A 131238-nucleotide genomic window follows, 5' to 3' on the forward strand; every position below is an offset into this window, starting at 1 on the left:
GGGTTGGATTAAGTGACCTTTCACCCTACAGAGGTGGTCTTTTTTTCTTACTGCCAATGCGAGCAAGAGCATGCTGGGAGTTGTAGCTCTACAGGGCAGATGGAAAACGTAATAAAATAAAATCACGTAGATAATATGAACAACGGTATTTCTTCTAGCCATACATATAGTAGAGCTAATGGATGACGCAGGATCCACCTGTTATCAATCAGATCTAAGTCATGAACTCTGACACGAAAGATTTACATAGCCTCCGGTTTCCCAGTACATAATCTGTAAATGGTAGTCTACTTTTGAGTATGATTTTATTATTTTGGTATTTTAGGTTATTTGTATAAGTTTAACCCCTTAATGCATTATCACGTCAATGTACAGTACGTGATAAGGATTAAGGGGAAGTATGGAGCGAGTATTGCAGTATATCATGCAAGCGAGCCAACAATCGCTGCTTCAAGTCCCCTAGGGAGACTAATAAAAAACAGTTAAATAAAGGTTTTTTTTTATGTTCCAAAAAAATGAAGTATTAAACGTTTAAAAAAAAACTTTTAACATTTTTCGCTAAATCAATGTTAAAAAAATAAGTTAACATAACTGGTGTCCGTAAAAGTCAGAAGTATCACAATATAGCATTGTTTAACTCGCTCTGTGAAAGGCGTAAAAAAAATTGATATACAAAACGCACAAATTGCTGTTTTTTGATCACCTTAGCGCTCAAAAAAATTAAATAAAAAGTGCTCAAAAAGTCACATATACCCCAAAATGGTATTGGTGAAAACGACAGCTCGCCCCGCAAAATGTAAGCCCTCACACCGCTAAATTGATGGAAAAATAAAAATAAATAAAAAGATTTTTTTCATTTAGCAAATAGTTTTATTTTTTTTAAAGTGGTAAAACATAAAACAAAACATATAAATTTAGTATCGCCGTAATCGTATCAACCTGTAGAATAAGGTGAATATGTAGTTTTTACCCTCTGATGGACGCTGTAAAAACAAAATCCCCCAAAAAATTGCATAATCACAGTTTTTTGCCCATTTCACCACACAAATTATTTTTTTTCGGCTTCCCAGTACATTATGCAGTACAATAAATGGTGCCATGAAAAACGACAACTTGTCCCGCAAAAAAACAAGCCCTCATATGGTTATCTAGACGGAAAAATAAAAAAAATATAGCTTTTGGAAGGTGGGGAGGAAAAAAACAAACGTGAAAATCTGAAAAATGGATGAGGAGGGAAGGGTTTAAAAGTGGCAAAATTGTCCTGGATACCAGAGGTGCAAAATGTCCAATAACCCTCTGGCAGCAAAAGTCTTAAGGCCCACATTTTGGGCATTATTATTTGTCATTCCCTCCATTACAAAAAGTTGGGATAATCACCCACAATTAAAGTTTCCCCTTGTTTTCTGGTTTCTCCACACTTAATATTTCTGCTCGCCATCCTGAATTCATGGCGCCCGTTGAGCATCTCTGAGTGTAATATGTCTTATACACATTTCTCAAAGTTGAAAGGCGCTTAAAATAATTGGGGACCTCTGCAGTAAAGTGCACAGCAGAAATGTCAAAAATATTAGCAGCCTCTTTATGTATTTATCATATTTAGTGACATACAGTATATGCTACTAGCGGAAGAGCTCTTCCATAGATCAAGTATAGATAAAGTACACTGTATACAGGAAAGGCCGATGTGCTATAAAAAGTAATAACCGATAATTACAAAGAGAAAAGATATAGACTATTAAAGTGTTTCTCATGCTTGGAGGGTTTTATATGCAAAACACAAAACAATTATTGTTACTAATCATCTTTGGTAATTCAATTTACATCCTGGCACAAAGTGACTACTTAAAGCAAGAGGACGAAACTTCAAGCTGATTTTTTGACATGGTTTAACCTTTCCAATTCCTATTTAGTAAATCTGGGAGAGATGAAAGGCAATGTCAATGGAGTCTCTGACCTTTGCAGTAAACACAAGTCTCTTATTACCAGTAAACAACTTAACAAATAAGGCTTTTTAGGCTTCCTATGACAGCGCCGGAATATAAATCATCATTTTAAATTACAAGACTTTATGAATTTAAAATGAAAGGAGGCTTAATGTTCATGCATGAGGTATACTAAAGCATCTGCAGTTATAAAGATTTCATTGCTTATACATTCTGAAAAGTGGGAACAAGAATAGTAAATGCAGATGGAGACTACCTCTATGGAGGGGCCCAAATCTCAGTGTGTTCCTGTTCTGGGGATACCAAGATAATGTATTGCATATCTTGCATGAATGACAATCTTGGGATACTGTCTCTGTTCCTGCCCCGCAGACAGCATACTTCTTAATAAAAGACAACACTACTTAGTACCTCCTTTTGGCTCTTTCACACCATGTTCACCCATATACCCTATGAAAATCTATTGTTGCCCATATATCTCCAATGTTGCCCATTGACTACTATTGTAAAAACGTGGTGTATACGTATTTCACACTATCCCCTTGAATTGAAAAGTGTAGTCGTCGCTTCCATAAGAAAAAAATTCTACCGATGTATACTGTGCAAATGCATGGCAAAAGAACAGTCATCTGCCATCAATCGGGCCCATTGTAGCCTATGTACACCTATAATGCAAGATATTCTCATTAAGTGCAGAACGATGCAAGTCAACAAATACTAAACCTGGCCATTCTGCTCGATAGGAGAGTTGAGAAGCCGACAAACACTATCGGAACTGCTAGACTCACAACCAGGGAAAACAAACCTAATCTATTCCTCTCTTCCATGGGAATGGATGCCCGAGGGTGTCTGATAGTAACTCCTCGACCCCCCATAGACATTAGATTAAGGTTGTCCAATGGGTTACTTGTGGCACAACAGCACAGATGGTGCTCTTATCGGACCTGCCAAAAACTTACTTACTCTTCTGTGTTGTCTCCTGGCAGAGCAGCCAAGTCTGGCCAGCTGAGGCGGTCAGTAGCTGAGCACTTTTGACAGACGAAGGATAACTTTCTGAGATGGTCCCTACTGAAAGAGATAAGCACTAGAAGAGGATGTGACTTGTGAGCAGCTGCTTATTGGAAAATAGACACGAGATTGTGGAAAAGGCATAAGGTTTTTTTTTTGCGTTTGTCACGGCGGCAGAAACTGTCAATAAAAGCTTGTGATGGCCATATTTTTGTAGTCAACTCTCTGATAGGAAAATCCTGTAACATCCCATCACTATCTGGATGTAGTAGGGGCAAAGCATATATATATATATATATATATATATATATATATATACAGTGAAGGAAATAAGTATTTGATCCCTTGCTGATTTTGTAAGTTTGCCCACTGTCAAAGTCATGAACAGTCTAGAATTTTTAGGCTAGGTTAATTCTACCAGTGAGAGATAGATTATATATATAAAAAAAAACAGAAAATCAGATAGTCAAAATTATATATATTTATTTGCATTGTGCACAGAGAAATAAGTATTTGATCCCCTACCAACCATTAAGAGTTCAGCCTCCTCCAGACCAGTTACACGCTCCAAATCAACTTGGTGCCTGCATTATAGACAGCTCTTACATGGTCACCTGTATAAAAGACTCCTGTCCACAGACTCAATTAATCAGTCTGACTCTAACCTCTACAACATGGGCAAGACCAAAGAGCTTTCTAAGGATGTCAGGGACAAGAACATAGACCTGCACAAGGCTGGAATGGGCTACAAAACCATAAGTAAGACGCTGGGTGAGAAGGAGACAACTGTTGGTGCAATAGTAAGAAAATGGAAGACATACAAAATGACTGTCAATCGACATCGATCTGGGGCTCCATGCAAAATCTCACCTCGTGGGGTATCCTTGATCCTGAGGAAGGTGAGAGTTCAGCCGAAAACTACATGGGGGGAACTTGTTAATGATCTCAAGGCAGCTGGGACCACAGTCACCAAGAAAACCATTAGTAACACATTACGCCGTAATGGATTAAAATCCTGCAGTGCCCGCAAGGTCCCCCTGCTCAAGAAGGCACATGTACAGGCCCGTCTGAAGTTTGCAAATGAACATCTGGATGATTCTGAAAGTGATTGGGAGAAGGTGCTGTGGTCAGATGAGACTAAAATTGAGCTCTTTGGCATTAACTCAACTCGCCGTGTTTGGAGGAAGAGCAATGTTGCATATGACCCAAAGAACACCGTCCCCACTGTCAAGCATGGAGGTGGAAACATTATGTTTTGGGGGTGTTTCTCTACTAAGGGCACAGGACTACTTCACATCAATGGGAGAATGGATGGAGCCATGTACCATCAAATCCTGAGTGACAACCTCCTTCCCTCCACCAGGACATTAAAAATGGCTCGTGGCTGGGTCTTCCAGCACGACAATTACCCGAAACATACAGCCAAGGCAACAAAGGAGTGGCTCAAAAAGAAGCACATTAAGGTCATGGAGTGGCCTAGCCAGTCTCCAGACCTTAATCCCATCGAAAACTTATGGGGGGAGCTGAAGATCCGAGTTGCCAAGCGACAGCCTCGAAATCTTAATGATTTACAGATGATCTGCAAAGAGGAGTGGGCCATAATTCCATCTAACATGTGTGCAAACCTCATCATCAACTACAAAAAACGTCGGACTGATGTGCTTGCCAACAACGGTTTTGCCACCAAGTATTAAGTCTTGTTTACCAAAGGGATGAAATACTTATTTCTCTGTGCACAATGCAAATAAATATATATAATTTTGACAATGTGATTTTCTGTTTGTTTTTTTTTATATAATCTATCTCTCACTGGTAAAATTAACCTAGCCTAAAAATTCTAGACTGTTCATGACTTTGACAGTGGGCAAACTTACAAAATCAGCAAGGGATCAAATACTTATTTCCTTCACTGTATATACACACATACACACCGCATTCCAAATTATTATGCAAATGTTATTTTTAGCTGATTTTCCTAAATAGTCGATGCAAATGACAGTCAGTATAATCTTTAAGCCATCAACTGTTGGAGTATAATGCAAATTTTATTGAACAAATCTCCTAATGATAACAGATTTTTTTTTAGAGGTAAAAAACTCAAAGTGCACTGTTTCAAATTATTATGCACAACAGAGATCAAAACATTTTAAAGGTTGTAAAGAGAACTAAAATGGTAATTTGTTGCATTTTCAGCATCAGGAGGTCATATTTACAGAAATCAAAAGCTCTTTCAATCAAAAAAAACTTAACAGGCCAAGTTACATGTTAACATAGGACCCCTTCTTTGATATCACCTTCACAATTCTTGCATCCATTGAATTTGTGAAGGTGAATTTGTGAATGACAGTTTCTGCTTGAATATCTTTGCAGGATGTCAGAATAGCCTCCCAGAGCTTCTGTTTTGATGTGAACTGCCACCCACCCTCATAGATATTTTGCTTGAGGATGCTCTAAAGGTTCTCAATAGGGTTGAGGTCAGGGGAACATGGGGGCCACACCATGAGTTTCTCTCCTTTTATGCCCATAGCAGCAAATGACACAGAGGTATTCTTTGCAGCATGAGATGGTGCATTGTCATGCATGAAGATAATTTTGCTACGGAAGCCACGGTTCTTCTTTTTGTACCACGGAAGAAAGTGGTCAGTCATAAACTGTACGTACTTTGCAGAGGTCATTTTCACACCGTCGGGGACCCTAAAGGGGCCTACCAGCTCTCTCCCCATGATTCCAGCCCAAAACATGACTCCGCCACCTCCTTGCTGACATCACAGCCTTGTTGGGACATGGTGGCCATTCACCAACTATCCACTACTCCATCTATCTGGACCATCCAGGGTTGCACGGCACTCATCAGTAAACAACACGGTTTGAAAATTAGTCTTCATGTATTTCTAAGCCCACTGCAACTCTTTCTGCTTGTGAGCATTGTATAGGGGTGGCCGAATAATAGCTTTATGCACACTTGCAAACCTCTGGAGGATCCTATACCTTGAGGTTCGCGGGACTCCAGAGGCACCAGCAGCTTCAAATACCTGTTTGCTGCTTTGCAATGGCATTTTAGAAGCTGCTCTCCTAATTCTATTAATTTGTCTGGCAGAAACCTTCCTCAGTACGCCTTTATCTGAACGAACCCGTTTGTGCTCTGAATCAGCCACAAATCTTTTCACAGTACGATGATCACGCTTAAGTTTTCTTGAAATATGCAATGTTTTCATACCTTGTCCAAGGTATTGCACTATTTCACGCTTTTCGGCAGCAGAGATCCTTTTTCTTTCCCATATTGCTTGAAACCTGTGGCCTGCTTAATAATGTGGAACGTCCTTCTTAAGTAGTTTTTCTTTGATAGGGCACACCTGACAAAATAATTATCACAGGTGTCTGAGATCTGAAAAACCTTTGCTGGGGACACGTAGGTAAGAGGGATATATTGTAATACAGTAATATATGTGTATCTGGGGGATAGTTGTAAAGATGTTTTACTTCAATTGTTTGGATTTTGAATGACGGGAGCATCGTGAGTTTTACTGATAGTGTATCCCCCAGATACACTATCCCCCAGATACACATATATTACTGTATTACAATATATTCCTCTTACCTACGTGTCCCCAGCAAAGGTTTTTCATTTCTCTCCTATTACATCCACACGAACCCCCGTGGTTTGCGTGTCAACGTGCGGGCCACCATGCGTTCCACCACATGCGCCCCACCTCCTAACTTTGGTCCCTCCCGGCCACCGTAGTTTACATGGTCTCCTTGACAACGATTCAAACACTAAGAAACTGAAACCGACACACTATCTAAATACCTAATTCTGAGAGAGGTAATAAAACAACAATAAACACACATCATTGCCGTCCTAAGTTTATAAACACCGTTTTGGGAACTATATCCTATTTTTCAATAAAAGGCTGCGTTCCCATAAGTGCCGCAAATCCAGATGTGACACGTATTCTTTTTTAGCTTATCCCCCATTATACATTTTAATTGTGTATTTAATCAAGTACCATTTGTTTTTATTACTTAACCTCAGTATACATTGTTTTCTCTGTTATTTACCTATTCTTATCTTGAACTTTGACCCCCAAAGTTTTTGGCGTTTTTTTTATGTCAACCTCTGCCCCATCTGAATTGGGCCAATCACTACTCAGTGGTGTGTATTTATACTGTTCTGTTTTAAAACAATTTTATGCCTGATGAAGACGCCAGTTCGGCGTCGAAACGCGTTGCTACTGCAATAAAACATTCATCAACATTACAAGAGACTACTCGTTTCTCCACCGACTTGGACCACACAGCAGCGCCGAGATAGATCCGTTTTTCTCTCCACCAACCTACTATGATATCCATATGGGATTACGTGGTAATTGTAAGAATTTTGCTGAACTTATTCTAAGCAAGAAAGGGTTGTTTTTCTTCCTCACGCAAGGACATATTGGCACCTACCCCATGAGTTTTGTTGTTTCCATCTTCTGGATCAACATGTAAAGAAAATAAGTGCTAAACTGCAGAGGAACGGGTGTATTGCAATGTTTGCCCTCCAGATGCAATATTACAGAAGGAATGAGAAAGTTTGACAGTCCTCCAGGAATTGGCACCAAGTAACACAAAGGGCAGAGGTTGAGTACCAAGGTAAGTAGACATCCCTTTAAAGGGAACCTGTCACCAGCATTTCACCTATTAAGCCAGCAATACCTGGTGAAAGTGGGTGAAAAATAATTTTTATGTAATCTATAATTGTCTTCTTAGTCGGCTCTGTACCTTTTAGTATTCAGTTTTTTTGTGTTCCTGTGCCGTATGCTAATGAGCATAAAAGAGTCATATCTTCATTCCTCAAGCCTTTCCGAGTTAACCCCGCCTCCTTACTTTTGATTGACAGCATTCAGAGTGGGCCAGTTTTCGGCAGTGGGTGGGCATAAGAGGAACAAACGAGACTCCAAGATTATTGAACAACCTACAAGACCTCTGACCAAAACAATGGCATAGAAAGGGGTCTCTTGATACAAGTAGACAACCTAAAGCGAACAAAAAAGGGACATAGCCCTAAAAATAGCGAAGCCGGTCTGCTTGGCGAAACGCGCGTCGAGGCGCTATTCATCCTTCCGTTCTGGGTCGTTGTTTCCGCTCTCCATTATGTCTCAGGGTACATGCTGGCATCGGGTTTCTGTATGACACATTTACTGTTTTTCTATCTATCACTACAGTCTTACCTTGCCTGACTATTTTTGCCCAGGTATTTTGTTGGGATTTTCCCAAGCCTGTTCATACATATTGTATGTGTAGATAGGCAGTATTTCCCTATACATCTGGGCACAGTCATTCTATATGCACGATTCTTTCCCTGTGGGTTATATGAGCGGTTCCCGACTTCCCTTGGTTGGCTGACTCTGCATGTTAATGGTCTTTTACATCTGACCGCACTGTCTTTATCTCCATATGTGGTTCATTCGTTTTTATATTCCGTGCTATCTGTTGTATCATTTCTAATAAAGATTGTGTACTTTTGTATATTACATAGTTTATTATTATTTTGAGACTCCAAAATTATTACCATAAAAGAGGCAAAATGTTTGCAGACCGTTATTTAAGGTCGGAGGAGTTTAGGAGAGGGGATAACGGCAATGAACTTTTGACAGCAGCGGCCAGCGAGGGGTGAGTAGAGTTCAATAGGTGAAATGCTGGTGAAAAGTTCCCTTTATATCGTCAGTAGGTTCTAACAATCACAGCATGTTACTCACTTTATATAAAAGGTGTACATTTGCCTGAGGTACATAAATCAGATTCTAAACAAATAAATTGATATGAGTATTAGACTGTGTAGCACGCTGTGTAAAATGTTGATTCTATAGAAGGTATAATATTTGTTTGATCATTGCATTAAAGGAGTTGTCTCACGAATACAAGCGCTATTCAAAATGCAGCCGGTGTGGCGATCAGGGTTCGTCTTCTCTACGCCTTGATCATCAGGTGTTATCACTGGGGGAAACACAGCTAGCCCTACATTTCGCCTGCAGCAGCCACTGCAGACAAATCTAACATTACATGATGCCATTTAAATGAGTAGCCTTCTATGTAATGCATGGAGGTGACGGGTCCGCCATTGAGCAGCTCTCCATTTTGGCACATAAAGCTATGACGATCCGTTAAATATTTGATATGGTATAGGAGATTACATAGATTCAATTTAATTTAATATATTATTAAGAAAAAAGGAGTTACTATTAGTAATCACGCAATGTGGAGATCTTCACTGGGGATCGTCCTGCCAGTCTCCTATGGTTTATAGACACCCTCTCTCAGTTCTTGCAGGGTCGTAGTTAGACTTTCATTCACCCAGGGCAAAGGCTCAGTTTGCTGCCCTCGCGTATTTTCTAAATACTTTGGAATTTAGTTAAGTGCAGTTACTATAATAATTTATATTAACCCACAAGAAATTGAACTATAGTTTTATTAGCTTAGATACAAACATAGGTCCCCAGGCTTTTCCTTTATCTGGGAGCACTAAAAGTCCATGAGTTACATGTGCTGCAAATGTGAACTCGTGAGATAATGTATTGCCCATGTCACTCAGGTCCACGGAGATGACATCTCTACAAGAGTTCAAGATATTGGAAACCACGGCACTGTTTTCAGCCTCCGATAATGTGCATGTAGAATACACCACTGATCCTCCGGGACGAAGGGCACGGATTGCCGACCTGCGTGTAATTAGAAACAAGAACAAAGACAAACTAGTGTTATAAAAAGGAAATTATCCTATACACAAGGTCAGAGAGGAAATTCCTTTATTTGACAAATTCTTAAACATTTATGATCTAAACTGTAATGGTAAAAGTCTGACCCTCACGAACAACTGACCTGGTTTTGAATGTCCTTCAATTTAGAGCAAAGAACTTAGCAAGCAAATAGGGTCATCCTGCCGCACAACCTCCAGTAATGATAAAACTACATTAAACACTCATACTGCGTTGGGAGTATGTGCGCCAATTATCTGATATTTTATTTTGGGTGGACCAGCTATTTGTAGTTTATTGCCATTCTTATTGTAGAGGAAAATTGTCTCTCTATTGCACTGCCTGGTGAGCTTGGGTTTCTACACAGCATCCAATCTGGCCGAGCTGCATCCAATCAGCAAGCCGAGCTGCAGTATGAAGTTGGGAGGAGGAATAGGAGGTGGATTTTAGACTACCTCAGACTTCTATAAACCAGGGATAAGCAAACTTGGAGACACAGAGATCTACCGGGATAATATGGAAGACTGAAGATGTATCGCAATAAAAGTATTTTCAAACTATTCCTTAATGGTGCTACCCGAGTTTCTCTCATTAATCATGCCATCAGAATGTCTTCATTAACAAGGTCATCAGGAACAATGCCATCAGGAACATTGTCATCAGGCTGTGCCCCCAATAAAAGCACCAAAACATAGTCCCCCAATAACATTGAAAGCCAAAGGACCTCCATTAGAAAGAAAATCATGAGGAGTGGCAGATTCTAGACAGCTGCAATGGCATCAGTTCGGTGTCAGCTGGACGTCACTTTGTGGCACAGTTCTGTGGATTCTACCTGCCCTCTGGAAGCCCCAGTGTGCCATGTATTAGTCAAACACTGTGGACTGAATTTTCTGCCGCAATGAACTAAAAAACAGCCAAGCCTATAATCTACTTGGCACTTGTCCATAATACACCAGTTTATTGAGATCGATAGGTTACGGACCAGTGAACTAAGGCATTAGTGATCTAGTCAGAGCTCAATCTACTCGATGCCTACCTAGGCATTAGATAATGCAGTTAAGATGCAGTCATTGATCATAGATGCATCTTCATAGAGTAGAGGTGAAATAGCAGGTAAGCATTGCCCACAAACCCTGCTCTATTTGTACACTTGATTAGGTGAGATAGTGACACCTATTCTCGGACACTTTATTTTAAAGTTAACTCCTCTGTAATACCGTTTGGCCACGCCGTTCTGGCACTATGACGATTATGCAAGCCTATGAGACCCTCGGAGTGAGGCTTGCACAGAGAGACGGCCCTCCGGCCCACTCAGCAGACATTGAAAGATTCTGGGAGTCAGCGCACGGGTCACGTCACCGAACAGTGACCCAGAACGTCTAATTTAAAATAAAGCCTTGGTAAGACAATAAACGTCACTACCTTTAATCTGATCAAGTTTACAAATGGAGGGGGGATTTTACCAGAATGCTTCTTTAACGTAACTAAATATACACTGTCATTACAAAGCATCTTAATAGTTAAATGGAAATAGATATAGCATATTAGTTAAAAGAAGTGTAAGCAGAAAAACCAAAAGCTTAAAATATGGTCACACAGGGGCTGCTCTGGGTAAACAATACTTAGATTGTTTTTATAGTCTAGCATACGGCTGGACACATTGGAAAATCTGGTGTTTTGGAGCTCAGGCTGTACCTCCAGATCACACAAGTGTAACCTCAACTTTCAGGCACATTCGATTAACAAATATATATTTCCCGTTTCTGCGTGCAATAAAGTGAGACGGAGATGAACGCTCTACATTAGGTTGTTTCAACCATTTATCAACTGAATGTAAACCGTCTTCTTGTCAATATTTCATCCTACTGTATGGGGTGATTCTGCCATTGTTATTTTCAGTGACTTTTGTAGTCATGTTATTCCTTTAGCTAAAAATGTTTTCTGGAAGGCGACACCTGACCACTGTCTGATCACTCCCATCAGGGATTATTGATCCTTCATAGGAAGCTGCAGAAAAAATGTTATATAATGGTCTCGAAATTACTTTGCACTACAAATTTAATGTATAGAAATATTTGCACAGGATATCAGTCATTTCTTTTAAATAATGGCTGATCAAAATGCTGTAAATTGTTGAATAATTCATGAGCAGTGAATCTAAACTACAGGTTCATGTCTTGTGCCAATCCCACAGAATGGCAATGCTGGAAACCCGCAGAAGAGCAGAACGGAATATTATCAATCCTGAATGTGACAGAGCCGGGGTCCGGTTTCCACAATCATAAATCCCTCCTTGCTGCTCGGATAGATTCTGATCTATAAGCCCAGTCCTCTGTATTTTACACACTGCGCACCAGGCTTGATACGGTTATTATACTGGAACTGGAATAATTGCAATGAGACTAAAAAACAATAAGCAGCTTGACATGGCTGGGATTTAGCTGGACCTTAGCGATCAAGGTTATATAAAAAAATAAAAAACGACATAAAACAGTGGTGGATGTTTCAGCCGTCACTGACTGCAGGAGGCATTTATTATATAGTCTTCTAGCAAATACATAACTAACACATAATGGAGAAAGACTGACCCTATAATGTCAATTAGCCTCCATTTGTGGGATTTTAATGGGGTGATTAGTCGCACATCACTAACCCCATGTTCTCTCACAGGAAATATGTTTGGAGAGAATACTATTCTAAACGGTAAAAAACAAAACAAAAACCATGAACCTGAAATTCCATTATTGTTCCCATTTATGTAATACGACAAATGGATCAAAGCAGGCGGCCGGCCACTCTTGTTGTCAAGGATATGACACAATATTTCTATTTCAGCATTCATAAAACGTTATTTATTTTAGCATTAACAGAGGAGTATAAGGTCTTGTATTCTGCCGCTTAAGTTGTACTTTTTTATAGTTGTAACTTTTGGGCTACATATAGGTTAGCATTTAATCATTATTAATTTCATTTTGAGGGCACAAAGAAAATAAAAGTGCTATGCCACAAAGGGGTTTTCTCATCAGGGAGATTTATGACATATCCACAGGATATGTCATAAATTGCAGGTATATGCGGGTCCCACCTCTGGGATCCGCACCTATCTCTAGAATGGGGCCCCCCAAACCCCGTTCTACCGCTCTGTGTTGCGGCTGAAGCGTGTGATTTCAGACCATGAAGAAGAGAACAGCGTAGCTCACCGACGCTTTTTCTGTAAGTCCCATAGAACTGAATGGTAGTTATGGAAACAGCGTAGCTCGCATGCTACGCTGCTAACGTAACTGCAATTCACTACTATGGGAGTTACAGAAAAAGCATAGCTCAGCGAGCTACGCTGTTTTCTTCTGCGTGGTCGTAAATCACACGCTTCAGCCGCAACACAGAGCGGTAGAACGGGGTTTGGGGGGCCCCATTCTAGAGATAGTTGCGGATCCCAGAGGTGGGACCCACATATACCTGCAATTTATGACATCTCCTGTGGATTTAGCTTTAGTGCATATTTATTTATATTTAGTGGTTTAGGTGGCATTAGTGTCGCAGTGTGCTGTCGCCATTCTTTTTCTGCTATATCCTGTGGATATGTCATAAATGTCCCTGACGGGAAAACCCTTTTAACAGGCAATTCCATGAGACAGTCCTGGGGGATCTTTGATAGCTCCCTGGTTTTCAACATGGTGAGGCCGGGCTAGGCAGGAGCAGGGCTGTGTATAACAGCTACGTTCCTGCTGCTGATTTCATGGGTACAGTGACATTGACTCCATTTTATTATGACGGATATATCTCAGTGTGGGAAATAGCACTCTCCTATGACGCATACATTGCACGGTGGTTAATGGTTTCCATTTTGATCCATTAAAATGTGGCGCTAGTGTGAAGAGAACTTAACTATGACATCATAAAAATGTACAATGAATGATCTGTATAATCATTGGTGAGAATATATTACAGGGGTTCTTCTGCTTTTTATAAAGGGTAGTGAAATGATCACTGTATTTGCTCATCCGTAATATGTAACGCAGATCTTGCACTAATTTGGTTAGCGGCATATCACAAGTACCGCAGTTACAAGGGCAGCACTTTGTTTCCATCCGGCATGCTTACAAACAAATTCTTTATTCTGTGTCCTGAAGTCCCTGATATGGGTTCTTACGGACTCAAATAGTGTGGGACCTATGGTACATAACAACAGATACAGTGCCTGTCTCGATAAATATGGAGAACACCTTCAAGCTGGGTTCACATGTGTCTGTAGTGGAAAAGCTTGGAGCCGCATCACTATGGAATCTAAAAATAGCGAATGCCGCAGATTAAAATAGAAGCATGCAAATGGAAAAAAAAAAAGATAAAGTAGGCTATGCTTTGAAATGACTGCATCACACCCTGAAAGCGGTCTAATTTCTAAAAACCCCATTTTCAGATTATTATTTTTAAAGAAATTTGAAGCAGACAAGCGCACTAAAAAGAAAACCAGCAAGTGTGAATATGGACAGGTCAGCGATGCTCCAAACAGGTACTTTGCGATCCAGCACATTTAGCATAAAAAAAAAAAAAACAATAAACACGGGCACACATCCTATTTATATACCACATACACTTTCTACTAACTCTATTATTACAAAGATATGCTGACACTATTTGTAATAAAAATGATTCGATTTAATGCACTCCCCTCTCTACTATGAGATGACTATCATGTCTTTTCATGTGACAAATAGGCTTTTAACGTTCCTATATCTTTAGGAAGACACTGTCGTTGATGAGAACAGTTTTTTCTTCTACAAAACTGCTTAAAGAGGCTCTGTCACCAGATTTTGCAGCCCCTATCTGCTATTGCAGCAGATCGACGCTGCAATGTAGATTACAGTAACGTTTTTATCTTTTAAAAACGAGCATTTTTGGCCAAGTTATGACCTTTTTGTATTTATGTAAATGAGGCTTTCTAAAGTCCAACTGGGCGTGTTTAAAGTAAAAGTCCAACTGGGCGTGTATTATGTGCGTACATCGGGGCGTTTATTATGTGCGTACAACTGGGCGTGTATTATGTGCGTACAACTGGGCGTGTATGTTACATCGGGGCGTTCTGACGAGAAGTATCATCCACTTCTCTTCAGAACGCCCAGCTTCTGGCAGTGCACAGACACAGCGTGTTCTCGAGAGATCACGCTGTGACGTCACTCACTTCCTGCCCCAGGTCCTGCATCGTGTCGGCCACATCGGCACCAGAGGCTACAGTTGATTCTGCAGCAGCATCAGCGTTTGCAGGTAAGTAGCTACATCGACTTACCTGCAAACGCTGATGCTGCTGCAGAATCAACTGTAGCCTCTGGTGCCGATGTGGCCGACACGATGCAGGACCTGGGGCAGGAAGTGAGTGACGTCACAGCGTGATCTCTCTCGAGAACACGCTGTGTGTCTGCACTGCCAGAAGCTGGGTGTTAACGAACAGAAGTGGATGATGCTGATTCGTCAGCATCATACACTCCCATTCCTAACGCCCAGCTAGTAAAAGAAGTAAACACGCCCCGATGTAACACACATAATACACGCCCAGTTGTACTTTTACTGTAAACACGCCAAGTTGTACTTTTGCAAGCCTCATTTGCATAAATACAAAAATGGTCATAACTTGGCCAAAAATGCTTGTTTTTTAAAAATAAAAACGTTACTCTTACCTACATTGCAGCGCCTATCTGCTGCAATAGCAGATAGGGGTTGCAAAATCTGGTGACAGAGCCTCTTTAAATCAGTTTCATCTATGTGTCTAAGTTTTACAAAACTCTGATTCATATGGATATTTATACGAGTTAATAGAGAGGTATTATTTTAGTCCTGCTAAGTCCCCTTGCTCCTTCTCCGTCTTCAGTACAGTGATAATCTGAAACAGACTGGTTGCTAGGGAAACAGTTACTTAAAATACCATTGAAAAGACTATGGTTGTTATGCAGTGTATCCAGAACAAGCAAACAGTTAGACGGCTTAAAGGGAACCTGTCACCAGCATTCCGCCTATTAAAACAGCAATACCTGGTGGTAGTGGGTGAAATATAATTTCTATATAACCTATAAGTAGCTTTAGTATTCAGCTTTTTAGTGTTCCCACACTGTATGCTAATGATCATAAAAGAGCCATATCTTCATTCCTCAAGTCTTTCCGAGTTTACCCCGCCTCCTTACTTTTAATTGACAGCTCCTCGCCTTCCCACAGCACACAAAATCCCACGTTTGTGCATTGATGTCCTCTTCTGGTGTGTGCGCACAAAGGGATACCGGATTATTATGATAAAAAGCGCGAAATGTTCGTGGACCGTTATTTACAGTGGGAGGAGGAGTTTAGGAGAGGGGATAACGGCAATGAACTTCTGATAGCAGCGGCCAGTGAGGAATAAGCAAAGTTCAATAGGTGAAATGCTGGTGACAGGTTCCCTTTAAAGGGGTTGTCCGATCAGCTGACTGAAGGCTCATCAATCAACTAATCGTTGTTCTTATCGGGAGTCGGACCCCCACCAATGTGACATTGATGGCCTATCCTAAAGATATGCCACAAATATAAAAATGCCCAGACAACCAGTTTAACACTAGATTGCCACAGTGCTGACAACACAGACAGGGAAAAGAAGGTTAGTAGCCAACAAATCAAGTCCCTACTCAATTCTGGCTGTGGTATTAATCAGATTTTTCTAAAAAATTATTTAGGTGGAGATCCATTTTAATTATAAGGGCGAGAAAACTTCAAAACATACTTCATTATATGTGTCTCAAGTATTTAAAGAGGTTGTTTCAACAAGACAACCCCTAATGTGAGGAAAGCCTCCGGACAATCAGCTGATCGCCACGGATCTGGCACCGGATATCCCCAGTGTTCAACTCATTTCACCAGGGAAAGTTGCGTCCAGTGAAGTGTCATGTAGTTTTACACAGTGTCCATAAATGAATGGACGCCCATGTAATAAATGACCAGGCTGAGTCCACCAGAGAGGGAGATGCTTTTTCTTAGAAGCTCTCCACTGTGGTTATTGGGACCCCATGTTAAAACGTCTATAAGCCCTAATAGGCAAAAGGAAATGGGTTGTCGTTGTGAGACCAGCCCTTTAATTCATCCATCAGAAATATGATCTCTGTTAACATACTAAGCCCTCACTTTACACCCACAATGAGTTATTACCACTTCAATGTCAAACATTCTTTCACATATTTAATATATTCATCCCATAAACATAATATATGCACGCCCACACAAAACCAGTGACACAAGAAGTGCTGATCACTTTAAAACATGTCCGGCATAAAGACTTATGTCAGAAGAAATGTTAAAAACAGATTAAAAATACCTTTTTTCATATTTTCCATCGTTAATATTTTGTCTTCTTAAATATACAGTAGACTCTAATGTAAGAACAGATATGCAGTATTCAGAGAAAAGGGTCAGATTTAATGACACCATCATTTACCGTTTTCAGTGTTAAAAGAAAGTTGAAACAAGTCACTCCAGCTAAATCCCAACTTGCATTAATTGTAACGTGTTCTTGTGCCAACACTGCCATCTTCTGTTCCACCGGGCAAGCTGCCCGGTAAAACGTCAACACTACCAGTACTGTACAGCAGTTTGACACAGCTCATAAACTTTTAGGCAATATTCCACTTTCCACAAAGGCTGATATTTGCAGCAGTTCACAGCTTTCTTTCAATTATTTGCTTATTGCTTATTTTAACCGTTTTATTTTGTTTGCTTTCCGATGCGGCAACGTTTTTTGAAAATACCTTATTTTTTTCATTCCAACACAAAAAAATTCAATTGACTCCCAAGAGCAGCAGTTGAACAAGTTCATATACTTTAAAGCAACTGCAAATAAAATGTCTCACTTGCCATGCAGGTTTTATTGGAGAAGGCCAATAAAATGTCTGATACATATACTTTATTTTTATGTGGGAGATCAGAAAAAACGGTAAAAATTGATCATAAAAAAGATAGATACACTAAACAATGCAATAAAATACAAAATTTGATCCACTGTTAATCTTTTTATACAATAAAAATGGAAAAACTGAAGGGTTACAGAATACTTTTAATAGGTGCCATGTAATAGAAATATAAGTTAATAGATCGGGGTTTCCTGTTCAGGTCCCTTATCTTTTAGCCAGAACTGAATGCAGCTACAAAAGAGCATCTCTCGCTCTGGGGGACGCAGCATTTCCGTGCATTATACGTACAGCCCATTGATTTGAATAGTAACTGTGTAATGCTTAATTTCTCCTGTGTTGGCGCTGCAGGGGAATTGAACACTTGTAGCCGGGTTTTCAGACAGATTACAGGTGATTACTGGGTGTCACCCTGTGATCAGTTTATTGTCAGGGAACCTCCTTATAGAAAGAGATAGTCCAAAGCAAATAGCCACTTTAACTGCCATTCAACGCATGTGCCATAGAGGCCACACACTCTTCTGCAGTCTATACAGACAATGCAGGAAGTATCTGTGTGTCACCTATATGGATGCACCCAGTGAAGTTTTTTTTAAATAAATTTAAATAAAAATTATTTCTCTTTAACCCTTTAGCGAGATCCACCATACATATACGGTGGAAGCATCCTCTGACAATGTGGCGCGATCTCAGGAGCTGAGCCTGCACCATATAGTGCCGGAGATAACTTAGATCCTGGCTGTTTAACCCATCAGATGCCACGTCAGTGTAGAGGTCTTTACAAGCATGCAAAGCACGCAATTGTGTGGAGTCCCAGAGGGCCCCTGTCGAGTACCCTGACAGCGGTACAATTTTTAACTCCATCTGCGCCCTTAAAACGCAGATACTGTTGTCAGCGGTAGCGTCACTAGCACCAGGCATAAAATCCGGATCAACGGGCTACTGCCACATTCAATTCCATCTGAGTCCTCAGGACGCAGATACAATTGAATACCATTCACTAGGCTAGAGGCCATGTCAGGCTTGCAGCCTAAGAGACGCTGGAACAGGATCCTTGGACAGGCCGGTACAATGATGTCACTACATAGCGGAGTCCTACGCAGGGTCTCGTCTCTGTCTCATAGGCTGCAGGCCTAACGTGGCTGAGGAGGCATGCTGCGCAGCTTTGGTCGTCATGGGAACGTGGCTAGTTGAGTATAGGTTTTATTTGTTTGAGAGGCACTTTTACTGAATGGGGGAACTATCTGCAGAGGGCATTGGGTGGGACACTGTCTACAGGGGGCACGATCTGCAGATGGAACTGTGTGTGGCACTATCTACAGGGGGAATTGTGAGTTGCACTATCTACAGGGGCACTGTGAGTGGCACTATCTACAGGGTTCATTGTGTGTGGCACTATTTACAGGTGTCTTTGATTAGGGCCCCCAGACATAGCTTTGCTTAGGCCCCCAGAAATGCAAAATCCACCGATGCACGGTCAATAACGGCCACAGCACCTAACCGGCTAGACAGAGGGAGGAGGCTCTCTCTGTTTTTTAATCCCCATCTGACAAAATAGCTGGGTGCTGATCGGTTTCCATACAGGTTTGCGTCATGTGCTTGATTATTAAGCTCTGTCAGAGGCAAGGCTTAATATTAGAGCACAGAAAAAGGCAATACATAATGAGCGATCCATCAATTGCATGGTAAAGTGGGACTAAAAAAAAATGCTTAATAAAATTTTTAAAAATATATAAAAAAAAAAAAAAATCAATTACAGTTCAAAACCACCCTTTTTCCATTGTTTCCATATAATAATGTAAGAAATAAAAAAATGAAACATAATTGGTATCCATAATTGCTGTTTTTTGGTCACCTCGCTTTCTCCCCAAAAAAACCACCCCAAAAAACAGTGATGAAAAAGTCATATGTACAAGCCCTCACTCAGCTCCATTGATAGATAAATAAAAAAGTTACGTCTCTTGGAATGGCAGGGAGAAAAACGACAACAAATTAATATTGGAGGTGTCCTTAAGGGGTTATTATACTTAAAGTGTAGCTAAACGTTTGACAAACTTCTGACATGTCAGAAGTTTGGATTGGTGGGGGTCCGAGCACTGAGACCCCCACCAATCGCTAGAACGAAGCAGCTGAAGCACTCGTGTGAGCTCTCGGCCGCTTTGTGTCTGTTCGGCTTTATCCGGAAAGCCGATGTATCGGAGTACGGGCTCAGACTTTCTATAGAGTCCGTACATCGATACATTTCCGGAAAAAGACGAACAGACACAAAGCGGCCGAGCGCTCACACGAGCACTTCAGCTGCTTCGTTCTAGCAAGATTGGTGGGGGTCTCAGTGCTCGGACCCCCACTAATCCAAACTTCTGACAGGTCACTATGACGTCATAAGTTTGTCAATTGTTTAGCTACACTTTAAAGAGCAACTGTAACCTCTCATGACATGTTTGTTTTAGTAAATACTTGTATTCCCCATAAAATAACAATTCTGGAGCATCTTTCCTTAGAACTCTGAGCTGTGCTGTTCCTCTGTTATTCCTCCTGTAAATGTTTGAATAAATTGACAACTGGAAATAAATGTATCGGAAATAAATGTATCGGTGTACGGACTCAATATAAAGTCTACGAGCCCGTACTCCGATACATCAGCTTTCTGGAAAAAGCCGAACAGACACAAAGCGGCTGAGCACTCATAGGAGCGCTTAATTCTAGAGATCGGTGGGGGTCTCAGTGCTCGGACCCCCACCAACCCAATTTTTGACATGTCACTAGGACATGTTAGAAGTTTGTCAAACGTTTAGCTACACTTTAATGTAATATTCCACAGTTCACTAAAATTTCAGTTGAAAAGTGCATAAAAAGTTGATGAGGCTGTCACCACATTATAAGTGCGCTATCTCCTACATAAGGAGATCGGCGCTGTAATGTAGATCTATTTTAAACCACTTTATGAGCGATTTTTAGCTTTATGCTAATGAGTTTCTTAATGCCCAAGTGGGCGTGTTTTACTTTAGACCAAGTGGGCGTTGTACAGAGGAGTGTGTGACGCTGACCAATCAGTGACCAATCAGCGTCATACACCTCTCTCCATTCATTTACACTGCACTAGCAATATCGCTATGTGCAGCTACATACACAAACACTAAAATTACTGCAGTGTCCTGATAATGAATATACATCACTACCAGCCAGGACGTGATTTTTATTCAGAATCCTGACACTTCTGAATCTTTTCTGTGAGATTACAGCAAGGCAAGTGTAATCTCGTTTGAAATGACAGGTTACATCGTAATCTCGCGAGATTACGCTTGCCTTGCTGGAATCTCACAGAAAAGATTCTGAATAAACATCACGTCCAGGCTGGTAGTGATGTATATTCATTATCAGGACACTGCAGTAATGTTAGTGTGTGTGTATGTAGCTGCACATAGCGATATAGCTTTATCACTAGTGCAGTGTAAATGAATGGAGAGAAGTGTATGACGCTGATTGGTCAGCGTCATACACTCCTCTGTAAAACGCCCACTTTCTGTGGTAGTTACAGCAGAGGAAGCGTGATCTCGCGAGATCTCGCTGTAAATGACAGGTTACAACGAGATCACGCTTCCTCTGCTGTAACTACCACAGACAGAGTAACGAAGTGCAGAGATTGTGAATAGACATCCCGTGGAATGTCTATTCACTGTCTAAACACTTCAGTATTGTTAATGTGTAAGTATAAGACAGCACATAAGGATCTAGCAGGATCCCTATGCGCTGAGTAAATGAATGCAGAGGAGTGTATGATGCTGATTGGTCACTGATTGGTTAGCGTCACACACTCCTCTGTACAACGCCCACTTGGTCTAAAGTAAAAACACGCCCACTTGGGCATTAAGAAACTCATTAACATAAAGCTAAAAATCGCTCATAAAGTGGTTTAAAATAGATCGTTTTTCAAAATAAAAAGCATTACTGTCACCTACATTACAGCACCGATTGGGCACTTATAATGTGGTGACAGAGCCTCTTTAAGCAACTTTGTAAATACTTTCTTTTACCTTTTTTGTGCTTTGGTTTTAATGTTGTTGCTGATCACCTCTCACCTCACTGTTTTACTGATATATACAGTGGAGACCCTAGAAGAAGTTTGTTGCATTTTGAGTAGGCAAAAATATTCAGCAGTTTTAAAAATCCTGCCACTTGGGCTTCCATGGATGCCACATAAATGCCAGATTAATGAAATTTGAATGCATACAATTCAGCTGATTGGGATTTCAGGTTTATTTCTCCACCCTGTGATCTTCCAGTGTGTATTCACATAGTTTCACAACCTCTGCAGCAGCTTAATAATACCTTAGGATAACGATCAGTACGATCATCCAGCTGAAGAGCGATTCACAGTGACACATCTGCAGAACACGGAGGGTTAGCACAAGTAACGATGATGTATGCCTCAGCTTTCCCTACAGATTCACAGATTTGATTTTTCATGTCAAATCCAGAGTGAGAAAATTATAAAGGAGGGTTATGGCTTTTGATTGATTCCTCCCTAAGAAAATAATGACATGATGCATTACCCCAATAAGAGACTCAAGTATTTCAGAGATCAATCAGAATGTTCTTTGAACTCAGCATTTTTCATTTTACTAAGGAAAAAAAATCACCATTCAGAATTCCACGGTGGCTTTTAGGTCCCATTTTATGAAATATTTTCAATGTCTAAATCACACTACTCCATTGCTTGCTCGCTACACCGTAAAATAAACGCAGGAAAAAGAAAAGGGAATATGCTACAATCAATACGCCTGCCAAAATTTATAGGGGAACCTGGCAATATTGCATTTTTTGCATAGAGGGCATTAAACAAAACAAAAGAACAAGACAAGATCCTTCCCAATTTTTCTGTCAGAGGGCAATATGTCTCAAAGGCCTTTTACAAACTCGCCACCCCCTCCCCAAAAAACAAACTTTGTGTGTCTCTAGTATTTTTCTATACTAGTCTTTTGCCCCCCCCCCCCAAACAGTTAAAAGAAAAAAGTACCCATTCTGGCCCAGTTATTCACCTGTGCTCATATTAGTAACTGCGGGTGGGTAGCAGCGCGTCCCACGTGGCTCCTCTTCCACTTGCACTCCTAGGAGTGAGTTTCGGTCCTGCTCTCTGTAGCTTCACCCTGTTTCCCAGAACTTAGTATTGCTGCTTCCCTCCACAGCCTGCAGAGAAAATAGTCTAGCTCTACTCCGATTGTCAATGTAGGAGTGTAGCACCCATGGTCGTGGACCGCCGGCATCTCCCTTCCCCCGGTTGCTGCAGCTGTCAGTTGGTGTGTACTCACCGCTGGTGTCTCCCTCCTTCTTCCTTGGGACGCCGGCGCGCTTTGCCTCCTGGTGCCCGTAGGGTAAGAACACGCGCTCTGGTGGTTTCTTTAAGGGCCAGCACGTGCACCAGTAAAGTGTCCGAAGCCTATCCCTGTACACCCAGAGCTATATAGTTGGACCTGCCTGCTGCCCCAGTGCCTGAGCAAAGTTATACTAACCTTGTGTTATCCTGCGAAGGTTCCATATCCTGTGTCTGTTACCAGTCGGTGTCCTGTGTCCATTACCAGTCGGTATTCTGTGTCCGTTACCAGTCGTCATCCTGTATCCTGTGTCTGTCACCTGTTGTTTTCCTGACTCCAGTAATCCGGCACAAGCCTACTCAGTAATCCGGCACAAACCTACTTCCAGTAATCTGGCACCAGCCTGCTTCCAATAATCCGGCGCCAGCATGCTTCCAGTAATCCGGCGCCAGCCTGCTTCCAGTAATCCGGCGCCAGCCTGCTTCCAGTAATCCGGCGCCAGCCTGCTTCCAGTAATCCGGCGCCAGCCTGCTTCCAGTAATCCGGCGCCAGCCTGCTTCCAGTAATCCGGCGCCAGCCTGCTTCCAGTAATCCGGCGCCAGCCTGCTTCCAGTAATCCCGCACCTGCCTGTGTCCTGCTATCTGGTTCCTGCGTGTATCCAGTAATCCGGTTTCTGCGTGTATCGAGTAATCCAGTTCCTGCGTGTATCCAGTAATCCGGTTTCTGCGTGTATCGAGTAATCCAGTTCCTGCGTGTATCCAGTAATCCGGTTCCTGCGTGTATCCAGTAATCCGGTTCCTGCGTGTATCCAGTTCCTGCGTGTATTCAGTAATCCGGTTCCTGCGTGTATCCAGTAATCCGGCTCCTTCCTTTATGCAGTAATCCGGAACCAGCCTGTATCCAGTATTCCAGCTACATTATGCCTGCCTGTATCTGCTGCCAGCTACTACTCTCCTCTGAATAGTCCAGAGGGTTCACAACCCAGCGGACGTTACAAGGCGAAGGGAAGTGCACATGCTCCGATTCTCTTCTGGCAAGTGGAGAAGAGCAGCAGGAGGAGGCACTGAGCCGCTTCACAGAAAGATAGTTGTGCGGTGCGGAGAGTGGAAAAGGGGGAGAGAGAGCAAGCAGCTGAACATGCGTGTCCACCACAGGCAGATACAGAAGTTGGACAAAGATTTCGTGGACAGCAGAAACGATAATGGGGTGCTACCACTGATGCCAATATAAGATTTTTTTGGACATGAGCATTATATTGACATAATGTACATTACAAAAATGATTTATTTTACTGGGGGATTTGAATTAAACTGTATATTTTTGGAGGGATAATCCCTTTAAGTATGTTTCTCCTTCCAATCAGGCTGCCACTTCCTATACACGGACACGAAGACAAGTAACTGCCCAGGATTGTGAGTAACTGTAAAAGTTATGGGCGCACTTAGTTGTTCCTGTAGAGTCAGCCCCAAGAGGAGAGGGAGATAAACTGCTGCCACACATTACTGGCAGTACCTAACTCCCAGTGGGAAAAAAGGATAGAGGAGATTGAAATCCAACATACCTTACATGCAATCGGGCTACCCCAATAAACAATAGATTGTCAACCAATCCTGTCGAAACTGGACGGCTCAGTCAACATTTCTGTAATTGTATTTATTCCTTAAATTCTGTCAAGATTAATTTCTTAATACATCTTTATGGCGGAAAGAGCTCTGTTTTTCTGATACAGAGCTCCATGACTCCTGTATAAACAACGGAGGAGTTTACAGCATACTGTTTTAATTAAACTCAATGTAGAAGTAGTTTGGAGTAAGCTCCCCCTGGTAGTGGCTAAAGGCTGCATCTGAAAAACAGAGATCTGATTTATTACATTATTTTTTAAATATTTTTTTTAAAAGGTGTAGACATAAAAACAGTAGAGATTAAGTCTTGGGCATCTTAGATCACTGTTATCATCACTATCCAAAATCTTGCTACTACTATTCATTCATAAATCAACTGTGTATGGACATGGATGTTCCATTCACTACTGACAAAGATAAATCACCAAAGAAAAATAATGGAATTGTTGATGCAAACCAAGAAAACACCAAGATCCTCCCAAGCTAAAAGACGTTTTAACATGATGACCTGTCTCAAAGAATGTTGGGACCATAAATAATTATTTAGGTGCGTGTTGAAATGTTAGCGTTCTGGGTAGAGATGCATCTCCGATTATCTGCTCTACATAGAAGTTTCCCTGATTTGCATACAGTGATCTTAGGTAGCAAATCATCTTAGTAAAATATCTCAGCATGTAAAGACCTCTGGACATCTGTCCGCCTATATAAACCCGTCCTAAAGTGCTGGACATTACATGTTTGACAGCAGACCACACTGATAATATAATGTCTATGGAGCTCGGTAGACTATCATCCGAAGCCTGCTGTTGAAGGAGAACATCATGCCAATGTGTTGGACTTTAACCTGCTCAAGCCTTTATTTCCCCGATGAGTTTTACGCCTGGAATTAAGCCCGAAAAAACGGCTCCAAACCGTCTGCAAACATCTGCCCATTGAATTCAATGGGCCTTACGGTGTTCTGTGCAGACGGGCTTTTTTTTTACGCGCCACTGTCAAAAGACGGCTGCCTCAAAGAAGTGCATGTCACTTCTTGGGACGTAATTGGAGCAGTTTTTCATTGACTCCATTGAAAAACATCTCTAATTAAGTCCGTAATGGACGACGCGAAAAACGCGTGCACTTGTAAAAACATCTGAAATTCAGGAGCTGTTTTCTCTGTAATTTCAGACGTAATTTGTTAAGACATGTGAACATACCCCAAGTCACACCAGATGTGTAAAGCAGTCGCTTATCTCATATTGTTCTATTAACTGGTTGAAGACGCAGGACGAGAATGCTCGTCCTGAGCGGCGGGTCGTTGCCGCATTAGGACGAGCATTCTCGTCCTGCAGTTAAACTGTCACCGCTTGTAAAGAAACGGTGACAGGACAGTGACTTCAGCTGTCACAGACAGCTGAGCGTCACAGCTATCGGCGGTGGGACCAATCACGGCTCTGCCCCCCCGTGGATCGCTGTGATTGGTCAGTCACTCCAGACTGACCAATCACAGCAGAAAAGTGAATTGCCGCCCTTCCTCTGTGACAGATCTCCTCATTTCTGTCACAGTTGTGACAGTTCTGAGGAGATCGGACCACAGTGAATTTAGTGTGTCCCCTCACAATTGTAAAACAGCACACAAACCCGTTTTTTAACCCCATAGAGCTCCCCAATCCACCTCCCCTTCCCTCTCCTTTTGCCTAGTTACTTAGTTTGTTAAAAAAATTAAAAAAAAAATAAAAAAAATATCTAAAAAATAATCTAAAAAAATCTAAAAAAATTATAGGTAGTGTAGGATATATATAGGTGATTATTTGAGATATATATATATATATATATAAATATATATATATATATATATATATACACACACACGTGTATATTATATACATACATATATACGTTATATAGTATATATATATATATATATAGGTAATAATATACGCTATATATATATCGTACGCAGACGTCCGAAAAAGAGTGTTAACCCTTCCTGCGCTGACGTTTTAGGCGCGATTTTTTGTTTTAGCATAAAATAAAAAGTTACAATTTAAAATAATCTAAAAAATTTTAGTAGTAGTTTAGGTAGGTTTACATATATACACACGCATACACCAGGTTTCTGACGACATTTCAGACGTCGTTTTTTTATTTGTCATAAAATTTTTAAAAAAGTATAAAGTTATGGCTAAACAGAATTACACTGTGGAGGAGGCCTACGCCATGCTGTGTTCAGACACAGACACGGAAACCGCCAGTGAGGATGAGGAACAGTTCCTTATTTTGTCATCCTCTAGCGATAGTGAGGAACCCCCACAAAGGCGGAGTAGGCAGAGTGACAGTCACTCAAGTGACTCCAATTGGGTGCCCCCAAATATTTTTTCACCCCAAATTCCTGAATTCACTTCTGCCCCAGGAATAAAAATTGATACCACTGGGTACACGGAATTAAATTTTTTTCAAATTTTCTTCACAGAGGAATTGGTGAACCTAATGGTCACCCAAACAAATATTTATGCCGAACAGTATCTGGCCAGTCACCCCGCGTCATATTACGCTAGAGGCCAGAAGTGGCATCCAACATGTGCTGCAGAAATTAAAAAGTTCTGGGGGCTCCTTCTTAATATGGGGCTTATTAAGAAACCGACCATACGGTCCTACTGGTCGACCGACGTTCTGTATGCTACCCCAATGTACAGGGCTGTAATGGTGAGAACTCGGTTTGAGGCAATATTGAGATTCCTCCATTACACGGACAACAGCCAGTGCCCTCCGCCTGGTGCCAGGACAGATTATTTAAAATTAGGCCGCTCATTTCAATTCTGAGTGAAAAATTTTCAGAGGCATACACCCCTAATAAAAATATTGCCATAGATGAGTCACTCGTGCTCTTCAAAGGAAGGCTACGATTTAGGCAATACTTGCCAAGTAAAAGGGCAAAATACGGGATCAAAATTTATAAGCTCTGTGAGAGTGAAAGTGGGTACACTCACAGATTTCGAATTTACGAGGGAAAAGACTCCAAAATCTGCCCAACAGAGTGTCCCCCTGTCCTCAATATAAGCGGCAAAATTGTGTGGGACCTTTTGTACCCCCTGCTAGATAAAGGTTATAACCTTTATATAGATAATTTCTATACTAGCGTCCCATTGTTCCACTGCCTATTTGATAAAAATACAGTCGCCTGTGGCACAATACGGAGGAATCAAAAGGGCCTCCCAAAAAATTTGGTCGACCAGAAACTGAGACCTGGTGATAGCAGGTCATTGACTAATGGGACTGTGATGGTGACCAAATTTAGGGATAAAAAAGATGTTTTTATAATCACGTCCATTCATGGGGACAGCAGCACCCCTGTTCCAGTAAGAGGGCGTAATGCCACCGCCCTCAAGCCTGTGTGTATACAGGAATATAACCAGCACATGGGTGGCGTAGACCTGGCAGATCAAATGCTACAGCCATACAGCGCAATGAGGAAGTCCCGTGTATGGTACAAGAAGACTGCAGTGCACCTCATACAAACAGCGCTGTACAATTCTTTTATTATTTATAGGAAGTCAGGGAATCAAGCACGGTATCTTGAATACCAGGAAAAAGTAATAAAGCAACTACTTTTCAAAGACCGAGCAGAAGAAGCTGCAAGTACATCCCATAGCAGCGAGGCCAGCAGAATTGTATCAGGGCAGCACTTCCCAAGTGAAGTGCCCCCCACTGAGAAAAAGAGAAGACCATACAAAAAATGTCGCGTCTGTTATAAAAACGGAATGCGAAAAGACACGGGCTATCAGTGTGAGACTTGTCCTGATAAGCCAGGATTGTGTATCAAGGACTGTTTTCGCGCCTACCATTCCTCCCTAAATTATTAATTTTATGACTTACTCTCTACTTTTTTTTTGCCCATTTTTGGCCTTTCATCCCTATTTCCGGTACATTATTGCCCATTTATGAATTGGAATATAACCTAAAAAAAAAAACTAAATACTTCATTATACCCCTAGATGAATACTAGTACATTATTGCCCATTTATGATTTGGAATTAAACCTAAAAAAATAACTAAATACTTCATTATACCCCTAGATGAATACTGAAAAACTAAATACTTCATTATACCCCTAGATGAATACTGAAAAACTAAATACTTCATTATACCCCTAGATGAATACTGAAGTACAGTGTTTTCTGCTCAGTCACTTCAGAAAGTCTGCAAATAAATTGTGCCTGGAATTCATCTAACTAGGCCCAAAAAGCCACAAGGCGCTCCTTCAGTTTTATCCTCTCCCGTAATTCTAGCTAAAAAAAACGACATGGTCAACATAATCAATATACCCCTAAATGAATACTTTCAGGGTGTAGTTTCCAAAATGGTGTAACTTTTTTGGAGTTTCCACTGTACTGGCACCTCAGTGGCTCTGTAAACGTGACATGACACCGAAAACCATTCCAGCAAAATCTGTTCTCAAAAAGCCAAATGGCACTACTTCCCTTCTGAGCCCTGCCGTGGGTCCAAACAGCAGTTTATTACCACATATGAGGTATTCCCGTAATCAGGAGAAGTTTCTTTACAAATTTTATGGTTCTTTTTCTCTTTATTCTTAGTAAAAATTAAAAATGTCTACGTTTTTTTCAGAAAAAAAGTCGATTTTCATATTCATGGCCAAATTCCACTAAATTCTGCAAATAACCTGAGGGGTCAAAATGCTCACTATACCCCTAGGAAAATTCCTTTAGGGGTGTACTTTCTAAAATGGGGTCGCTTTTGGGGGGTTTCCACTGTTTTGGTACCTCCAGGATGTTGCAAACGCGACATGGCACCGAAAATCATTCCAGCAAAATCTGTGCTCCAGAATCCAAATGGCGCTGTTTCCCTTCTGAGCCCTGCCGTGGGTCCAAACAGCGGTTTATTACCACATATGCGGTATTCCCGTAATCGGGAGAAGTTGCTTTACAAATTTTGTGGTTCTTTTTCTCCTTTATTCCTAGTAAAAATTAAAAATGTCTACGTTTTTTCAGAAAAAAAGTCGATTTTCATATTCATGGCCGAATTCCACTAAATTCTGCAAATAACCTGAGGGGTCAAAATGCTCACTATACCCCTAGGAAAATTCCTTTAGGGGTGTACTTTCTAAAATGGGGTCGCTTTTGGGGGGTTTCCACTGTTTTGGTACCTCCAGGACATTGCAAACGCGACATGGCACCGAAAATCATTCCAGCAAAATCTGTGCTCCAGAATCCAAATGGCGCTGTTTCCCTTCTGAGCCCTGCCGTGGGTCCAAACAGCGGTTTATTACCACATATGCGGTATTCCCGTAATCGGGAGAAGTTGCTTTACAAATTTTGTGGTTCTTTTTCTCCTTTATTCCTAGTAAAAATTAAAAATGTCTACGTTTTTTCAGAAAAAAAGTCGATTTTCATATTCATGGCCGAATTCCACTAAATTCTGCAAATAACCTGAGGGGTCAAAATGCTCACTATACCCCTAGGAAAATTCCTTTAGGGGTGTACTTTCTAAAATGGGGTCGCTTTTGGGGGGTTTCCACTGTTTTGGTACCTCCAGGACGTTGCAAACGCGACATGGCACCGAAAATCATTCCAGCTAAATCTGTGCTCCAGAATCCAAATGGCGCTGTTTCCCTTCTGAGCCCTGCCGTGGGTCCAAACAGCGGTTTATTACCACATATGCGGTATTCCCGTAATCGGGAGAAGTTGCTTTACAAATTTTGTGGTTCTTTTTCTCCTTTATTCCTAGTAAAAATTAAAAATGTCTACGTTTTTTCAGAAAAAAAGTCGATTTTCAAATTCATGGCCGAATTCCACTAAATTCTGCAAATAACCTGAGGGGTCAAAATGCTCACTATACCCCTAGGAAAATTCCTTGAGGGGTGTACTTTCTAAAATGGGGTCGCTTTTGGGGGGTTTCCATTGTTTTGGTACCTCCAGGACGTTGCAAACGCGACATGGCACCGAAAATCATTCCAGCAAAATCTGTGCTCCAAAATCCAAATGGCGCTGTTTCCGTTCTGAGCCCTGCCGTGGGTCCAAACAGCGGTTTATTACCACATATGTGGTATTCCCGTAATCGGGAGAAGTTGCTTTACAAATTTTGTGGTTCTTTTTCTCCTTTATTTCTAGTAAAAATTAAAAATGTCTACGTTTTTTCAGAAAAAAGGTGGACTTTCAATTTTACAGACTATTTCCAATAATTTTAGCAAAAAACCTGTGGGGTTAAAATGCTAACTATACCCCTCGATAAATTCCCTGAGGGGTGTAATTTCCAAAATGGGGTCACTTTTGGGGGGTCTCCACTGTTTGGGCACCACAAGACCTCTTCAAACCTGACATGGTGTCTAAAATATAATCTAAAAAATGGAGGCCCCAAAATCCTCTATGTGCTCCTTTGCTTCTGAGGTCCGTGTTTCAGTCCAAGAGGACACTAGGGCCACATGTGGGATATTTCTAAAAACTGTAGAATCAGGGTAATACATTTTGAGTTGCAATTCTTGGCTAAAACCTTCTGTGGTACAAATTTTTTTTATCACAATTTAATTTTGGCAAAAAAAAATGAAATTAGTAAATTTCACGTCTATTTTGCTTTAATTCCGGTGAAACGCCTAAAGGGTTAAGAAACTTTTTTGAATGCTGTTTTGAATACTTTAAGGGGTGCAGTTTTTAAAATGGGGTGATTTATGGGGTCTATCTAGTACATAAGGCCTTCAAAGCCACTTCAGAACTGAACTGGTCCCTGTAAAAATGGCCTTTTGAAATTTTCTTGAAAATGTGAGAAATTGCTGCTAAAGTTCTAAGCCTTGTAACGTCATATAAAAATAAAAGAACGTTCAAAAAACGAAGCAAACATAAAGTAGACATATGGGGGATGTTAACTAGTAACTATTTTGTGTGGTATTACTATCTGTCTTACAAGCATATACATTTAAATTAAGAAAAATGCTAATTTTCACAAATTTTCTCTAAATTTTGGTGTTTTTCACAAATAAATACTGAATTTATCGACCATTTTTTTTCACTAACATCAAGTACAATATGTCACGAGAAAACAATCTCAGAATCGCTTGGATAGGTAAAAGCATTCTGGAGTTATTACCACATAAAGTAACACATGTCAGATTTGAAAAAATCGGCTGTGTCCTGAAGGCCAAAACAGGCCGTGTCCTTAAGGGGTTAAACCAACGTGCACGTTCTGCTGAAAACAAGGTATATGTGATAGAAAGGATGTGATAGAAAGACAGCTATTGAATGTCTATAGCCACCTCAAGTGTTACATCACAAAAAGGTTTACAATTGTCCTAGCTCTTGTTAGAATATTTTTTTATTAAATGAATGTATTTTGTGTTTTTGTGCAACTTTTAAAATCACTTAAATTTAAAAAAAACACGTTACTTTTTAAGATACAGCCTTTATGTATCCTGTATCCATAGAAGATGTAGTGTCCTGTCTAAGCTGCGTTTGTCAATTCAGGTCGGTTGAACGTTGGTCCTGCATGTCTAGGATTATATCACCTAATATCGATTACATCTACGACTGGGTTCACACCTGCAATGGTGGGTTTCGTTGTTCTGCTCCGTCAGAGGAGCAGAACAAGGGAATTACGGAACCAACGGTTCTGTTGCACAACGGATACCGCTGGTTGACTTAAAATGGGTTCCGTTGGCTTTCCGTCTGGGTGTCTGTGATTTCACCGGTCATAATAGCGCAAAATGCTGCGCTATTGTCTCCGGTAAACTCTGGCAAAACCTGCCGGATCTGCAACAGAGGTCCCCGACGGAGCTAAGGACGCAGATGTGAACATAGCCTAAATGGGATTGTTATTAGCTGGATCCTTTGTGTCAGGCACGCAGGACCAGCTTTCAGCCAAGCTGTCAGTTCACCTGAACCGACGGACGCGGTTTAGACAGATTATACAGCTGCTATGCATACAGGGTACATAGAAGCTGTATCTTAAAAACTTGAAAACATAAAAGTGATTTGATAAGTTACATAAAAACACAAAATAATTCTTTTAATAACAAAAATGCTAACAAAGGAGTACATATCCTTTAAAGGGAATTTCTTGTGTTTAATTTGAGTTTCATTGATTAGCTATAACTCTGTAAAAGAGAAAAAACTTGTTTGCTGTTTTAAAAATGTTGTAGCTATTTATTTATTTTAAAACTGTCCTGGGTCTTTTATATTGAAGATACACACTTCCTTTCTGTGTTGTCTGTATAGATAGTCAAGCAGGGATGTGTATGCTTTATGGCAAGTGCAATGAAAAGGGACCAATTGAAAGAGAAATATTGTAGATTATTAGTCTTCAGGAAATTATCTCCCCCAGAGATCAGGGAGTGACTGGGTAAATGCATACAGAGTCTTATGTCTGTGTATAGTGTTACTAAACTACCTTTACTAGTCTTCGAGAAGTACAATAAAGCGGTCATTAACTCAACCTGCCTTTAATGATAGTGAGATGACTGCGCATTCTGTCCCCATCTATACAGCAAAGCTGACAAGTGAAACAGGAAGTGCCAGCCTATTGTGATTGCTCTAGTGGCCAGTGTGAAAACTGGAATATTTATGTTTAGAATATTTAACCCCTTAGTGACCAGCCCATTTTAGGCCCTAATGACCAAGCTATTTTATTCGATTTTCTATAGTCGCATTCAAAGAGCTATAACTTTTTTATTTTTTCGTCTACATAGCTGTATGAGGACTTGTTTTTTGCGGGATTAGTTGTGCTTTTTAATAGCACCATTTTTGGGTACATATCATTTTTATATTAACTTTTATTAGCCTTTTTGGGGGGGGATTATTAAAAAAAACTGAAATTCCGCCATTGTTCTATGCGTTTTTAAATTGACGCCGTTCACTATGCGACGGAAATAACATGTTACCTTTATTCTATGGGTCGGTACGATTACGGCGATACCACATATGTATAGGTTTTTTTATGTTTTACGACTTTTGCACAATAAAAACACTTTTGAACTAAAATTATTTGTTTTTGCATCGTCGCTTTCCAAGAGACGTAATTTTTTTATTTTTCCATCAATGTAGTGATTTTTTGGGCTTGTTTTCTGCGGGACAAGACGTAGTTTTGAATGGTACTGTTTTGGGGTGCATGGGACTTATTGATTCATTTTTATTATGACTTTTTTGGGGGGCAATGGAAAAAAATTGCAATTTCGCCATGGTTTTTTGCGTTTTTTTTTTCCGGTGTTCACTTTGTGGTTTAAATTACATATTAACTTTATTAATGGAGTCATTACGGTCGCGGCGATACCACATATGTGTACTTTTTTTTTTTTTTTACACTTTTACAATATAAAACCACTTTTTATGGAAAAAAATGGTTTTATTTATTTTTTTACTGTACTTTTTATTAATAATCTTTATTTCACTTTGATGACTAATTTTATTAGTCCCACTAGGGGACTTTACTGTGCGATATTCCGATCGCTGCTATAATGCTTTGGTATACTTCGTATACCAGAGCATTATTGCCTGTCAGTGTAAATCTGACAGGCAATCTGTTAGGACGTGCCTCCGGCGCGTCCTAACAGGCAGATGTCCAGGGCAGACCTGGGGGCTTTTATCAGGCCCCCGGCTGCCATGACACCCCATCGAAGACCCGCGATTGCATTCGCGGGCCGCCGATGGGTGAGAGAGGGAGCTCACTCCCTCTGTAAACAAAGTTAAATGCCGCGGTCGCTATTGACGCCAGCATTTAACGGGTTAAACAGCCGCGATCGAAGTAAACTTCGATCGCGGGCGTTGGAGCAGGAGCTCAGCTGTCATCAGACAGCAGAGCCCCGGCTCCTGCCTGCACGGGAGACCCGTGCAGGACTTAGACTAGGCTGACGTGAAAAGGCGTCAGCCTAGCCTAAAGCCCATTAGTGACCGACGTAAAAAGGCGTATTAGTGGTCACTAAGGGGTTAATGATTATACATAATTAATTTCATAGACATAAGGGCTTTTTCTCAGCAGATTATTTTCATATCTAAAATCTATGTGGACAGTTCAGTCTATACATACAACTATTGCACGTAAATGGGAAGCTTTAAGTCAAGGACAGCCAGCAAAGATATGAACTTGGAATCTGAAGACCATACGAACTATGCTGTATTAAATGGGGGACTCCTAATCTCCTATAAACTCACTTAATAATCTATATAATGTAAGTCACCAGGGATAGACAGGTTGTTATCAGATCCTTGCAAATAAATTCTATAAAAAAAACATCAAGACATCTTCTATTTTGGTAAAAATATCCCAACCCATTTTAATATAGATGTGCTGGCTGGATGACAGAAAAAAGAAGCGGACAGGATAGAAGCTCTCAAGAACGATAATGGATTTAACACAGTCCAGTAGGGAAGCATACTTCAGAGAAAGACAAATGCAGGAACAAGAGGTCATGCTCTCACGCTGGATGCTGCCAGACTCTGGGAAATGCAAGGCAGCAGCGGGGCAGGAAGATAGGAGCAAAAAAATAGAAAACTACCTAGAAATATCACAAATTTAAAACAGGAATAGAGGATGCAAGTCAAGCAGAACTTAAAGGAAAACAACCTGTAAGTGAAAGACACAAGAAGCACAAAAGTCACAAAGATTCATAACTTGTGTAAAATCTCAAAGAGTGACTGTCATTTGACAAAATTTTTGACATGCGATATTGACATGTGGAAGTTTTGGTGGGGTCTGGGTGCTAAGACCCTGACCGATGGCTGAAAAGAAGAGGCAGAAGCGCTCAGTCAAGTGCTGTGCCCCTTCTGCTGTTATCGTATAACTTCGGCTCACCTCGGCTCTTCTTCACATCTGCGTTGGAGGCTCCATTAGGGTCCTCAATCACAGAACATGCTTGAATGAACTGTGCATCAATGGGCCATGGAACCTGGGTCAACAGCTCCTTAACTGTGGAGCTCCCAGATTGTACTGCTTTCCAGTAATGTGAAACCAGTAGACATATGCATTCAATGTGAACGCAGAAGAAAATCAAAAGAGGTCAAAATACATACAAAAAAAAAAGTATTTACATAGTGGTACTGCTCGTGGTGCATTAAAAATATTTCAGGTATAGAATAAACATTAAAAATGAGAATGGTATTGTTTTGTAAGACATATAATGAAGTTAAAAAAAAACATGAATCTAACCAGAGGTGTACAGAAGAGGGAAGGGTTATGGGAATAAAACCTCCCCCTTTTGCCCTCATTCCTCCTGGTGACGGCTCTCCTCCTAAGGCCTCAAGCACACTTCAGTCAAATGCTTCAGTATGCTATCCGTTTTTTTAACGAATAGCACAATGACCCGTTCATTTCTATGGGGCCATGCACACTTCTGTTATTTTAACGGTTCCGAGAAAAATAGAACAGGTCCTACACCTGTCCGTTGATCAGGGATCAGTCTCGGCCTTTCTATTCATTTGGTCCGTTAAAACAACGGACCACACACGGAATCCATCCGTGTGTGGTCCGTGTTTCACAGATCCGTGATTTGCAGCCGAACAAATAGCAACAGGAGTGTGCATGAGGCCTTAGGCTGTTGTACACACAGTCTGCATGTAATGTCTGAAATCTGCTGGCGAAAAGCGGACATTACATGGGAAATGTTCACCTTTCACCAGCAGATGGCAGACAGCATTACATATAGACTGCAGTCGAGTTAGAGAGAAAGGGGAAGGAACATTTTCAGTGTCTTCACATCGCTGCTGACTGGATCAGTCCTGTCCTTCTGTGCCCAGCCCCGCTGTGAAAGAAACCCAGCAGAAAAGGCAAGTGTGTGTATGTCATAGTGTCTATATGTGTGTGTGTGTGTGTGTGTGTGTCACAGTGTTCATATAGGTGTTACTGTGTGTTGTGAAAATGTATATATGTGTGTATGCGTTGTGTGTATATGTGTTTGAATGTATGTATATGTCTGTGTATGTGTGAGGCTATGTTCACACGCTTAATCAAAGGGAAAACAGCTCCTGATTTTCAGACGTTATTTAAGCCACTCGTGATTTTTGCGGCGTTTTTGGAGCTGTTTTTCTATCGAGTCTATGAAAAACGGCTCCAAAAATGGTTCAAGAAGTGACATGCACTTCTTTTTCACGGCCGTTTTTCAAAACGGCCACGTAAAAAAAGGCCCGTTGGAACAGAACGCTGTTTTCCCATTGCAATCAATGGGCAAATGTTTGGAGGCGTTCTGCTTCCAATTTTTCGTCCGATTTTTGCCCATTTACGGCTTGAAAAACGTTGGAAAATAAGCCGTGTGAAAACTCTGAATATATGTATATATTGTATGTGATTTTGTTTTTTTTGTATGTATGCATAAACTATGCAAGAATGGCCTTGAATCCACCCCTTTTACAAAGTCCGAAATGTATAGGAAAAAAAATGAAAAGTCTCCTCTACCTGAGTAACTCCGTTTGTATTGCAGGGAAAATTTTCCTTTGGGATATTAGTTCTGCTGCTTGTAGAGCATCAGATGAGAACAACCAATTTCTGTCATTGGAACAAGGGGCATCTACCAATACCTATGGAATAAAAACATGCTATTATCATGAAAAACTTGCATGAAGAATATAAACTGTAACTATAAAATTAATTTTGTTTGTGGGTCCAAAATTCAGCGCCCGATTCAATTCTTAATATATCTTTATAGTGGTCATAGCTTCATCTTTCTGATACAGAGCTCCAAATCCTTTGTACAGTTAGATGATTAAGGATGTTTTCCCATCTCAGACATTTACGGGATGCCCACCTATCAGGAGAAATGAAATACCCTGACCTCCATTTCCCCAGGCGGATACTGAATGGAGAGGTTGCCATGCATTTTTGCATCTTTCTCCATTCAGGTCTATAGGAATTATGGAAACATGCAAGCGAGATTGCTCAGATCTTTCTACATTCAGTCTGCGGCTGGACTCCTATCTATCAGACATTTATGGTACAGTATATCCTGTGGATATGCCATAAATGCCTGAGATGGAAAAACCTCTTTAAATTATAAGATTCGGGCTGCTTGCGTCTGCCACAAGGGGGAGCTTACTGAAGACTGCAATAATATTGATAGTAATAAAGATGGAAAGCTATGGGACTTTCAGTTTATTCTTACCCAAGGCACCCTGTTCATGGGCTTTGCTAACATTTACTATCACTCCCAAAAACATTAGGTAATTGGATTAATTTGAAAATTACCAAAGTATGTGGATGATTTAGACAACTCAAATGGATAGAATAATAGAACTACACTACATGTTGTAAACATTTTAGACATTGGGTGCTCTGAATGCTCTGAATACACACTGTATACATCCCCAAATTTTTCCACTGGGCTTATTATAAAGATGCAGCCTTGTGTGCAGAGAGAACATAGCATGGCATCCTAAAACAATACAGACCTTGTCATATGACTTGGCATGTAACTTTCCTATAAGCCTCCCGTCCAATTCAGAAGTAGTGATGTTATTTATATGGGTCGATGGCACAAAGGATTCCAATGTCTCCTTCAGCCATCGTGATCTGTGGATATCCGGTTCATTACAATGAAGGTGCCCTAGGCAAGTGATAATAACGGATAAATAAAGATTGCTTAGAAATATCTGGCAGACACATTGGTTTTCAATATTACTGTTAGTATATAGTGCCACATTTAATATTTCACACAAATAAAGTGCTTGATTTATTTACCAAAGGTACAGCAATAAAAGTGTCTACAACATTCCCTTCCTTAATGTCTCTATTGAGCATTAAAGAGATGTAATGCTGGTGGAGGGTGCCGTTCCTGCCAGCTTTACCCGCCGACAGGTTACTTACCCAGCCAACAGCGCTCCTGCTCTGCCTCCCGTGGCCGGGCTCCTCCTCTTCTCTCTGCTGATCTGCACACACGTACTCCCTGGCCATGTCTTAAAAGGGCAAGCGCACGCATTCCTATTCCTCCCCAACCAATCCCTGATGCTCTGTGCTGATTTAAGGCAGATTCATTAGTCAACTGGTGCCTGAGCAAATTTGGTGCAACTTAGTTAGTTCCTGCAAAGGTTCCCATCCATATCCTGCAACCAGTCTGTATCCCGTTAATGACTACCAGTCCGTACTCTGTATCCTGCAAGCCTGAAGACCCGCCCCCTGCTACGAACTGTGACCTCAGATCTATACCTGCCTGCCAATGTATCACCTTCCAGTGCCTGTACCCTTGGTGTACTTCACCGTTGTCTCCTGGTCCGATGGGCTAGCTGCTACTAACACCGGGAACACAGAGAGACTGCCAGGTAACGACCTGGTAGTCTCCCCCTGCAGCTAAGTCCAGAAAGTATGATGTTAAAGTTCCCTGCAGCGCCACCATAGGTAAAAGTGAACATTACGTTGTTTGTATTCACAATATGTCCCGAGAAATGCTCTTTGGAGCCACTCTCCATTTTGGCTCATACATGAGCCGCCTTTATTTACAGAATTCCCTAATAGCATATTAAAAAAAAAAGTGAGTTTTCTACACCAGACATCCAGTTTAATAAAGGGTCTTGAGTGTTAGTTATGAAAAGCATAAAAGCTTTTCCACCTAAATACAGTAAAATTCCTATACACTAGCATCCGATAATTAAAAAAGTCTGACATTCCGACAAAGAATGGCAGTAGTAGCAGATTTTGTGTTAAAGTGGTTTTCCAACCTATTAAAAAAATTGGCCAAGGTAGGAGAAATGCATTAAAAAAAGGGAGAAATTACTCACCTCACAAATCCCCAGGGTTCAGGCACCGCCACCCCGGTCCTCCCCATCTGGTAATTGACATGGCTGCAGCGATGATGTGCCTGTATAGCCAATCACTGGCCTCAAGGATCCTGTACTGTATAGCCACTGAGACCAGTGATTGGCAACAGTGATCATGTGCAAACACAACACGTCATCGGTGCAGCCATGAGAATAAACAGAAGTAGGGAGGACCTGAGTGGCGACGCTGGAACGTCTGGGGGATCTGTGAGGCGAGTATTGGCTTTTTTTTTTATTGCATCCCTCCTACCCCTGTCTCTTTTTTTATGAAGTCGGAAAACCCTTTACGGCTAGGTTCACACTGACATCAGTGTTTTCATTGTTCTGCTATGTCATAGGAGAAGAACGGAAATACCTGAAGCGTCGGTACCGTTGTACGACACCACGACCACCACCACTAAAGTCAATGGGTTTTATCAGGGTGTTCGATGTTTGACCGGAAACAATAGTGCAGCATACTGCGCAATTGTTTCTGGTATTTTCGGCAGATCTGCGACAGAGGCCCCTAACCGAGCCTCCAACGCAGATGTTAATGAGGCATAAGACATTGTTTTGGCCTGAAGGTTCTCTACCCTTAGTATGAGAGTCCGATAACCCTGAATATTTAATAATCTGACACCTCTCGGGTCCCATTTTATGCCAGATTAAGGGACTATCACTATATATGTTTTTCCAAAAATTGGATTAGTGGTAGTGTTATAGAAAAGTGTGAGCTGATTAATACCGAGCCTCATGCCCTTTTTTTACCAACAGTTCCATGCCAATTCGATCTATTTAATTTAAATATTTTTTTTCTTATTATTTTATATGGATGACCTTTTAAGTATACTTCAATGTCATCCGTAATATTAATAATCAGCTGAAACAATTGTGATGACGTTGATTTTTTTTTAATGAAATATGGAGAACTTTGGAGCCAAGGGAAGACTTATCAATACACCTTGAAGCAAAAAAAGACAAGCGAAAACAATTAGCTCAAGGTAAAATGCTTAGCAACTTACTGGTACTTAAATACAGAGCAAAAATATGGAAAGTGCTGATGTGGTTGCTGAAAGTGGTCCTGTCTCTTTCAGCTCATTTCCCCATAACGTCCTCCTAAGCAGTTCTTGCCTGACACTATGTAACATTAATCACTGCTGGAGAGATGCACTTCAGATGCAGTTATCAGCCGGCTGTGCCAGTGCCGAGCAAAGATTCTGACAAGTGAGTTGATCTTGGCAGCTAGATAAGGACTATTGTCTCCCCTGCGCCCGACTGACTTCCCTATCACTCTCTCCAAAATGTCATTTCTGAGATTGCGATATGTCCATATAACCTCAGCGTGCAGATAGCAGGTAGAGAAGGGTCATTTTCACAACCGTCAAAGATAAATTATGGAAATGGCTGGAAAATTGCAGGGTTTGAACATTAAATGCGTATAATGAACTCCTCCTGTTATACACAAATGACCATGATTGCAGATAGACACAGAACATAAGAGGTCATTTATAACAAAGTTTTATTCTGAACACGTCAATGTATCCGCTCACCCAAACAACTACCTAATCAGGGTACAATGAAAAGCATCACTCCGACCCCCTACATCAGACCAAGCTCCGGATAAGGACTAAGATATCGGTCTAAGCTCGGCATTTCGAGATATTGTGCTGGGATAGGAACATGAAAATTAAAATTTGTTCACATCCTGCAATAATTACTACAAACCCACATTATGGGGAGCCTTACTTTTCCAGTAGGTGCTCCTGCTGGTCACCATTATAGACTGTGGGTAACCAGCTGAGATGGACTTCGCAATACACCCCACCAGCAAGCTTTTCTGAAGCCATTGGCTTGTCTGGTAAATGCCCTAATAGAAACACTAAGGCCCAATGCACACGACCGTGCCCGCAATCACGGCCGGCCGCTGACTGACAGCCGCATTTTCGGGCCGTGCTCCCATACAAAGTATGGGAGCACGGCCCGCAAAATGCGAAAGAACGGACAAGTTCCATAATTCCCGGAACATTTCCACGGCACTGACACCCTTCCGTAGTGCTACGGAAAGGTGTCAGTGTTCAATGAAAGTGAATGGCTCCGTTTTTGCGGATCGCAATTGCGGTCCGCAAAAACTGAGGTTTTTTGCTGTCGTGTGCATGGGGCCTTACTGTAGAAAACACACATATTCAAGCACGGTACAATATTGGGATGTCACCGTTGCAATAAGTCAGTTTCCCTCCTAGATATGCCACGATTAACGGACTCAATACCTTCTGTGTCAAACCTTCACTGGCATTAACATTAGCACAAAATCTTTGCACCGTGAGTATTATAATTGGTTAGCCCTGCTCACATCTATCTCGGACTACCAAAGTACAGTGTGAATCGGGTAACCTGCGAAGCGCTGTGACCATCTGGGATGACAGAATAGGGAGCCCGGGATTCTACGGCACAACAAGCGAAACGGAGGGCACCAGGTAAGTAAACACTGCATTACAAAGCAAATGTTACATCTTTAGCTAAAATCGGAGGGTTGCTTTAACATTATCCTCTCCTATAGGTTTTCTAATGGAAGAGTCATTTGTCCTCTTCTATCTGACAAACCTGTCTGTAAGGCAACTGGCTGCAGTAGGATCACTTCAATACTGCTCTCTCTGTAATAGTGGACCAGCAGCATTAAGCTTAAACCCGTTGCTAAGTGTCAAACCCATCAGCTTTCTGTCAGCCAAAAATGGAAGCAATCAAGAGTAAATTAAAACCTATGTCCTTTGCGAGATTGCTACAAGACTGTTTCTTTTCAGCTGCTAGAGTCCTGCAGATTAACAGATAGTCTATAGGCCATAGCAGAGAGCTGCTGACAAGCACCTAAGCTGTCCATGTGTCACATGGACAGCCATGTAACACGCTAGTTCCCCTGCACATCTAGCTGAATATTTCCCCAAGAAAATCAGCTGTTTATGGATGGTGTCGGGAGCCAGACCATGGCTCTCCGATAGAAGGGGTTGTCTATGATGGGATAACCACTTTAAGGTGACCATAGATGTTTTGAAAGTTTGGCCAATCTCACTAGTTACTAAAAGGTAATAGATGCATGCAAGGGAGCACAAATTATTCTAAACAGTTATATTTTTTTAAGAAATAAAAAATTCCCGCGACATCCATAGAAAACAACACAAAAAGTTAAAGGCTATGTAAACCTCTGAAAGTGATTTTGTTTAACTAAAAAGGTCAGTCAGTGTCATTAGTGCAGCTTTCAAATTAGTTTTTATTAAAAATAATGTTTACTTTTTGAGATACAGCTGTTTTGTATTCTCTATATAGAGCAGCTGTATCTGTTGCTAAGACCTGAATCCACGGACCGGACGGGTTCAGTGTAAGCGGGTCCTGCGTGTCTCTGACACTCAGGATCCACCTGTAATTTATCACATCTAAGTTATGAATTTATATCTGATGGATAACAGGTGGATCCTGCATATTAGAGACACGCAGGACTCGCTGACACTGAACCCATCAGTCCCGTGGACATGACGTGTACAGGATTCAGTGAACTATACAGCTGCTCTGTATACAGGATACAGAGCAGCTATATCTCAAAAAGTAAAACTATTTTTAATAAAAACTAATTTGAAAGTTGCACCAAACACACTGACTGACATTTATCTCTCTCTCTCCATATATATATATATATATATATATATATATATATATATATATATATAAACACTTTCAAAGGTTTACATAGCCTTTAAGATTGACCAGAATATTTCTAGCGACATTGGCTACTGGAATCTGACCAGACTTGAGCTCACACCTATGAAAAAATTACTTTAATTACGTAAGTAATAAATATATTGTTTGTAACCAAGAGTCCCTGCAAATATTTTACATTTTAATTTAAAAAATTGAGAAAGGAGAGCAGTGACCTATACAAGACATATTAGCTAACAAATGAAACAGCTTGTTGTTGTGAATAATCCTGTCACAATTGATGCGGCACAATCTTTGTGCTTACACCAGGGCCTGGGCATATCTATGTGGCTTTCACATGCCTTCTGGTGTACCTTGTATACATTTACTATTCCATAAATACTGGATAAAAATAACTGATGATATAAAAGAGATCAGAAAAGTAATAAGAATGTGAGATAGCTCCGGCTATGGATGAGAGCACAAAAGACTTACGAAAATAAAGAGAACAAAGATGTGACACCAAGTGCCTGAATAATCTGTACTGATCTAAAGAAAAAAAGCAACAAAACATTTTTTGACAGCACCTCTCTATCCTACCAGACAATCCTTTGTCATATCTTATCCCGAATCTTTAGGATGGCTTTCAAAGTAATAAAAACATTTTATCTACTTGCCCACTGGACTGAAAACATTCGAGGTAAAAAAAGAGGAATTTTGTTAAAGAGGCTCTGTCACCAGATTTTGCAACCCCTATCTGCTATTGCAGCAGATCGGCGCTGCAATGGAAATAAGAGTAACGTTTTTTTTTTGTTTTTTTTAAACGAGCATTTTTGGTCAAGTTATGACCGTTTTTATATTTATGTAAATGAGGCTTTCTAAAGTCCAACTGGGCGTGTTTAAAGTAAAAGTCCAACTGGGCGTGTATTATGTGCGTACAACTGGGCGTGTATTATGTGCGTACATGGGGGCGTTTTTACTTCTTTTACTAGCTGGGCGTTGTGTATAGAAGTATCATCCACTTCTCTTCAGAACGCCCAGCTTCTGGCAGTGCAGACACAGCGTGTTCTCGAGAGATCACGCTGTGACGTCACTCACAGGTCCTGCATCGTGTCAGACGAGCGAGAACACATCGGCACCAGAGGCTACAGTTGATTCTGCAGCAGCATCGGCGTTTGCGGGTAAGTAGCTACATCGACTTACCTGCAAACGCCGATGCTGCTGCAGAATCATCTGTAGCCTCTGGTGCCGATGTGTCCTCGCTCGTCTGACACGATGCAGGACCTGGGGCAGGAAGTGAGTGACGTCACAGCGTGATCTCTCGAGAACACGCTGTGTCTGCACTGCCAGAAGCTGGGTGTTGTGTGGAGAAGTGGCTGATACTTCTATACACAACGCCCAGCTAGTAAAAGAAGTAAAAACGCCCCGATGTAACGAACACAATACACGCCCAGTTGTACTTTAACGTTAAACACGCCCAGTTGTACTTTAGAAAGCCTCATTGACATAAATATAAAAATGGTCATAACTTGGCCAAAAATGCTCGTTTAAAAAAAAACAAAAAACGTTACTCTTATCTCCATTGCAGCGCCGATCTGCTGCAATAGGAGATAGGGGTTGCAAAATCTGGTGACAGAGCCTCTTTAAGAAAGTCCTTTTATATATTAAAGCGAATGTTCAGTTGTAAGCATAAAAAGGATATGTAAGTCAGCACCTATAGGTTATGATTACCTGCTATTAATTTTTCCCAGTGCTTGCTGCTTGGCTGCATTTTAGCTCATGTACATTAGGGTACAGCTGCGATCGGTGTCTACACAGAGTCTGAGACACGCCTCCTGTCTCATCATTGGTTCAGGCTGCTCTCCCTCCCCACTAGAGTTCTGCCTCTTCAGATGCACAGGTCTATGACAGGCTCACCAGGAAATGCATAGAGAGCAGATTTCCATTACAGCAAGGGCAGAATGATTATAAAGCCTAGATTACTAAACCACCAGTGAGAAAAAGATGAACTTCAGGTAATTGCACACATATACTGCCGTAAATGAGGGGAGCCTGGAGAGTCAGTTGAAATGTTATTCTGCATTCTAAACTCTTCTATAGACGCACAGGTAAGTCCACTAATACATAGTTACACAGGTTGTATAAAGAAAAAGATCCATCAAGTTCAACCTCTCTCAATCAATTATACATAATTCATTACTAGATTAATTATAACCCTCAGTGTCATTTGTTAGAATATAAACATCTTGCCCTTTTTTAAATGCGGACATAGTATCTGCCATTGCTACCCCTTAGGGTAGGGCATTCCAGTTTTTTTACTGTAACTGTAAAAAACCCTTTCCTATATTGATGTCTAAATTGCTTCTCCTCCACACGCAATGAATGTCCCCTGGTCCTTGGAAATAATAAAATCATGTGCTAGTTCTTTGTATTGACCACGCATATATATTTATACATGTTAATAAGATCACCTTCAAGTAGGGCTGGGCGATTAATCAAATTAATTCGATTTATTCGCCCTCAAGGACTCTCACGATTCTGTTTTTTAACAGAATCGTAGAAATGATTCTTTAGTGGCGCTGTCACGCTGTGCTGAAGGAGGAAGCTCCGCCCCGCCGCCTCTTCACTTCCTGGTCCACCCCGTTCTGTCTCTGCTTCCCCATGGAACTGCTGTTCTGTACTGAACAAAATGATACAACACGGAACAGCAGCGCCGTGGCGAAGCAGAGACTCCTAGTACATAGCCACACCGCCATGTAGATACCAACCCTTGCAGATCGCACCACCCCCTCTTGTACCTTGTAGATCGCACCACAACCACCCCTTATAGATCTCACCGCTGTAGACAGCACCCCCTTGTAGATTGCACCACAAGCCCCCCTTATAGATCGGACCGCTGTAGATAGCATCCCCCTTGTAGATCACACCACAACCCCCCCCCCCCCCTTATAGCTCGCGCTGCTGTAGCTCCCACTAGGAGTTTAATCCCTGGCCAAAGTGTCGGCAACCTCTAACCGGGGATTCAGCTCCTAGTGGCAGCTACAGTGGTGCGATCTACAAGGAAGGGGGGGTGCGATCTACATGCGGGGGTGCGATCTACAAGGGAGGGGGTGGTGCTCCGATTTACAAGTGGTGGGGGTGCGAACTACAGGGGAGGGGGGTGTTCCTGCGATCTACGTGTGGGGGGTGGGGGTGAGATCTACATGTGAGGTGCTATCTACAAGGGAGGGGGTGGCACTGTGGCACTATATTGGGGGGTGGCACTATCACTACACGTGGGCACTGTAGCACTATGTCACTATATGTGGGCACTGAGGCACTGTCACTATATGTGGGCACTATGTCACTATTTATGTGGGCACTGTGGCCCTATCACTATATGTGGGCACTGTGGGACTATATATGGGCACCGTGGCACTGTCACTATAGGTGGGCACTGTGGCATTATGTAACTATATGTAGGCACTATGTCACTATATGTGGGCACTGTGGCACTCTATATGGGCGCTGGGGCACCCTGACAAATGAAATCCATCCTTTTTTCTTTTTCTTTTTTTTATAACGGCCATGAAAGACAGACTAGAAATGGATGACACACTGATGCAAAATGGACATGAAAAGCTGGCCACTTATCACTTTTTAATGGCCATTATTTTTTCACTGATGTGTGATTGTAGCCTAAATGATGGCAGAAATCCCGTTCACAGGTACCGTGATCGGGCCGCGAAATCCATCTGACACATGGACCATCTTTCACGGTCCAAGCATGGTCGTGTGAATCCGGCAATGTCGGGAACCGGCTGAGGTGGTGACGGGGAGAGAGGGATGTTGGTGCACGCAGTGCCTCATTAATTATAGACTCTGTTAGCCTGTTCCCTGCTGGGAACACAGAAGTTATAATCAATTAGATACATTTTTCCAATTATATTTATGATAAAATAAAGTATTTGCAGAGGTTAAAAGTTGTAAAGTTACGTACAATAATTATAGCAATATATGTAAAAAAGTTATTTATATAAAGAAAATGTTATTAAATTATCTCTTGGTATTACCGTTAAATAAACAGAAAAAAATAAGAAAGAAAAAAAAATCGAGATTCAAATAGAAAATCGCCCAAAGTGTTGAAAATAGCAATTAGACCTACCGGTAATTGTATTTCCAGGAATCCATCATGACAGCACTACAGGAGGTTGCCCTATTGACCTCTGTAGGGACAGGAAGACAGAGAGGTTAAAAGGCCCCTCCCACCACCCACTTGCCAGTGTTTTTCAATTACTACACCAGGATGGATGCAACCCTATTTTATTTCTAGGGATAATAACTGACATGTTAATTGCACAAATCAGAATTCAATCAGGGAGGGATGTAAGGGTGCTGTCATGATGGATTCCTGGAAATACAATTACCGGTAGGTCTAATTGCTATTTTCCAGTACATCCCTCATGACAGCACTACAGGAGCAATACCAGATTATAATGCTCAGGGCGGGACTATGGATTGAAGGACTTTCCGTCCAAAACTTAAATCCGTATCGGACAGAACATCGAGCCTATAATGTTTGCAAAACGTATGATGGCTTGACCAAGTGGCAGCTCTGCAGATTTGGTCCATAGAGGCTTCTCTTCTTTCTGCCCAGGATGCCGAAACTGCCCTCGTTGAATGGGCTCTGATGCCTTGTGGGGCACATAGTCCTTGGGACTTGTAGGCTTCTTGTATGGTAGTTTTTACCCATCTCGCTAGAGAGCCTTTTGAGGCTTTCTTTCCTCTATTCTTTCCCCCAAACAGGACAAATAGATATTTATCTTGTCTCCAGGAGGAGGTTCTATCCAGATACTGAAGAATTGTTCGCCTGACATCCAGGCAATGGAATTTTTCTTCTTGTTGGTTTTTTGGATCTGGATAAAAGGAAGGTAGAATTATTTCTTGTTCTCTATGGAAAGCAGTAGATACCTTTGGAATAAAGGAAGGGTCCAGCTTTAGGATGATCTTATCCTCTTGTACTTTTAGGTACGGTTCTATGACCGACAGAGATTGGATTTCTCCAACCCTTCTTGCTGAAGTAATAGCGACTAAGAATGCAGCTTTTAGAGTTAAAAAATGCATACTAATTGTGTCGAGCGGCTCAAAGGGGGGCTCACAAAGAGTCGTTAACACCACATTCAAATCCCAGGTAGGAACTGATTTCTTTAGGGAAGGTTTCAGTTTAGAGACCGCTTGGGTGAATCTTCTGATCCACCGATGTTCAGCCAGAGGAGTGTTAAAAAAATTACCTAAGGCTGAAATCTGTACTTTTAAGGTACTAGGGCTAAGCCCTTTCTTGAATCCCGATTGTAAAAAATCTAGGATTTTCGCGATGTTGGGAGAAAAGGGGTCTGGTCCTGGGTTTCCATGCCAGGAACAGAATTTCTTCCAAATTTTTTGATAGATTTTAGAGGTAACTTCTTTATGACTTGATAAGATAGTTGAAATTACCTCATCTGACAGACCGTGGTTCCTCAAGATCTGCCTTTCAGGATCCAGGCTGACAATTTCAGAGTTTCTATTCCCTGAAAGAATAAGGGACCCTGGGAGAGAAGATTCTCCTTGACTGGGAGAATGATAGGGTCTTCCAACGCTAGGTATTTTACGATTGGAAACCAACTTCTTTTTGGCCAATAGGGAAGAATAATGATGAGCTTTGTCAAATCTTCCTGGATTTTTCTTAATACCATTGGTATTAGAGGAAACGGAGGAAAGGCATAGGCCAGATCCATGTCCCAGGGTTGGGACAATGCATCTACTCCCAATGGGTTGTCTCTGAGATTTAGGGAGAAGAATGTCTCTACTTGAGAGTTTTTCCTCGTGGCAAACAGGTCTATTTGTGGATAACCCCAATTTCGGGTTAGGGACAGAAAGACTTCCTTGTTTAGGGACCATTCTCCAGGGACTCCCTTGTCTATGTTGTTTGTGCAGAGCCACCACAGGAGGGATGATTTCACAGTCTCGGAAATTTGAATTTTTGAATTCAGGGAGTTTTGTTTTCGATCCCACTGGGACAAGATCAGATTCTGTAAGGGTCTGGAGTGAAATTGGCTCCATGGAATAGATTGGATGCAAGACGTCATCATTCCCAACATCCGCATACATTCCCTTATGGAACAAGCGTCTTTCCCCCAAAATTTCCTTACTTCTGCCAGTAGGAGTATTTGTTTCTCTCTTGGGAGGAAGGAATGTTGAAGGGAGGAGTCCAGCAGTACTCCTAAGAAGACCTTCTGTTTCTGGGGAGGAAGACTCGACTTCTGAAAGTTGATTATCCATCCCAATTCCTGTAGTAGGGAAAGAACCTGTGACCGATGACTGACTAAGATAGCCGGAGTATCTGCTGTCAACAAGAAGTCGTCTAGATATGGGATAATTACTATACCTTGACTTCTTATGAATGCCATGATCTCTGCCATAATTTTAGTAAAAATTCTGGGGGCGGAGGAAATGCCGAAGGGGAGGCAGACAAACTGGAAGTGGAGAATGGAAGGACCGTCCTGAATTGCGAATCTGAGGAATCTCTGGTACGTGGGATGGATAGGAACGTGATAATACGCATCCTTTAAAATCGATCGTACACATTGATGCCTCTTCCCTTATTAGAGGAATCGTTGATCTGATAGACTCTATCTTGAATTTTCGATATTTCACCCATTTGTTTAGGACCTTCAGGTTGATTATTGTCCTGTAGGAACCGTTTTTGAATAGTGGCCTTTGCATATTTCGTTGTGGGGAACTGGAGAAATGGCTCTCAATTTGAGTAGTTTCTGGATGTCCTGGATAAGGATCTGATGAAGGTCTTTTGCTTGGTACTGGGTTATTAGAAATTTCTCCGGAGGAATGGAGGAAAATTCTATTTTGTACCCTTCTTCTATGATCTTTAGAACCCAGGGGTTCTGGGTTATTCTCAACCATTTGGGATAAAATTGTAGGAGTCTTCCTCCTCTGCTCTTGGCGTCATTGCTTTGAGGGCTGGAATGAATTATTTGGGTTAAGGAGATATCCTCGACCCCTTTTTCCTTTGGGGTAACTCCAGCGACCGGACTTCCCTTTCCCGCTGTAGTTCTGTAAGGTAGGATCCCTCTGTTGGCGAAATCTTCCAAACTGAGGGGGTTTTTTTGGTTTCTCTTCAGGAAACCCCTTTGTCCTATCTGTTGCACTCTCCAGCATGTTATCGAGGAGAGGACCGAACATCAGACACCCTGTAAATGGGATAGAACACAATTTGTTCTTGGACTTCGTATCTCCTGACCACATTTTGAGCCATAATGCTCTTCTAGCAGCATTTGAGAGAGCCCCATTCCTGGCAGCAAATCTAATAGATTCCGCTGAAGCGTCTACCAAGAATCCAGTTTCCATTTTTAGTAAAGGTAGAGATTCTAATAGATCTTGTCGTGATGTCTTCATCATCAAATGGGTCTCTAGCTGGTTTAGCCATATAAACATTGCTCTTGCTACTGATGTGGCCGCAATATTAGTTGAGATCAAGGCAGAGGAAGATTCCCACGCTCTTTTCAGTAGTCCGTCTGCCTTTCGGTCCATGGCGTCCCTCAACTGCGAGGAATCTTCAAATGGGATTGCGTTTTTTTTTAGCAACCCTGGCTACTGGGACATCTACTTTTGGGATCTCATCCCAAGGCTTAGTGTCCTCTGGATCAAAGAGAAGTCTGTTTTTAAAATTTCTTGAAATGAAGAGCCTTTTTTCTGAATCTTCCCATTCAGTTGTCACTATTCTTTTGAGATTTTCGTTTACCGGAAAAACCCTTGTTTTCTTTTCCGTTAGACCTCCAAACATCTCATCCTGGATGGTATGTGGTTGGTCTTCTTCGGGAATATCCATCTTTTCCCGTATAACTTGAATTAAGGTATCCGACATCTTGGAAGAGAAGAAGAATTTTTTCTCTTGAGTGGAAGAAGTTGAAGGCAAGAGTTCCTCTCCTTCTTCTAACTCACCCTCCGATAGGTAATAACACTCCTGCTCAGAGTCAGACCCATGAGAAGGAGAACAAAATATTTTTGATCCACTTCAATCCGTGGTCTTTTTGCCCGGGAGTGTGAGGGAGTTTCTTGCGGAGGGGTGAGGGATGCTACTGACTGACCCACTTCTTCTTTACGAATCATAGCCCTAAGTTCAGACATAAACGTTGGTTGTTCCTCCTTTAGTATTTTTGCAATACAATCCTGACACAATTGTTTCCTATGGGACTCTGTCAATTTTTTTGCACAAGTCGCACATTTTTAACCTTCTTTTTATCAGTTTGTCTCTGAGAGGAATCTTTTTCCTAGAGAAAACAGAAGGTAGGTAAAGTATGGTGTACATACATAAGGGGTCATACCCTTCCCAAAGGGTGAGGCTCACGTGACCCTGGGACATATCTGGAGTTCCATCAGGACGAGGAAGTTCCATACCGCGACAGGTAACAGGCAATGCAATATGCAATCCACAAAAATAATCCAAGTTAGAGTTATAAGCTCTAACTACATACCTGTGCGTGTCCCTTTAAATGCAGGCGTTTTGAATTTCCCGCCTTCCAAGATGGCCGCGGACCGGAAGTAGCCCGACGTCATTTCCGGTCGGCTATTCGTCTCCAGCGTGTTTCCTTTGGAGTGCAGCCGCCATGACTGAGGCTTGCTATGCGGTGCGAGGATCCCTGCCGGTGCGTCCACGTTTATGGAGCTGCCGGTCCCCGCCTGGTCCACGGCCCGGCCGAAGCCTGCTTGGGAAACCCCAGCCCCCACACACTACCAGAACCCTGCCTAGGATTCCTCCGGTAGGTGTCTCAGGGTGGGAGCTAAGGGACCCCTCGTTGGAGGGGTGTTAGCCTGGGCTTTAGGGGGAAGAGAAGGGGGAGTGCACAGACCCCCCGATCTTGCCCCCTGCCCGAGTTTCTTTCCTGCACTAACACAGGAGCGACGCTCTCTGCTCCTGACCCTGTAGGGACAGGAAGAACACTGGCAAGTGGGTGGTGGGAGGGGCCTTTTAACCTCTCTGTCTTCCTGTCCCTACAGAGGTCAATAGGGCAACCTCCTGTAGTGCTGTCATGAGGGATGTACTGGAAAAAAAATCTAAATTTAATTTTTTGTCAAAATCGCCCAGCCCTACCTACAAGGCGTCTAATTCCAATTTTTCTAGCCTTTCCGTGTAAGAACAGAGGTGTAGCTAGGTTCTCCTGCACCCGTGGCAAAGATTCAGTTTGTCGAGTCCCCCCCAAATTCTTTCTGACATCTCCTTCCCCCTTGACGTATTTGCTTTATCTACCAATCAATGAGGTGTATTTTTTTCTTTTTTTTTATGTAACTCAAGCATAAAACCATTCATACATTTTACAAGTGATATAGTTATATCATAATAAGAACATTAAAGAGGTCAGTGTGCCTGACTACAACAGAATGTATAACTGAGGCTAATGAGACTAAATGGTGACATAATGAAGAGCCTCCTCGTGTAGATAGTGCCACACAGTGCCCCCCTGTAGATAGTGCCACACCCTCCCCCTTGTAGATAGTGCCATACAGCCCCTCCTGTAGGTATTGCCGCACTCTCCCCATAGTAGATAAAGCAACACAGCCGCCCCACTTGTAGATAGTGCCACACCCCCTTGTAGATAGTTCCACATAACCCCCCCTTGTAGATTGTGCCACACAGCCCCCTGTAGACAGTGCCACACAGCCCCCTGTAGACAGTGCCACACAGCCCCGCTTGTAGATAGCGACACACAGCCCCCAAAGAAAAAAAAAATTGTACTCACCTAGCCCGGTTCCCGTGACCAACGGAGCAGCTCCACAGCCTCGTCAGCAGCTTATGAGATGGGATACTTGCGTAGGTAGGAGTGATCTATTGACGTCATTGTGCCGGCCTGCGCAGAGATCCTGCCCCATCACCTTTGTGAATGGCAGAGCAGGGAGCTTCCACCTTCATCCACATAGTATTCAAATCTAGCTGCGTCCTAAGGATGGTCATGCCGCATTCCCTGTAGCAGCTGCTATGTCTGCTATAGTGGTAGTTCCGCCACTGGCGGCAGCTGTGCCGGTGGCACCTTGTCAGTAGCGGCACCCCCTTCCTTCCCTCCCAGTTGCGCCCGGGACCCTGCCTGCCCCCTCCTAGCGACACCCCTGGTAAGAGACACCTCCTATCTGAATTAATAACCCTTCCAGTTCTCCTATATCCTTTTTACAATTTGGAGCCCAAAACTGAATCCCATATTCCAAATGTGGCCTTACAAGGGATTTATAGAGCGGTAATATAACATTGGGATTGCTGGCTTTTATCTTGTTTTATACACCCTAAAATTGCCTTTCGCAGCTGCTGCTTGACATGGAGTACTGCTGCTTAGTTTACTTGTAACCAGAATACCCAGGTCCTTCTCTTGTTCCGTTATCCCCAGCTTTATTCCATTTAATATATATGAATGAATACTATTATTGCGACCTAGGTGCAATACTTTACATTTATTAATATTGAAATTCTTCTGCCATATTTTTGCCCATGCTGCCAGCTTATCAAGGTCATTCTGTAATATTTTACAATCAAGCTAAGTTTTAAGTATCCTACAAAGTTGTCTAATGTCAGCAAATACTATATCCTTATTATCCCATTCACAAGGTAATTAGTAAAAAGATTAAAAAGAATTGGGTATACCAAAGATCCTTGTGGTACCACTACTGCTGAATTAAGTCTATTTTGAGTATGTACCATTTACAACGACTTTCTTTTCTGTCCCTTTCCCAATTCTCACCCCACATGCATATTGATACAATTGATAATGACAGTTCCTGAAAGTATACATACGGTAGGAAAACATATAGAAAAATTTCTAGGACACGTTGCAAAAATAGTAATGTCATCAATATTCGGAACTCATACAATGTAAATGTATAACTCCCTTAGGCCCCATGCACACGAACGTAAAAACGCCCGTAATCACGGCCCGTAATTATGGGCCAATAGACTTCTTTTGGCCACGGGTACCTCCCCGTATGCTTACGGGAAGGTGCCCGTGCCGTTGAAAAATATAGAACATGTCCTATTTCAGGCCGGAATTAAGGCACTGGCAGGCTCATAGAAGTCTATGGGGCTCCCGTAATTACGGGTGACTACGTGTGTGCACCCGTCAGGGGATAGTCACTGTCCAGGGTGCTGAAAGAGTTAAACGATCGGCACTAACTCTTTCAGCACCCTGGACAGTGACTTCTGATCACACTATAGTTCAACCTGTAAAAAAATAGAAGTTCATACTTACCCAGAACTCCCTGCTTCTTCCTCCAGTCCGGCCTCCCGGGATGACTTTTCAGCCCATGTGACCGCTGCAGCCAATCACAGGCCAATCACAGGCTGCAGCGATCACATGGACTGCCGCGTCATCCAGTTAGGTTGGGCTGGATGTCGAAAGAGGGACGCGTCACCAAGACAATGGCCGGGTAAGTATGAATTTCTTTTACTTTTTCTGCGGAAAGGGCTGTCCCTTCTCTCTATCCTGCACTGATAGAGAGAAGGGGCTGCTGATTAGTGCAGTGCAATTTTGCAGCGAAAACAAGCCCGTAAATACGGGTGGAATACTGGTGCAATACGGGTCGAATACGTGTGACCAAGGAAAAAAATACATTCATGTGCATGGGGCCAGACTGTGGTCATCTACCTGTAGCAGCAATGCATGACCAATATAGAAGTTACCTGCAGAGTATTTAAGAAACATTTCTGAAAAAATTCTCAATATCAGAAACATTTCTGCGTTTAAGATAAATTTTAGACAGCTTTAAAATTACACCAAAATTGCAGCTCTACCGGCAAATATTAAGTCACGCCAAAATTTGACATCCCTGGCTTCAAACACCCATGACTGCCAGCCTGCCATACTCTCTGAGCAATGATGAAGAAGTTTCCATTGAAATCAATAAACATGTGTATTGCAGTCCCACTTATTTCAATGAGAACCTGGTCAGAATTGCTGATAGATATGTAAATCTCAGGGACACAACCTTTGATAGAGAACCACAGCCCCCTCATTCTTGCACTCTGTGGGGGTCCCAGCTCACAAACCACATTGTTTGCAGTATCATTGCTCCATATGATTTTGGTAGAATTTTCAGGGAAAATGCCACTGTTCACGGGCAGCCTAAGAACTGAAGATCATTTTAGATTTAACCTGTTATTTTTTTTAAAGCATAAAGTACAAAGAATCATCGCAAGTTACCTGGAGATGCACATTGCAGCAGTGCTACAGATTTGCCACCGGGGGCAGCGCACATATCCAAGACTGTCTCTCCATGCTTGACATCTAATGCTAATACTGGGAGAAGGGAAGACGCATTCAGTATGTAATACCCTTTAATCTTGCCAGTTTGATGACGCTCTGAAGGAAATTTTCCAGGATTCCTATTGATATAGCACGTCAATGTTTTTGGAAAGGTTTGATGAGTGAGCTGATGATAACCGTTCATCAATAGATGTTTCTTGGTCTCTGAAGTGCGCTGGAAGTTATTCAGTAACACCGCATACTGCCAGAGGCCCGGCGTGGTCAGCACTTCCCTGGTGATTATATATATAGTTACACGCATATATTCATTTTACATCCTGAAGACACCGATTCAAAGATCTTGTAACAATCCACATATACATGAGACTTCAAAGCATTATTGTTCTGCAAAAAATCATAAAGGACCCCATGTATCTTATAAAAACGTATCCTCTGTGGCCATAACAACCAATCCAAATTCCAGTTTAATGCAGAAAATTAACATGTACCTATCATTAGAATTTTTGCATAAACCAGTAATATATGTAGATACATTAAAATGTATATTGTATTATATTAGGGTAATGTGGCGTCTTCTTAACCTTCCAGTAACCTGTAGATCCCCTTCAGGGACTGAACACACACGGCGTAAACACTGCGGATTTTCCGCAACGGATTCACTGCGGAAAATGTGCAGCGTATTACAGTAGAAGCAGTGTGGGGTGAGATTTCAACAAATCTCGTCCCCACACAGCGGAAAAAAGGGCCGAAAAAAACCGCACGTAAATTATACCTGCGGTGCGGATTTTCCAACTGCAGCGTGTCAATTAATGCTGCGGAATCGTAGCTCTTCTGTCAAGGGTTTTCCCCATTGAATTCAATGGGGTGCTTAAACCGACTACAAAGCAGTGTGTGTCGCAACATTTGCGGCAGAATCACAGCGATTCCGCCACAAAAATCTCAAGTAAGAAAAAATAAATAAAGTTATACTTACCCAGAGTTCCCTGCTTCCTCTCCAGTCCTGCTTCCTGGGATGACGTTTCATCCCATGTGACCGCTGCAGCCAATCTCACAGGCTGCAGCGGCCACATGACCTGAAACGTCATCCCAGGAGGTCTGACAACGCACAGAGAAAAGGGAGGAGTAAATATGAAAGTTTTTTTATTTTTTATTTTCTGGCACTGCTTTATGCTTTTTTTCGCACGCATTCCCTGCAGGTTTCAAGGCGGATAGGTTTGCGAAGCTTAACGCAGCGTATCTGCCCAGAACATGCCGTGTGTATTCCTACCCTCAGACTCCAGAAACCATTTCAGTCACCATAATAATCCATCTAGTGTGAATAGTAGACAGGGAGGAGGGAGATGCAGCTGCAGCTTCTCAATGTTTTAGTGACATGATAACTGAAAGGAGAAAGCGAACCAGGAAGACATTTAGTTGGTTAAGATGGTTGTGCTGCGGTGCGGTGGTCTCTCTTTTAAGTAGTTTTAATTTGTGGCCTTATAAAAACATTTCCGCAAAGATTTTGTAACTTAATTAGTAAACTTACCTGACCATTTGCCACTGATCCCCCAGTTCATTTGTATACGTTTTATCAAAATAATCAAGCACGACCCGGCAAATCTGTCTCTTCAGCCTTGCCATCTGTTTGCACAGGAAACCAAAAACACACACAAAATAAAAAGTGCTAAGAACAGACAAACACGCTTTCACAGAAATAACATGGAAAGGGGAGAAAAAAGTATGAATATTAATACGTCCTCTCTAAAAAACAAAAAAGAAAAAACTTTCAAAAACAATCTTTTTGGATCCATCCTTTTTTTTTTGGGGGGGGGGGGGATTCATATGGAGGGAACACATGCATATAAAAAGCCCATACATGTATATATAAACATATACACAACTTGTGGAGATGAGTAAGATACCACAGTGACCCCATAACGGAGAAGACCGAGGATCTTTACTGTTGTTTATGGTGGGGCAAGGCACAGCATAAAGGAGCGCAATGCCTCATCCTGAACAAGGCGGTTGCGCCATATGAAATTGCCCCCCCTTCCCATAGGACATCAATGTACTATATGGATTATGAATGATTTATTGCAAGGGGACAAACCAGCCGGTCAGAGGAAGGAGTTTTTTTTCTCCATAACCTTTTGAAGTGCCGTTTATAAAGATTTTATTACATTTATACATATGACATCCTTGTTTATAATAATATTCCCTTATATTAGGATTAAAGTTGCTTCAATGTGGAGCTTCCACTCAATATCCCCAAAAAAAGAGCATGACAGTGGCTTCCTCATTCTTCTGACACGTCATCCACGAAACATTCGCGCCCTACATACCGGTACCGGATGATCACGAGATCTATGTCAGCAGATAATGGCACGGCCTTGTGTGACACAGAGGAAGCCGCTTCATGGCAGACAACACTCGTTACGTTCCATGTGACAACAATGGCACTAGACAATTAGGATTCGTCAGCTTTTACTGCCAATTGTAGATCTTGCAAAATGGCATGACTGGCACACTTTAAGTTCTGAAGGGAAGCTCCAATGAAAACTGGCACTGCCCATTTTACTTATTCCTTGAATGAATGTCTAGAATGTGGAATTATTTGGCTCTGCTTTTTGCTAAACTTGGATATGTTTGGATCGCAACCCATCCAGATTCACTAATATTAACAGAAAGGGAGCCCATAGTTGGAACCAGGCCCAACTAGCCGAATCCCACCTCTGCCGGTTAATGGTGTTTGCCAACTGAAACCTTTCCAGCTGCCAATGCAAATTATGATCACACTTAGGCCCCATACACACGACCGTAAAAACGTCCGTAATTGCGGGATCTGCAATTACAGACCCATTCGCTTCTATTGTGCACAGACCCCTTCCTGTTTGTTTACGGGAAGGTGCCCGGGCTGTAGAAACGTTCAGAAAATTATGGAACATGTCCGTTCTTTTGCATTTTACGGGCTGTGCTCCATACTGTGTATGAGAGCACCGCCCGAAAATGCGGCGGCTGTCAGTGCCCGCAATCGCGGGCCATGATTACGGGCTTAGACCCCACGCACACGTCTGTATTTTCATCCATCCGTTAATACTGCCTGTAAATACGGATCCGTAGTCATCCGCAACTTATCCGCATATACGGAACAGTATCCGCAAATACGGTCCATAGTGCATACGTAATGCATCCGTATATACGGATCCGCAAAAACCATAAAACCACAAATGATGTGCGACATCTGCAAACCTGGCGTAACCTAGCAACGCTTCCATAATTCCGGACGGCTACGAATACACATCCGTAGCCGTCCGTAATTCCGGAAGCACCCATAGACTTCTATGGGGAGTCCGTGCCGTCATTCCGGACAAGAATAGGACATGTTCTATATTTTATGGATCATTTCTACAGAACGGACACCCATCCATAAAAATACGGAGAGCTGTCCGTAGCCCATAGAAATGAATGGGTCCGTAATTACGAATGAAAAATACGGTTGAGTGCATGGGGCCTTAGGCCTGGTCTCCACAGGTTGGATACGCTGCGTAAAATTACGCAGCGTATCCGTCCAATAACTCGCAGGGAATTCCACCCCGAAAAGCCGCACCAAATTGTAGTGCAGGTTTTCTGGTGGAATCTCCGCTACGGAAAGCGGTGGCAAAAAAAATAAAATTATTACAGACGATTTTTTACGGTTGTATGCATGGGGCCTTACTCCACGACATCGTCATGGCGACGTGTCCTTCTGTTCTGAGTGCAGCTCGGCCTCCTGGGATGACGTTGCAGCTTATATGACCGCTGCAGCGCGTGACTGGCGACAGGAGTCACATGGGATAAAACGTCATTCCAGGAGGCCATGACAATAGCCAGGGGTATGTATACGATTTTCTATTAATTTAACATCATAAAAGTTATAAAAAAAAATCGGCATTTGTGATGTAACGCGGCAGAATTCACAACACTTGGCTATTTTTTGCAGGTTTTACATCCCCATTAAATTCAATGGGGAAAACCACGAATACGAAGCATAAACTGACATGCTGCCGATTTAAATTCTGTATCGTAGGTCAATTTATGAACGTTTTCGCTGCAGATTTGTTCAAATCTCATTCACTTTCTACAAACCTCATTCTGGATTATCGCACAGCCATAAACTCACTTATAAAGAGCAGAAAACTTGCAGGAAGAATGCCCAAAATAAATTGTTTAGACAAAATATGCCACTATACGTTTTATTTATTCATCTTGTAATTGTTTCTTTCTCCTGTCTCTGAAATGACACGTTATCATGTTGCAGTTTTGTGCTGGTAACAAAGTGTTACATCACCAGTTTCTGGATTATCGGATTCCGGATAAAAGGAATTTGACTGTATATGGACGTTCTTTTTGTACAATACACCAGGCATTATATTTAGGATACAGAAATAACTTTGTATTCACAGAGTAAAGCAGCTGGGGTGAAACACCTGTACATCATACAGACCGTGCGTGTCACTACTACATATAGTATATTCATATACGACTGATATGGGAGGTGTGGCTTATTTATCGTGAGGGAGAACATGTGAAGGACACAGCTGCCTCATAGCCATGTAATGGGATGTTCTGTCATTACGAGCACTCACCTGTCATGCTGTGATATCCAGTAATGTCGTGATATAAACACAGTGACCATTCATTTCTAACCTGTAACCACGTGCAACAACATTCCAGATTCGAAAGGGTCAAATCCGTGAGAGAATTAGCGATCACGTGACATCTTCCAGTATCCACGTCACTTCCGGGACCAGCGCATTCTGGGAACAGTAGTTCAGCGGGGTTCCTAACGCCAGAAGAATCTGCGGGGTTTTTCCACTAAAGTAAGCTGTAGGGGTCAGCACGCCTGTTGTTTTGAAACTACAACTCCCAGCATTCCCTCACAGCCTTTGGCTGGCATATTAAAGCCTCCTACTCTCAGGGAATGATGGGAGTTGTAGTGTTACAACAGCTGGTGGGCCGAAGGTTGCTGACCCCTGAATTAAGACCGGGCTGTCTGGTGGCAATGGTGTAACAATTGCAACACCAGCCGTTATGATCCACTGTGAAGTTAAATTGGCCATATTTGTTTTGGGCAATGTTTCACCTGAGGGCGTTTGTTATGTTTTTATAGTGTATAAGAGAACATTCCAGAGCTCCGTGAGGCTGCAGAGCTGTACATTATAACTGTACACACATTATAGCAGTGACTATTATTATGTCAAGGTGTCCCATGTGGGGGTCAGCGGTCCGCTCTATGATCTTGCAGCACTGGGGTCCTGGGTTCGAAAAACGATCAATGACAACATCTGCATGGAGTTCGCATGGACTCGTTTCTTCCCACATCAAAGATACCTGATGGTTAATTAATTTCTACGTTGGTCTACGACGACCCAGCAGAGCCATCACATCATTTCTTCCACCAGCAGCGGGACCAACCAGGAGAGTTGTACGTAACAAATGTAGATAATGAACACAAAATCAAAACAATCCTGTCTGGGCACCCGCACGATTGTCCGTGCTGACACTAAGCGGCATTGGCCGTGACCCCGGGGTTAAAGGGTCACTGTCATTTTAAAAAAGACGGCTGACACGCCATAATCTGTAGTCCATACATGGCTGACCCCGGCTCCCTCCCGAGAGGCAAAAAGGGCAAAAGCTTCTGCCTCTTTATTCTAGCAATTAGTGAGGGCCTCAGTACCGGGTCCCCCATAGATTAAACTTCACTCTTAGGGTATGTGCGCACACACTAATTACGTCCGTAATTGACGGACGTATTTCGGTACCGGACCGAACACAGTGCAGGGAGCCGGGCTCCTAGCATCATAGTTATATATGATGCTAGGAGTCCCTGCCTCTCTGCAGGACAACTGTCCCGTACTGTAATCATGTTTTCAGTACGGGACAGTAGTTCCACGCAGAGGCAGGGACTCCTAGAGTCATACATAACTATGATGCTAGGAGCCCGACTCCCTGCAATGTGTTCGGTCCGGTACTTGCGGCCGAAATACGTCCGTCAATTACGGACGTAATTAGTGTGTGTGCACATACCCTTAGGGTATGTTCACACGTACACGTCCGATACGCCTGAAGTTACGGAGTTGTTTTCAGGAGAAAACAGCTCCCGAATTTCAGAGGTAATGGCGAGTGCAGGAGTTTTTCGCTGCGTCCATTACGGACGTAATTGGAGCTGTTTTTCTATGAAGCCAATGGAAAACGGCTCCAATTACGTCCCAAGAAGTGACAGGCACTTCTTTGACGCGGGCATCTTTTTATACGCGCCGTCTTTTGACAGCGGCGCGTAAAAAAAAAAGTCCGTCTCACTTATTGGGCCATCTGTATGGAAGACTAAGCAGTGGTCCTCGTTCTTAAAGTGGTTATTGGCGTTCTGCTCATTAGTAAAACCCCTCTTATAAACCACCTTAACAAAACGCCCAACATTTTTCATTTTCTAATACAAAGTTTTCAGTGGTTTTCAAACTTCTAGGATACATTCTGCATGTGTAATATATTGTAGAGGCTTTAAAAGGGCCCTATTCACACACGGTGGTAGTTGTTACACTGTAGTGAATGGGCTTTTATAAAAACATTGATTCCGTCACAAAACGGAAACCTGCCGGAATGGTGACAAACGAAAACCATTAGCAATGTTTCCGTCACCATCGATATCCATGGCGATGCAAACGGAAGCTAAGGTTTCCGTTTGACTTTCCGTTGAGGGGGTTCACCCGATGGAAACCCCTGAACGGAAAGCGAACGCTGATGTGAACCGGCCCTAAGAAGCACAATCCACAGGGATGCAGAGGATGGTACTGGGGTTCTCTAGCGGATATGATGTGCTCTATAGGCCTGCGCCGGGAATACATATAAACAATTGCTTGGAGTCACAGATTATTCTACGAGGAGACCACACACAGCATGTGTAATGCAACGTATGGCGACTTCTGAATTCCTATTGACATATTGCCCTTTTTCTATAGTTGTGTCCTCGTGGAGCACACAGATCTTTTAGAACTGTATCCTGCTATAGATGTGCCGTGTTCTTTATTAACTTCCAAACTCCATCTCCACAATGAGGTAAGGTCATGACTGTACCCTACTCACCAGTCCACAAGGGGCACTTAGGCCATGTTCACATGTGCCGGATTTGCTGCAGAAGAATCTGCATGGGGGTTAATGTTGATTTCACCCATTAAAACCCTGCAGCTTAGGTGGCATGCGCCATCAGATGTCGTATTACAGACATCGGCCTCTTTCGGACGAGCGTATTTTACATCCGTATTCCATCAGTTTTTTTGTAGACCGTAATAAGGAGCAAATGTTAGTCAATGGGGCTATTTACATGGGCGTATAAAATATGCGCATATTTTAAAAACGTAGCGTGCACTACTTTAATCTGTATTGCGGATGGAATACACCCATTGAAGTCTATAGAGAGTGATTAAAATGCAGATACCTCCTTATAAATCTACAGGGAGGTGACCGTGCTCCATAGAAATGAATGGGTCAGTATTTTGATCCGCAATTATGGTCCGTAATTGCTGATCAAAACGACAGTGGTGTGCACGGGGCCTTATAATGTAAGATTACGTCCGGGCCGCTTTATTCTTATTGAACCAGATATAAATCTCTCTTGGATATGACAACACACACAATAAAGAGAAAGTAAAGCCGTGCACTTTGCATTATTTACATGGATTTATTTGCGGTTTTGTAGTGTACCAGTGTGTTTGATAAAATTCTATACAATTATTATACACAGTACCATTGAAGATTATACTTAGCAGCAATAAGAAAGTCGCTACATGAACACAGTAAAGGCCAGGAATACTGAAATTATATGAATACATTGTCATGGCGGGAAAATGTAAGAAAAAATATATATATATAGAGCTTTTGGTCAGCTGTATGCAAGTTGTCTTTCTTTTTTGAGGATGCCAAACTATACCATAGAAGAACCTATGTAAACAGGGGCAATGAGGCTAAAGACGGGCACCAATGCTATAAAATAGCCCAAAAATTCTGGGCCTCATATAAAAAAAAAAAAAAGAGAATGTCCGTGTTGCCTATAGCAACCAATCCGATTCAGTTTCATCTTCTTAGAGCATATTTCAAAATAAGAGGTGATCTGAGTGGCTGATTTGGGCAACACCGACACTCTTTCAAAGGCCTTATTCACACAGTGGGGTTTTGATGCAGTTTTTCGATGCAGGATTAGGTGAAAAAGTATAACGGAAAGGACTTATTTTTTTGAATCCAGCTCCAACTTTGGCTAGAGAAAATGTATCAAAAACTGCATCCAAACTGTACTATGTGAATATGGCCTGAGGTTTTTTTTTTTTACATGAGGCCCTGTTTCTACAAACTTAACCTGTGGTTATTAGAAATGGAAGATCAAGTCACGTGGATAAATTATTTGTAATTAAATAAAATTATACTCCCGTGACAGATCCGCTTAGGCCAGATTCATACACTGGAAAATATCTAACGTGGAGCTTTGGATTTACACTCATTAAATGAATATGAGTTAAACCTGCAGCAAATTCTACATCACTTCCAGCCTTAAACAAAAATAAAACGCATAGCAAGCATTGTGCTTATCAGAAGACGCTGTAAAAACAAGTTTAAAATCTGTAAAATGTACAATATGAAATTTAAGAGAAAAAAAAAAAAGTTTAACACTGGATCAAAATAGTTTTTACTGTCTGGTAGATGATAGCGTTAGTGTCCCACGTTGTTATATCTGAAGTGCCATTATACCATCTTCCTTTGTGGTGATCCACAATGCCCATTCCGTTAACCCACAATCAGCCAACTTACTGATGACTGGTGACAGAACTCACTTGGCTACATCAGTTCCAATCAATTGGTGCCTTTTAATTCTGTAAGTATAAAATACTGGAGTCATCGGATGGTCACCAGTGCAAGGACACGTAAAAACATTACCATTCACTGCTGTACATCTCAAGAGATGACATCATGTGTGTCACTGTTGGGTCTTTGCCGCATTGTCAATGGCGGGAGGGGCTTTCCATAAAAATCTAATTTAAAACAAACAGCAAAACACAAGAAAGAAGGGTCCAATTAGTATTATAGGGTGCAAGTATTTCGATCCTTATAGGCAGCGCATGCAGAGTGAGTATGGTGCTCATCAGAACCAGCGCTAAATGGAAAAAGTAGATGATGAGGGTTAGTCGGAGGGATGGAAAATAGAATAAAAAATAAATAAATGCAATTGTCATGGTCCTAGAACTCTGGACAAAGGGGCTTCACAGCCCGGCAATACAGGATCACTGCCGCCATATGCAATCTCAAATATACCAGCCCTGAAGGGGTTGGCATGTTTTAAAGGGCACCACATCCCTATCAATACGGGAATCAGTGGAGTCCCAGCTCATGGCCCCACGTTGAGGTCTTCTGATAGGTCTCGGCAAAAGAACTAAAAGTGGAATTCCCCTTTAATTTAGATTGCAATAAGGGCTTGTCTACTGCAGCTTGTGAGCGACTTACCCCCACTCACACTGACCCTCTTGCTTATCTAAGCACAGTTATTTTTAATTGAGTTCCAGTTTAGAGTTTGCCACCATTCCTAGCTGCATCAGACTATGTTCACACTACCGTCGTAACTTCCATTTATAATGGAAGCCATGATGCTGCAATACATCTGTCTGTACAACAGAACCAAAACGGTGACCCATGGTCCCATTGACTTTTAATGGTGTCCGTCAGGATTCTGTAGTTTCGATTACAAAAATAATGCTGCGTGGTCCACTTTTCTTGCCGTCAATTTCCGAACAATCTGAGGAGACGCAACGGTAACAAGAGCGTCAGTGCACTATTATTAACTGGACTGTGTGGAGAATTAAACATGCAGTACAGGGCTCTGTTCACACTTGCGTTGTGTGCCGTCTCAGGGCTCCTGTTATCTAGGAGTTGAAGAATAGCGCAGTCTGTAAGTGCTATTCTTGCCATAAAAAAAAAATACTAAAACCTAGATGTGAACCTGAAGGACCCCTTTATAAAAGACAATGGGGTCTGTAAGGATCCGTTGAAAAACAAACCTGCCATAGAGGTCATGGCTCAGTTATATATGGAAGCCATGACGCTAGCGTTCACATAACGCCTCATAATACAAAAAGAGGATATTTTACTTTAAAAGGGGTTGGCTAGTCCCAAAAAAAAAAAATTGATGGCCTATCCTCAGCATAGGCCATCAATATCTGATCGGCCAGGGTCTGACTCAACCTATGTCTAGATGTAACCGACACACATCTCCTCTTTAATAACAGACTACTGATAGCGTGGTGATGTCACTGCGTTTTTCCATTTTACGGGGTTGGGGTAACATGACATGACAATGAACATGATCCAGTAAAACCAGCAGTGAGAATGAGATGTTAGTAGCAAAGTCAGAGCGTCACCAATCGCAGGTAAATGAATGGCACAAAAGACAAAAAGGCTGAAAATGGATTTATTAAGTGTAAAGAACATCAAACCAAACAGAAAAATATAGATTTACTATGAAATTACTTCTATTGTGTAGATTATAATAAAAGTACTTTTATACCTGAAAACGATACAAATTGCCGTTGTGCCTATACATTTGGGAATTAGTCAGACGTCTTTATGAATTAACTCTCTAAGTGCTAAAATGCCCAATTGAGTTCCAAAAGATGGAACGGATTTTTAGTTGCTGAAATTTCTGCAACAAAATCTGCCGTGTGTGACTGCACCCTTATCATTTAGAACTGGCATGTATTGGGGAGGTTACACCAGCCCTCTGTACTTTGCAGAGAAGGCTGGCCACCAGTCCAAAATGCTGTAGTGCAGGGTATTTAGTAGTCAATCCCATATTCCACAATTCAGAAAGGGGGCAGAGGGCTTTTGTAACCTCAGCAATACACGCCAGTTAGGAATGCCCCCCTATTTTTATTTTTTTATCATTATTTTTAGAAGGACCTGTCCGCTCTTGTGACTTGTCCGTTTTAGTAAATAGTTATTTACTAGTATATACGTATTCCTTATATAACAATTCTGGAGCATCTTTTCTTCGTAACTCTGTGTTGTGCCACTCGTCTGTGATTTCTCCTGGAAATGGCATTACCATTCACCTTGTTAATGGGACATGTCCCCACAACCTATTGACTAGTGGAATGGTATTATCCATTCATTTTTAAATTTCCAGGAGGAATAACAGAGGAACGTCATAATGCATTTTCTAAAAAAAGATGCTCCAGAATGATTATTTCACGAGGAATATGTATTTAATTTACAAAGAAAAAAAAAGGTCTAAAAACTTTAATCCTGGAAATTCAGTAGAACATCAGGGGCCTGCATACAGAGTAGTAGGGACCAGGGTTGTATTTTACCAGCATTTCCGTAATTTAAGGATCCCGGTCTCATGAAGACATCACCTTTTCAAATTTTCAGGGGAAGCCACGTCTGGCCAGACATTTCCCATGCAGCAGCCGTGACGGGAAAAACGTATCATTACATGGCAGCCAATCAAATGTATGGCTGTAGATATAATGTATAGATGAACCAGGTCAGCCACAGCGTCTCCCCATTCTGGCACATGGGACAACTCTTTCCAGTACATATATATTAGTCCCCCCTCACCGACTACTTCTATACTATCCTGACATGACCTCATTGGGGTTCATGCAGTAAGATTTAAAGAAAAAAAAGCTGGTAAAGGAGAAAGGAAATACGAGAGACCGCAAACCAAAAAGACTGATGTCCCCTGCCTGTTAGGAAACAGCCGAACATGAAGAAAGCAATGTGTTATTAAGAGCGCCATTACCATGGAGATTAGAGGGCTTTGCATGCGAAGAAACAGAAGATAAAGGCATTCTACAATTACCATTATGAGGTGTTTCTCCAAGAGGCTCAAGTTTTGGAAGTCTAGTAACTTTTGGCGTTCCCCAGCCAACTACAGGGAAAACAAACATAATATAACTTACAATACGAGGTGAAATAACCGGCAAATGTCTCTGGAAATGGTAAGAGCAGAAAAAATTGGCCTCATTTATCAAAACGGTCTGACAGAAAAACCGGCATGGCTAAAACCGGCAACCAGAGGCCAACTGTGGTTGATATGGGCCACTAGGCCATTTTTTTTCTGTCAGACAATTTTCATAAATGAGGCAGATGAAATGAAACATAGTTTGGATACAATCTCCTAAAAATGGACAAAAACTGTCACAAAATGGATGTAAACCTTTTAAAAAAAAAAATCTTATAAAACTGATCAATAATTTACTATTCACAGTTAAGAATGCATTTTACAGTTCAGAAACTATAAACAGACTTAAAGAGGCTCTGTCACCAGATTTTGCAACCCCTATCTCGTATTGCAGCAGATCGGCGCTGCAATGTAGATTACAGTAACGTTTTTATTTTTAAAAAACGAGCATTTTTGGCCAAGTTATGACCATTTTTATATTTATGCAAATGAGGCTTGCAAAAGTACAACTGGGCGTGTTTAAAGTTATGTCCAAGTGGGCGTGTATTATGTGTGTTACATCGGGGCGTTTTTACTTCTTTTACTAGCTGGGCATTGTGACTAGAAGTGTATGATGCTGACGAATCAGCATCATCCACTTCTCTACACAACGCCCAGCTTCTGGCAGTGCACAGACACACAGCGTGTTCTCGAGAGATCACGCTGTGACGTCACTCACTTCCTGCCCCAGGTCCTGCATCGTGTCGGACGAGCGAGGACACATCGGCACCAGAGGCTACAGTTGATTCTGCAGCAGCTTCAGCGTTTGCAGGTAAGTAGCTACATCGACTTACCTGAAAACGCCGATGCTGCTGCAGAATCAAACGTAGTCTCTGGTGCCGATGTGGCCAACACGATGCAGGTCCTGGGGCAGGAAGTGACGTCACAGTGTGATCTCGCGAGAACACGCTGTGTGTCTGTGCACTGCCAGAAGCTGGGTGGTAACGAAGAGAAGTGGATGATGCTGATTCGTCAGCATCATACACTGCCATTCACAACGCCCAGCTAGTAAAACAAGTAAAAACGCCCAGATGTACGCACATAATACACGCCCAGTTGTACTTTAGAAAGCCTCATTTGCATAAATATAAAAATGGTCATAACTTGGCCAAAAATGCTCGTTTTTTGAAGAAAAAAAAAAAACGTTACTCTTATCTACATTGCGGCGCCGATCTGCTGCAATAGGAGATAGGGGTTGCAAAATCTGGTGACAGAGCCTCTTTAAATACTGATCCCAAAAATACTTCCATGACATTTCACAAGACTCTGTGGTGGTCTGACAGCTGGGACCCCCACCGATGAGGACTAACAGGTTCTAATAAAGAATTGCCTGCATATATGGGGCCACATCTCCGCTAAACGCCCTGGACTAAGATCAGAGGGAGTCCCGGCTGCCCAGACATGTCAAAGTCAACCATGGAAAAACCCCTTTAACAATAAAATGACATAGTAAAAAGCTGCAATATTAATAAATACACTGACAAACCGCATAGAAAATATTTAAAAAGAGCATATAAAATATCGTTTCTTTACAAGCATAATGAAGACGAGCTATACAGAAAGATTATTGCAATGTTTGTGTAATCTAATATATAAAATAATGTAATCCATTGGACTGTTTAATCAGTGAAGTTATTTTCGCATTTGAACAATTCTATAAAGCCCCGATGGAGAGACGGTCAATGTCCAGGAGTTATAGCAAGATATACAGAAAGCCCTCTTCAGTATTGTCCATAATAAAACTAATAATAATTTATTTGGATATCTTCCAGCAGGAGGCGCATTTCTTTACTCACCAGGTAATTGAGATGGGGGTGTAGTCGGGCTCTTTAAATCAGACTCCTCTGCACTTAATGGTTCTATTTTATTATTTCTTTTCATTTTCAGCTTTTTCGTCTTCTTTTTGCTTTGAACTTAAAAAAATAAAATAAAAAAAATGAAGAAATAAATTAGAGGGAACGGATCATGTAATTTTATTATTATTTCAATGTAAATATGCAGAAGAGAAATAATGTGTGTAATATTTCTTTAAATGTAGCTATTTGTTTTTAAAAAGCCCCTGGGGTCGGCCATATTGAAGGTGAACACTTTTTTTTTTGCCTTGACTGTATAGAAAGTGCAGCAGACTGTGTGTGCTTTATGGCAGCTGCAATGAATGGGAGTTCATGAACTGTATAAGTCTATAGACACTTTTCTGTCTCCAGAAAGTGAGTACAGCCCCCTCCCCAGAGACCAGGCAGTGGTAGGAAGCTGCATACAGAGCCTTATATAGGAGTATAATGTATAGTGTTATCACACCTTATCTAGTGCCCCAGAAGAAAAATAGAGCCGTATCCGTTATTAAAAGGGTTCTCAGCTTTGGACAATCCGTACGTTTTAGAAGAGTCCCTTGCAAATAATCTGATCACAAAATGTCCATCTGTAGGGACCATCAGTTGTAATCTGTGGTGAAACCTGGCAGTAAGTGTTTAATTTCCCTGCAGCGCCACCACAGGAGAAATCAAGCAATAGGCAGTGCCCATTTATTTCAATAGGATGTCTGTGCAGGACAGAACAAGTCCTCCAGAGTGAGAGACGCTCTTTGTAACACTCTGGCCAATAGATGAGGATCTTAAACTGAGGACCCTCCCTCTCTGGACTCAGATTTCCCTAATAGGGTATAGGACAATGGGTTTCCAAAACTAAGCAACCCCTCTAAACCCCCTTCCCTGTAATATGACTTTGCTCACCCTGCCTACGGAAAGGTCAGCCTGTGTGTGCTCCAGTGGCTAGTGTGGAAATAAATCATCAAGATGGATCTACTCCATTGAAGTAAATTTGAAGACAAAATCTTCAAACAAGTATTACTTACAAAAAAAAAAAAAAAAAAAAGTGATTCGGAGATAATGGGGTTGTTCCGGAATGTGTATATAATCCAACAACCCGGCATTACCGACATGGTCCCCGCCACCCCCCAGCCCTGTGCACAAGAAAACACCCCCTCAGGTCTGACCCATGGGACTGCTTTGCAGGAGGCAGCGTAATGACAAACATCCAATGAAGCCCACATTTTGACTGCACCATTTGATATACAGGGTGGGCCATTTATATGGATACACCTAAATAAAATGGGAATGGTTGGTGATATTAACTTCCTGTTTGTGGCACATTAGTATATGGGAGGGTGGAAACTTTTCAAGCTGGGTGCTGACCATGGCGGCCATTTTGAAGTCGGCCATTTTGTATCCAACTTCAGTTTTTTCAATGGGAAGAGGGTCATGTGACACATCAAACTTATCGAGAATTTCACAAGAAAAACAATGGTGTGCTTGGTTTTAACGTTACTTTATTCTTTCATGAGTTATTTACAAGTTTCTGACCACTTATAAAATGTGTTCAAAGTGCTGCCCATTGTGTTGGATTGTCAATGCAACCCTCTTCTCCCACTCTTCACACACTGATAGCAACACCGCAGAAGAAATGCTAGCACAAGCTTCCAGTATCCGTAGTTTCAGTTGCTGCACATCTCGTATCTTCACAGCATAGACAATTGCCTTCAGATGACCCCAAAGATAAAAGTCTAAGGGGGTCAGATCGGGAGGCATTTCTTCTGCGGCATTGCTATCAGTGTGTGAAGAGAGGGAGAAGAGGGTTGCATTGACAATCCAACACACTGGGCAGCACTTTGAACACATTTTATAAGTGGTCAGAAACTTGTAAATAACTCATGAAAGAATAAAGTAACGTTAAAACCAAGCACACCATTGTTTTTCCTGTGAAATTCTCGATAAGTTTGATGTGTCACATGACCCTCTTCCCATTGAAAAAACTAAAGTTGGATACAAAATGTCCGACTTCAAAATGGCCGCCATGGTCAACACCCAGCTTGAAAAGTTTCCCCCCTCCCATATACTAATGTGCCACAGACAGGAAGTTAATATCACCAACCATTCCCATTTTATTTAGGTGCATCCATATAAATGGCCCACCCTGTACATGAGGCCCAGATCATCCCATATACACATTAATAACTTTTTATAGTAAAATCTTACAATAATATATAAAAAGGTACCTGATTCCCTCCGTTCAGAAGGATCTACATTTGTATCATCCTGCTCCAGCTTCTGGGCCAAGGCATCTTTGTAGGATTCTAATAAATGTCCATCCTGAGATGCCCGGCCGCTCTCACTCCCGTCACTGCCGGAATCCATCTCTTCTTCTTGTGCCTTGGGCTCCAGGGCAATGTCTACCCCATTCTGTCCATTCACCATTTTTTGACGCTTTTTCTCCTTTTCCTTCCTGATTTGGTCTTCGTTCTAGCGATAAAAAGAGGAAATATTTTGCAATTCAAAGCAGCTTTGGTCATGAGCGGAGAAAAACTTGGCCAAACAGGTGTGTAATGTTTGTTCAGCTGTCCCTTATAGAATATATACAATATACAGCTTCTATTGTACTCCACGTGTGTTCCCCTAGACAGGTGTTCTCTATAGAAGTTATCATGTGTCCGGCTATAAAACTAGGTTCCATCTGCCGTGTGCTGCCGAGTTCCTATCAATGACTGGTTTGTGAATCAGGCTTCACATTGATTTCTTGTTATAAAACCAGATCAAAGTCCAACCCAACAGGATAGAAAGATTATACACACACACAGTAAATACTGCGCTCTATGATGATATACCTCCATGATAACGGCGGATATAGGCTGGAATGGATTGACGATCGGAACAGATGTGTCTTCGTCTACCATTTGTCTCCCCTCTCGCTCAGCTTCTTCCCTTTCCCTTTCTTCTCTGTAGATAATGAAATGAAACATTAATATGTTTTGACACAACCACTGCAGAATCCATTACAGAAACTCAATCCGCAGACCGGCCGTGACGGTATGAGGTTACATTTTACATACGATCCAACCAATGAGAAGAGGCAGAAGCTGGAAAAATTGTTTAGAAACTTAATAAATATAATCTCTCTATTTAATAGGTATTCGAGAACGGCTGACCGAAAGTTGTTTGTTTGGTAGTTATTGTGCCAGTTACAGATGTAGCAGAGTTAAGTCAGACAATGCAGTAGAGCTGAATTGGTCATTTGATACAACTCATGAGCTCAGTGTTTTTCTTAGGCCTACAGATGAACCTTCTGATATACCCCAAGAATTGCTCATTCCCAAGTAAAATAATACAGGACAAGCCAAAGAAAATCCTATACAGCTACTCCTCTATCTAACCTCTCCATAGGCATCAATGACTGCTGTGGCCCGCTGGCATCCTTAGGGTCCATTTAGAAAATGTGGTAGAGGTGTTCGGTTTTACCACGATTTAATATGTTTTTCTAAACAGTTGCAGAGAAAAATGCACCAAATCACAGTAAAAACCCATGCGGTTTTCCAAAGATATCAGATAGGCAGTGAGATCTGCCAACAGAAAACTAATGTGTAGGGATAGCTTAAATGGAGCTTCAACATTTTAGACTGAAACCCTGTTATAGATGCCGGTTTAAAACAAGCGCACTATGGAAATGAAGGTGCTGAGAGGCATCACAAGCCCACAGCCTCCACACAAATGCCATGGATGCAGTCAAATATAACCAAGAGGCACGGTTACTACACCTGCTGAGCGGTTTCCTAAAAGCATCTAATACATTCCCCCACGTTACCTCTAATCTGCAATCTCTAGTAATGACAGAGTTAAAAATTCCAAAACCCTGAAGACAGGTACACCAGTTATTGGGCCTACAGATCTTAATAGGTCAGTAAGCGCTGGGAGCTCTTTCCTTCCCCAAGCACACAGCTTAGAGGAAACACTGGGTGCTCCTACTTTAAGAGTCACTGTTGTTACAATTTTCCCCCCTAAATAATACAAGCGGTGATAAAAAAAACAACTTTGTAATATATCTTATTACATAAAAATGCCTCTTTTTCCACTTATCAGACTCCTCTCCTCCCTCGATCACTCTGCAATTCATTGGTAAAATCCATCTTCAGTGAGGCAGAGATCAGGCAGATGATCAGCTCACTGAGGGATCAGTTCAGAGCTGCTGCCCATAGAAGTCTATGGAGAGCGAAAGGGGAGAAGAGGGAGCAGATAGAGAGAAAATACAAAGAAAGAGAGAACTTAAAAGAGGATCTCCTCCTCCTCTGTCCAGTCTATGGGAGAGATCATAGCGGCTAGACTCCACACCTGGAGCGAAGCTTAGGAAAAACGGACAATTGAAGTTATAGCTTGTAGAGGGGAAAACTGCTGATAAATGCAGAATACAAGTCATATAATGGCCAGAAATAGTGTAATTCCCCATGTACCAACATGACCGCTTATTCTGAAAAGTCACCTGAAACGACAATTAAGGACCTTTTACACGGGCCAATTATCTGGCAAACAAGCATTCACAGAAACAGGACAACGATCAGCTGATAAACGAGCAAACGCTCGTTCATCGGCTGATTGTATAGTTTGTGCAGCCAAAAAGATTATCGTAGTCTGCAGCACATCTTCCTGTAAACAGGGAGACGCGCTGCCGACATGATTGACATGTATGAGGACGAGCGATCCGAGTAATGATCGCTCGTCCCCATACTAGCTCATAATAGTGAAAGGAGCAAACGAGCGCCGATCAATGAGCGGTCTCGTTGTTTGGTACTCGTTTACACCGCCCACGTCGCGCCATGTAAGACCACCCTTACTCTATAAAAAGGTGTCTGTCCAGGTGACCAATTCTCTTTAAGAACGCATAAATTGACTGATCTCTTTTCGGACATAATACGAAATTCCAGTAAATTTCCATGTTGTTAGACGCGTCTATTACTTCAAAATAACAACGTGCTATTTCTGCAATGTTTTACGTGTCCTATATATTTACATTTTACTAAACTTTTACTTGTAGGAGATTTTTACTGTAACATACATTTTTTTGATGTGCTGAATACATTTAGCAGACTATACTGGTCAGCGCATAAAGAAAACCAGTATCCAGCCATAAACCTGTTGTACAGCACTGCGATTTTGCTGCAAAGGCCGGCAACAGAACCTCAAAAACAGCGCCTCAGGTGTGTACAACCCCACAACGTGGAATATATTACCGTTCCTCCCGTATACTCTTGACCCGCTCTGCTATTTTCTGTTTATCTTGTTCCTCCTGGGCTCGCTGTTCTGTTGTCTCTTTCTGAACACGTTCATTTAGTGCTTCAAAATCTTTTGCAATGACTTCCAGCAACCATTTCAGACCCTTTCTGATATGAGAGTCAATCTTCTTCCCAAAGCCTAGAACTGCTGAACAAGGCTCCTAAGCATCAGGAGAAGAAAGATAAATAAATATATATATAAAAAAATAATAATAATTCCATGCATTTATAGCCTAAATAAATCGCTTAGCATTTATAACCATCTTAAAGTGGATCGGTCATCGGAATATGCTGCCCTATTCCCCAGTGACTGCTGACGGCTCTGTATACAGGCAGATACACGGCAGCCATCAGTCACAGGTGAGAGGCGGGGGGAGCGCTCTCGTCATGATGAATACAGCGGACTCATAACTAGGAGTCCACTATATTCCGTGAGAGGATCTATTAGCCAAACAGCACAATATTTTTTTGTTTGGACTAATAGTAGAGGGGACCTGCTCTGTAATATTCTGCCCTTAAATACGTCAGAATATTCAGGTGATAGATCTGCTTTGGGAAAGTAACTTAAAAAGACTTATGAGCAGTAAACATTTGATTTTTTTACAGAAAGAACTGTGTTCAGGTCCCAAGAGGCAAGAATTAGTGCCATCACTCATTACCTGAAGTATTAAAAGCAGTCAAAGGAGCGACTATTACCCACTGACCTCCAGCATGGTGTCCGTGTAGTTCACACCATATTCAGAGATACTACATAGTAATTTTGTACGATGTCACTCTAAAAAATTGCCATGAAGTCTAGATCTAAGGCCACGTTCACACACACCGGATTAGCTGCTCTGCAGTAAATCCAGAGGAAGCCACAGGGTAATCCGCAGCCGCAAATGCACACCATACTGCGCAGATTTGCCGCTGCAGATCGGTTTGTAATAATCAAATCCATTTTGCTGGTACTGTAATCTGCTGGAGTTATATCCTGCCGCAAATCCATCCGGAAAATACGCAGCAATTCTGCCACGGGTGAACAAGCCCTAACCATATACTTTAGATAGCGGTCATCTGAACACTCTCTCAGCCAACTCCACCATAAACATGCAAGAAGGGAATAAGCTGCTGCCAGAGGATTTTTTCCCTGACCTGACATTGGGGAAAATTTGGAAGGCCCCCATACAACGGACATCGAAATCGTCAGGTTTGACATTAATCTCAAGTGTATGGCCAACTTAAAGTAAATGTCCACCCTTGATAATCATCATGTTTTTTTATAGTCTATATAGTGTTAAAATTTTGGGCTGATTATATTTTTTACATATCTTTTCAGTGGTTCGTGCTCCTTTAATCTGACACAGAGCTCCAAATTCCCTGAAAAGATAGACGTAAAAGGTAACATTCGGGATGCAGAGAGCTGCCACTAGAGGGAGCTTAAGAGCTAACTGCATATGGTTATAAATTAAATACAGTATTAAAGAGGCTCTGTCACCACATTATAAGTGCCCTATCTTCTATATAAGGAGATCGGCGCTATAATGTAGGAAAGTGCAGTGTAAATGAATGGAGAGGAGTGCATGATGCCGATTGGTCAGCGTCATGCACTCCTCTGTACAACGCCCACTTGGTCGAAAGTAAAAATACGCCCATTTGGGCATTAAGAAAGCTCATTAGCATAAACCAAAATCGCTCCTAATGTTGTGAAAATAGATCGTTTTTTTAAATAAAAAGCATTAGGCTATGTTCACACGGAGCATTTTGCAGAGTTTTTTGACGCGGAAACCGCGTCGCAAAACTCGTCAAAAACGGCCCGAAAACGCCTCCCATTGATTTCAATAAGAGGCGTCGGCGTCTTTTTCCCGCGAGCAGTAAAACTGCCTCGCGGGAAAAAGAAGCGACATGCCCGATCTTCGGGCGTTTACGCCTCTGACCTCCCATTGACTTCAATGGGAGGCAGAGAAAGCGTATTTCGCGGTGTTTTATGCCCGCGGCGCTCAATGGCCTTGGGCGAAAAACGGCGCGAAAATCGCCGCGAAAATCGGCGTGCAGGGAGAGGAAAATCTGCCTCAAACTTCCAAACTGAATTTTGAGGCAGATATTCCTCCCCCAAAATACTCCGTGTGAACATAGCCTAACTGTCACCTACATTACAGCGCCGATCTCCTTATGTAGGAGACAGGGCACTTATAATGTGCTGACAGAGCCTCTTTAAGACCAGTGCTTCAGTCCATTTGTGTTTATTTTATTATACTGGGTCCAGGAGAAAAGTTAAGACAAATTGAGATAATTTTTCAGAAATTGTGATGCCTGTGCCTCACCATTGGTCATAGTCCATGCCATAATGTTCTGGGTGGTGAGGCCCCAGTAGAAGCCATGAATAGCCCACTATGCAGTAAGCTCCCTCTAGTGGTGGCTGCAGGTATCCAGAATGTTTGTATTTTTTAATCCATGTCTATACAGGGGATCTGGAGCTCATATCAGATAAATAGAGCTCTGAACCCTATAAATCTATATTAAGAAATAAATCTGAACAGAATTTTGGATGTAAAAATGACAAGATTATAAAAAGGTGAGGATTTATTTTTAAGGTAAAAAAGGAAGACAGTCCATATAAAAAAGTCAAAATACAACAGTTGCTATTATAAACTCTATTAACCCCTTAACGCTATGTGACGTAATAGTCAGTCACAGGCTGACTGACTATTACGCCATGGCGTTAACAGGCACCTGTCTCCCCAGACACAGGAGTAGTGATAGCTGCTGTCCTGGACCACAGACTATCACTGCTCAACGCTGAGGGACCCATCGCAGTGGTCGCTCAGAGGCGATCGCGACAGATCAGTCATTACTGACTGACCATCGCCATATTGGAGGCGGCGATCAGGCCTCGGGGGAGTGAAGACAACAGATTGGCTGCGGTCACGGACAGGAGCCAATCACTATAAATCACCGAGGTACCAATCAGACTGGTCCCTCTTCGGCGATTGCTATGATTGGTCTGTCTTGACAGACCAATCATATTACACTGGTAGCCATTTTCATTATGATCCTGCTCTGTACCCTCATTGCAGTTCTTGAGAGGTAGCAGAGCGGTTGTGTCATAGAGCGCTGTGTAATATATATATATACACACACACACACACATACCACTACCCCCATCTTCTACCCTTTACCCCCCGATCACCCCTATAACTGAATAATTTGCTGATCACTGTTCAAAATCCTTGCTACTGGTTTTTATTTTCTCCTACTTTCTTTTTTGCCATTTATAATATAGACCATAACTTATTTATTTTGTAAACCCCTGGCACGAGTATTGCTGTCCCGCGTTCTGATCAGTGACTTAGTCATCACTAATCGCCTAATACAAGCCTTGATCTAGCCCTTTTCTTTGGTTATAAAAAAAACCCTTAAAAAAATATATAAAAATATAAAAACCTAAAAAAAAAAAAACAACAACATATAGCAGTTTAGTTAGGTAGGTTTTGTTACTGATGTAAACACGCCTAGAGGATCAGTGACATTGCCATAACTGATTGCCTAATACAAGCCTTTTAGTTCGTTTAGTTAGGTATGTTGTGCAAAAACCTACCTATCTGATAAAGAGCATAATGGCCCGTATAGTATTTATGGCTGAGGAGACATATGCCATTATTGCTTCGGACAGCGAGTCCGGAAGTGACATAGAAACCCTAATCTACCTCTCCACTTCCTCATCAAGTGAGGATGAGGAACCGGCAGACGTCGCCCCGGACGTCTACTACACCAGCCCCCGAGAGTAGTGACCCCATGTGGGCCCCAATCCCCGAGAACTACGAGCCCCAGGTCAAAATGCTCACTACACCCCCAGATTAATTCCTCAAGGGTTATAGTTTCCAAAATGGTGTCTTTTTTGGGGTGTTTCCTTTGTTTCGGTACCACAAGACCACTTCAAACCTGACATGGTGCCTAAAATATAATCTAATAAAAAGGAGTCCCAAAAATCCACTAGCTACTCTTTTGCTTCTGAGGCCGGTGTTTGAGTCCATTACCGCACTAGGGCCACATGTGGAATATTTCTAAAATTGCAGAATCTGGGCAATAAATATTGAGTTGCGTTTCTCTGGTAAAACTTCTATGTTACAGAAAAAAAAAGGATTAAAAATTTCTGCAAACATAACTCCTGTTTGTCCATATTTACGAGACTCATTGAGAGAGTTTATCCGGTTGTGAAAATTTTTCGATTATATGTCTACTCCCCTTCCAGATTATTTTTTCCTTTCTTTATCCCTTTTGAAATTTATGTGAAACTTTTCCTTAAATAAAGAATTACAAAAAAATAAAACATTTCTGCAAAAAACATGAAATTTGTAAATTTTAGCCCTAGTTTGCTTTAATTCCTGTGAAACACCTAAAGGGTTAAGAAACTTTCTAAATGCTGTTCTGAATACTTTGAGGGGTGCAGTTTTTAAAATGGGGTGACTTATGGGGGTTTGTATTGTATGGGCCTCTCAAAGCCACTTCACAACTGAACTGGCCCCTGTAAAAATAGTCTTTTGAAATTTTCGTGAACATGTGAGAAATTGCTGCTAAAGTTCTAAGCCTTGTAACGTCCTAGAAAGATAAAAGGATGTTCAAAAAATGATGCCAATGTAAAGTAGACATATGGGGGATGTTAATTAGCAACTATTTTGTGTGTTATAACTGCCTGTCTTACAAGCAGATACATTTAAATTTGGAAAAATGTTAATTTTGCAATTTTCCATTCAATTTAGGTGTTTTTCACAATGAAATACGGAATATGTCGACCAAATTTTACCAGTAACAAAGTCCAATGCGTCACGAGAAAACAATCTCAGAATCGCTTGGATAGGTAAAAGCATTCTGGAGTTATTACCACATAAAGTGACACGTCAGATTTCAAAATTAGTCCACGTCCTTAAAGAGGCTCTGTCACCAGATTTTGCAACCCCTATCTCGTATTGCAGCAGATCGGCGCTGCAATGTAGATTACAGTAACGTTTTTATTTTTAAAAAACTAGCATTTTTTGCCAAGTTATGACCATTTTTGTATTTATGCAAATGAGGCTTGCTAAAGTCCAACTGGGCGTGTATTATGTGCGTACATCGGGGCGTTTTTACTTCTTTTACTAGCTGGGCGTTGTGTATAGAAGTATCATCCACTTCTCTTCACAACGCCCAGCTTCTGGCAGTGCACAGACACACAGCGTGTTCTCGAGAGATCACGCGGTGTCGTCACTCACTTCCTGCCCCAGGTCCTGCATCGTGTCGGACGAGCGAGGACACATCGGCACCAGAGGCTACAGTTGATTCTGCAGCAGCATCGGCGTTTGCAGGTAAGTAGCTACATCGACTTACCTGCAAACGCTGATGCTGCTGCAGAATCAACTGTAGCCTCTGGTGCCGATGTGGCCGACACGATGCAGGACCTGGGGCAGGAAGTGAGTGACGTCACAGCGTGATCTCTCGAGAACACGCTGTGTCTGCACTGCCAGAAGCTGGGTGTTCTGAAGAGAAGTGGATGATACTTCTATACACAACGCCCAGCTAGTAAAAGAAGTAAAAACGCCCCGATGTAGACACATAATACACGCCCAGTTGTACTTTTACTTTAAACACGCCCAGTTGGACTTTAGCAAGCCTCATTTGCATAAATACAAAAATGGCCATAACTTGGCCAAAAATGCTCGTTTTTTAAAAATAAAAACGTTACTGTAATCTACATTGCAGCGCCGATCTGCTGCAATAGCAGATAGGGGTTGCAAAATCTGGTGACAGAGCCTCTTTAACTGGTTGCCGACACAGGACGAGTATGCTCGTCCTGAGCGGCGAGCACTTCGCGCATTAGGACGAGCATACTCGTCCTGTGTGACAGCCGTCTCTGTGTGTGCGATCGAGAGCAGGGGAACGGCTGTAATACACAGCCACGGCCCCGCTCTGACAGCGGAGAGGAGAGAAACATCTTCTCTCCACTGTTAACCCTTTGAACGCCGCGATGAAAGCTGATCGCGGCGTTCAAGGAGAGGGGACTGCACATTGATCGCGTCACTGAAGATAACTGTGACGCGATCAAAGTCCACAACTCGTATGGCCAGACAGCCCAGGGTCCAGTGAAGGACCCCAGGGCTGTCTGAACATATTTCCTGTTGTTAGGGCATACTGAGGTATGCCCTAACAACTGCCTGTGTACGATCAGTACACAGGCTAATGTACTGGCATATAGATATATGCCTGTACATTACAGTTACAAAATAAAAATCAAAATCATAAATCCCTTTATGGGATTAAAAAAAAAAAAAGTTAAATGAATGCAAAAAAAAAATTAATGATAAATAAATAAATAAAAAGTAAATAAAATACACAGAAACACACATTTTTTATAATAAATCAACTTTTTAAAATATAAGTCCCAAAACATGAAATAATATAGACATATTTGGTATCGCCACGACCGTAACAACCTGTACAACAAATGTATAACATTATTTATGGTGATCGGTGTATGGTGTAAAAAAAAAAATATTAAAACTGCTGCGCCACTGCTTTTTTTCTGCATTTTAATCGAATTAAAAATTTATAGAAATTAAACGATAATGTATTTGTACCAAAAAATGGTACCTACATAAAGTACAACTTGTCCAGCAAAAAACAAAGTCTCATACAACTACGTCGTACAAAAAATAAAAGCGTTATGAGCGTCGGGATGCAAAGAGGGAAATGTAAAAAAAATTGCTCTGTCCTCAAGGCCAAAATTGGCCGTGTCCTTAAGGGGTTAAGGGGTTGAATATACGAAATAAAATAATACTCACGATTTGACACAAGCACTTGTTGTCATTTACTAATTTCTCAAGCGAAAGAAACTCTATGATATCCGCCTCTGCCATCGCACCCTCCCGGTCCTGTTTATTTGCCAAGCTGCATGAGAAAAAACAGGAATAACAGGGTTGGTTTATATTCCAGACACCGTACATCCTCATCATAACAAAGATCCACGTGCCCAATGAATTTTACTGGAAACTTTGAGGTGACAATGAAGGAGTTCAGGAAGAAATAGAACTACACAACACAGGATTTTCCATTAGATTATTTCCCCATTTACGTTGTTCCAACAAATCTATACACCTTGCTGCAGGTTGGAATTGTTGCGAGAATCCCAAGATTGTCCGCAACCTTGTTTTCCGTAGTAAATACGGGAGCTTGTGTTGTGGTAATCCCGCTATTTTACATCGATTCTTGCATGACCAAACTTCAACACTGTGTAGCCTAAAACCTTAAAGTAAATATCCACTGTGCAGATAAATTTCCAAATATATCTCTATAATGGTCAGAGCTCTGTTTTTCTGATACAGAGCTCCAAATTCCCTGCATACACATAGATGTAAAATAGAACATGCCGGCTGTCACCACTGGAGGGAGCTTTCTGCATACTATCGGAGGTCTGTGATTACAGGCACAGCCAGCCGTGGACACTCACCCGCATTTGCGGGCTGTGCTCACATTATACAGTATGGGAGCACGGTCCATAAAAACAAAAAAAAAAAAACAGGATGTGTCCTATTTTTGGTGACCCTAGACACCTTCCCGTAAAAATATAGGAAAGCGCCCGTGGGCCAAAGAAATTAATGGATCAGTTATGATCGCGTGCATGGGGCAAAATGGAGTTGAATGTATACCCTCTAGTGGTGCCTGCAGAAAGTCGGCGCACAGACGACGCACGCAACTGAGAATGGAATGGCTCCCGTTCGCATTCTCTATGGGGATGTATGTGCCGTATATCATCTCTGTATGTGTCGTTAATCGATACATACAGGGATGAAAAAAAAAAATGCCAGCCCCCATAGAGAAGTAAAATTAAGAATACATTAAAAAGTAAAAAATTAGAACACCATTAAATAAAATTTTTGTTATTATATTAAAAGCAATACAATAAAAAAAACAAAAAACATGACATGTGTATGCAGGAGATTTGGAGCTCTGTATCAGTGACCTTTATAAAAGGTATATTAAGAAACTGATTAGCACAGAACTTTTTTTCTTTTATTATTTTTTTAAAATCTAAAATAAAAAAAATAAAAAATGAAAAAGGAAGGTTCAAGTGTGTACATTCACTTTAGACTTGTATGTTTACCCGCCCATAAAATCCAGAGAGGCAGAGAAAACATGAAATTGTCATTTGTACATACAGCCGATAAAGTGGTTGTCCCTTTTCAGGAAATTAAAAGTGGTTGTCCAGGAAACAAATAAATTCAAAAAAATGTCCCCCAGCCTTGATTTGTCTTCCCTAATACCCCCTATTAAACTTCTAACCAGTTTCTGTTTGATTTCCATCGTCACTGCTGCTTTTTCTGTTTGTTTACATCCCTTGCTGTTTCCTGTCTTGTAACCCACCATACCCATGATCCCCTGCTGCATCTGAGGAGACAGTCCCCCCCCCTTCCTCCAAAGCACCTCAGCTATTTGCATACTGCCACACCCCTCAATGGTCACAGGTCCTTCCCTGCTCTAATTACAAATAACAGGCAGACGGCTCCCTCCCTGCACACAGTCTGAGGCCGGATTCACACGAGCGGGTGCCTTTTGCGTGCGCAAAAAACGCGGCGTTTTGCGCACGCAAAAGGCACTTAACAGCTCCGTGTGTCACCCCCATATGATGCGCGGCTGCGTGATTTTCGCGCAGCCGCCATCATTATGACACTCTGTAAACAGAAAAGCACGTGGTGCTTTTCTGTTTTCATTCATATCTTTTACTGCTGTTGCGCGAATTACGCGCGTCACACAGAAGTGCTTCCGTGTGCTGTGCGTGATTTGCACACACCCATTGACTTCAATGGGTGCGTGAAGCGCGAACAACGCACAAATATCGGACATGTCGTGAGTTTTACGCAGCGGACACACGCTGCGTGAAACACACGGACAGTCTGCACGGCCCCATAGAGTAACATAGGTCCGTGCGAGGTGCACACGATCAGCACACGGACGAGATTCACCCCCGTGTGAATGAGGCCTTAGGCACAATTTACACAAGCGTGAATCACGTCCGTGTGCTGTGCGTAGAAAAAACGCACAACACACGCGGCCCATTTATTTCAATGGGGCCGTTCACTCATGCGTGACTTTTCACGCAGCGAGTGTCCGCTGCGTGAAGCATACGGCTTGTCCTCTATTGGTGCGTTATCATGCACCTACACTCACATTGAAGTCAATGCGTGCGTGATTTACGCATCAATTCAGTGGAAAAAAGAAAAAAATGGGCTGGCTTTGTGAGTGCGTGAATAACGCATGACAATCGAAAAGCACACTGATGCATAACGCACACACACACGGACGGGATTGACGCAAGTTTTTCACACGTGGAAATTACACACGCTCGTGTGCATGAAGCCTTACTAATGGACGCGGTCAGACAGTGGCCATTAATAATGCACTAGCAATACATTTTGAAATAAATGAGAAGGACATAGAAAAAATATTCTAATGAAATAAAAGAACACACATAACACTGGTTAACGATTTTATTCAAAATAAAAAACGTGTCATTGAAGTAGTCCTTGAACCTGATGTAGTACCAAGGACCCAACCTGTAAAAAACACCTAATAACTAAGAAAAAAAAAAAAAGGGATGCTTAGATACACTGCTCATGTGTGATACTGTCTGTTAGACCACGTATCTAAGCCTAGCACAAGGTAGCCTTAGATACATTACCAAGCAGACGGTGTCACACATGGGCCATTTATCTAAGAATACCACATGTTAGGCTTAGATACAGGGCCCCAAAACACTAATCTTATACAGGAATAAAAAGAATGTCATCTGGGGTCCTGATCTAAGCCTACATTGTGTTAGGCTTACATACAGGCTCCATGTGTGACACTGTTTGTTAGACCCTGTATCTAAGCCTAACAATGTAGGCTTAGATACAGGACCCCAGAAGATCTTATACAGTGTACTATTATAGGCTCTGCTCCGGGACTCGCCTGACATCGGAGCAGAGCCTATACTAGCGTAGTGCGGCTCCTCCTTGGGCCTGCTCAGTCCTAGGGAGCAACGGTGTCCCGCGGGCCGCAGATAACAGCCTCAAGGGCTGCATGCAGCCCGTGTGCTGCGTGTTATATAATCCCTCATCAAAGCCTACTATGTGTAGGCTTTGCAGCATAAGAAGTAAAAGTACAGATGCTGCCACTGTACCTCGTAGACTGGGCTAGTCCGCAGGTGCCGTCCCTTTTCACTGTGAACATGCATAGGCGCGCTCACAGTGAAAAGCTACATAGGCTGGGCGGGCAGTAATGACCCAGCACACGCAGAAACGACACGTCACCAGTGACGTGTCTCATCCCATCCGAGGTCTCTCTGGGGCGAGACCATGTGATCGGGATACGACGCGACCGTGGAGGAGCCTGAAAAAGTGACGTCAGAAGTCATGTGATCCGAAGAAAAGAGCAGCCAGAGCGGAGAACAGAAGCAAGATTGCACCGGTAAGTATATTATTAAACTGTAAATATGTGCAATGTGTATTTAAATTTACTGAAAAAATAAATCTCGGACAACCCCTTTAATGTTATTTGTTGTACCATTAAAAAGTTTATATACATTTTCCAATATTTTTTGTGTATTAAATCCTCACAGTTTTCAAGATCTCTGCTTGTTGTTATTCAGTAGGAACATTCATTCTTCACTTCCAGTGGATAAAATTCTGTCCATGGTCATGTGATGGACACACAGGTGCACAGCTCGTTACAAGACCGCTGTGATACACATACTGTAACGAGCCGTGCACCTGTGTGTCCATCACATGACCATGGACAGAATTTCATTCACTGGAGCAAACGACGAAATGTTCCTACTGAATAACATGCAGAGATCTTGAAAACCCTGAGGAATGAATACTGAAAGAACATTGCAAGATTATATAAAACTTAATTGTACAAAAAATAACATTCATTTGCTGAAAGTGGACAACCCCTTTTAAACGTTGGGTAGGAATCCTTTGTTTCCATTGGTTGCCACATCTACCAAAAATAAGTTATTGTAGAATCTACGTGTGAAAACCTTGTGTTTTGGTTACGGGATGAGCCTCACGGTAACGGTTTTCTTGACTAACGCTCTGATATGTAAAACCTGGTTAATGTAATGCAAGTGTGACGGGTTCACAAGGTCATCACAAGCCAGAGACACAGACATGTTTAGACAACACAGCAGGACACTTCACTCATATGTAATCCACTCCGTCATTGTCTGACATACACTCATAATGGGAACATTTAACGATTTGTGTTTCAGGCAACGCCGAAACCAAAGTACAAGGAGGATTTTACTATTACATTGATTATATATATATATATAAAGAACATGACACAGGAGAGAGCACGTTGCAGGAATGTTACGCCACCCATGTTCTGTTGGCTTTGGTGACAGGGGCCTGATAACAAATGTCTGATTAGAAAGTGTCTTTAAATAGAAAGACTAATATTGAAAGCTGGTTTTTCGTTGCTGCCCATGCCAGTTAAATATTGCTATGTAAGAACTTTTTGTATTTTTTCCTTCATAGGTGGACTAGTTGTAACAGTACATACTGTAGCTACATCAAGCAGTAATGATCGCCCACACAATCATGTCATTTAGGGGGAGAGAAGCGGCTACTATACACGACCGACGCTTGTTTCCCCCGACCGCAGATGATCGGATATACATTTTAAATTAGCGACATCATTAAGTAACAAAATTCTCCCCCACATAGTCCTAAAATAATTCAATATCTGACAATAGATCTGTCAGATATTGAAGAGGGGAGAGGAATACACATCGCTAAATCCATGGTAAACAATAGAAATTGACATTGGGGTAACCGGTCTTCTATATCCCACTCCCCGGGAGAATAAAGTTTCTCTGCGGGCAGGAGGACTACCAAGAATCGTATTTAAAGTGTATATGAAAAATGTGAAGATATTTGTTTTCGTGCCATGTGCAGCCTTGACATAAGGACACAGAGGATCCACATCACCATGTACGTCAATATCCTAAAAATGTCCCAGTGACAAGGCTGAAAGAGCCGGAGCCCGGCAGGAAGTGTTGTTATGGGGACGCAGACGTCTGTAGTGTAAGACACGGATAACCAGCAGAGTTATGTTATTAAACACGCACTTCTCGTGGAATTGTAATACCGTGCCTACCAAACATATAGAACAACATGCAACTTCTGGGACGACAAGATCCTTCTACTTATTTCTGAGGAAGGGAAACGTGTTTAGTCTTTGTGTACTGGTTTAGTCTTAACGCTGGATGGTTTTACTATTCAGGTAAAAAGGTAGGTGCCCCCCCTCTACCTATTATAACAAAGTGTCATTTACAGATAGGATAGATATGAGATAGATAGATGGATCGATATATGGGATGGATAGATAGATATTCCCTATAGTGACGGCTATATACTGGCTTCTTGGTCAGCAGTGTACATTTTGTCTTTTAACACACATTATGAGAATATCTTGTTCTGGGGTCTTTGAGAACATTTTGTACTGAAGTCCAGATGTTATTTCTGAGGTAATTAATGTTGTTGTTTGGATAGCGGAGAGGTAAAAGCTGTACGTAGTCAACCATCAGACGTGACCTAAGTAATAGCAGCCCCATACATAATACCCGTCACCCCGGATATCTCCAGTAACATACATGTGACACCTATGGAAGGTGGGGGTGCGCTTATAGAAGATTTCGGATATGTGTGAAGAGAAGAAACACCAATTATTAGGATTGGAAATCCCGGCACAATATGCTGGAGCCTTGTAAAGAAATAATCCAACACTTTGTACTACAATAAAAAACGCCTACATGTCGAATCCGATATGATATACCAGGCGTCCACGTGCCGTCAATAGCAATGGCTTTACATATCCCAGTCACTAGAGAGGACAGCAATATACTCCATAGAGATATCTGTAATGACTTGTAATGTATACGGGGTATGACTTTCTCCATGTATTCACACTAGCCCCATGTCACAGTTACTGTAAATTTCCATGCTGGCGATGACTGGTATGTCAGCCAACACAGGGCACAAACCCTTCCACTGTTCTCACCTTCCAGCATATAACCGTCAATGCGTGAACCAGCCCAACCGGTCCAATGTATCTGTCTGCTCAGAATAAACCATTTCAGCAAGGCACATTGAAAAGTGAATACGGTAAACTTTCCAACTTCCTAACTAAGTGACAATACAGTACAGATGTAGCAGAGCAGAGTTTGTAATTTAAAGGGCTTCTATAGCGCTCACATTTTCTAACAAAATAGAAGGAGTTAGGACCCTTGGTAGTTGGCAGGCCTAATACAACAATTGAAAAACAAATGCCAGAGGCAAGGAAGCCTTATTTCCCAGCTACCATTGGTAGCTGGGAAATAAGGCTTCCTTGCCTCTGGCATTTGTTTTTCACATTTTCTAACAAGGCTCTATTCACACTGGCATGTTTGCAGTATGAAGCGCTAGTTTTGCTATCAAAAGTACCAAAAGAACCCGGAGGAAAACCTGATGGATTCCATTATGTCACGGGGCCTGTCAGGATTGGTCATGGCTCCATTTGAGAACGTATCCCGCACAACAGTCATGGCTCGATTATAAACGGAAGCTACGATGCGAATGTGAACAGAGCAGCCGGACTGTATGGAACAGCAGTAAGGAGTTTACACAGAATATGTGGCTTTATTGAAGGAGCTGCGTACACGTGTCTCTATGTAAGGCCTTATTCAGACGAACATATAACTGACAGCCCACGGGGCTATTTAGACATGCGTGATTTTTCATGAAGCGTGTCCGTTGCGTGTAATTCACTGCATGTCCATTGTAGTCCGTTTTTGAAGACTACGTTGCCCGTTGAAGTCTATGGGTGTGTGAAAAACAGACAGCACACGAACGACATGTGTTTCACGCACTAGGTGCTTAAGAAATGATTAAAAAAAAACAAAAAAAAACAGGAAGTGCAGAAACACGGACTGAAGCCACAAGGAACTGAAGCATGAAATTCGGTCTGTTTTTTTGCGGACACACTCGTCTGAATAAGGCCCAAGAAGCACAATCCAAAGAGCTGCGAGTGTGGAAACACAGGACCCTACATATACAAAAATGGTACCTGTGTTTTTTTAGGTAACGTTTTTCACATTGCAACATATGATCTTTGAGTCACACGATTAGCAAAGATTCCTCTTTGCAATACATGATTTAGTCTGAAAATGCCCCACACATTGACACCAGCGGTTTTTTTTTAAGGAAAACAAAATAATTTTTTTTTTAAAACCTATAGGATGTTTATGGGAGAAAAACGCCACTAAATGCTGGAAAAACCGCCAGAGGCAGATTGGCTGCGATTTTGTAAAAAAATTGCCAGATAAGAGAAAAAAAAAACATCACCCCGTTCTAGATTTCACCATGGACTTCCAGCTAACATCTGGCCGCAGCTTTTTACTCCGCAAAAAACGCCAAGAAAAGTGCCGCAAAATAATTCTGATGTAAAAGAAGATAGATTCACAAATTTTGGCGCACGTTCTATTTGAAAATTTATCTACACTTTTTAAAGGTTGCGAGAAGGTGTGTGGGGTTAACCAGGAGGAGTGGGGCCACCATCGGACAGCCAAATGTATCAAATTATAGCGCAAATCTACGCCAGTTCTTAGCAAGCATAGATTTCAATTTCGCTCATAAGAACAGCGCAAGATGCACTAAAAATAAATGAAGAGGTGTGTGTGTGCGCCGCTCAATAAATTTGGCGCATCTTACTCCAACGCACATTAGTTTAAGATGGCGTAGGACACGATAGTCTTAATAAATCTGACGTAGTCCCCCAGAACGACCATCAGCTGAATTCTAGAATTATTGTGTAACAGTAAATATATGTCTACAAGTGCCGACACTAGTCAAAGTTTTTTTGAGATTTGTGTTATACGAAGTCTTTGTGGGGGCCTCAACTTCTCTGCGGTCCGATATTAAAGCCACCCATGCCTTCACAAGGAGTTGTGCTAAAATAAGTTCTGCTGCATCTGTACATATGCAAATAAGCAGATACTAGAAGTAATTAGCATGTGCCACCCAGTGGTTTACATGAAAGCTGAGAGACAACATTCTTACTTTATAAGAAGCTGCCGGTGACTGGCTGTATACACGCTGCCACTCCTCCGTATACCCAGCACAGCCTTGTAACAGGCAGGGCCAGATTCCTCGCAGCAACGTCAATGTGAAGTACTAGGTCATTCTACACAAATACCTCACACTGGACTGACTAATGGAGTGGACGGGCCCCTGACACCACGGAGATTGCTGGAGCAAACTAAGAAAGGGACGTTCAACATGGGCTCACAAAACAATAACTGAGGACGACATCCCGTGGCTGACAGGGTAAGTGAATGAGACTTCTACTTACTGGACATAAAACTAGTGGCACATCCAAATACTAAGCCGTTTAGGAGGGAAATACTGAATACGAGGTTCATTTATGGAGATCGTTAAAAAAAGGCCATAAACCAAAATTGTATCTTATCTATATTTGCTGCATAATGGAATACAATCTATTGTTTCCTGTTATCAGCCGTTCCTGGCTGGTGAGGTTGACTGTAGTGTATTTATTTGTTTGTTTTTTATGGGATTACGGACAAGACAAGAACAATGTATGCGAAACCCCAAAAACTTCCCATATGTAGGCTTGTTATATACTCAACCTTGCTCTTCAAACAGCATAGGTTCCCATTACAGGGTATGTGAGGAGGTTTCCCTGTGAGATACTAAATTAATAATACAAATTATACCAACTGTAGGATGGGAACAGGTATGTCGTCTATATTCTACATCATATGGACTATGCAGGTGGAGGTAAAGAAAGTAAATGAAATAGAAAAGGCTAAAAACTAAAACAAAACGTAACCGTGTTATTCTCATAGAAAGACATATGACATATCCAGAAGATATACAACCTATATCACACCTCCACAAATAGGGGAGTGAAAACCCCAAAAAGAGTAGGAATAACCACTATAGACTGTATATGCAAAAATACTAAATTACGTTTATTAGGTATTACACATCATTGCATTTAATACTAGAAGGGCTTGTTTGTCCACACGGAACGGATTTGATTAGTATTTTCCGCCCAGAATTGCAGACAGAAAATACGCAGCAGAATACAGTAGCAGCAAAGTGGGTGTGAAACAACCAATGTCATCCACACGCGGCGGAAATGTTCGGTGCAGAAATTCCCCCTCGGTGCGTAATTTTAGATCCGCAGCATGTCAATTATTGCTGCAGAAAGTGGACCGATTTCCTGCGTTTTTCTGATGTACGGTGTAATTTGATGCAGAAATGCTGCAAAATTTCTTACAGGGGTGGAAATGACATCACAGGAAGAAGAGATATGACCATCACGCAGCCCTTGGCAAAAATCTGCACTATTTTCCGCATTAAAAAAAAATTCACGAAATAGTGTGGATTTTCTGCAGCAGATTGTCTGCTAGTTGATGCGTAAACGCTGCGGACATTTTTTGCAGCAAAATCAGTTACGTGTGGACAAGCCCTAAGATATACAGAGAAACATTCTGATGGGGCCAGATGGCAAAAAAAGGACCAATAAGACAGAAAGCAGAACAGCGGATCAAACAGAATAATACACATGTATATGGCATAATCCCCCAGACAATAGCAGCTATAACATGTCTAAGAATACAACATCCAACAGGTGTCCCGGAATATCACATGGTAAATCTGAAGGGGCACGCTGACCAATAACAAATGTTAGCGATTATATCCAAATTGCGCCTGGAAAATATAGAATAGCTGGAATAAATAATGACGCGTTCGAGTAATATACTAGCACAGGAGACATATCCAAAAATAGATGAATGGTAAAAGTGGTACAATGGCAAATAGATATAAATACCAACCACCGTGTTCAACATGCAGTCCGTGCAACTCATTACCTCTGGACATGACGAATGATCGGGATATGAACACGGGGGGTTTGTAGTTACAGCTATAGGCCATTGAACCATTTTTTCTATCTTGTAACGGCCGAGAACCATGCAGCTAAAAGACACACTGTTTTGCAGCAGAATACAGATGAAGAACATGGTTGTTACATAGCAATAAAACAATGTGAACAGAGCCTTAGATATAGGGGCCATGTGGTACACACATACAATTACAAGGTGATAACAGGGGGCAGGGTGAGTAGTACCACAATAAACTTGAATTACGCGACCAGCAATCTGCTGCCAGTAGACCACAACAGTTCATGGCTGGGGACATTTGTACTGTAAGTAAATATTACATTTTTCATGAATGCTGTGTACATTGTAAATTTACCCACGGGGTTCTCCAGGACTGAAGGCCGCACAGGATGTGGTCCAAGTTGGTAATACCTGTGCTGCAGTAATTCTGTCCTCGAGGGCAGCTATAGGAAGGTCTGAATCACTGCAGAATATATACTGTAAACTCCAGAGTACAGGCTGTGCACAGTTAGGGCTTGTCCACACATAGCGGAATTGCTGCGTATTTTCGGACCGAAAAATATGCAGCGATATACAGTAGCAGCGGAGTGGGATCCAACAAATCTCATTCACACGTGGTGTAAATTTTCCGAGCAGAAATTCACGTGCGGTCCGAATTCTTCGTACCGCAGCATGTCAATTTCTGCTGCGGAAAGTGGACTGAATTGCTGCGTTTTTCAGGAGACGTCACCATTCCCCAACATTGAAAAAAAAAGTTGCAAAATACGCACCATTTTCTGTAGTAAAAAAAACCCCGCAGGAAATAGTGTGGTTTTTCTGCAGCGGAATTACGGCTAGTTTCTGCTGTTTTTTTTTAAACTGATTTTGGGGTAAAAATCATATCCCCAAAGGGTCTACATTAAAAATGTTATGTTTTGCTTGTGCCGCCAGCACGTGCTGCTCACATATATTGTAGACTGCTCTTTCCTGTTCCCAGTCAAATCCGTCAGTGTACCGCACGTCTGTCTGATCTTCATAAATGGTCATTATAGCTGAATTATGACGCAGTTGCTCAAAATTCAGCTATAAATCTTTTCCACCTATGAGAAATATATTAGCCATTGCTCTCTAGTAATAATTGTCATTGCTTTGACTAGCATGTAACGGGTATCAACAGAGAAGTGGTCAGCGCATTTAACCCCTTAATGACCAGCCTATTTTAGACCTTAATGACAAAGCTATTTTTTACGTTTTTCAATCGTCGCATTCCAAGAGCTATAACCTTCTTATTTTTGCGTCGACATAGCTGTATAAGGTCTTGTTTTTTGCGGGACAAGTTGTACTTTTTAATAGCACCATTTTGGGGGACATATTTATTGATTAACTTTTATTAACCTTTTTTTGGGGGGGGGGGGGGGGAATAGAAAAAAATCTGACATTTCGCCACTCTTTTTTGAGTCTTAAATCTACGCCGTTTACCGTGTGGTTGTATGAGGGTTGTATGAGGGCTTTTTTTGGCGGGACGACTTGTAGTTTTTATTGGTACCATTTGGAGTAGATGCGACTTTTTGATCACTTTTTATTAAATTTTTTTAAAGTCAGTATTCACAGAAAACAGCAATTTTTCCATAGTTTTTTATAATTTTTTTTACGGCGTTCACCGTGCGGGTTAAATAATGTAATAGATTTATAGTCGGGGTCGTTACGGACGCGGCGATACCAAATATGTGTAACTTTTTAACTTTATTTTGTTTTTTTAATAGTAAAGCAGTTTGTAAGGGGAAAAGCTGGGTTTTTCATTTTTTTTTCACATATTTTTTTTAAAATTAACTTTATTAAACTTTTTTTTCACTTTTTTACTAGTCCCATTAGGGGACTATAATATGCGATTCTGCAATCGCATTTATAATACACTGCAATACTTTTGTATTGCAGTGTATTACTGCCTGTCCGTTTAACACGGACAGGCATCTGCTAGGTCATGCCTGCGGCATGATCTAGCAGGCATTCACTCCAGGCAGCCTGGGGGCCTTTATTAGACCCCCGGCTGCCATTAGAGACACAGACACTCGGTGATCGTATCGCCGGGTGTCGGTGGGGGAGAGAGGGAGCTCCCTCCCTCTCTCCAAAACCACTCAGATGCGGTGCTCGCTATTGTGCACCGCATCTGAGGGGTTAAAAGTGTGAGATCGATACTAATATCGATCTCACACGGCAGAGCAGGGACGCCCCCAGCCCTCAGCTGCCTCTAGCAGTTGAGAGCAGGGAGATTTGACAGCTCCCTGCTCTGTTTACTTATTCCGATGCCGCGACGTAAAAAAAAGTCTATGGCATCGGAATAAGGCCCGTTAGTGACCGACGTAGAAACACGATGGGCCGGTCACTAACGGGTTAATGCTTAAGATTGGTTATAGACACGACAGGCATAGTGTAAACTTATTTGACGCAGCGAGCCAGATTCTGGTAAATGTCCAGGTTGTGGAGTCCATAAGCCACCTCATAAAAGGTGCAAAGGGGTGATTAGTTAGGCCTCATTCCCACGACAGGGTTTCCCGGCCGGGTGCCGGCCGTTCATAAATCGGCCGGCACCCGGAAGCATTAGGAATAATAGACCCCTAATGGGGCTATTCACACGACCGAGTTTTTGACGGCCTGGAAAACCGGCCGTCAAAAAATAGGACATGCTCTATCTTCGGCCGGGTACCCAGCCGCCCGGCTCCCATAGAAGTCTATGGGGCCGGGTAATACACGGCCATCACCGGGATGTGTCCCGAGTGATGGCTGGTTTTTCCGGCGCTTGCGCTCTATCACCTCCTCCTCAAAGCGCAGAGTGCATGTGAGGAGGAGGAGTTGATGCCATTCTGACGAAAGGCTGTGCGCTGTACACTGTGTGGCAGGGCCGGGGTGTACAGCAGGTGGAGGGAGCGCTGCGCTGGCTCCCTTCCCCTGCTTGTTTTAAAAGCGCCCTGGCCCGGCGACACCTTCGATGGCGCCGCTAGCAGCTGCTGCTACTACTGCAGCGACGCCACTATAGCAGAGCAGGGAGGTATCTCCCCGCTCTGCTATGTGCTAGCCGCACTTTAGCTCCTTGAAGGAGCGGAATCCCCGTGTTTTCGGGGATTCCGCTCCTGGACAGAGCGCTTGATGTCTCTGTCCATATCTGGGCAGTGACATCAGGGGAAACTCCTGAAGCGGAATCCCCGAACACATGGGGATTCCCCTTCAGGAGTTGCCGCTGATGTCACTTTCCAGATCTGCCCGGCCCGGCACGGATGCAAAACTTTATGCAAACCGGCCGGGCAAAATGGCCGATTTTACCGGCCGGCACTCGGGCGGGACCCGGTCGTGTGAATCCAGCTACTGTTCATCTTCTCATTCCTTTCTTGGAAGAAAAAAATAAATAAATAAAAAGATCCCCATATGTAACAATGAAAGCACAAGTATGGTCTCTGATTGACAAGGGAAGGTGATAAGAAGAAATTTCATGTTGCCCCTCTCGCAGGTGTCATCTACAGTAATACAGGGACAGAAGAGGATCACAGCTTCTCCTCCCCTCCCTGCAAGCATGTCCCCCTGCCACTTCTCTCTCCCCTCCTTCACACAGGCTGAAGTGAAGGCTGAAACAATATAAAGCTCCAAATTCAACCTTCTCTAATAGTGGCAAGGTCGTATCAGATACGTCCTTGGCTACATAAACGCCTCCCTGCTAGGATGTAGGAGATACATCCTTGTTAGAGAAAGTGTTAAATTACAGCCTAGAAGGTTTCTTAAAAAAAAAAAAAGGAAGGGCCTATCAGTTGCTCCCTTAGGGTATGTGCACACGACCTCTTTTCAGACGTAATGGAGGCGTTTTACGCCTCGAATTACGCCTGAAAAGACGGCTCCAATACGTCGGCAAACATCTGCCCATTGCGTGCAATGGGTCTTACGATGTTCTGTGCAGACGAGCTGTCATTTTACGCGGCACTGTCAAAATACTGCGCGTAAAATGACGGCTCGTCAAAAGAAGTGCAGGACACTGGGACGTTTTTGGAGCCGTTTTCTCATAGACTATTGAAAACAGCCGTAAAAACGCCACGAAAAATGCGAGCTGCTCAAAAAACGTCTGAAAACCAGGGGCTGTTTTCCCTTTAAAACAGCTCCGTATTTTCAGACGTATTTTGTTAATCGTGTGAAAATACCTTTTCTGTATTGTACTTGCTTTGTATACAACGCACTATGCTACATACCCCTAAATGAGGCATTTCAGCAAGAGAAAACAACAATACTTTTTTCACTATTCATTTAAGCACTGAAGACTGGCAAACATTTCTTCCAGTTTAATGAGGGGGAGGGGGATTGCTGAAGGGCTGTATTGAAGCCACCAAACTTTCTTCCATATACTAAGTGACATCTCCACAGAAGTTCAGCGATCTGATGGGATCAGCCTCAGCAGCACAAATTTGAACTTTTTCTCTTATGACAATGCCTTTTTATAAGAGCAGTCTTTTGATGATAAGTTGATCACAGGGTGTCATGCTGTTGAGACCCCTAGTCATCAGCAGTAATCTGTGGGGGAACGCGGCAGCAAGTGTTTAATTTCCCTGCAGCACCCCCACAGGGGAGATAAGGGCTTACACAGTCCGCATTGATACAAATCGGCTGTCTGTGTAATGTATGGACAGGCTGTGTCATCCAGAGTGAGAGACTCTTTATAGCTGCGCTTCGCTCTGGCAAATAGAGGAGAGTCCTGAATGGGGGGACAACTTTCTCTTAGCTTACAAATCCCTACTAGATTATTTGATAATACGTTTTCTAAACCAGACACTTCCTTTTATTTATTCAGACGCTGCCAAGAAAGTACAATGCTTGTAAATATTTTTCATTATGGAGTCTGAAGCACTTCCAAAAGAATAATTGCAATGGAGACTTCACTATACAAGATTCCAGATACAGATTGAGAAAAAAAAAAAAAAGAAGAAAAGAAGAGAGTTGTAAATTGACTTTTATAACAATTACAACTAAATTCTGTAATCTCCCCATATCTTACAGGACTATTTCACAGTGTTACATGTTCTGTGGTGGAGGGTGAACTATTGTTTTACATTCTATCCAGCTAAGGAGAGTGTGATTGCTAAGCCCTTCAGTAGGCAAACTGGAAAAGGAGCCTGATAAACTTAGGAAAAAAAAACTAAAAACCTTGAGGATTTACCTTACACTCTACATAGCAGTCTGTTATACATGGTCTGCTTTATGGCTGTTTGCAAAGTTCTCCAGAGCTTACATTTGACAAAGCTTTTCCAATATAGAGAGCGGAATAAGCCGCTGCTAGACCCCAATTAGATAGTTAGGCAATCCCGCCTAAGGCCTCATACACACGACCGTCGCCATGTGCACGGCCATGATTTTCGGGTCGACCGGCCATGGAGTGTCAGCCGCGAGCTGCCCCCAAATCGCGGGCTGTGCACATGGCTGCGGCCATTATTTTCAATGAGCCCGGACCGCAGAACACGGCCGTAATAAGGCTTGCCCGTTCTTTCTGCGGTCCAGGCTCCGGGGCCCATGCACGGACCGTGGAAACCACGGTCGTGTGCAAGGCCCCATAGGAATGAATGGTGCCGCAATTCTCCCATGGATTTTTGGGGGAATTGTGGCCGCAAACGCACGTTCGTGTGCACAGGGCCAAAAAAGGCCTAAATCACACGTTCCGCTGACAAATGTTGTGATCTAATTACTTTATTGAAACTCGGTTGCTGAGGAAAATGAATGCAAAGATTTTTTTTAGGATATGAACTATTTTTGGGGGAAATATTTTTCCAGTAATAGAATTAAATATCAAAACTCAAGCCGACTATTGCATTGAAGTATAAACAATACAGTCACTACATCTCAGTAGACACCACGACAAATTCCCATTCTGGGAGCCAACCACAGACATTGCTGTATGTCAAGCAACGTGTCCTTCTCAGCCACAGCATTCATCTCCTCAGTCATAGGTGTCATTTAAGTGTAACAGTTGTTTACATTTGACACAAATTAATAGTACAAGCGAATATAAGAAACTTTGTAATATATTTTATAATAGAAAAATGGCTCTCTTTCTCCACTTAGACTCTTCTCATTCCCACCCCCCCCCCCCCTGCACTGATCATTCTCTTTCAATTTACTGCTAAAATCTATATTCAGGGAGGTAGAAATGAAAACACCTCACTGAGGGATGAGGTTACATGCTGACCAAAAGAAGTCTATGGAGAGGGGAGCGAGCTGCTGAAGGGAGACAAAGACGCAGCAGCTTTTGGTAAGAGTTCTGTCTCACCCCAGTGCTTGATTCACAGCTACACTGCTCCTTACTGCTGTACAGTCTCCTCCATGTGGCTTCTAGCAAATGTTTTACTGCCTCACCCAAGTGCTGTATTTCTAGTAAAACATCTGTCTCCCTACTCTAATCTGTGTCGCTCACCCCTAATCAGATGAGGGACACTCTGCTTAGCATACAGGAAGCATCTTCAAAAACAGTCGCACCAAAGGGCACCATTTAAGCAAGACATCTAATATACGCACTACTTTATAGAGGATTATACTTAATTAGATTTATTAATAAATCTAAAAGGGGAGACAGGTCATTGAAATTTTTTGGGCTATGCCTGAATCCGTACGGACACCACTAAATACGGAGTGACAACGAGCTTCATGATGATGTGCGCCAAGTGCCAGCACCTTGCTAAGCTCTGTAAGATCACTCACTTGAGTGACACTCATTGCAGAGCCCGCAGCCGATGGCAGAAATACTCGCGCCATGACCACTTGATCCTGGCGTAGGAAAACGTGTCAGACTCCGTCCCGTTTTGTCATTTCCCTTTTGCTTTCTCAGGCGTCAGTTGCAAGATGCGCATGCACAGTCAAGTGACACCTAAGCTCTTACCAAACCAGTTGGAAAGGATACATTGTGGGGCCGAACTAGAAAATAAAAAGTATGTATACATTTCTACATTGTACAGCCGTAGTAGATAATAAAACTGTAGGTCAATGATGGTTACAGGTCAGGCAGCAGAAAATAGCTAGGGAGCCACTTTATGTTATAAGGTTTTGCTGCGCTGATATTGTAGTATTATATACTACACACTGTGGACATACAGATGGGTCACCCACACTATATACTGGATATACTCTCAGCACTGCCTGTGTAACCCCTGCAAAGAAGCAAGATGGCTGCCCGTCCCCAGCCCGCTAACCGACATTGCTGACTGGCTATTCATTAGTAATGAAATTCTTCAGGGGGCCGTGGTGGGGGGGGGGGGGGGGGGTCTTACAGTAGACTTAATGTCTCCCTGCTGGAGTCTTGTTTTAAGTATTTGGAAAAAGAAAGTGCTTTTATCTGGTGTGGAGGAATTACAATATCTCAGGCACTTTATTATAATAAGACAAGTTTACTTTCACATGCCCTTCAACTGAACGTTATTCCAAGACTCCAGCTCGTGCCAGGACATCATACACCAACATGTTAGTTGTGGAAAGAGGAATAAATCAGCATTACATCCGTTCATTTATAAACTAAAGGATGCGCCAAGTCACATTATATACTAGTCATGAATGCCAAAAGATCAGAGCAGTGGGAAATAAATACCAAATGGTCTGTAATGTTCAGCCACATATCATACTATATTCTCCCCTGGAAGCAGTGTGGCGGAGCACAGTCCCCGATAAGTTATCAGAAGGAGCATGCGGTCATTTTATTATGCAGTCGAAGGAGGAAAAAAAAACAAACTTTATATGTCGCTATATGAACATACAGCTGTATACATATTACCAACATATGTAGGATCAATATCACAAAGATCACATATACGATTGAGTAGATGAGCCCTGTGTTCACATGTGGGAAAGACATATACAACTAAAAACAATTACGTTTTTATTAAAGGCAACCAAAAAAGACAGGATCCTAATTCTGCCGATTCAGCCAGAATACAGGTTGTAGATGCGGTTAGCCGTAAACGCTAAAATAGTGGTGGTTACGATCGTCTGAGAAAAATACAGGTGAGGCAATGGAAACAGAATATTTCACACAATACACATCATTCTCCAAGGGGAATTTTTTTTTATATGGTGGGAAATTTCCCTTTGTGTATGGAATGCTTATGGCCAGCTTTACTTCTTTTTATCACCTTGTAGATGTTACCAAGAATTTATCTAAAACCCTTCATGTGGGGCAACCACTTTATTAGATCAGACACAACAGAACTCTTAAATTGGAAAAAATAAAAAAAATGCTCCAGTGTCTAGATGTGAATGATGACAATCTATGTACAACACTACAGAATATGCTGGCGCTATATGAGCAATGGGTAATAAATAAACCGATATTGCTGTTACATATACGTTATGGCACCTCCTGGTGTCTTTTGATCCCCTTCTCAGAATATCCATCTATTGTGTTCAGTGCTGAAAAGAAGAAGTTGCTTCTAGTGCCCCGACATTTATTGGCTGGTCCCCCAGCACAATACCAGAGATAACTCCTCCACCCTTGTAGTAGATGATCCGGGCAGAGGGACTGAGCATGTGTGACCACCGTGTGCTGAGAGGTAACCAAAACAACACCAGGGGGCGCCATAACAAGTAACAGAAATATAGGAGAATTTTTAGGATTCCAATTGAAAACTGGATCTGTTTTTATGATCTAACCAAGAAACAGAATATATAATTCTGGGACAATCCCTTTGAAGGGTACCAGTCAGCTCTCCTGACATGTCTGTTTTAGTAAATAATTGTATTCCCTATAAAATAAAAATTCTGGGACATCTTTTCTTGGAATGATTCTATGTTGTGCTGTTCCTCTGTTACTCCTAGAAAACGAATAAATAAACTAACAACTGTGTGTTAGCAGTTGGGGGTTCGTCCCTACTAGGGTTGCACGAGGCCATGCTCCCTCAAACGGTTCAATACCGTTACTTTGTGTATTTGGATACTAAGCGGTGCGGCCACACAGCTTAGTATTGTAACACATGACTATAGTCAGAGCGGGGCTGCGGCTGTGTAACACAGTCTTTGCCCCGATACTGACAAGTGTGCGCGTGCATTCAGCACGAGGCGATGCGATCAGCGCTGCACTAATGAACGCCACCACTGCAGATAGAACATGGTGGGTGCATTGCAAAACACCCCCATGTTCCCGGTCGTCAGTGCCTGCACCGCAGCCCATTTGTGCAGCGCCGGCCGCCTCACCTCATGCTGACCGAGCACGCACACTTGTTGTCAGGGGCAATGGCTATATTACACAGCCGCAGCCCCGCTCTAACAGCGGAGATCAGAGAAACCACTCATCTCCGCCGCCATTTCCTTGAATGCTGCATTCAAAGCGTACAGCAGCATTCAAGGGGAAAAAGGTGGGATTAAGGGGGGGGATTATTTTTTTATTATTGTTGGCAAACTATCATTTTGGTATCGAGTATCGCAATACTACAGAAAGGATCGGTATCGAAGTCCAAATTCTGGTGTCGTGACACCCTAGTCCCTACAGAGTCTGACAATGTCCAATCAGTGCGGACAGAGTGAGACTGCGTAGGGACACACCAATGACAAGGAATTGGTAATACCCAGTTGTCAATTTATTCCTACATTTCTAAACATGAACAACAGAGGAACGGCACAACACAGAATATGTTCCAGAATAGTTGTTTCATGGGGAATACAAGTATTTACAAAAACTATTTTTTACATTCTGAGGCCCCATGCACACGACCGTAAAAAAAGTTGCGCAATTGCGGTCCGCAAAAATTTACCCATTCACTTTCATTGAACACGGACACCTTTCCGTAGCGCTACGGATGGGTGTCCGTGCTGTAAAAATGTTCAGAAAATAATGGAACATGTCCGTCCTTTTGCATTTTGCGGGCCGTGCTCCCATACTTTGTATGGGAGCACGGCCCGAAAATGCGGGTGGCAGTTGGCGGTCGGCCGTGCCCGCAATTGCGGGCCGTGACTTCATGCACACGACCGTATCCGCAAATACGGTTCCGTATTGCTTTATAGTCATCAGCAAATCATCAGCAACGTACCCATTTCTACTGAATGGTATCCGCAAATACGGTCTGTAGTGCATCCATATATACGGATCCGCCAAAAAAAAAAAAGGAGGCCTGGTAGAAGAGAAATCCCCTTTGTGTTGCTTAGCAACACTTCTGTATTTGCGGATGGCTATCCGTATTTGCGGACGCACCTCCGTAGCCATCCGCAATTTTGGCTTCCCCCATAGACTTCTATGGAGGAGTCCGTGCCGCAATTGCGGACCAAGAACGGACATGCTCCGTAATTCCCAGCACAGTTCTGCGGCACGGACACTCATCCGTAGCAATACAGAAAGGTGTCCGCGTTCAATGGAAGTGAATGGGTCCGTTTCTGCGGACCGCAATTGTGGTCTGCAAAAACTGAGGTTTTTTTACGGTCGTGTGCATGGGGCCTTTATATATATGAATGCACTATGTTGTTGAGAGACCGAGAACCCTATTTTTTTTATATCTATTGAGGGTCATACATCAAAACAAGCGTTTTCTTCTGGTCTCGAGGAGTGAAGTTGCTAGATGCACACTGTTATAATAGGATTACAATCTGTACATAAAGGGGTTGTCCACTTTCAGCAAATTAATGTTATTTTTTTGCATAATTAAAAATGATTAAAAAAAAATCTATATACTTTCTGCATGAATTCCTCACTGTTTAAGATCTCTGCTTGTTGCTATTCAGTAGAAAAATTCATTGTTTACTTCTGGTGGATAAAATTCTGTCCATGGTCAGCTCTGATACACATACTGTAACTGTAACAATCCCAGCACCTGTGTGTCCATCACATGACCATGGACAGAATTTATCCAAAAAATAACAATAAATTTGCTGAAACTCGAAAACTCCTTTAAAAGTTCAGACCAAATAGTTCGGGCAGCACTCTAAAATTGTATATCTTTTCAGGTGCCAAGACCTCTTTACCACCCAAACTATTCAATAGATAAAACAAGTAGATCGGCACACAGGTCTGCAGGTGAAGTCAAATATTTTTTATTTCAATTGCTCCATATCAATGATCACACGCCTGTGTAAATTGTAACAATGTTTCAGGCATCGGCCCTTCATCAGGCTCACAGAAATTCAGCAATCCGAGCAGCAAAGCGACTCAAGACTCACGTTAACTTGACCTTTGGCTGGATATGCTCAATCTGAACTATTGACAAGTAATTAGTTGATATAGTGGGCATTATCGACACCCTATAAATAGCCCCCAAAGTGGCAAATTGAAAAAGTACACAACCTGCACTTCAAGACAAAAATGTGATTAAAAGGTTATTCCCATCTTAGACATTTATGGCATATCCACAAGACGGGTGATCATCCAACACATCTAGTAAGGTGGCCGCCGCATCCAGGTGTAGAATAAATGGAGAGGTGACCCCTTTCTGGAGAGAAGTGTGGGTCCCAAAATGCTTTCCATTTGTCACGTGACAAGTCTAATATGTATTCAAGAAACGGGTGATCACGGAACGTGTAAACTTTAAAAAAAAAATAAGGATGATCGGATACAAGCAACATGTATTAACAGGTCTCTTGTCTTGTTTGATTTCTAGAACACAAAGGCCATATTACAGCTGGATAAAACTACAAATCAATTAAGATGAAGGATCGTCTTCAAGAGCTAATGCAAAAAGCAAAAGATATGGAAGAGTCCAAGAAAAAAGAATACTCTGGAGAAGAAGCTGTAGAGATCCAGCAACAAGCGGTCGTCTTTGAGCGCGAGCCTATCATGGCCGGCTACTTAAACGATATAAGGAAGCTTCAAAATGATATTACAGATCTTTCAGAAAACGTGACTAAGTTTGGACAGCAGCAAAAAGTTCTGGTCTCCTCTATGAGAAGATTTAGCGTCCTAAAGAAAGAGAGCAACATAACAAAGGACATCAAGGTCCAAGCAGAAAGCATTAAGAACCGCTTGGACACCTTATCACAACATGTTAATAGGGCAGAAACTGAAACGGGATCGTCATCTAGTCTTACCAGGATCCTAAAAAATCACCACGCAGCCCTATTCCGAAGCTTCCAGTCCGTCATGTTCCGCTATAATGAGGAAATAACCAGCAAGCAGGTGAAATGTAAAACATTCATCATAAGACAACTGGAAGTTGCCGGCAAAGAAGTCAGTGAGGAGGAAGTGAACAACATGGTGGAACAAGGCAAATGGGATATCTTCAACGAGAACCTCCTGACGGAAGTCAAAATTACCAAAGGGCAACTGAACGAGATTGAGCAGAGACACAAAGAACTGATCAGTTTAGAGAATCAGATTAAGGATTTAAGAGACATTTTTCTCCAAATTTCTTTTTTAGTAGAGGAGGAAGGAGAGACTTTGAACAATATTGAAATGGTAACTAAGAACACGGAAGACTATGTCCAAAGGACCAATGAGAAGTTTAAGTTGGCCATCAAATACAAAAAGAGAAATCCATGTAAGATGTTGTGTTGCTGCTGTTGTCCATGTTGTTGATGGGTCACTGAGCGCTTACGTTATTTGATTTTTTTATAAACCTACCGATTTGTTTGCGCCACCTTTATTTTACAGCTTACGTTGCAGAATAAAAGTAAATGTATTACCAGGAGTTCTCTGGAAATCAGGTCCGTACTTACAAGGTTTTGTGCACGTTAGAGCTCCCAGCTTCACTTTTGCCCTCACATCTCCGCTTCCGGTTTATTACGTATACCATTGTAGGGTAGTATGAAGCTTTAGCATTCTTGTTCATGTGAGAGATCCACCATAGATTTATCAACATCCTACTTAGTGGTATTAACAGAAGGGTATTATAGAAAACAATGGCTATCCTCGGCCTTCTCGAACGCCACGCAGATTAAATACTGGCTCCTAAACAATATCCCTGCCAGTATCTGTGATAGTAGAGAGGGAAAAAAAGGGGGAGAAAAAGAAAAAATAGGCGCTCCTCTAAGGTAAATATAGTCAGGATCCGTAGGGTAAAATGACAAAAGCAGTTGGTAATCAGCTCAGCTATTAGGCAGAGTTCACACGTGGTGGATACACTGCGTAATAGCACACAGCGCATCCACCCTGTCAGCCGCAGGGAATTCTGGGAAAAAACGCGCACCAAACTGTGGTACAGTTTTCCGCCCGGAATGTCTGCTGCGAAAAACTTCAGCACTAAAGCCAGCCGGCCTCCTGGGATGACGGTCTCATCTCAGGAGACCGCTGCAGCCTGTGATTGGCTGCAGTGGCAGTCACATGGGATGAAGCGTCATCCCAGTAGGCCGGCCGTCTGGTGCCATCCGGGCCGACCACCTGGGATAACGTTTCATCCATGTGACCACCGCTACAGCCTATGATTGTGAATCCTATGAATCCACCACAAAAGAAACGGAACTTCTATTTGATGCTGGATTTACATCCCCATTGAATTCAGCATATAAGCAGTGTTTATGTAAAAGACAATTGACATGCTGCGGAATGAAATTCCGCACTGCAGGTCAATTTCTGAGCGGTATTTCCGCTCAGTAGTTACGCAGCGTGTGGATGAGATTTGTTTAACCTCATCCACTTTGCTGCTACTGTATTTGCTGCGGATTTTCCACAATGAATTCCTTTGTGGAAAATCTGCAGTATTAGGCAACGTGGGAACCGGACCTTAGGGTTGTGCAGGATGCAAACTCTTGGTGGAGGCGTTCCCGTGTTCGTTACGTTTATCTGGAGGCTTCAATTGGTGAAGACAACTCAGGTTGGATGAAAAAAAAAAAAATATATATATATATATTAAATCTTTATTCTTATTAGTAAAACCCTGTAGCAGAGGGGGTTAAAAGTAATAAAAGCAATGCAACGCGTTTCAACCCTGAACCAGGGTCTTCATCAGGCATATAAAAACAGATAGACATCACAAACACAGGAGCGCCTCCACCAGGAGTTCTCTTTTATCTTGCTATTCTTAACCAGTATCTATGATACAGAAGGTAACTACCCCTGATCTACTCAAGAGTGCGGAGATTGAGTGTGGTCTCCTCCGGTAGCTGCGTCTATTGCTAGGCAGCACCTAAATGACTTCAAGCAGATTACATTGATTGATTCTTCATTTAGGAATCTAATGGAAGGTTTTTACCAGAATTTCCCTTTAAAGGCAACCCCTTCTCTATTTGAGGACTTGCTGACGTTCATCTGTTACGGTTATCGATTCAAATCAATGGGTGACCATGTTACACATGGCCGCGCGGAGTCCTCAAGGGTGTGAGACACTATCCACAGTGGCTTTCTGCTCTGGCTAACATAGAAGGATTCCCTGGCTTTGGACACACTGCTGACGTCTGAGTTAATAGCGTATATGGGCAGGGTCCTGATGGGGCAACCCTTTTAATTATTACACGTAGGGTGGGGTGAATGCCGACATCCAGATTTTAAGCGTTAAAACATTTTCTGATCTAAAAGGGAATGTTTTTTTTTTTTTTAGCTTTAATAGACTATAAGCAGCAAACAAACTCAGGTGTAGGCTCTACTAGAGCGGGTCAGGGATTTGAAGATTTAGGCTACATGCACACGTTGCAGAATATCCGAATCAAAACCGCAGGTAAACGCAGGTAATATCCGCACTTAATAGTGCATTTTTGTTGCGTTGTAGGTGCGGTTTTATACTGCGGATTTTGGTGCGTTTTTTCTAAACTTGTCAGATACAATCCTGAGGTGGAAACGCAAGACAAACCGACATGCTCGGATTTTGAGATACGTACCGCAGGTCGATTTATGCTCGGGAAAGTTCTGCAACGTGTAGAGGAGATTACTTGAAACTTGTTTCCTTTGCTGGTACTGTATTACGCTGCAAATCCTCACGTAATACGCATGGTGTGCGGGGGACTTACATTAGAAAAGATTCACAATGTTGATTGATTTTCACAATCTCTCATGTGCATTGTTGACCACTTCTCCATTATGTGGAACCAATAATTTCATCGACTTCAAAGGGTGAGTCTGGTCAACAAAAACAGACCAGAATAGGGCATGTGGCGAGTTTCTCACAATGGACACAGGCGCCGTTGAAAAAAAACGGATGTGATAATAACCCTATTCACTTATATGAGTCATCGTGCGGTCCATTGTTAAAACGGACAAGAAATACGCTTGAGTGAATAAGGCCGAAGGTAGTCTGCAAACACACATACTGTCTCAAGAAAGGCTCCGGTTGCTGTGCACTCTCCCCCATGCTTTGCAGTTCTGCTCTGCTTGTTCAGATTAGCTGCTTTGTAGAAGTACAAGCCACATCAGAAAGTCAGTGAACTGGGAGCAGATGTAGCAAAGATAAAGTGATTATCTACAAGTGACCAGCAATGAAAAAAAAAAAAATAATAATATCAGGTAACGACCACATGTATATCGAGACAACGAGATCCACTTCAATCTAGTTATAGACATTGGGTTCTTGTCGGCAGATCCTTATAGTTTCAGAATGTGAAGCAAATGGATATTAAAAGTCTCCATCTAAATTCTCGCTGTTAAAAGTGCTTGGGATAATATTTAGTGAACAGCATTTGGTACAATTCTCGAACATACTGAGCCGGGGGAAGCTCTGATCACAGAAGGCAAGTCACAAGGAAATCAAATGTCTGGCAACATGTCTGAAGCCCATCAAAAGACAACAAAATCCACCAGATTTGTGGAATACAGGGATGTTAAAGGGGTTCTCTGGGACTTTAATATTGGTGGCTTATCCTTAGGACAGGTCATCAATATAAGATCGGTGGTGTCAGACTCCCTGAAACCCTGTTGGTCAGCTGACACAGCGCTGTACACATCTGTAGCAGCTTTGCCTGCGATTGCAGCTCTGTCCCATTCACTTGAATGGGACCGGAACAGAAATCCCAGACACGGCGGCTATAGAAGTGAACAGCGCTGGCAAACTGTGTAGAGGCCATCAAACGCAGTGGTCGCAGCAATCGGCTGATCGATGGGGTGCCGGTAGTCAGTCCCCCTCCGATCTGATGTTGATGACCTATCCTAAGGATAAGCCATGAATATAAAAATCCCGGAGAACCCCTTTAAATCTTCAGTCTATAAGCAAACTATTTATTGCTCTAAACGGCAGTCTACAGTTTGCCTAATGCACATTATGCAGCTTCCTAATTTATTTCTACTCAAGATGTCCCCAATTACACCAAAAGGACACCAATCGTTCTTTCCTATCAGGTTCGCATTGCTCTTTGAGGGTCAGAAAAGCGTAGCATGCTGCAGTATTCTATCTCGTACAAAAGACAATAAAAAATATACCATGGGCCCACAATAAGTCAGTGGGGATAAAAGAAAAGGATCCTAACCGATCCATTATGGATCCTATAAAAACAGAAGAAAAATTACTTCTCATGCGATGAAACTGACGACAGCTGATGTACCTTGGCATGGGTTTGATTCCCGTAGAAAATAATTTACATACGTTCATTGCTCGTTCATGATGTTTAAGCGAAAAAAATAAAAAATAAGTGTATATGTATGTGTGTGTGTGTGTGTGTGTGTGTGTGTGTGTGTGTGTGTGTGTGTGTGTGTGTAATTATATACAGTGATGCATATGTTCATTTTACAATCTCTTTGTACTATGTCGAGACGTAAACTTACAAGCAGAACACGGGCTGTATATGGTTTTTGTCTTTTTTTTCCCCCATGGTTTGTGTGTTTGGCTCAGTCGAGGTAAAGGCTTAAATCTTTAATATGTATGAAATGATCTGACCTCTCTCATGTCACCGCTCAGTGCTATGTGCCCCTACATGCCGCTAGGTAACAGTCATAAGAATGGAGAACCCTCTATCCGCTCAGAATTCCCTAAAGGGGCATGTGGAAAAGATTTGCGTAATCTATACAAACCATTAAATTTGGGCTAAAACTACTAATGCCATACACCAACATCCGTACTACAACTCCATAGTTCACTACCCTTATTGCCGAGATTACCTAGATGTTTATCTATAAAAAGGGGGGCTGCACTCAGCTGTGTTGTGTGCCATAAAGAGGAGGAGGGGTATAATCAGTCAGCGGCAGCATGCCTTGGCGAGAATAGCGGATCTCCCTGCAGCAGGACTGCCCACGATCAGATACTTGTCAGGGGAAGCAGCCGCTGTATAGTTGTCCAAACCTGCCACCCTGTGATCACTCGGATTTTTACCCCTTAGGGTATGTTCACACGCTTAGCAAAAAACTTCTGAAAATACTGAGCTGTTTTCAAGGGAAAACAGCTCCTGATTTTCAGACGTTTTTTAAGCAACTCATGTTTTTTTTTTTTAAAACGGCCGCGTAAAAAACGCCCCGTCGAAACAGAACGCAGTTTTTCCCTCTGAAATCAACGGCCAGATGTTTGGAGGCGTTCTGCTTCCGAGTTTTTTACGTTGCTTACGTTATTTATGAAGCGTGTGGAAGTATCATTTTGTGTCTACAGCTCCTATACAATCCCATGTCTCAATGGTTAGACTATAAACAAACCCTGTGTAGTATGATCCTGCAGTCAGATTTCCTCCCATTTGTCCCCTACTTCTTTCTAACATATATTTGGAAGATCAGCAAGAAGTAGGGAGCAGATGGAATGGAGAACGACTGCAGGATCAGAGTCTGTTACCATGGAGACACATGGGTCCGCATAGAAGCCGTAAACACAACACAATGGGACATTTTTAATCAGGACTATTTGAAAAGTTTATTCATTTTACATTGCAGATTCATCGGGACATTAAAACAAATTAAATTGGTTGCGGAGGTGGACATACGCTTAAATCTTTACCAGGCTTACTTTTTTTTTTTTCTTACATCTCTTAAGCAGGTCCAGGAAAAGTCATGTTTGGATATTTTGTACAGGAAAAACATATGCCCAAAATAGTAATCAGTTACAACAAAAATTCCAGCGGAAAATGGATAATTTAAATATCATTAACAGATGCTTCTACTTACACCAACACTGGTTTTCCTGCGATCCTTGGATGCCTTAGGACCTCGGCGACCGTCTCCTTTGTTTCCTCCATCCTGTCGACATCACTGGAATCAATAACAAACACGACTCCATAGGACTCCGCATAATAGTTCTTCCAAATGCCACGGATTTGTTTGCCACCACCAAGATCAAACATTGTGATATCAAATTTTCCCTGTCGAATATCTGCTTTGGAGAACCCCACAGTCGGAGCCACATCTTGAGGATATTCTGTTACAAAAGAGCAATGGTCAAGAATACAAACATCATGTTCCAAAAGCATTGTATGCACAAGCAACGATAACATTTTATCTAGCCACGGGTATTGTTGATGCAGAACGCAAGAGAAAAAAGGTCTCCTGCTGGATGTGTTTGTACTTTCAGTTATTGTCACAATGAAATGTTTAACACTCTAATGACCAGCCAACGTTGTCACTTACAAAACCCAGAAACACTAGAACTGTAAGAAGTGCCACAACTTGGGATGCGATGTCTACAGGCGAAAACTATACACGCAGTTATAATACCCAGCAATGGTGTTGTCTGACAGTCAAGGTTTGCTTAGAGGGGTTATTCCCATAAATCATTTCCATATAAAAAGTCCAGAAATGCTATTCATAGCGGTTTTAAAGTAATAGCAGTGTTTCTAGCTTTAAAAATAACTAAAAAAACAAAACAAAAACCTCATTCATAATTTTTGCCTCTGTGTCCCACTTGGTGCTGCTGTTAAAGGGTTTGTCCACTACTGAACAACTGATGACCTATCCACCGGATAGGTCATCAGTATATCATCGGTGCGGGTCCGACACCTGGACTGTTAAGCCGCTCCGGCTGCCTCCGGATGTTGTGGCCTCTTATAAGATTTAAGCAGCCGGTAGTAGTACTGCTATTCAGTGGCCGGAGCCAACTGCTTCTGACATGTACGTCTGGTGCTCGGAGGCAGCTGGAGCGGCTTAACGGTGCAGGGTCGTCGGACTCCCACCGATCATGTACTGATGACCTATCCGGTGGATAGGACATCAGGTGTCCAGTAGTGGACAACCACTTTAATCTGTGATGCTGGGGAGAAGCTTTGAGGAGAATCAATCGCCTTCCCCCTCTGTCAGCTGACAATATAATCCCTTCTCACATCCCCTGCAGAAAGAGTCTCCTCAGCAATACTGCCATCCAACTGCAGAAGCTGCGCTCCTTCCCTGACAAGCAGGGAAGAGAGCTATTTCTATTGGCTGCTATGCAGTGAACAGAAGATCACTATGAAGAAGCCTGGTTGTGGAGAGAGCGACAGCCACTCCGCTCATTAGGTGGACGTGCACATTGCTACATACTTTGTAAGTAAATGTTAGGACTTGAATTTTTTTCTTTTTTTTTATCAGCATGTAAAATGGTAAACATTGTTCATTTCTTATTATCTATACAAGAAATATGATATTTAGAGGTGGGACAACTCCTTTAACTATATACTCACATACATAAATTATGCTCGGTTTACACTGGCCTCGTGTCTTCTGTTTTTACAGGATGCATGACGGGTATGAAAGATTTGTTGTGATCTATTTGACAGATCAGTTATGGCGTTTTTCCCCCCACTGATTTATGAGTCTGTCAGTTTTTTTGTTTTTTTTACTGGATAGAATAGTGCAGCAGACTAGGTCAAATAGAAATCAGACAGAAAAGAACTAACATAAGTGTGAACAGCGCTTTATCAAAGTAATGATATTTTATTAAACTAAATATATGAGAAGTTCAAGGAGTTCGGTTAGAAACAAATCTATAGATTTTTATTTTCCAGAATTACAGAAGTTGAGATTGTGGAGGACCCAAAGGAAAGGTAATGAGGCTAGTCACACCTCTCTGGTGTCCTACATAAGGCCACATCTTACCGATGCTGAAGAGCAGTTTTGGTTGTTTATTTTATCGTTTTTGGATGGATTATATTTTGTGGCTTACCTCCTTGGATGCCTTTTACCGTTGCAGTCTTGCCGGCATTATCCAATCCCACCATAACCAGAGTCACTTTTCTATAAAGCAAAAAAGAATGGATGAATGAAACAGAAATATTCTTGAGATGAATATATAAGTAAGACAAAACTTCCCGTTATTTTTTAATAGTCCAGCGATTTAACCCGTCAACCACCAGCATCACTCACACCCTGCTGCAACAGCCGATATCGGAGCTACTGCAGATGCACACTGGCGCTGCTATACGGTCCTTTTTAACACTTATAAGGTGAGCACCAATTGTGTTTATCTTGTTCTCCCCGTGTACCATGTTAATCTGCACCATGTGGCGCCATGTCCTTTTTTCTCTGTTGTAGTAATCTAAGTGGTTAGACAGAGGGAGGGGGATACCTGTGTCACCCCATCATGGTTTACTTCCAGTGTATAATATTCTGTCCATGGTCATGCGATGGGAACGTTAGTAGACACAGCTCTAATGTGCATACTGTAACGAGCCGTGCACCTGTGTGTCCATCACATGACCATGGACAGAACTTTATCAACTACAACAATAAATAAATGTTCCTACTGAACAACAAGCAGAGATGTTGAAACCCAGAAGGAATTAATACAGAAAGTACATTGGAAAATTGTATAACTTTTCTTTATACAAAAAACAACAATTTGCTGAAACCGGACAACCCTCTTAAGTTAACTGGGTTGTTCAACATCCCTTTTTATATGCCCTATTAAAAAGAGGACCGGTCACCTCTCCTGACAAGTCTGTAAATACTCGTATTCCCCATTAAATAAACACTGCTGGAACATCTTTTCTTAGCACTCCTATTTGTGCCATTCCTCTGGTATTCCTCCTGGAAATGTAACATTGACAAATAGGTGTTAACATTCCCCTTGTTAACAGAGTGTGTCCCTACACAACCTGACACGGCCAGATATGACTGGATAATGTCAAGAGTGGGTAAGGAAATACTCCATTGACAAGGGGATAAGTAACACACAGTTGTAAAATTATTTGTACATTTCCAGGAAGAATAACAGAGAAATAGCACAATGCAGAGTTCTAAGAAAAGGTGCTCCAGAGTCATGTCAAGTCCTCTTTAAGGCATATTGAGGTAATAGAGGAGGTGCCCCAATCCAGACCCCTGCCCCTGTATTATGCAGGGTGGAGCGCTGCTGTGAAGAAGAGCTGGCACTCTCATGCATTACACAAAATGTATTTTATCATTGTGATGAGAACCCCGGCACGTTCTGATTCAGCTGTTAGCAATATATATGAGACCGGTGCATTATGTAATTCCTAATTACCACCTCTGTGTCGTTACTTTGTGAGCTCTCCTTGCACAGTAACCTCATACACATATATATGCTGACATGTGTAATAACTAATACACAGGATCATACAGATTACCCAAGACGTAGATTATAAGCCGACACTGCACAGGAGACTGACAGCACCGCAGACCTAGGACCATCTCCCTATGGATTATTCCTTCCAGTAGGACAGCATTATACAAGATGTAAATGGTTTCATGTGTTATTAGATGCAGGATCACATGTCGTGATACAGGAGCCATCATTGACTTATATACTTCATTTTAGTTTCTTTAAAGCGGTTTTACCATCAGAGACATTTGTGACGTATCCACAGGATATGTCATAAATGTCAGATAGATGCCCCCTAAACCCCGTTCTACCGCTCTGTGTTGTGGATGACGCGTACGATTCCCGACCATGAATTACGGAAACAGCGTAGCTCAAAGAACTAAACTGTTTCCGTAGCGCCCACAATAGTGAATGGCAGTTACCGAAGCAGCGTAGGAATGCGAGCTACGCTGTTTCCGTAATTCATGGTCGGGAATCACACGCGTCATCCACAACACAGAGCGGTAGAACGGGGTTTAGGGGGCCCTATTCTAGAGATATCCTGTGGATAGGTCATAAACGTCTCTGATGGGAAAACCCCTTTATCTGGGGAGATTTACTAACATTGTACCAAAGAAGTGGCATCATTTTTTTAGGTGTTTTAGAAAAATGTCGAAGATTATTACAGTCTCCATGAAGTGATTTTGTAGAGCCCCCCCACACACAGACAGGAGTGATGCATACAGAGCCGTATCTATGTGTGTTTGTGCATAATGAATGTTACTATCCTGCCCTAGCTAGGCCTCCAGTAGTATAATAGAGAAGACCCTGCCCCAGTCTACACAGCAAAGTTGTCAAAAAGGATCCACTGAGGGGGGGTGGTCAGTATACATAATATATGGTGGAACTGAATCACTCTCATGAATTCTTATCTGGACTACTATATATACTCACTGTTACTATACAGCAAAATGTTCCCTTCATGGTATGAGAATGTGATAGCACATGGTAGAGGTTGAACATGGCTACATAAGAAATGTAGACAGTCCATCTACTCACCTCACCGGCTGACGCCATCGCTTAAACCAATTCCTACAGCAATTCGCCATTAGGCTAAACATGGGAAATACAAGAGAATAGGAAAAAAAAGCTTTTCTCTGCTGAGTAAGTCTTAAGAAGGCTTCAACATCATGGATGCCCTATGATCGCGTCTACTTTCCTCCGCTTCATGAAATTCTCCAAAAAACTGTTTTGAAAAAAAAAAAAAAAAAATAAAAAATAGGAACGTTATGCAATATGATAATCTGATCAAATAAACACTATAATATGAATCCATTATTATTTAGTACCGCCATATGCAATTTACTGTCCTTTTTAATTCAGTCATCTAAGGTGCAGTATAAAGATGTGGGTCTCATTCACACAGCACATTTGTAAACTACAGACCTGCATCTTTATACAGCACCAAAAATCTCAGCTTTCTTGACTTTTATATATACAGCATGTAGTTGGCTTTCCCCTATGGACATGCTGATGTAAATAAACACATCCATACTAGACAGATCCGAGAACTGTAATGGAAGGTATAAGGCCTTGTTCACACACTGCAGATTCGATACCGATTTTGCATGTATTTTTCAAGCCAAAACCAGGAATGGAACCAAAAACAGAAGAATTATATAAAGGAAGGCCTTATAGGTCTGCTCCCCTGGGTCCAATTCTGGTTTTGGCTTAAAAAAAAATGCATGCAAAATCTGCAGCAAATCAGCACTGTGTGAACAAGGACTAACCCTGCACTGCCTACCTGACCAATTACTGAAGTATATGCAGGCACTGAGCAACTGCAAGAATTAGGAGGTCTCGTGCAGGGGTCCTTAACTGGTGGACTAAGGTCCGAACCGCGGACACCAATTGTCCGGATCAGTGGCGTCGCTAGCATCTGGCATCCAGGGCAGAAGCCCGGATTTTTGGCCCGGTGCACCGAATTCCCAGACAACTGCCACATTCAATTGTATTTGAATCCTCAAGACGCAGATACAATTGAATACGATGGTGGAGCAAGTGCTATCAGCTCCTTTCTCCATTATTTACTAGGCTACAGGCGATGTTAGGCCTGCAGGCTATAAAACGCTGGGACAGGATCCATGTGCAGGACGGCGCGAACACATCACTGCATCGCGCTGGCCTATGCAAGAGTCCCGCATCGTGGAGAACTGCAGAGCAGCTCCACTCATCGACGGAACGGAGCTAGGTAAGTAACAGTTTATTTCATTTGTTTGGGGAGCACTATCTACAGCGATGCGTGTGGCACCATCTACAGGGGGCGATGCGTGTGGCACCATCTACAGGGGGCGATGCGTGTGGCACCATCTACAGGGGGCGATGCGTGTGGCACCATCTACAGGGGGCGATGCGTGTGGCACCATCTACAGGGGGCGATGCGTGTGGCACCATCTACAGGGGGCGATGCGTGTGGCACCATCTACAGGGGGCGATGCGTGTGGCACCATCTACAGGGGGCGATGCGTGTGGCACCATCTACAGGGGGCACCGCGTGTGGCACCATCTACAGGGGGCACCGCGTGTGGCACCATCTACAGGGGGCACCGCGTGTGGCACCATCTACAGGGGGCACCGCGTGTGGCACCATCTACAGGGGGCACCGCGTGTGGCACCATCTACAGGGGGCACCGCGTGTGGCACCATCTACAGGGGGCACCGCGTGTGGCACCATCTACAGGGGGCACCGCGTGTGGCACCATCTACAGGGGGCACCGCGTGTGGCACCATCTACAGGGGGCACCGCGTGTGGCACCATCTACAGGGGGCACCATCTACAGGGGGCACCGCGTGTGGCACCATCTACAGGGGGCACCGCGTGTGGCACCATCTACAGTTGGCAGATAAGCCTTGGATTTCTGCCGCAGATTCACAGGCTGGAATTGCCTATGGCAAATCCGACCCATATAAATATAGCCTTACTGTTAGTGCTCAGCACAGACCTTTACCCGAGGGCAGATCCAGGAACATGGACCTTCACTAAAAGGTCCAGAGGGTGTCCCCTACTTCAACTCTATAAGGATTTCTGAAGAAAGGGGCAGCCCCCAATTTCAGATTTTAAGGGGTACATCAATGGCACATATTCAACCCATGCTATAAAAGGGTTGTACGAGAGTAGAAAAACACATCTGCTTTCTTCCAGAAACAGCGCCACTGTTGTCCATAGGCTGGTTCCGGTAATGCAGCTCCAAGAGAAAGCTGAGATAACCATAATGTAACTCTAAGGGAAAGTTCACACATAGACCTGTTCCTCAGCAAAATCTGCAGTGTTACATAAGAATTTCACCCCGTGCCCTACAAAGACTAAAATCAGTTGTGAAAATCTGATTTCCACTATGTGTGGCTGGTGTTTTGTGGACCCCATCCTCATGCATTGTACATTGCCACAGATTTATGGCAAGTTACCTGTGATCATCACAGATTTCTATGGCGAAATGGTGAGGGTTGTTGTAGGGGTTCTGGCAATTTAAAGGGCACCATACCCCCTTTCCATAATTATCTTGTGACGTCAGATTTCGGTGGCGTTCCTTGGTATAATGCACAGAAGACTAGAGATACCAAATGTAGAAGAGATCAGCACATTTATTAATTGTGTCCAATAAACGTTCTGACATTGCGGTCGGTCTGAAACAATCGTCTATCAACCATATCCGGCAGATTATCACTGTGTCTATGGCCAGATTACACCTGGCGCAGCGTCACTGACATGTGACTGATATATTATCACATTATAACCCTCTCCCTCCTGTAATGTGTAGCAGCATTTAGTGCAGTAAATCTTTTCCATCCTCCACAAGACGACACTATTCCCCATGCAGAACACGACCTACCTTGCAGCCACCCCCTGCCGTGTACGAGAGGGCAATCATCGTACACAGCGCCTTCTACATAGCGGACAGTCCTCCACAGTCTGTGATTTCTGACTACAGACGGACGGACACAACGTAGTATACACCGGAAGCTGCGGACTCTATGGTAACCCAGCAAACACTTTCCTGCGGCTCAAAGCCACGCCCCCCGCTCTCACAGCCAATTGATATTCTGATGACTGTTTACCAATACCGAGGCGGGTCTCATATAACATTACTAGAAGCAGATGATAGAAGAGTTGTGATTGGCCGACAGGAGGGACGTAGCGATGTTATGCTATTTGTGTTGTTGGAGATAGGTGCGGGCATTTGTTGGGTACTGGGAACACGTGGTAGGCCTGGTGCTGGGAAACTACAACTCCCAGCATTATCAAGACGCCTAGATTCACAATAAGATCTCTGTTGATAAAAGACATGGTTAAATGTATTCAGACCAGAGCTCCACTACTACATATCATGGCCTATAATCGCACTAGCACGCTATAAAGCAGCGCAATGTAACATCTGTTTTGCCGATCTATTACAAATTAGGATTACTAATTAAAACCACTAATGTTCAGAGATCTTGAAATCCATAGCAAGCGCATTCTGTTGGGGTGAAATCCGCAGAAATATCCGCACGTAACACGTGCGACTTTTACAGCGTACTCGTTTAAAAATCTGCAGAATTTCCGTCCTATGTGAATACAGCCAAAAAGTGAAGCTCCAGGTGTACTCTCCGCTCCCCTGTACGTTGGGCGATGCAGTTGCCGTGGCAATCACACAACACCCACAGAGTATCGTCCAAGGTTCTAACTAATTGACAGTACTCGTGTAAGATACTGTCCGGGTGTCGTACGGTTGCCACAGCAACTGTACTGCCCAGCATGCAGGAGCGTTTCTCCACGCCCCATATCAGTTTGGGGAGAGTACACCTGGAGCTACACTGTCTATGTGGGTGCGCGACATCGCTTGTGTACAGGTGATGTGAGGCTACAAGCACACGTTGCGTATTTTGCTGTAAAAAATATGCATCAAAACCGCAGCAATATAGTGCGTTTTTTAAGTTTTGGTGCGTTTTTCAGGCACGTTTTCATGCGGCGGGTTTTGGTGCGATTTTTCACAGCAGATACAGATACAATTTGCAAGCGGAAAAGCGAGATAAATTGACCTACAACTAGCTGTCCTCCCTGTAATGCTTTTACCCTCGCCGAGGTGACACAATAAAGTTAAGAAGATTTGCAAACGGGTGAGTGCCGCATTTTCATTTCTCTCATTCATATTAAATTGACATGCTGCGGATTCTAAAAAACGCTTCACAGGTCAATTTCCATCCCAAAAAATACTGCAGCGTATTTATGACACACACTGCCCATACAGCGCCAGTCCCCAACATCTCATCCAGGAACAACTCTCATGCCCACATCCTTCACCATTTTCATGTCCGTTTAAAACTGATCCGTGTGTCCGTTGTGACATCCGTGTGGTTTCCGTTGTCATTCCACGTCCGTTCCGTTGTTCTGTTTTAAACGGTCTGTTAAAATCCATCTTGTGTGTTCAATGCAGGGAACTTTGGCACGCCCTGCTGTTGCTTAGCAACGGATCCGTGAAAAACGGACGGCACACGGATGCCGTCCGTGTGCAGTCCGTTTTTTTGACGGACCCATAGATTTCAATGAGTCCCACGGTCACTGAACGACGGACAAAAGTAGGACATGCACTACTTTTGACGGAACGGAACCGTCAAAACAATGGAAGTGTGCATGGCCCCATAGAAATTAATGTGTCAGGGTGCTATCAGATAAAAAATAAAAAACGAATAGCACCCTGAAGAAAATAACTGAAGTGGGCATGAGGCCTTAATACAGCAAATTGCAAATGATTTAACATGTAGGAAATCCCACAGGACCGCGCTAAGCTTCATTTTACAAACTGGTACAATTAAAGGGGTATTCCCAGAATAAAAAATGATCACCTGTCAAGAATCCCCAGATCCTCTTCGCTGCACCCTAGTAGCTGGAATGTAGTGGTGATTGAGCATACGCCTGCCGCTCCATTCAATGTCTATGAGAATGACGGAAACAGCCGAGTTCTGTACTTGGCTGTTTCCGTAACTCCAAAAGGCTTTGAATGGAGCGGCAGCGCACATACTCGACCACGACTCCATTTAATACCCTCTTCACTGCAGTTGAGCAGTGAGGAGGAACAGGGGGTTCGGGACAACAGTTTGAACGTGCGGTGAGGTTCCCAGCAATGGGCCCTTCAAGATTCAGAAAATGATCACCTATCCTGTGGCTAAGTGAGAATTTTGGATTCTGGTACAACTCCTAGTCAAAGACACTTAGGCCTGGTTTACACGAGCGTGTGCGTTTTGCGCACGCAAAAAACGCGGCGTTTTGCGTGTGCAAAAGGCACTTAACAGCTCCGTGTGTCATCACCATATGATGCGCGGCTGCGTGCTTTTCGCGCAGCCGCCATCATTATGACACTCCGTTTGGATGTTTGTAAACAGAAAAGCACGTGGTGCTTTTCTGTTTACATTCAGAGTTTGACAGCTGTTGCGAGAATGACGCAGTTCGCACGGAAGTGCTTCCGTGCGGCATGCGTGGTTTTCACGCACCCATTGACTTCAATGGGTGCGTGATGCGTGAACAGCGCACAAAGATAGGACATGTCGTGAGTTTTTTTCAGCGGACTCACGCTGAGCAAAACTCACGGACTGTCTGCATGCCCCATAGACTAATATAGGTGCGCACGTATATCACGCTCGTGTAAACGAGGCCTTAAAGGGGAGATTTTTTTTTAAAAAACTGGTACAAACGAAAAGTGGAGTAGGTGCCCATGTTAACCAATCAGCTAGCAATTTTCATTTTCCAAAACGCCTCAAAAATAAAAGGTAAAATCTGATGGGTTGCTATGGGCAACTACACTTTCCCTTTGCACCAGTTTTGATAAATCTCCCCCTTAGTATACAGGACCATTTATACAAATGTGGACTCAGTTTGTACCGTTTTATATAACACCTGTAACTTTCTACCTTCATATGTCCCTGTCTAAAGACGAGAACGTGAGAGTACCTGTGAAGTCTCTTCCTCCACCTTCTGCTGCAGTGATTTCTAACACACCAGGTAGTGACAACTGATGGTTGTTAACAACACTGTTACTAAACGGACGGCTCTAGTTGTGGCCATGTCATTACGTGACTGTCTCTTGGTTATTACTGCAAGAACAGATATGACAGAAGCAGAATGTGTAGACATATAAAAGATCGTATGATTGTATACAACTTTTATCGAAATGAAAGGTGTGGTCAAGTTAAAGTGGTTCCCACATGATTAACCTTCATAATAATAATATAATATTTATATAGCGCCAACATATTCCGCAGCACTTTACAATTCAGAGGGAACATGTACAGACAATATCAGACATTACATAGTGACAAAGCTAATTTACAATTCAAACAAGATGAGTGAGGACCCTGATCACAAGAGCTTACAATCTATGAGGAGATAAGGAAGACATAAAATGTGTATATATATATCTCAGGGCCTGCGTTGTGCATCTGCGTTTTCTTTTTACTGGTAATACATAAATCACAGCAGATTAGCACCTGCATATCCATTTCATTATTCAGGAGGAGATGACTGACTCTCTCTTTGTTTTTAATGTAAAAGGGGGGCCAGGGAAAGGAGTCAGATTAGGGAATCTTATAGGCCTTTCTAAAAAAAAGATGTGTTTTAAGGGCACGTTTAAAGCTATGGATGTTTAGAATTAATCTGATTGTCTGGGGTGTCGCATTCCAGAGAACTGGTGCAGCACAAAATAAATCTTGGAGACGGGAGTGGAAGGTTCGGATTATGGTGGATGTTAATCTAAGGTTTTTGGCAGAACGTAGAGCCCTAGTAGGGTGGTAGACAGAGATGAGGGAGGAGATGTAAGGAGGTGCAGCACTGTGGAGAGCTTTGTGAGTGATAGTAATCAGTTTGATTTTAATTCTGAAGGGGATGGGCAACCAGTGCAGTGACTGGCACAGGGTAGAGGCATTGGTGTAGCGGTTGGTCAGAAAGATGAGCCTGGCTGCTCCATTGGAGAAGATAAAAAAGAAAGAACGGGTATTTCTGTGGCGCTGCCGATCGGAGTATCATCCGTGATGAGAAAGATCCATTCGTCTCATAGATGAAGACAAGGTGAGTAATAAAAGGTTTATTAGTAAAGAGTACACAGAACAACAGCAGACTGTTTCGAAACTGGACCGGTTTCTTCCTCAGGTAGCGTACAAATGAATAGGTGGGTGGGGTGTGGGTTAAATAACCGAGTTAAAGGTCGGTTTGAGGTTAAAAGCTACCTGGTCAGGTATACAGGTCAGGTCTGACAAACATGCATATACATACAGATACAAACAATTAGCTAAATTGTGTTTGTAGTGGTGTTTAAAAAAAAATTTCTGCCGATTATTATGTAATAAATAATGATTCATGAAAAGATTTTTTTATTTTGGTTAAAAGGTGCTTTCCTAAAAAATGTATGTTGGCTGAGAGATTAATGAAAACATCTATGATAAAAAAAAACACGTTATATTAGTGGTTTAAAAAGGAGAAAATAGCTGTGATTTAAAGTCTCACTTGTTTAGCGTCAGAGGTTGCCAAGTTGTTCCGTTTGTTTCTGCAGCGTGTGGATGAGATTTGTTGAAATCCAACCATAGAGAACGTCACCGATCCTAAGATCAGGGGTGGCTGGTCTTCCATTCCTGGCAGCAGAGAGTTGCCCATGCAGCCTCTCTTCATTAAAGTCTATTGGAGATACAGAAACAGCCAGTTTAGCGTATTTATCATTTCAGGCAACTGAAGCTGACCACAGACAAGTGAATGTCAGCTGAATGATTCTCATCCTCATACCCATTCAACCAATTGTAATGTGGGAAACAATAGGATCAGACAAATCGAAACCCAACGTGTTAAACCCATGTTTCCCTTGAAATCTCTCAATTGGACAGTCTTATCCAAATCAGTGTGATCCAATGAGAAAAATCTATCAGATTTATCTAATATCTATGGTTAGCCTAACAGCTGGAATATAACAGAGCAATTATATACACAGCCGAGTCACATTGTTATGACCACCAGCTAACATCCAGAGTACCCGCCGTGTGCAGCACAGGCAGCAGCTAGACGGGCTGGGACTGACTCAATAAGGTGCTGGTAGGTTGTCTCAGCATCTGGAGCCATGCTGACTGCAGTACATCCCACATTTACTGGAGGGTGCGTGGGGGAGGAACCTGTGAGCGAACAAGATGAACGTGGTGGTCCCAGACATGCTCAGTTGGGTTCATGTCTGAGGAATTAGGGGGCCAGGGAAGTACTTGGATGTCATGTTCGTGCTCTTCCAACCACTGTCGGACATTTCTAGCCGTGTGACATGTCGCATTGTCTTGCTGGAAGATTCCATCTGCCTCAGGGAAGACAAACAGCATGTATGGGTGGACGTGATCTGCAACGATGGATTCATACCCCAATCGGTTCAGAGTGCCTTACACATGGATGAGTGGGCCCAGAGAATGCCATGAATAAATTCCTCAGACCATAACGCTGCCGGCACCAGCTTGTATTCTTCCAGCAATGTTTGCGGGGTGTTTGTTCTCTGATGTTTCTCGTCTGTCATGCCAACGTCCAGTGGCGTAACTACCGCGGTAGCAGCAGTAGCGGCTGCTACGGGGCCCGGGGCTTGAGGGGGCCCGGTGGCGCCGCTAGCAGCCGTTATGGCTACTACAGCGGTAGCGCCGCTACTGTGGGGCCCGCGACGCCGAGCCTTACACAGGCCCTCTCATGCCTGTAGGTGTCGCTAGCACCGGAGGGGGCCCCAGTGCTAGCGGCAGCCAAATACATGTATTAGCACTGAATGGCCGGGCATGTTCCGTGCCTGACCATCCAGTGCCTTACAATGACACTGATTGGCTAGCGGCGCGATGACATCATCGCGCCGCTTCCATGCTTGGAAGGTGCTGATTGGCGGGGCAAGTCATTCTGCCCCGCCAATCGGCGTCATTGGAGGACGCTCGTTCAGCTCCTGCAGACATGCTCAGAAGAGAGCATGTCTGCATCGCCAGTGAACAGCGTGGGAACCGGCGAATGTGAGTATGTCAAGTTTTTTTTTTTCCCCTCATAAAAATGTGAATGGCATTATCTATAGTGGGGGGGGGGTCATCTTTATGTGGGCTATTATATATAGGGGGTCTATATGTGGGGCAGTAGCTACAGGGGGGTCTATATGTGGGGCAGTAGCTACAGGGGGGTCTATATGTGGGGCAGTAGCTACAGGGGGGTCTATATGTGGGGTAGTAGCTACAGGGGGGTCTATATGTGGTTGTGTGGGCCATTATATACAGGGGGCTCTATATGTGGGCCATTATATACAGGGGGGTCTATATGTGGGGGTGGGGGCCACTATATACAGGGGGCTCTATATGTGGGCCATTATATACAGGGGGCTCTATATGTGGGCCACTATATACAGGTGGGGGTCTATATGTGGGCCACTATATACAGGGGGGTCTATATGTGGGCCACTATATACAGGGGGGTCTATATGTGGGACACTATATACAGGGGTGGGTTACCTGTGGGGCACTATATACAGGGGGGTCTATATGTGGGACACTATATACAGGGGTGGGTTACCTGTGGGGCACTATATACAGGGGGGTCTATATGTGGGACACTATATACAGGGGTGGGTTACCTGTGGGGCACTAGCAACAGGGTGGCTATATGTAGTGCACAGTCTACAGGGGTGGGCTATATGTGGGACACTATATACAGGGGAGCTATATGTGAGACACTATATACAGAGGTGGGCTATACGTGGAGCACTAACTATAGGGGAAGCTATATGTAGGGCAGCACGGTGGCTCAGTGGTTAGCACTATTGCCTTGCAGCTCTGGAGTCCATATGTGGGCACTATCTATAGGGGCTTCTATGTAGGTCACTATCTACAGGGGGCATGTTGTGTGTTTGTGACAGTTATATTTAGATGTGTTGAGAATTTTAACTTTGTTTATAGGAGCAGAAATGTTTTAAAAGTGAGAAGCTGAAGACATCTGAACGGAAAACTGCAGAAATGGGTCATGGCCGGGAGAAATCCATCATAGATGTCTGAACCGGAGGGAGAAGAAAAGAACTACAATCTGAGACGTCACCGGTGAGTCACTTAATGTAAATGTTTATTCTGCCTCTAATCAGTAATGTAGTCACTGTATGATCTGCAGCGAGATGATGGTGATAGGATTTTTTTTGTGAAACCGCATCTCCCAGCATATCCTTACCATTGTTCAGGCCATGCTGGGAGCTGTAGTTTTACGCCGTACAAACCTATACGCAGTGGCGTAACTACCGCTATAGCAGCCGTAGCGACTTCTACAGAGCCTGCAGCATGAGGGGGCCCGTGGCACCCGCCGGCACGGCCCCCTCCCATGGCCGCAGGCTCCGCTAGCAGCCGCTATAGCTGCTACAGCGCGACGCCACTGAAGGGGTTGTTCCTACATAAGACATGTATCCCCTATCCACAGGATAGGGGATACATGTGTGATCGCTGGCAGGGATGAGGAGAACAGGGGACCAAAAGTCCCCCCTAAGTTCTCCATGACAAACCTCAGACTTCCGGGGTCTGTGTCGGCAGCTCCGTAGAAATGAATGGAGCGCCGGTCGCGCTTGTGCGCATGCGTGACTAGCGCTCCTTTCATTTTTATTGAACTGCGCAGACGCCGGAAGTCCGAGGTTAGTCATGGAGAACTTCGGGGGACTTTCGGTCCCCCGTTCTCCTTATCGCTGCCAGCGATCACACATGTATCCCCTATCCTGTGGATAGGGGATGCATGTCTTTTGTAGGACAAACTATAGGCCGTTTTTTTTGGGGGGGGGGGGGCTATATGGCGTTATCTACAGAGGGGTTCTGTATGGCGTTATCTACAGGGGGGGCTGTATGGCGTTATCTACAGGGGGGGCTGTATGGCGTTATCTACAGAGGGGGTCTGTATGGCGTTATCTACAGGGGGGCTGTATGGCGTTATCTGCAGGGGGCTGTGTATGGTGCTATCTATAGGGGGGCGCTGTGTGGTGGAATCTATAGGGAGGCACTATCTACAAGGGGGGGGGTTGTGTGATTCCCAGCAGAGGGGGGGCCCCAGTCAAAAGTTTGCTATGGGGCCCAGTCTTTCCTAGTTACGCCCCTGCCAACGTCCATCCGTTCGATGAAGCAAAAAACGTCTTTCATCCGAGAAGGCAACACTACCAATCATCGGTGGTCCAATTCCGATACTGATGTGCAAATTTAAGCTTTTTTCCAATGCACCTTTGTTAGCATAGGAGCAGTGACCATCCGTCTGCTTTGGAGCCCCATACGCAGTAGGGTTCGCTGAACTGTTGTTTTAGACACACATCTGGTAGTGCCCTGGTTGATTTTCACGGTGAGCTGCTCCACTGTAGCGTGTCGTTCGGCCCTCACACACCTTCGTATCCGACGTTTCCCCCTCACATCAATGGCACGTGGTGCTCTGCAGTTTCCATGTTGGTTATTCCCAATGGTGCCATTTGTCCACTCACGATACACTTTCACCACAGCAGCACGCAAACAGTTCACAAACTGTGCTGTTTGAGAAATACTGTCGCCCTTGGCCCAAAAGCCAATAATCATCACTTTATGCGTTTATGATAAATCGCCCCTTTTACCAATTGCAACAACGAGTGATATGTGTTCAGACAGCCTATCGCACACCCACCAAGCCAGCCCACGACACATCACTTCCTTCATGGGCTACGCGCTGCCGACGTCAAAAGTAGGAGGTGGTCATAATGTGACTCGACTGTGTATATACAATATATACAGATCACTTATAACACTAAAACCCTCTCTTTAATTATGTGTAGGTTCCTCTCATGCCCCCAATATATCTCTGACCTGTCAAAGCATGGAATCCACTGTAACGGCCGTCGTTGCAGACCGCAGACCCCTCTCATCCTGCCGACGTCTTCCTTCTCAGAGATGCCAGCACATGTGGCAGTCGTATCCTGCAGTGATCACTAGGGTGCGCACACAAGCTCATTCCGGGCCTTAAAGGGCCAGCGTGCACACATGTTAAGAATTAACTAATTACTCCCAGATCACCCTGGACTATAAAAAGGGACCTGCTCTTTCACTCCTTGCCTAAGCATTGTTTGTATTCCTCTGTTAGTCTTGCAAATGGGCCCTGCTACCTGTATTCCGTTCTGTATTTGTTCCTGTGCCCTCTCTAGTGTTGGAGTCGTGTTGTGCCATCTGCTATGCCTGCTGTCTTACACCACGTCTGGTGTCATCTGGCATGCCTGGTACCACCTGCCATCAAAGTACCATCTGTGCCCAAGCTGCTGCTACTGTCTGAACTATTACAGGTACCCTTGTGCTCAGACTTTATATTGACTTGTTACACTGTTGCTTGGCCAGCTGCTACCCTGCTATGGCTGTGCGGCCTAGTGGGTCCACATACCCACAGATCATGACAGTACTCTCAGGCCATGGACCCCGCTGGTCAACCCAAGACCGTGACGACACCACAAGTCATGCGTCCTGATATGCTAGACCTCCGGTCACGACAGGACCAACTCCTCTAGGCAGTGAACATTATTGCACATCGGCTGGATACGCAAGCTGCATCCTTCACGGCATCTGCTCCTGTTCCTCCTACTACACCTCCTGGCAGTACCGATCCCCGATTCTCTCTGCCACTACCTCCCCATTACGACGGGGATGAGAGGACCTGCAGGGGATTTCTGAACCCATGTCAGATGTACTTTACTCTATATGCCAGAGCATTTTCTTCCGATGGCGCAAGGATCACATTCATAATCTCTCTCCTTACTAGCATGGCTCTGGCGTGGGCGAACCCCATCTGAGAACGTGGAGGACCAGAGACCCGTGACTTAGTGTTTCCTGCAGACTTTCCGCACAGTAATTGAGGAACCTGGGCGAGTCTCTTCAGCAGCCGCATCCCTGCTGACCCTTCGCAAAGGAGACACCTCCGTGGGCGAGTACTCCATTCAGTTCCGTACCCTGGCGGCAGAGCTGATCTGGAACAACGAAGCCTTAGTGGCTGCATTCTGACAGGGTCTATCCTCCGATATCAAAGATGAGCTTGCCGCTCGAGATCTGCCTTCTACCCTACCTTATTCTTCAAGCCACCTGGATTGACATAAGGATCCAGTAAAGGTCTCAAGAGATTCGCCAGGTCTGGAGATTGCCTAGGCTGGCTCCTACATTCCAGCAACCCCTGCTATCCTCATTAGCTATTCCACCAGAGGAGGCTACGCAAATAGACTGTCTCAAGTTGTCTGTCCAGGAGAAATAACGCAGACACACTTCGGGACTCTGTCTGTATTGCGGCCTCGGAGGCGATTTTGTGCGTTTGTGTCCCCAAAAGCCAAAGAGACTCCAGCGCCTAGTATTGGTTGGAGAGACAACCTTAGGTAGAAAAGGACTAAATAATAAATTTGCTTCCAAATTGTCCATTCTCGTGACCATAGTGTCCGGTGAGAAGACGCACCGGGTCTCTACCTACTTGGACTCCTGATCCGCAGCAAACTTTATCCAACTTAGTGGATCAGCTCCAGTTGCCGACGGTTCCCTTGGCGCCACCCCTGGCTGTTGCCTCGGTGAATGGACTTCCTCTGCCCTATCTAATCGTGTCTGAGACCAAGCCACTGAAGCTCCAAGTAGGAGCCCTTCATACCGATCAGATTACTTTCCTCATCTTGCCCAAAGCCGTTAATTCGGTGTTGCTGGGTCTGCCTTGACTCCGGCTTCATGCCCTGTCCTGGACTGGAGTACCGGAGAAGTTCTAAATGGGGTTCCAAATGTCTCCGCCGCTGCTTGTTACAGATTCAGCCTGTCCTGCCTCCTATGTCTCAGTCATTGACAGGATTACCCACTCATTTTGCACTGTTTGCAGATGTGTTTTGCAAGAAGGAAGCTGAGATGCTTCCCCCACACCGGGCGTACGACTGCCTGATTGAACTGGTTCCTAATGCTTCGCCACCCGGTGAACAGGTATACCCCCACTCCTTGCCAGAGACTCATTCCATGTCGGCCTATATCAAGGAGAATCTGAAGAGGGGTTTTATACGAAAATCCTCCTCACCGGCCCGTGCCGGGTTCTTCTTTGTAAAGAAAAAAGACGGATCCCTTCGACCCTGCATTGACTACCGTGGTCTCAACCAGATCACGGTCAAAAACAAATACCCTTTGCCACTGATCTCTGAACTATTTGATCACATACAAGGAGCCAATATATTCTCTAAACTAGACTTGCGTGAGGCCTACAACTTAATCCGAATCCATCAAGGTGACGAGTGGAAGACGGCATTTAACACTCGAGACGGCCACTATGAATACTTGGTGATACCCTACTGTTTGTGTAATGCTCCCGCAGTCTTCCAAGAATTTGTGAATAATATCTTCCAAGATCTCCTCTATGTCTGTGTTGTGGTCTATCCCAATGACATTTTTATTTTCTCCCCAGATCCGACGACACATCGGAGGCATGTCCGTCAAGTCCTGCTCCGATTAAGGGAGAATCGTCTGTATGCCAAGCTGGAGAAGTGCACATTTGAAAAAAATTCTCTGTCCTTCCTGGGCTACATCATCTCGGATCAGGGTCTGAAGATGGATTCTGAGAAAGTAAAGTCTGTCCTGGAGTGGCCACGTCCTCAGGGCCTGCAGTTCATACAGAGTTTTTTGGGGATTCGCTAACTTCTACCGGCAATTTATCCCAAACTTCTCTTCACTGACGGTCCCCATCTCTACCCTTACCAAGAAAGGTATGAATGCCAAGGTGTGGACTCCAGAGGCAGAGGCAGCATTCAATAGCTGCCTTCACTTCAGCCTCGATCCTTCATCATCCTGACGTGTCTCGGCAGTTCTCATTGGAGGTGGACGCTTCTTCTGTTGGTGCAGGTGCACTTCTGTTCCAGAGAAGCTTCAAAGGAAAGGCAGTAGTATGCGGCTACTACTCGAGCCTTTTTTCCCCCCACAGAGCACAATTTCTCTATTGGATAGGGGTTCGGGAGTTACTGGCCACCAGAAGGCTCTGGAGGAGTGGAGACATCTGCTAGAGGGCGCAGCTCATCCCATCCTGACTTACACCGACCACAAGAACCTTAACTATCTCCAGTCGGCTTAACGGCTAAACCCCCGTCAAGCCAGGTGGTCTCTGTTCTTCACCCGGTTCCAATTTGTGCTCCACTACCGTCCCGCACACAAAAATGTGAGGGCCGATGCACTGTCCAGGTCGTTTGAAAGAGAGGACACTCTGGAGACCCCTCAATATATCATGCACCCATCCTGCATTGTCACTGCCAATCCTTTGCAAGTTAGAGACATCCCGCCGGGGAGGACTTTTGTTCGGTTGGCAGACAGGAGAAGATTCTTTGCTGGGGACACAGCTCCAAACTGGCTGGGCACACTGGTGTTCGTAAGACTCGAGACCGGATAACTCGTCATTTCTGGTGGCCCACACTGCCAAAAGATGTTGTGGACTTTGTCTCTTCTTGCACGGTGTGTGCTTTTTAACAAGGTTGCTCACTCCAAGCCTACTGGCCTGCTCCAACATCTGCCTGTACCTTATGCTCTGTCAGCACATTGCGATGGAATCTGTCACAGATCGTCCTCTCTTAGCAGCATGCAATACTGTCTGGGTGGTGGTGGATCGGTTCTCGAAGATGGCACATTTTATCTTGCTGACCGGCCTACCTTCTGTTCCTCAACTAGCAAATCTCTTCATTCAGCACATCTTTCGTTTGCATGGCTTGCCCCTTCACATTGTGTCTGATCGCGGGTTCAGTTCACCTCAAAATTCTGGAGAGCCCTCTCTAAACTCCTGAATGTGAAATTGGAATTTTCCTCAGCCTACCACTCCCAGTCCAATGGTCAAGTCGAGAGGATTAACCAGATAATTGAGAATTATCTTCGTCACTTCATTTCCAGGCAGCTTCTTCCATGGGCCAAGTTCTCCTATAACAATCACACAAGTGAGTCCACCACTTCCACACCATTCAACATTGTGTCCGGTCAACATCCAAGAATCCCTCTTCCTGTTTCGGCTACATCTCAGGTACCCGCAGCTGACTCTGCATTTGGGAACTTCCTACAAATCTGGCAACAGACCCGGTCCTTTATTCTGCTGGCAGTCGATCGCATGAAGCGAAAAGCGGATACTAGAAGAAGAGAGCTGCCTCAGTATCTTCTGGGTACCAAAGTCTGGCTGTCCTCAAGGAATATCCATCTGAAGGTGCCTTCGTACAAATTTTCTCCCAGGTTCCTCGGACCCTTTGAGATCCTGCAACAAATTAACCCTGTCTCATATAAGCTTTGGCTGCCTCCTACCCTCAAAATACCCAACTCCTTTCATGTGTCCCTCCTGAAATCTGTGGTGCTGAACCGCTACAGTAAGACTCCCAGCGGTTCCTCCAATGTGTCCAAAGTAAAGGAGATACTGGATGGCAAGAGGGTAGCAGGAAAAACTTTCTATTTAGATTGGAGAGGGTTTGGTCCTGAGGAGAGGTCCTGACAGCCAGAAGAAAATCTTAATGCCCCTACCCTCATTAAGAAATTCCTCTCTCGCTCTGGACCCAAGAAGAGGGGGCGTAAGGGAGGCGTAATGGAGGGTACTGTAACGGCCTTAAATGGCCAGCGCGTGCACATGTTCAGAATGAACTAATTACTCCCAGATCACCCTGGACTATAAAAAGGGACCTGCCTTTTCACTCCTCTCCAGAACGCTGTTTGTATTCCTCTGTTAGTCTTGCAAATGGTTCCTTAGTCGTATACTGTTCCCTGTGTTCCCTTGCCCTGCTACCTGTATCCTGTGCTGTATTTGTTCCTGTGCCCTCTCTAGTGTTGGAGTCATGTTGTGCCATCTGCTACGCCTTCTGTCTTACACCATGTCTGGTGTCACCTGCAACGCCTGGTACCTCCTGCCACATTTTGCATCACCTGCCGTCAAAGTACCATCTGTGAGCAAGCCGCTGCTACTGTCTGGAGTATTACAGGTCCCCTGGTGCTTGGACTTTGTATAGACTTAGTACACTGTTGCTTGGCCAGCTGCTACTCCACTACGGCGGTGCGGCCTAGTGGGTCCACATACCCACAGATCGTGACATCCACAAGACCTCTGAAAGCGTACTGTGATATCTGGCACCAAGAAGTTAGCAGCAGATATTTTAAGTCCGTTAAGTTGTGAGGTTGGGTCCTCATGGAATAAACTTGTTTTTCCAGCACATCCCACAGATGCTCCATCGGATTGAAATCTGGAGAATTTGGAGGACAAGTCAACACCTTATGCTCTTTGTCATGTTCCTTAAACCATTTCTGAACAATTTTTGCAGTGTGGCAAGGTGCATTATCCTGCTGACAGAGGCCACTGCCATTAGAGAATACCGTTGCCATGAAGGGTTGTACTTGGTCTGCAATAATTTTCAGGTTGATGGTACATGTCAAAGTAACATCCACATGAATGTCAAGACCCAAGGTTTCCCAGCAGAATTTTTTTTAGAGCATCACATTGCCACCCCCAACCAGCTTGCCTTCTTCTCATAGCGCATCTTGGTTCCATATCTTCTCCAGTTAAGCTACGCAGATGTAAAAAAAAACATTATTCATCAGACCAGGCCACCTTCTTCTATTGCCCCATGGTCTAGCTCTGATGCTCATATGCCCATTGCAGGCGATTTTGGTGATGGACAGGGGTAAGCATGGGCACTCTGACCAGTCTGTGACTACACAGCCATATATGCAGGAAACTGCAATGAAATGT

General features: G+C 42.9%; 3 protein-coding genes across 8 annotated transcripts; 1 reads left to right on the forward strand and 2 right to left on the reverse strand.

The window, feature by feature from the left end:
- Positions 1 to 9382: 9382 nt before the first annotated feature.
- On the reverse strand, positions 9383 to 59962 carry NSUN3 (NOP2/Sun RNA methyltransferase 3). The gene is made up of 6 exons (XM_075854456.1): positions 59796 to 59962; positions 56717 to 56811; positions 55129 to 55463; positions 37892 to 38046; positions 36903 to 37024; positions 9383 to 9649 (listed from the first exon to the last, which is right to left on the reverse strand). The coding sequence occupies exons 2-6, from the start codon at positions 56809 to 56811 to the stop codon at positions 9391 to 9393; spliced, it is 966 nt and encodes a 321-aa protein (XP_075710571.1). The 5' UTR covers positions 59796 to 59962; the 3' UTR covers positions 9383 to 9390.
- Positions 59963 to 63055: 3093 nt separating this feature from the next.
- On the reverse strand, positions 63056 to 116538 carry ARL13B (ARF like GTPase 13B). Of its 4 annotated transcripts, none has more exons than XM_075854453.1 (11): positions 116384 to 116538; positions 113553 to 113739; positions 111120 to 111190; positions 109154 to 109403; positions 81077 to 81182; positions 74241 to 74443; positions 71847 to 71958; positions 71241 to 71484; positions 68986 to 69102; positions 67049 to 67117; positions 63056 to 64067 (listed from the first exon to the last, which is right to left on the reverse strand). In XM_075854453.1, exons 2-11 carry the CDS (start codon positions 113612 to 113614, stop codon positions 64048 to 64050), a joined length of 1254 nt encoding a protein of 417 aa, XP_075710568.1. In that variant the 5' UTR covers positions 113615 to 113739; positions 116384 to 116538; the 3' UTR covers positions 63056 to 64047. The 4 variants fall into 4 exon arrangements, with proteins under 4 accessions (XP_075710568.1, XP_075710567.1, XP_075710569.1 ...); XM_075854452.1 differs by having other exon boundaries at positions 63056 to 64226; XM_075854454.1 differs by lacking the exon at positions 67049 to 67117.
- On the forward strand, positions 89477 to 103854 carry STX19 (syntaxin 19). Of its 3 annotated transcripts, none has more exons than XM_075850910.1 (2): positions 89477 to 89641; positions 102813 to 103854. In XM_075850910.1, the coding sequence occupies exon 2, from the start codon at positions 102860 to 102862 to the stop codon at positions 103724 to 103726; it is 867 nt and encodes a 288-aa protein (XP_075707025.1). In that variant the 5' UTR covers positions 89477 to 89641; positions 102813 to 102859; the 3' UTR covers positions 103727 to 103854. The 3 variants fall into 3 exon arrangements, with proteins under 3 accessions (XP_075707025.1, XP_075707026.1, XP_075707027.1); XM_075850911.1 differs by lacking the exon at positions 89477 to 89641 and adding an exon at positions 99128 to 99237; XM_075850912.1 differs by lacking the exon at positions 89477 to 89641 and adding an exon at positions 102160 to 102232.
- Positions 116539 to 131238: the final 14700 nt, after the last annotated feature.

This window comes from Rhinoderma darwinii, chromosome 2, assembly GCF_050947455.1.
Source record: "Rhinoderma darwinii isolate aRhiDar2 chromosome 2, aRhiDar2.hap1, whole genome shotgun sequence".
Classification (NCBI taxonomy): Eukaryota; Metazoa; Chordata; class Amphibia; order Anura; family Rhinodermatidae; genus Rhinoderma; species Rhinoderma darwinii.

Coding starts and splice junctions, on each gene's coding strand:
- NSUN3 (XM_075854456.1), bottom strand. CDS start 56,811: ATGGCAAGGCTGAAGAGACAGATTTGCCGGGTCGTGCTTGATTATTTT. Junction 55,464..56,716: donor GATCAGTGGCAAATGGTCAG/GTAAGTTTACTA, acceptor TATAATCACCAG/GGAAGTGCTGACCACGCCGG. Junction 38,047..55,128: donor GCTGCAATGTGCATCTCCAG/GTAACTTGCGAT, acceptor TCACTTGCCTAG/GGCACCTTCATTGTAATGAA.
- STX19 (XM_075850910.1), top strand. CDS start 102,860: ATGAAGGATCGTCTTCAAGAGCTAATGCAAAAAGCAAAAGATATGGAA.
- ARL13B (XM_075854451.1), bottom strand. CDS start 113,614: ATGTTTAGCCTAATGGCGAATTGCTGTAGGAATTGGTTTAAGCGATGG. Junction 71,485..71,846: donor TATCCGCCGTTATCATGGAG/GTATATCATCAT, acceptor TTTTATCGCTAG/AACGAAGACCAAATCAGGAA. Junction 69,103..71,240: donor TTCTGAACGGAGGGAATCAG/GTACCTTTTTAT, acceptor TATTTTTTTAAG/TTCAAAGCAAAAAGAAGACG.